General features: G+C 37.1%; 2 protein-coding genes across 3 annotated transcripts; one reads left to right on the top strand and one right to left on the bottom strand.

Annotated features, from left to right (window-relative positions):
- Positions 1-19,448: 19,448 nt before the first annotated feature.
- On the bottom strand, positions 19,449-48,452 carry LOC149831242 (nuclear transcription factor Y subunit A-7-like). 2 transcript variants are annotated; one of them, XM_090012020.1, is made up of 6 exons: positions 48,405-48,452; positions 40,410-40,523; positions 29,591-29,724; positions 28,091-28,162; positions 27,829-27,993; positions 19,449-20,171 (listed from the first exon to the last, which is right to left on the bottom strand). In XM_090012020.1, exons 2-6 carry the CDS (start codon positions 40,444-40,446, stop codon positions 20,013-20,015), a joined length of 567 nt encoding a protein of 188 aa, XP_089868146.1. In that variant the 5' UTR covers positions 40,447-40,523; positions 48,405-48,452; the 3' UTR covers positions 19,449-20,012. The 2 variants fall into 2 exon arrangements, with proteins under 2 accessions (XP_089868146.1, XP_089868145.1); XM_090012019.1 differs by having other exon boundaries at positions 29,591-29,733.
- A 7,620-nt stretch (positions 48,453-56,072) lies between these two features.
- LOC149831243 (TAF RNA polymerase I subunit A) lies at positions 56,073-119,516 on the top strand. The gene is made up of 11 exons (XM_090013765.1): positions 56,073-56,233; positions 64,680-64,753; positions 64,999-65,451; positions 65,896-66,012; positions 67,748-67,830; positions 84,215-84,651; positions 99,992-100,167; positions 113,243-113,328; positions 114,363-114,496; positions 116,940-117,251; positions 119,272-119,516. Exons 2-11 carry the CDS (start codon positions 64,745-64,747, stop codon positions 119,454-119,456), a joined length of 1,992 nt encoding a protein of 663 aa, XP_089869891.1. The 5' UTR covers positions 56,073-56,233; positions 64,680-64,744; the 3' UTR covers positions 119,457-119,516.
- The last annotated feature ends 15,024 nt before the right edge of the window (positions 119,517-134,540 follow it).

Below are 134,540 nucleotides of genomic sequence, written 5' to 3' on the forward strand. Positions count from 1 at the left end.
GCTGGGGGTTTGTAGATTCCAGTCGGTCCATATCCTGTTTTCACATATGTATTTTTTTTTACACTTTACTCGACTGGTTCGATATGCAGGATACCTACTGCACCTAATCAAGTACAACTCCCATTGTCCATCCTGATCAACACAACAGGCCAAACTGCTGAGTGCACAGGGGGAAAACTTTTGTTGTAGATTGGGGATTATGCAAGCCCCAAGCCTGTCGACATGCTGCAGTGCACAACAATTGCACACAGTTGGTTGCTGTGAACCCCAACAGCCGAACAGTCTATGCCCAACTGAACCAACCGTATGAATTATGTTGTGTTTTCTTTTCTTTTGTTTTTTTTTTATAACACTACGACTAACACTAGTGGTAATTCATGTACAGGACCCAAGCTTGCACAAGGTCTAAATAGATCTGTCGTAAATGTGTATGATCATGGGTTTGGCATTGAACACCCATACCCAGTTTTTTTTTTTAAACCTAGATACAACTGACAACCAAATTTATATAGGCAATTTTTTTTTAAAAGCCGTTTACAATGGAGAAGTCGATCCAGGGCAACTCAATATTAGACAACAAAACCTACATGCTGACTATTAACATCATATTGCAAATTTTTTTTTGTATATAAACAGAAAATAACATGCTTTCCAATAAGATGATGTTGTCTGTTTTATATATATATATATATATATATATATATATATATATATATATATATATATATATATATATATATATATATATATAACAGAAAATAATGTGCTAACATAAGATCATGTTGTGTTTATAGCCAGAACATAGTATTTTGTCTCAAAATCATGTTGTACTTGTTATACACATAAAATAACACGCTTTCTAACATTATCACATTGATTTTTTTCTCTTTTTTTTATAAACAACAAGAACTTGTTGTCTAATAAGGTCACGATTAATCCAATCTTACATGTTTACTTTCTATTTACACAGATCTAAAATAATCCACATGATAATATGATTGTACACATTAAATTATAATAAAAATCTGATCATACATTTTTGTTTTTGATTTACATAGATCTAAAAATTATTCACACTTTAATAATATGCTAATGCACATATTATCACCCGATGAGATATGACCATGCATTTCTATTTTCTGTTTGCCCATATCTAAATAACTTACATACTAGAAACATAATAGTGCACGTACTATAACACTATGAGCATCTAATCATGCAATTTTTTTTTTATAACTGGAAAATATCATGTTTTCTAACATGAACAAATCACTATGCGTGACCTCAAATTTCACCAATCTGTCAAAACCCATTAAATTTTTTTCATGTGAACAAATCAATAAGCATGACTACTAATTTCATCAATCTGTCAAAACTGATTCAATTTTTTCTTTATGAACAAATCAATATGCGCGAACACGTTTCTTTATACATAGGACTGTTCAAAAACTTGTTTGAATAAGGTCGATAGGAATAGTCAGGTAACAAAATCAAGCCTATGTTATTTTTTTTTTTTTTTATACTAGGGTTGGACAGACCCATCACCAGTCACGAATATTATAAGTGACCACGTATATGTATCAAATACATGTATTTCTGAATTGAAGGTGTTCGAGAACATCCAACATGTTATATAGGCATACAGATTGTGGGTACCTACATCGACTATGGCTAAAACCATAGCTATTTCACACGGCTAGATGTATGCATTTTCATACGTATTTTTGAAGGATATGCAACATACATGTCCCAAAGGGCACCAAACACATGCATAGAGATACAAGTCCCCTTACCTTGTTGAAGACCAAAGAAGTTTGTGAGAGTATTTTCCCTTTGCTCCGCACGCCTCTCGGCTTGCGTCCTTCCCAGAAGTAGCTGAGGGATCGGATGGTTCCAGCACCACAAAAAATTTTTTTTTTGGGTTTTGTATAAAATCTTTCTTTTCTTTCCCTCTTGTAACTATCGAATAAGATCAATAAAGTGTTTTGTTTAATCATGACGCTCATATGTTTTCTTTGGTTGTTTCTTGCTCAAGGTTTTCGTAACACCCTTTCCCATGATTTTTTAGTGTTTTTTTTTGCTATGCGATTTTCGTAAATCGCTACTCGATTTAGCGATTTTTCATTTTTTTTTTGCTATGCGATTTATGTAAATTGCTACTTGATTTAGCGATTTTTCATTTTTTTTTCGCTATGCGATTTGTCATTTATTTTCACTACGCGATTTTCGTAAATCGCTAATCAATATAACGATTTACAAAAATTGCATAGCGATTTGCCATTGATTTGGCGGGGAAGTGGGTCTTGTCGAAGAGCACGACATTGGAGGTCGAGATGAGGACCTCGCGGTGCCAGAACCCGACGAATGTTCGCCAAGACTTAAGGGTGTGAACGCCCGTGTTGAGCAACGTCAGGGTGGCCTGAAAGGTATAACCATGATCGAAAGTATTGCCAACGTAGGGGTAGACGGATTGTACTTTGAAAGACTCTGTTGTAGGTTTACTGGCGGAAGATTCTATTGTAGGTGTCCCTCGAAGGCGACGGAGAGGCTGCCATAGTCGGTTGCCCGCTGGACGACGGCAGCATTCTGGTCACTACTAGCAGAAAGAGGATGGCGATCACCATCGGATCGTCGGCTCTTTGCCTCCCTTAATACAGTGTTTCATGGAGAAGAAAGAAGAAGAAGATGAAGATGATGACGGAAACTTCAAACGGAAAAGAAAGAGAAAGTGTTTCAAGTTTGTTTCACAGTTTGGACTTTGAAGAGTTAACATCATCCTCGACTTTCTGGATGGAGGATATTTTTGTCCTTTTTTTGAACCGTCGTTTTCCTTTGTTTTGAATGGAGGACATTTTTGTTATTTTCTTGAACCGTCATTTCATAACGAGAATAGCAAGAAAGGGTACTTAAGTATTTACAACCGCACCGAACTCCAACGCTAACTAATGCTGACAAACATGGGGATACAAGCCCCATGTGCTTACATACGTGGCGCTCATTGAGACCCCTCGAACACGCAATGTAGCTAACGACCGTCTTCGGGGGAGAACACACACCACCCTCTCCACTAGCAGCTATACTGATGTATCTTGTGGGTTGAAACAACGTCACACATTAGGTGACGTTGCACTAACTGCTCCAATATGGCAAGTGCCTGCAACGTGCGGCATGCCCTGTCGTGCCAGTTGCGCCCCATTCAGGGCCAACAGACCTTGGGTCATACCGGATCACACCGACCGAAATAGTCATGTCTGATCGGCAATGCCAAAACACTCTTAAACGAGGGCTGGGTCAGACTGACTCCTGTCCGTTCCTTGTAACACCCATACATCCTCATCATTCCCTCTCTTTCTTTCTTTTTTTTGAAATCAAACCTTATAAAATTTATACGTGCGAGGTGTGTGCAATCAACTTGAAAGATCTACGCATATAGTAATCCTGGATGCATGATTGACCCTTTCAAATTTTACGTAAAGGAAATATGGCATTTAAATGCTAAAAGCTCCAATACGTGAACATGGTGCTAACTTATAACATGCATATGTAAATATATTTCTTTTTGAATAACGTTGAAATCATAACACAATCATGCAACATTTACACGTTATATATATATATATAGAGAGAGAGAGAGAGAAACCTTTTTATTTTTTTCTTTCTTTTGTCCAGTTCGAATCACACACATATATTGCGAGTTTCAATCGCACACAATATGTCATCGATATCACCAAGGAAGGCGGATCAACATGCATATTGAGGTGTGGTCCAGCATGATCCTACATACTGACAAGGACTAGAGAGCCTCGGACGCGTGCACTCTCCTTCGAACTTTGTCAATGGAGTTCCTCCTTCAGTCGTGTGGTGTGGGTGAGAGAGAGATAATGTCAAGAGAGGGATCATTATGCGTGTGAGGCTTCCTATTTAAAGGGACCTCATTTAATGTGAAAAGAGAGAGGGAGAGACACACCACGTTCCCATCATGGTGCCTCTTCCTCTCCATTAGGTAATTACTCCTCTTTGTTTCTTTTATTAATTCCTTAGAGAAAGGGGTGGGGGGTGATCCACCCTTCCTCTTCTCCTCATGATTTACAAAAGCTAAAAATTACTCATTATTTAAGGAGGGGGCACTAAGGAGGGGTGACCCTCACTTGCTTCCTTTTTTTCTAATTATTTAGTTTAGTTTTACTTTAATGCTTTGATTAAATTTTAGAAAATTATTAAGATGGTTTTTAGTTTTAAGTAATATTTTAAGTAGATAGATTATTTAATATTAAATTTTAAAATATTAATTAAAACCTTAATCCAAGTTTCTTATTTGAACCTGAATCCATATTGGACCTAATTCTATTTGGATCAAACCCAATCCATATCTAATTCTAAAGTTGATTTTGGATCTTCTCACGATCCAGAATCCAAATTTCAAATTTGACTACTTTCACTAATGATTTTTGGATCTATCTGAGATCCAGATCTAAATTCCAAATCCAAATAGTTTTTTATTGTGGAATTCAATTTCAAGTTTTAAATTTATTAAAACTTTTAATTTCACTATAAATGATAAATTTAAATTTCTATTTGTTTCTGATAAAATTAAATAGAAATTAAAATTCAAGAATTGAAATAAAATCCTCTTCTATTTATTTAAATATTTTACAAAAATTCATAGATTTTACAAACACTCCTTAAAATTTTGGACTCCTTGAGTTGTCCCATACATAGACCGTGGATCCTCTCCATTGGGTTCATGATTTAACATAGGATTCATTCTTAAGATCTAATGTATAATATTAACCTTTTTTAAATAAATAATAATTAATTATAATGAGCATACACCTATGAATCTTTCATAATAAAAGCATTCAGATTAAAATATTTATTAATTCAAAAGTTTACATTAATTAAATTTTTTGGATTTTAGAAAATACTTAGTATTACAACTCATGCATGTGAAAAGTATATTTAGTTACCCATGATTGCATTTATTTTAAAATACGAATTCTCCTTTGGTTTTCTAAGAACCAAGATTGCATATATAAAATAATTAGGTGGTGATGAGAAGGTTGATCTTTTTTTAATGAATATGATATATATGTCTCTTCACATAATATGACCCTTATGGAAGCCTTTGTTTCAAATGTGTAATACTATTCAAAAGTGCATTCATATTATGCTACTTGATATAGCTAAATAAAATGTTGATTTTTCAAATTTTTTCCTTTGAACAAGTAAACAAAGTTGCCCCTGTGTTGGGCTGCTTTTGTGCTTACAACATTTCTTTTGTAACTAGCTTTTATCATGATTAAAGACATTCTGGGTATTGGAAACCATTTTGTATAGCACATGTAGAAGCATAAAACATGATTAGTCTCAAGTCAAATGGCTCTTAAAGTTGCCTAATCTATGAAGCTGATATGGTTGGATAAGTAGTTGTCGATAATAATGGATACAAAATAAAACCCAAGATCCATGTTTATTTCAGCAATTTGATGGGACATATATATATAATGAAATGTAATATGTTTGGGACAAGGATGATCCCATGCTTGTTGGATGAATATAATTAGATCCATCTTGTGATTCAAATTTAAATATTTATATTGATCCAATGATATATTTTGATTAGATATAGACCACATTAACCAAATTCGGGCCTGATATGGTTTACACTTTATGGTGTTGGATATATTGAAAATATTTTTAACATATTGAATAGGTCTAGACCTTGGTATGACATAGTTTTTGCATGAATCTGATTTGCAGTATGGGCTACAAATTGGGTTAGATTTGACTCATTTGTATGTATTTTTTAAATATAATAGCTAGTTAAGATGCGTATGCTTAGATGGATGTGTGAAAATACAATAAAAGATAAGATTTGAAACGAGGAGATACCTAAGAAGGTAGGCGTTGTATCCATTGAAAATAAGATGAGAGAGAATCGTTTACGGTGGTTTGGACATATTCGGCGAAGGCCTAATGATGCTCCAGTTAGAAGGATGGAGAAATGGGAAAATATATTAGTTAAAAGAGGTCGGGGTAGGCCTACTAAGACTTGGATGGAGATGATAGGAAAGGATATGAATGCTTTGAACCTCACCGAGGACATGGCATTGGATAGAAACAATTGGAGGAGAAGGATTCATGTGGAAGACCCAGAATGATTTTCTTTTTTGGTTCATATCGCCGACCCCAATTGTTTTGGGATAAAGGCGTAGTTGTTGTTGTTGCGGTAATAGCTAGTTATTCTAGGTTCACAAAATCCAAATCATAAATAGGCCTAAAGCAAACTTTATCTAGGATCCAACATGATTATCTTGAATTGTCTTGTGTGAATCTTGTTAGTGTCATCTAATTTGGACCATGAAATGGCCGACAGAGTGTAAGCTCAAATTGGACTAAACATCAAGGCTTTAATCACATTAACATGTATTAAGCTCATAGTGTTAGTTTATTTGACACATTATGAATTCAAAAGGACTTAGTTTTAGACTCCAAGAGAGAAATAGTCTAATTTGTTGGGTAACAAAGAGACAAAAAAAAGAGGCTTTTTTTTATCCATGAAGGACGGGAAAACCACCATCAGAATTAGAGGCCTAGTTCTGTTGGCTTAGTCTGTCGGACTTACGATCACTTTCCCGACAGTGTAAATGCGTGGCACACCCCTTGCCTCCAAGGAGTCGCCTAGATTCAACTGATCAAGGGAGAAGCAAGGGCTTACCCCTCTACTTTTATCCCTTGTTCTTATTAATGCAAGGGGTTTGGTACTTATACCAATGGGGGCTCCTTCTAGTTGTTAAAGAGCTGCCATTGCACCTTTCTTTGTGATAGGATGTTGCAGGTTCAAACCCCAGTGATACATTGAATAATAACTGGCTAACCCCAGCTTGCCTTTCAATAAAAAGGGGTTTGGCACTTATGGGAATGAGACCCCACTTGTCTAGTGGCTAAGGCCCCTTCTATTGTAGCAAATTCGTTGGGGGTCGAGAGAAGAGGAGACCTTATTTTGTGGAGATAACTGCCAAATTTTACTGAAGGAAATAAAAAAGGGGTGAAAAAAAGGAGAGTTGCATGGAGAGAGAGAGAGAGATTTGTTAATTTCATTCGCGAAGAGTGAGCCTTAATTCTTAGGAGAAAAAAGATTGAAAAAGAGAAAAACGGCAAAAAAAAAAAATTAAAAAGCAAAATTGACCTTGGATAGCTAAAGACAGTCTTGATTTTTTATTGTCTAAGAGAAAAAGTTTGTTGGTTTATTAGGAAAACCGTGGGATCATGTGGCAACATAAGGCCAACTAACTACAACAAATGGTAAAGCTCATTAGTCGGTTGATCATATGGCTCGATTCAACACAAAACAAGCTTGTGCAATGTATGGCACTTAACCAACACACAAGGATTGCATGGCTCCTCATGGCAATGATGGCATCGAAGACCCGTCTAATCATCTTCTTCCCTCTATTTAGCTCATGGCTTAAAAACATCATTAATTACTGTTTCCCAAGACCTCACCTCTACACTTGGCTTTCCCTTCCCTTCCAGTTAGGAGGGCTTTTCTCAAGCCAGGTGCCATCACATGGCGCACACTTTGAGTGTGCCTATGTACCTGGCTGCCATCCATTTGCTTTTGGCCACTGGGAACCAGATCAGGTCATGCTGAACATGAGCGTTTTTGCTCATGCCGACATCGTGGCCGTCTGTTTGTATTTTGGATGAATGCCACGTGGTTTTGTTGACTTTTGATCTTTTTAAAATGCAAATCGGATGGCCACGATGTCGGCATGAGCAAAGACGCTCATGTTCAGCATGACCTGATCTGCTTCCGACAGACTGTGTGCCATGTGATGGCACATGATCCTGGCTCGCTTTTCTCCCTCCTGTATGATCTGAAGAGCAAGCAATGAAGAGAGAGAGAGAGAGAAGTGATTAACAAATAAGTTAGGGATGTCAAAGGGCTTGATCCATGTCAAGCTTATTTCGTGGTTGGCATTGTTGTATGTGTCCATGCTAGTGGAGGGAGACGATCCAGCACGAGCTTCTCATTTCCAGATCCATCCATTATCCTCAAATTAAATTTAAGCTTGCTTACTGTAGCCAGATTTTGGCCAAGTGGGTGATCCTTCTAGGATTATTTTTTTTTTAAAGGCAAGTTGGGGTTAGGCGAACCCCTACCAGTTATACAACTATACCATTTGGTTTTGAAACCTGCACTAGTTGCTCCGGCCAGACAAGCGGTTTTGGTCAACCTTCTAAGCATAGTTTGAAAACTCATCGGGTCAACCCGGTGACTCGATTGACTTGGCCCGGATCATCCAAGTACTGTATCGAATTTCAGTACAACTCACTTGTGTACAAAACACAGCCGAGTTTGCCCATGTCTCATCCCAGTTATATATATATATATATATATGGTTATACATGCATTATTAATATTATACAAAATATCATATTGTATATAATATATTGATAACATACTATAAAATATAAATAGTATATATATATATATATAAATAAACTTAACACGACCCCGGCTGAGTGACGAGTCACCTTGCTTCTAAGAATTTTTTTACTTTTTTTTGAAAGGCAAGCTGACCCATCAGTTACACAACATACAGGGTTTGAACTTGCAACGTCCCAACACACGGTGACGTACCCTAACGGCTCGTACCAACATCCTAAGACTAATTTTTTTTTAAGGCAAGCTGGGGTTATACGGACCCTACCAGTTATACAACTATACCATTGGGTTTTGAACCTGCAACGCCCAAACACAAGGTGACGTGCAGTAGCTGCTCCTACCAGACAAGTAATTTTGCTAGATATTTTGAGCCAAAAAAAAATTTAGTATGACAAAAACCTTGAGGGATTTGTACATCTTCAAAACTATACAGAAAAGCTGTCTTCACCTTGTTCTGGACAATGCTCCCACCGGTACGGCCTCCCCCAGCCCCCCTTAAACATATTACGATATGACATGATCTTCATGGATTGGGGTTTGATAGTATGAGGTATAGACCACTATTTGGTTTTTGGCCTTCCTCTCCATCTATCATTTGGAGATGGTCCATCTCAACACGTGTCCTGTCTTCTGACCTGGATTTCGTCCACAACCGACCCATTACCACCAGATAATATAAAACATTACGACCCGGTCCAGATCCGTTCCATTCTGAGTTCTCACCCGGCGGGAAGGGAAGATTATTCCCGCTTTTTTTTTTTTGGATTATAGGGGCAAAATGGTCCTTTCATTTAAGGGTGCAGAAGCGGGGGTATATAGGGCCCACCCTTCGGCCATGCGGGCGTTTCCCTCTCTCAGCTTTTGTTTTCTCTAGCGCGCGGGGAAATGCGAGAAGAAATGCAGACATGAGAAAAGAAGGGGAAAAAATGGAGATTCTGAGGGTTTTCGATCGTCGTGTTTGACAGGTTTCTCTCTGTCCCTGCATGCTCGTTTTCTTCTTCTTTCTAATTGATGGATCCTTTCGTTGTCTGCGAAATAATGACGATCTTTTTACCGTTTCTGGCGCCTGTGCCCCTCTGAATCTCTGATCCCGTTTTCTTCTCGTTATCCTTTTCCCTGGAAATAAATGCTAAGCCGAATAAATGTGCGAGATTCGGCGTGCTTTTCGGCGTTACGCGTGACGGAGATCGCGATCTTTATATCTGCGGGGGGGAGATCATTACATCCTGATCGTTTGCAGGCATCAGAACGTCGGTTTAATTAAGATCCGTGATCGAATCGTCGAGTTCTAGGCGGCTTTAGGGGTAAGTTTGAGATTTTCTTGATCTGCAAAGACTAGGATGGAAAACTATCGTTCAGGATCGTTCAATCTTCGGGCGTCAGGATCGTGATTCCTTGTGATTTGCAGCGGCATTGCATCATGCTGTGCTACTGCATATAATGTGAACCCATATTATGTTCAACTAATTTATTTTGTAGATACTTTTGTGAAAATATATACTTTGTATCAACTTTTTAAAAAGCCTTAGAGATTTTCTTAAAAACCATATCAATGTTTATTAGAAATTAGTATCAGACATGTTTTAGTTTGTTTTTGAAGCCTAAAAAAAAACTAATGAGATTTTTAAATATATGAAAGAAAAAACGTGTCTTTCGAACCTAACTTGGTCTATTTCACTATTCACATCAGAAGCATACGAAGCTAACAAACCCTAACGGTGTGTTTGATTGCTCATCCTTGGACAGAACAAACAAAACACATGTTCTGTATTTTTGTAACAATTGTTCTTGGTCCAGCATTTGAAAATATATAAATTATAAAAAAATAAAACATAAATAAACCCTAAACTACAATAAAATAAATTAAAAAACTCTAAGTTACAAGAAAAATAAATCACAAAATCAAAGAAACTGTAAATAAACCATAAATTTAAATATAAAAAACCTTAATTCAAATCCTAATCAAAGAAAAAAAAGGTCTAATCAAATTAAACTTAAAAATCCCTAATTAATTTTTTTTATTCAAAGCCCTAATTAAAAAATTCTTATTTTTTATATTTGTTTCAAACCATAATTCAAAAATCCCTAATTCAAAAAGCCTTAATTCAAAACCCTAAACTGAAAAGCCCTAATTCAAAACCTTAATAAAAAATCTTTAATTCAAACCCTAATGAGAGAGAGAGGAGTAGGGGTATGCCCCACCTGTTTTTTTCTTTTTTCTTTTAAAGCAGTGGGGTATCGTATGCCCCACTACATTATCTCGTTCTGGGGTTTTGGAACAGTATTTCACCGTTCTTGGAATGGTGTGCCCAACTTAGTCTTTGCAGATCTTGATGCCCCAATTTAGTTGTTGTCAATATAACCATATATTTTATAAGAAAACTGAATTTTATTATTTTTTGTTAATTATCACAATGATAGTAAAGAGTTTGTGTAAACTTATAATATTCTTTATGTGCCACCCATCTCGCTTGCGATGGGAGTGGTTTTCATAGCGAGAATTGTTGATATGGGTGGCTGCCAGTGGCATCAGCGGCCTGCATAAAAAAATGCCCTCATAAGAAAATCAATCATTATTGCATAATAATTTTGTATAAATTATAATACTGATTTTTTTTAATAAATTATAAGATGAAGTTGTTGTTTGTATATGCTTAGAAAGGAACTTGATATTCATTTATAATGTAGTAGAAATGCATTTTTATGTAAGTTGGTGTATTTTTTAAGTAATTGGAACGTGTCTCTTATGAATTTGGCACTTTTTTGTATGGTTTGAATTTGGTACTGGTATACCAACGCTACTATGGGATATAAGATCATTTGTCCATCTTATATTGATGGAAAGGCTGTATTTCAAACCTTCTTTTCTGGAAAAGTATGCTAAAAATTGCAGAAGGGGAAATGAATGCGTTTAACAAAGAGGCAAATTTAAGGATGTGGGTCATGGCGAAAAAGTGATAATTGAGAGCGGAAGGACAGACCTAGTCGGATGACTGGAGAATTTTGGGAGGGAGCGGACAGCGTCATGGTTTTTATATAATCTGATGTATAGCTTTGAAAGGGTACAAATTAGTTTAGCTCCCAAGTTTTTTTGTTTTTTTGGCGAGGCATCTAGCAAAATTGGTTAGATTGGGGATGACTAGATTTTGGAAAGGATCATCCCCTGATTGTCACTCGGTTATGGGTCAAGATTTTTTTAGTGATCGTTTACTCCCAAGCAGTGTTGTGAGAGGCGTACGCCTCAGTACCTGAAGCCTACGCCTCAGAGGCGAGGCGCACGCAAGGTACTGAGGCGTGCTGTGATGCTCAAATTGCCCCTCATCAACCTCCAGAATCCCCTCCATCCCCAAGTCTTCCTCCTCCGCCCGATTCGCCGGCTGTGCTAACCCCAAGTGCCGGTGGATCCACCGCCACGTGCCGGCCAACTGCTCCTCCGCCTCTCCCTGCCTCCCCTCCCACCGCTTCACTTCCATACCAGTTGTGAGAGGCGTACGCCTCAGAGGCGAAGCCCAGGCTCAACGCCTAGCTTCGCCTCATCGCATTTAACAACCTTGCTCCCAAGTCCCACCTTATAACAAGAGTAAAATGTATTGGAAGATGCTGTAAGGCCCTTTTTGGAAACTAGGAGCTGGGATTGGAGTTAATGCATTTGGCATCTCTGTGACAAATATTGCGAGATTTATAATATCGTGAGAAATTGCCTGAAAGTTTAAAACAGCAATTTCTCTCAAGATTTTCAAACCGTGAAGAATATCACGATATTTACCTTTTTAGTAGATATTTATCGTGAGATTTTCATTTTTAAATGTGTCTTATTTATATTTTTTTATAAAAAATATTTTTTATATTTATTATTACTTTTTTATTGCCAAGATTTTGCCAAAAAAAGTGAGATTTATGAAAAATTTCAAAGTCTCTTTTGGACTCCCAAGATTTTGCCGTTTTTAACTTTTGTCACTATGTTTGGCATAAACTTTGTCAAACTAACTTGTGGTTGTCGTTTGAAAACTGGTAGCTGCGTTGGGTGTTTATGCATTTGTAGGGGTGGCAAAATCTGACCCTACCCGCCAACCTGCTTCTCAGCTGGGTTAGGGTTTGGCTTAACCCGCCTAACCCGTTTATTAAACAGGTCGTGTTCATGTTAGGGGTATTCCAACCCGCCAACCCGTTTGACCCGTTTAATAAACGGGTTAGGCGGGTGGGTCAACCCATTTACACGAACCTGTTATGTTTACGTTGTCTTTATGTTTGTGACTTTATGCTGATGTTTTATGTTAATGTTGGTAGTACAATTCTATATTGAATTTGCAGAAAAAAAAGTATAATATGTATTTTTTGTGTGTGTGTTTCTAATTGTGTTATTCGGGTTAGACAGGTTATTCGGGTTACTCGGGTTGGTTATCGGGTCGACCCATTTAATAAACAGGTCGCCGTGTTGTGTCGACCTAACCCGTTTATTAAACGGGTTAACCATGTCGTGTCAGATTACCCATTTAATAAATGGGTCGTATTCTTGTTTGCCACATCCGACCCGTTTAATAAACGGGTTGTGTTCATGTTGAGGTATTCTGACCCACCAACCCGCCGACCTGACCCGATTGCCACCCCTATGCATTTGGGATGGAAAGTGTGATCCTCTCACTTTTGTATTTGCACTAAAGAATGAAATCCACAGCTACCACCTCCAGGAGGTGGTAGTTGCCAAATCCAAGATTTGGCTGTTCCCACTTCTTAGAATGACACTTTCTATACCAGCTACTAGTTTCCAAAACAGGGCCTAAACTTTTTTTGCTTGTCCTGCCAGCGCATTTTCTTAGCATAGGTGGGAAATTTGTCCAAACTCCTTTCCGTCTTTCCATTGTTATATGCTTATATAAATAGTCCTTAAACTTGAAATTTGTAATAAGCAATATATATATATTGTTGGAGAATGAATTTGGGCGCAACCGACTGATCTATATAAATTAGGCTGCAAATGGATCGGTTATAATTGGATATCCGACCTGAATCCAACACATTATCACTGGTTTTGAATCTATACAGTAAGATCGGAATGTAAATCTGGATCATATTCGAATTTACTAAATTTGAATTCTTTCAAATTCGGGCCAGTATTTAGGTTGGGTCAAGTTCGAATCTGGATCAAGATCTCATCCAATTACATTTTTAAGCTCTTTATTGTCCTTTATTAGATCCAGTATTATCAAATACCATATTAAATCTGATTTGGATCTGGATTCAGGTTCATATCTATATTGCATATTTCGTGATTCAGATTTGGATCTAACAAGACGTGGACCGTATTCGATCTACCTGCAGCTCTAATATAAATAGAGAACTGAGATTTCTTCTAGACTTAGATGGAGTTCCCGTATCATTGTGTAGTTGTCAAACAGTTCTTCAGAAACATAAAAAACAACTCGGTGAAGCTTGAGGGGTTGTTTGTTTCATTCTCATCATTAAGAAAAGACAATGTGAAAGGTATACCCAGTGACTTATATTATCCCACTTCTGTTTTTTCTTTTGCGCCCTTAGAAGCAAGCAATGCTAGGAAAAATGCAAGTCAGAGAAGAAAAGTGACAACTTTTTCATTCCTTCTAAACAATAGATGTAAAGTTCAAAAAATTTCAAGGTTTATCAGAATTAATATGGAATTATCTCTAATATTTTTATAAAAAATTCATCGTCCATGAATAAATCAATGAACTTTTGGATGTTAAAAAGGTATAAATCTTAAACAAACTCACTTTGGATTTAGATCCACAAGGATCGTCATCCATTAAACCCAGTCCCAATGGTACATCGACACTTGTGAGATTCACTCTCTTAAATTAGTGTATTTGGATCTGGTATGGATCCGAATTTGTAAATTTGTATATCAAGACTCAGATCCATTTAGTGAATCCCGTCTGAGTTCAAAGTAATTCAGAGCCTAAACTCTAAATGAAATCCAAAACAACTCTTATATATATATATATATTGAGTTGGGTACAAATGGACCCAACCCGTTACAACCCAAACCGACTTTGCCCCTTGTTTTCTTTCGAATGTTAGGTTTGGGATTGGATCCAATCGGATCTGATCCCAAAACCCAAGCCCTTGTTTTGCGGTTGGATCCAACCAACCCAAACTGACTCCTCCTCCTTACGAGGTTCTCTCTCTCACTCAGTCGGTTGGAACTAACATCTCTCTCTCTCTCTCTCTCTCTCTCTCTCTCTCTCTCTCTCTCTCTCTCTCTCTCTCTCTCTCTCTCCTTTCTCTGATTTCTCTCTCTCTCTGATTTTTCTCCCCCTCTCTCGGATCTCTCACCCTCCCTCGATGCTCACCTCCTCATCTGAGCACTTTCGGCAAGCCTTCATCGGAGCCACCTCCCAGCCACCATCGGCGTTGATGCACTTGCACCCCAATCGCATGTGATCTCTCTCTCTCTCTCTCTCTCTCTCTCTCTCTCTCTCTCTCTCGTCTTCCCTTCTTGCCTGCTAAACTGCCAGTGAACCGGAGCCACTAGTGGCGGTGGCTCTGGCTCACCAGGTGAGAGGGTGCCTTCTTTACTCTTGGTGGGACGGTTAAGGCTAGTAAGTTGACGCCACTCCCTCCCCTGCGTCACCCCTCGTCCCTGAAACCGAGCTTGATTTGGCTCAACTTTATCGAACTTGTCTCAATTTTTCTCTCAAATTAAACCAAGCTGAAATCTTTACTCCAAAGAGATCCCAGCTTGATCCGGTGGGCTCAAACTAGGTTTGGGTTCAACCCCTGCGACACAATCGTCACCTCTTTTGCAAAATAAGAATTTAACCTCATTCTTTATGTAGTGCGATAAAAACCTTTTGACCGTACTTCGAACACTAATATATATATATATATATATATATATATATATATATATATATATATATATATATATATATATATATATTCAAAATACGCAATTTTGTGTATTTTTAACGTATTTAAACTTCTACAAAAGTTCATATGCATTCTATGTTTATTTCTATCTTTGGAGAATTCTCTTTCAATCTATGAAATCGCCTCCTTTAGAGTAGACTCAGTTGATCGTTCGGGTTATAAATTTACATAAAATAATAAACCCTTGAACGATCTTAGTTATTTATACATTTTGTCATTTGAGTACCCACAAGTTGATAATTATCGGAACAAGATTATGATATTCACTCTGCTTCTTTGAACTTGAAACAATACACTGCTTATATCAATTTGCGGTTCTTTTCAATTGGTTATGACCGAATGTTGTGAAATATGATAATGCATATGTTAGTCGCGTTCTCTTGTTTGATGTTGTTGTTCTAACGCCCTCAAAAAATGTAACCTTAATTATAGTTCAAATATTGAAATTTTGAGACCAATTTTTTTTTTATAAGTATAAGTAAATCAGATTTTATAATGCGGAAACGATTTTTAAAAACGGTTAAGACTTTGGGAGCTGTTACACTAAAGATAACAATTGAATCAAAATGTACGGGATATACACATTTTAAACCACGTACAATACAAGAATGAAATATAAAAAAATTTAATTTCATTTCAAATCAGAGTATGAAAACAATACTTCAGTCGCTACATGATCAAGTACTTAAAACGAAAAGATCATGAATACCAAGATCGCAAAGTAAGAGTGAACCCTCGAGAATACAGCTCGACCAGTCATTCGCTCCAACTACTTATCATATTTTACCTGCATTACCTGTCACCCATAAAACGGGGTCAAACTCGTTAAATTCTGGTAAAACAACCCAAACTCAAACTTAAGAAAAATATATCAAGCATTTAAAGGTAAAGATATATTATTCATCTATCGTCAAGTGATAGACAAAAGAACAATGTCCTATGAGTCATTCATTTCAAGCATTCGAACATAAAGCATTTAAAAGCATTTCATCACTTAATATTCTATTCAACCTTAACTCACGTAATAAATCATAATCTATATGCATTCATAATTCTTATAAACAATAAGTCAAATCACATTTGATCATTCCAACGTAAAACACACGCACATACCTTATAAGTAATTTAGTTAGATATTCATGATACACATCAATCATGATACATAGGTGTGATATATTTACTCAGACAATCATAATGCAATCATTTGCAATAAAACTATGTAGGCGTGATGTATCATTCACTTAATAAGTCAAAACTAGTCATTTGTAGGTGTGATGCGTCATTCACCTATACGCTAACATAAGCGTCGCAATCATAACCTCATATCAAAATCTAAAATCAATAAGGATCTTATTATCATATCTGAGTTCAATATATAATCATGCTATAATAGAAAAGCTAAATATATAGATTCATGACTGACTATCTCAATCAACTCAGAAGATCATCATAATTCATCATAACATTTTATTTATTCATAATAAAGATTTACAAAATCCACGACGGATCACCTAATCTGGGAAATGTACAACCTGACAAAGAGTTACCACCCTAGACGGATGGTCTGTCTGGTCTTGGACAATGCACTTTCTCACAGAAATATACTGTCTTTACGGGCTACACGCTCTTGGACAATGCACTTTTTCACAGAGACTTACCGCTCTAGCCAAATTACTTGATCTGGTCATTCACACCCTCATAGAGAATCCTTTGGGAACAGTTCTTCAACGGGTATCATATCCAGTGAAAACTATTGTGATACATGCATCAATACAATTGACCACTCTCAGGGTCGATAGCCATCAACACGGGCATAAGCATGTATACAATCAATGCATCACATCATACATCACTTTATATGGCATTAAAATTATAAAATCACACATTTAACCAATAAGGCTTCATGAACCAAAGTTCACTATTGAACTTAAACATTTATCGCATGTATTCATAATTTTATTTTACGTGGCATTTAAAGCATATCATACATAAGCATATTATCTTACGCATCATATCATCGTCACAAAGAACATTGCACTTTGTAAATTGAACCTCGAAGCATGTGTAAACAAAATATAAATTCTATACATGCATACGTGAACATGCACATTTTATAATACGAAGCAACTAAACCTCAACATATATAACTCATACGTAGTTCAAGATTTGTACACACGATAAAAGTCATATGCATTTTTCACCACATAAATTGATATATCACCTTAGATATAATTGTATAAGGGTTGGTCAAAATCTCATTGACCATCATAATGTACATCATATGCATATATTCCTCAAGCAAACAAGACATACAAATTTAAAATAATGTATAACATTCACATGCATTCTTTTATACAAGAATAAATGAGTCCTAAGTCCATTATATGACAAGACAATATATATAATATTCACAGTATACATTGAACATGACTTATACATATTCATAGTAGTTATATGTGCACCATGTATCAAATTCATATAAACACACAAAGCAACATAGTATACGCAAACCAAAGTATAATGACACACATTGTGTACATATTATACATTCATAAGTGCACAGGCATTCAAACTCATACACAAGTGTACATGTAGCAAACACACTCCATATTCCGCTAACTACAATCATGACAAGCATGATCGTCGAACTACAATTACAAGAGTCCTAGATATCTACAACTAAGTGAAGTATGTGAACATAACTTGTATTTGTAATTCATTTACATATTCAGTGTAACATCATGCTTACACAATTAGTGCATAAACATGCTCTCTATAAGTTCAGTTACGGTATCTTACCTTAATAATGTGAAGAACAATGAATTAAAACTCAAAAGACCGAGGAGTTTCGAAGTCTATAAAGACCACTACCCAAACAATACAATGAACCTTTCGTGTGCAATCGCAAATGCCAAAAACTCAAAAAATGTCAATTATAACAAGATTAGCCAAAAATAGCAAATTATCTTATAAATTATTACCAAGAGTCAAATAACACACAAATACACTCCAATAATTTACAAACTCCATCAAAAATATATTTAAATATAATATATATATATATAAATAGTGATTTATAGCCTAAAATAGTTCTATAAATGCAAATTATATCCTAATTGGCTAGAATGAACAAATGAATATATAATAAATAAATAAAATAAAATTCAAAAGCTAGAGACACATTTCAAATTTGAAGATAAAAAAATGAGTTCTTTATTTATTAATAATTCTTAAAAATTACAGGTTTTACAGTTGAACCTACTAGGCTTTCACGAGTTTGACCTTTTTTATGAAATACATGTGACAGTTAGACGAATATTGTAAGCAATGACGCGAATACTCTCTTTGTTGTTCGCTCACAAGCAAGTTTTATAATTTTATATAAAGACTTTTGTATAATGTTATTTATATCTAAAACATTGTTTTAAATCTTTATAGTTTTGCATGGGTATATGAAAATGTGAAATCAAATCTACGACATTTGAAGACCCAATTTGTTGGTTGAAAATTTCACCTATAATCCACCCATGGTTTGCCAACTTGTTCTTTTCAAATATTGTTTTCACTAAACTATCATTTTTAACTTAGAAAAATGATTGATTATTAAAATTTAAATTTTTTCCTAAAATTTAAGAGTTCAAAATTTTGGAATGTTACAATAGAAAATTGTTTAAAATAAAAAATTTCTTCTCCGCCTTTATTTTGGCCGGACAAATTTTCCATCTTAAAGATGGAGAAAATTTTCCCATCAATTTTGAGGGCACTTGGCCCAATAAAAAACACTCAACATTTTTTCAACCTGGTTGTCTCATGCCACACAAACAAGAGAATAGTTCTCATAAAGTGTTCTCATATGAAAACTTCTCATAGGTAAAGTTTTCTCTTCGGATTCCAAGCATGCTAGATAGCAATCTTTCTCAGTCATGCCAATCATATAAAAGCTGCATCATGGCTTAATTATTTAATGACGTTTTTATCTTTTTGACTTTGCAAAAGACGTGCAGAATATTCTTATCTGAAAGGATACCTGCTCTGGAAACATAAAAGTGGCAAGAAGATCACCCTGATCACCTCTAACAAGTAAACGCTACCTAAGATGCATGCTTTTGTGATAACAAAATAAAAGTTAACGGTACAGTAGAGAATCTAGTTCATCCGTTGATAGATATTCACACACACACATACACACCATCTGTAACACTGCTTGGAGTTCATCTCAGCATCAATAAAGGTCATGGCAAATTCACAGTGCACATTTTCTTCCGAGACATTATAAACTAGACCTGAATTTCTAGCACAAAAAAGGATTTCCTCTGGTAATATTTCACATTTGTCCCCTTCCAGGGACGTAATTAAGGCACATTCCTTTTGACAATCTAGGAAAGCTCAGCCTCTTAATTAACTCGCACTCTCATCGACATTAAAGTTGCCTACACAAAAGAACTGAGAAAAATAGGCGAGATAGGGAACTTGCCTACGATCCAAGTAACTTCAGGTTCGCTTCGAACTCCAAGGAAGGTTATTGCTTAAACCATTAATCGACAGAGATATTGCATGGAATTTCATCTAACATTCTGCAAATATTATGGTTCTGCCAAGCGTATGACACGGAATCATGGATGACTATGCACATCAAGCTTTCTCTTGCCCCAACTTAAGAGCTATCTGAATTGGATGCGTTAACAGGTTGAGATTTGGTTCCCTCAGATGCTTCATTTTTATGAGCTTCATCTGTCTTTGCATTAAGAAATCGGCCCCCGCATCCCCGAGCTCTTCTTAGAGCATGCAAGTGTCTAGATTCATGGATATAAGGCTGCAATAAGGATTTGAAAATTGCAAATTAGCAGAAGCTTGCAGGGAAAGAAATGATAAAACAACTTATACTACTGCAATTTTCAACTGTAATGCTAACAAAATTTGGATCAAGATCACTGCTAATAACATCAAGAAACAAGTATGCAACGGTTTTCCACAGAAAAAAATGGAAAATTCTGCATAACACATCAAAAAATAATATGGTCAGGGTCATATATATATATATATATATATATATATGGGGTTATTGAAGGCACAAAACTATTGGGATGGAAATCATAGGTTTAAGCTTTAAAGACTCAATCTGACCACATAGATGTGTTTAGCATGGTTTGTTTGCTAAGGATCAAGAATTGGATCGTACCATTTCAATCCAAAAATATGATTTTTTAAGTCGTGAAATTTTAGTGCATTGTGGGCCGTTAGTTTTTGAAGCCCTTAAAAAAACAGCTTACATGCCATAATCACATGATTCAAAACTCATTTCCTACTAAAAAAACCTTGTAGATCACATCCATAAGGTCCGATTTACAAAACAAATCCCAAAAACATGAAAAGAAGGCAATTTATGCTAAATAGTTATGTGACTTCAATAGCACCAAATATTAATCCACACACACACACACACACACACACACACACATATATATATATATATATATAGAGAGAGAGAGAGAGAGAGAGAGAGAAGAATGTTTGCTATAAGGAACCCCCTAGTTGAAACTTATAAGAGGAGGTTGTTTTGACCAAATCTCACCTTATGGATTTGTTTAGCATGGTCAAAATAATAGGAATAAACCCTTCGATCGTGTTTTTTTGACGAAAAATATGATTTTTTGGTAGTTGAAAATTCAGTACTCTGTAAGCCATTGATTTTTCATACCACAGAAAATCTGACATACCTGTTAGAAAACATGATTCGAGGGCCAGTTTCTACTAATCCAAACATGCAAATCACACCTGGAGGGTTAGATGTTCAAAAAATAAAAAAATTGGAGCCTTTCACTATAGGGTTCCTTACCCACGAAGTTTGCAAACATTATCCCTATATATATATATATATATATATATATATATATCACCATCCTTGTAATAAAAATTCATCTCCCACCACGATTACCAAAGTTGAAGATTGACCTACCAGCCAGCTGTGCCTATATTTGACACAGCAAAACACACATCACCACCCACTCCTCTTAGGAGAATTTCTGGACACCATTCTCTTAATTCGACACAGAAAAATAGTAGTTATAGGTGTTGTTGGAGTATGGAGCCTTGTATAATTTCTTAATTTTCGCGAATCCAACTTTGTGGTAAGTTGGCGTGAGGTTGCATGGGAGTTGCGCCGCCTTGTCCGTAAGGAGGGGGTTCGGGGGTGTTAGTTCTTGAGGTAAAAATTTTGAAGGGTAGTTTTGTAATTTTACCTTAAAGATTATCCTAAAGAGTTTTACTCTAAATAGGTCTTTCTAGACTCGTGTTTGAAGGAGGCAATCCGCCTTTTGTAATGTGTAGTTTTTTCTCAATCTGAATAAAGAGTCTCAGTACAGCTATGGATGTAGGCAACTTTTGTTGAACCACGTAAAATCCATGTTTCATGTGCAATTGTTTTTTTTCTCTTCTCGTCTGTTTCTTCGATCTATCAATAGTGTGATCTATCATGGCATGTTGTATCATTCCCCAACATCTAGTATGAGAGGCTCAGTTCGGAGGGCAGAATGAGCGACGGAAGAAGGAAAAGTGAAGATTGACAAGTTCGATGGCAAGAATTTCAAATTCTGGAAGATGCAGATCGAAGACTATATGTATCAAAAGAAGATGTGTCAGCCGCTTGCTAGAAGCAAGCAAGAAAAGATGAGTCAGGAAGATTGGGATCTGCTAAAGAGATAGGTGATGAGAGTTATTCGATTGACGTTGGCCCGAAATATCACGTTCAACATCAAGAACGAGAAGACCACTACCGGTCTCATGAAGGCGCTCTCAAATATATATGAGAAACCATCAACATCGAATAAGGTATTTTTAACGCATCGTTTGTTTAATTTAAAGATGGTCGAAGGTGTCTCTGTTGCAGCTCATATCAACTAATTCAACGTTATTACGAGTCCGTTGAGTTCGGTGAACAATGTTAAATTATACGTAATATCCTAGGCTAACTAGGAATTGTTTAGTGTAGTTAGAATAGGATTTTTCTTTTTTATTCTTTGTACTGATTTAGCCTTTTGATTAGTCAATGTTTGACTTAGTCAAAAAGCAAGAGAGTTGTTGGACTCCCAACGACTCCCTCTTCTAGTTCCTTCCAATGTATTATAAATATGGGGCAAAGCCCCCTTACTATGTATGTTTTTCTCAAGGGTGTTTACCCATTCAATAAATATATATTTTTTCTCTTTACTGTATACCCTTTTTTGGGTATTTTGTATGAGCCCTTGTGGTTCTTGTGAATGATCTTTTTCGGTATTTTGGTTAGAGTTGTTTGAAGTTTTGTTTGCTGATGATCCAAGAACTCATCTTCTTACAAACAACTTTAAAGATAAGGTTCGCGCATTGGTTTTGTTGTCCTCTCTGCCGAATAATTTGGGTGTGATTGTGACTGCTGTTAGCAGTTCCTATGGTTTAAACAAGTTAAAGTTAAATGAAGTTCGAAACCTCATTCTAAGTGAAGATATTTGCAGAAGAAAATTAGGTGAATTCTCGGGTTCTGCTTTGAACACTGACAGCAGGGGAAGGACAAATCAACAAGGTCAATAACATGGTAGGTTTAAGTCTGCGCGAATTAGTTAGTCTAGACCCCGAAATAAGCAAGAGGGACTTGGAACTGTGGGAAGAAAGGGCACTTAAAGAGAGAATGTAGGGTGCCTAAGAAACAAAATCAGAAGCATAATGAAGAATTTGTCAATGCAACAACAAAGAAAGCTCGCGATGCCCTAATCCTAAGTGTTGACAACCCCATTAAATCCTGGATCTTAGATTTTAAAGCATCCTTTCACTCTACCCTATGTAGAGAAGGTATGAATAATTATGTTATTAAAATTTTTGAAAAGGTTTATCTTTCTAATGATGAACCTTTAGATATTATGGGAAAGGGAGATGTGTGAATTAGGACTTCTAATGGCACCCTATGGAAGTTGCATAACGCCAGGCATGTTCTAGGCTTAAAGAGAAATAAAATCTATGTGGGATAACTTAATAATGAAGGGTATGTTACGACCTTTGATTGCCAAAGGTGCTATATGTTAAAATGTAATATAGATATATATAATAATATATTATTATTATTATATATATCTATTATTTTTATTTTTTATTTTTTTTAATTTATTGTACAATAAATATTATCTAGTTCGTATCGAACTAGATAATATCTAGTTTGGTTAAGTTCCACTTGGAACTTAACCAAATACTAGCTGTTGGAACTAGTCCAACAACTAGATTTCTAGCCGTTGGACTAGTCCAACAGCTAGAAGGGAGAGCTCTTAGCTCTTGTATAAATAGGGGTGCAGCCCCCTTGTAAACTTCACTTCTTGTAATGCTTTTTAAGCATCTTTTTTACATAAATAAAATTATTTATTTATGTGTGTGTTGTTCCTATTTTACCCTTTTTAAGGGCTTTGCTTAAACTGTCTTTTAGACACTTTGTTCGATCATTCCAAGGGTGCTCGTGGAAGACCACCATTTCATTACACTATAATTGTGGAAAGATGCAACAAGATGGATACCCAATATATGACCACAAATAAGAGAAACATTGTGGCAATCACTGATTCAACACTTGATTCTAAAATCTGACACTGTAAACTCGGGCATATGAGTGAAAAGGATGAAGATACTTACGTCAAATGAGAAATTATTTGGCTTGAAGTCTACGAATGTTGGTCTTTGTGAAGACTGTATTTTCGAAAAACAAAAAAAAGTTAGTTTCTTGAAGACTGAAAGAACATCAAAGACAGGAAAATTGGAGCTTGTGTACACAGACGTATGGAGTCCTCATGTACCATCTCTTGGAGGCTCATGCTACTACGTTACCTTCATTAATGACTCTACTCGAAAGATATGAATTTATTTTTTCAAAAATAAATCTAATGTATTCTCCATTTTTAAGAAGTAGAAAAGTCAAGTTGAAAATGAGTCAGAGTAAAGATAAAGTATCTGAGGTATGATAATGGGAGGAAGTATAACAACAAAGAATTCAAGGAGTTTTGTATAGTAAGTGGGATTCGAATGAAAAATATAGTTCCAAGAACACCACATCATAATGGAATTGTTGAACGCATGAATAGAATCATGAATGAACAAGCCAGAAACATGAGAATACATGTTGGACTTCCCAAAATGTTTTGGGTTGAAGCAGTGAGCACAATAGCTTGATTAATCGAAGGGCTTTTTGTTCCATTGGACTTTAAACCACTGTAAGAGGCATGGACATGCAAAGCGGTAAATTTGCCACACTTGAAAGTTTTCATTTGTGTTTCATAAGTGCATGAAGATTCTGATGGCAGGGATAAACTAGATCCAAAATCCAAGAAGTGTTTTTTCATTGGATATGGTAATGACCAATTTGGATATCGGTTCACGGATGATCAGAACAAGATCATAAGAAGAGATGTTATATTAAATGAAAAAGTCTTGAATAAAGATAAATGTATTGTAGAATCTAGCAATGCAGAAAAGGGTGAGCAGGTTTAATTAGAGGAGATCTCTGAGCATGATATAGCAAGGAGAGTTTAGGAGAATCTTGAAGACATTATGCCACCACCATGACCTAGTACACTTGTGATGGAGCTAAGAAGATTGTCTAGATCATCTAGACTTACTCAACAATATTTTCATTCTTTGCATTACTTATTGTTGACTGATAATTGTGAGTCAAAATGTTTTAGTGAAACAATACATGTTAATGATTCGCTCCAGTGGGAGCAATTTATGGAAGAAGAGATGAACTCACTGCATGCAAATCAAACATGGGTTCTAACCCAACTACCAAGGGAAAAAAGTGCACTTTATAACAAATTGGTCTATCGAATCAAGGAATAACTTGATGGAAGCAATAGATACAAAGCGAGGTTGGTTATGAAAGGATTCCAACAGAATAAAGGAATTGACTACACTGAGATTTTTTCTCCTATCGTTATGACTATAATCAGGCTTGTATTAAGTATTGATGCAGTTGAAAATCTACACTTAGAGCAGTTAGATGTGAAAAATGCTTTTCTTCATGGTGATCTGGAAGAAGACATTTACATGATACAATCAGAAAGGTTGTGTGCAAGCTAAATAAAAGCTTGTATAGTTTGAAGCAAGCCCTCAAACAGCGATATAAGAAGTTTGATAGGTTCATGTGTAACCATGGATTCATGAGATGTCAAATGGACCATTGTTGTTACCTTAAGAGGTTTGATGATTGCCAAATTATTTTGCTCGTGTGTAGATGATATGCTCATTGCAAGATCTAACATTCAAGAGATCAACAAGTTGAAGCAACAATTATCAAAAGAGTTTGCAACGAAGGATCTAGGAGCGGCAAAGAAAATACTTGGGATAAGAATTTCTCAATATCGAGAAGCTCGCTCTTTGAAGTTGTCTCGGACATATATTGAAAATGTGTTAAGCAGGTTTCGTATGCAGGATGAGGACTGAGAGTATATGTCTAAAGTTCTATATGCTTCAGCAGTTGGCAGCTTGATGTATGCTATGGTTTGTACCAGGCCAGACATAGCACAAGTAGCGTGAATCATGAGCAGGCACATGACATATCTAGGGAAGCAACATTGGGGATATGAAATGGATCCTTCGATACTTGAGAGGTACAATGGACATGGCACTTTGTTTTGGCAAAGGTGACATGATTTTACAAGGTTTTGTTGATGTAGATTTCAGTGGTAATGTTGACAATCGTAAAATTACCACAGGTTATGTTTACACTTTGGGTGGTACTACTATAAGTTGGGTGTCTCAATTACACAAGATTGTGGCTCTCTCCACCACTAAAGCTAGATATGTTTCTATTACTGAAGCAAACAGTTGAAGAACTTTTTGAAAGAGTTTGGCAGAAAGCAGAGCAGTAATATCCTTTTTTGCGACAGTCAAAGTGCGATTTATTTGGAAAAGAATTCAGCATTTCATGCAAGAACAAAGCACATTCTGATGAAGCATCACTTTATTTGCGATTTGTTGGCTAATGGGACATTGTCACTTAAGAAGATATGTGGATTAGAAAACCCGACAAATATGTTGACCAAGACAGTTACTACAAAGAAACTGAGGTTATGCACAACCTCAATTGGCCTTCATGAATAGTAGTTAGAGGTGTGGTACTGAGATTCTAGATTGCATGAGGAGAAAAGTTACAAGATGAGGTTGCTAAAATGATAATCAGTCTCCAAGTGAGAGATTGTTAGAGTGTGGAACCTGATATAAATCCTTAATTTTCGCAGACCCAACTTCGTGGTAAGTTGGCGAGGGGTTGCAGGTGGGTCGCACCCCCTTCCTTGTAAGGTGGGGGTTCGGGGCAAAAATTTTGAAGGATAGTTCTATAATTTTACCCTAAAGATTATCCTAAAGAGTTTTACTCTAAATAGGTCTCTCTGGACTCCTATTTAAAAGAGGCAATCAGCCTTTTGTAATGTGTTTTTTTTTCTCAATTTGAATAAAGAATCTCAATACGACTGTGGATGTAAGCAACTCTTGTTGAACCTCGTAAAATCTTTGTTCTGTGTGTGATTGTTTTTTTTTCTCCTCTTCTCGTTTGTTTCTTTGATCTATCAATAGTGTGATATATCGATAGTGTGTTGTATCTTTCCCCAATAGGTGCTTCTTTGCAATATTAGCTTTACCCTGATTTATTTATGGCTTGCATTATAGCCTTTACAGTTGGTTTAGTTAATGTTGTTAAAATTATACCATTTTGATGTTTTTTTTAAAGTATATCTTATTTTTTTAAAGATGAATTGCCCAACAAAGAATTTCAAAATAAAATAAGTTTCTAATCGACTTTTAGTGAAAACATTATGTTACTCGTTTCATGCACTCCTTTTTATTATATTCATGTGTATGTGTGTAATAGTTACCAATATCAGGCATGGCAGTACCTCAATGAGGTTTTTCCAAGAAATTTTAAGTAGTTTTCAAAAATAGATATTTTTTAAAAATAAAATGCAAAATAAAATAAAAAACTGCATTTCTTGGAATAAGTTGCCGAGTACAATAATATTTTCAATTTTGAGTTATTTTAAACCACCATATTTTAAAATATCACAATATTTGTCATTTTTCAGCTTTTTTGAAAAATCTTTAAGATCAAGAAGTCACCATAAAGTGCCCAACTTTCTCAGTATAACTGATATTCAATAAGTGTGTGAATGCATCTTAGTATTTGTTTAAACTCGCTACAAAGTAGACAAATTTCTTTATCCTGCAAAAATGATAATGTTATTGTGGTTATGTCAGGTTACATACATGTCTTAGGTCTCTGATCACCCCAACAGTGAATGGTACACCATAAAGAATGAATGTCCAAACTTCTACTGGAAAAGAATATCAAAAATTTGGACTTTATCAGGAAAGGTTGTTGGTGAAGATGAAATTAGTTATAACTAGCTGAAGATTACCATGCAACAGGAAAAAATACAAAGCAATAGAAAACTAATTATCACTATTACCCTCCGGGACTTGATCAATTTATTCACTGATTCAGCTTTTGCGCGTGATTGACGACGCCTCAAGATTCCATGATACTGCTTGGCATTGACATAGACAGGCTCTTCAACAGCATCAGTTGATAAAGGTAATCCTGCCTGATGATTTCCTATCATATGCGGATGGATCTGAATAGAACCAGCAATAACAAAAGAAGCATCAGTCTAAAATAGCATCTAATTATTTCCAGATAAACTATGAGTATGTAGAGATTTTATAACATACCACAGCTTGAGCACCATATGCTGCAACATAACTTCCATATAATGGATCTGGACATGGGTATGCAGCTTGACCCTGGGCACATTTTTAAAAAAATTTATTAGGATAAAAAGGCTTACTGAATGGACCAACATTAACCAGATCACTTTTACGAAATACTTGGAATATTGCATGCTAAACTAAAGCCTTCTGTAACACACTAATGCATGTTTAACATTTAAGAACTAGATCAGCGTTCTGAAAAAACTTGACCGTGCATTAAATTTAAATCTAACGCATGTTAAATTTAAACATGCCAGAAAGAGTAGAATAAAGAAGTACAAAAATGTAATGTCCAACAAATAAATTTAATACAGGACAGCTTATTAGGATGAAAAAGGGAAATAATGCATTACAGTGTAATTACCAACCAGAGACAGCACCGAGAAAATACCTGTCATGACAGACAGCACCTATAACACACAGACATGGACACCATATGTCCATGTCCAGCCTTGTTGGCTGCCACACCCATGTTGCACCATACCAACACGGGTGCTTCAACCCTCTACAAGCATCATGTTACATAGTATAAAGATTTATAGGTTCTGCAAGAATTTTTTTTCCAGCTAAACTCTTCTAATTTGTGTCCATGGAAACATTTGCCAATTTGTGTCCAAATTTTCAAACTGAAAAAGAGTGAAGCAAACATACATCAACTATGTGATGTTTTAGTTTTGCTTATTTATCAAGCATAAGAGATCAAGTGACAATATTCAACTAAGGTGGGTGATTAGGCTTGTGAGGTTGGTGAAGGACCAAACACATCAAGCAGTAAAAATCAACTGACTCCTAATGAAAGCAACATAGTAATTGCTCATTGAGTTTTGGAGATCTAGTAACTCATCAAATACTATAGTTTCCATTTATCCATTTATGATCATCTCCTAGATGCATATACTCTTATGCTACTTTACAATAAAAGTTGCTTTATATTTTTCATTTGTATTATGGTGACATTCTCAATAATGAGTTAAAAGGAAATTAATAACTGCAGATAGGCCTTTAAAAAATATTGTGTGCACTTTCACATAGTAAAAAAGTTAAAGATGGTATTATAAATGTGCTAAAGCAGATTTCATTTCATTTATTTCTCCAAAACACTTATAACCATTGTTTTCTAGTTTTCTTATTTCCATTCTTTAACAAAAAACTCAAAAAAGTGGGGTAGAATGAGATAGATGGATGGTTAAGTTGTACCATATAACCAAGAGTCTCAGGTCCAAATCCCATGGGGACCCTAGCTTGTACCAAAAAAAAAAAACTTCAAACAGGCATCATTAATCCACTTAACAAGTTCAGGTCGGAAAATGGATTAAGTAAATGTAACTACTTTTAATGTTGGATTACGATATTCAAACATATGGAGAACAAGCTGCAAAATATATGATAAAGCAGAATGGGCAATTTCAGTATTCAGAAACAATTCTTTCAAATGACATTAAATTTAAGAAAAAAAAATACCATGGCATAACCAATATCTAGACGAGTGTGGAGCATCATGTACTCAACAGATGGCATAGCGATACCATGATGGTAAATCCCAGGAGATTGAGGTTGCATCTGCAGGCGAGCTTCCTTTTGTTGTTCATCTGTCTCTGCATTATCTGAGTTTTGACAGTTAGTAATCGCAACAGTACATAGCACATCAGTAATGCTCTATTAATCTATTAGCATTTATGAAAAATAAGTATTAACAAATCGAATATATTTTAAAATAGTAGTGTCATGGTTTTCAAAACCCCAAATACCCAAAAGAACTGGTAGACAATTTACTCTAACTTTGAATATACAAGAAACATATGTAACATGAATCAAACTTAACAGGATGAGGTGTTTCAATGCCTTATCCTCAAACAGCAAAATGTTCAGTGTGCTACATTGCTCAAGGAGTGCCCATTGACATATCTTACAACAACAATGTCATCAATAGGGTTGCAAAGAGAACACACACACACACACACATATTCAAATTGGATTCGGATCATTATTTTAGATCAAACATGATTCAAATTCGGATCAAACTCTAATTCAATTACATGTTTTTTACATGTAAAAAGCCTTTGTTATCTTTTTTTGCTGGCTCCTGTATTACCACATATATTCTGGAACCATATCCAACCCTACCACACATTGGATGCTACTCGGATTCAAATTTACTATTTGTATTTCAGATTTGGATTTGGATCTAGAGAAATCTAGCTTGTATCCGATCCACTTACACTCATAGTCGTTGACTTTAACTACATTGAGCAGTTTCATGCAGAAATTTGTTCTAATAATAGTAGGTCCAAGTGATCAGTAATCCCACAAATTTTGCTGGCTTGTGAGCTCTCTCACATACCTAAACATTGCTGTCTGAATGCCAATCATGTTAGCCTGCTCCAGCATATTTTCCATGACTATGCATATGAACATTATTCTTTACAACTCATCACTACATAAGACCAACCTATTCAATCTTAACTAATCCTCTTAACTTTTGGAGCTGTTGCATTTACTCATGACAGTTAGGGATGATAATACAATAGATTGCAGTCCGTCAATTTCTCTGTTTTGTCTTGGTCATTCACAAATGAGACATTTTTTCTCTCAAAAGAAAATTATTTATTAACTATAACAAAGATGAGAAGCTGTCACCCCTGTATAGATTAAATACAACAAATATCTAGAAGAATTATACCAATCCTTGAGAAGTCATATCAGGCCACTTTTTCCCCCAGCACAGAAAAGAAACAAATCCATATTGAGTAAAAAATAGCAGACAAATTGGATGAGTTGTCCTTAAAAATTTTACTATTTTTCTTAGTCCACAGCCAACTTGCTGTGAGCAACCACCATCTTCACATCAAGGTCCATCGCTTACTTCTCTTAATAGAGGTTGGTCCAAGTAGTGTATTACCATGATTCTGATCACATGTTAGCCTTTCGGCCAGCACATTCTAATCATTTTTTAAACTTACTGCAGGGCCAGAAAAAGATGTTCAACAGATTCTTCTGTCCTGTAACACATAATACACCTTATGGCTAACTAATCTCCTTTTTTTTTAAATTATCTAGCTGGTGTTTTGTCCAAAGACAAGAGCGACGGAAATTTAGGGACCTACAGTGAATGGCCTGGGCCACAAATAACCTTCGGGAGTGGGGCAGTGTTTGGCTCTAACAAAACCCTGTAAAAGGATGAAATGAAAACATACCAGACCTGCAACGTAGCCACCATATTTTGTCCACCTCCTCAGTCGGTTTATAGTCTGAAACTGATTTCATAAGGATCATCTCTCAAATTCGTGTCCTTGAATTCTCTCCTAAACAAGCAGTCCATCTGTCCATCCTTCCCTTTGATTCCAACAACAGTTGACATAGTAGGCTAGCAACCTTGCAATTCTAAATAATGCTGAAAACCTTTCAGTGAATATTTCCTTTCCACACCATCTATTTTTCAAAAAAGAAAAAACAGTTCATTTCTAGCCCCAAATTTCACCATAACATGTTTAAAATCATACGAGAACAATACCCAAACCTTCCAAACTCCCGAGCTTCTTTTCATTCATTGAATAGGTACACTTCCACAGCCAGCTATGTAACCCATATACTTTTAGTTAAACTAATCCCACCCTATCTTCAACACATAAGGGCCACTGCCACTTGGCTAATAACGCTTTAAATCATTGGGATTAGTCTTCTAATTCCCAACCTCCAGCTTGAATAGGCATCATGACCAGGTTCCAATTTACTAGAGCACATCTTCATGAATTATCAACTCCCTCAATAAAAGGTTCCTCATTAATTTTGTTACCCTCTAATCTTTTTTCAAATCTTGAAGATAGACGTTAAGTATGAGCCTATGAGGGCATGCTAGAACATATGTGCTTAACTGGGGACCAGCCAAAGTCAAGTACCTCACAGTCCAAAGATGAAGGCTCTTGAACATGAAATCCTCCACTATGGCCCATTGTGATGCCCTTGAACAACTGCTCATAAGAGAAATCTCCAAATAATTTAGAGGCAAGTCACCCTTATTACAACTAAAAATGTGCTCCTCAACATACGCCACTTCATAAACATTAAACACAGTAAGGCCAACTTCTCCATATTAATTGCAAGACACGACTCCAAGACTTTAAAATCAGCCATGTTCTACCCATATGAGCAATTGAGATCAACTCCAAGATGAGCAAACTGAAGTATTTTGAGGTGCTGGATGCCCAGCAAGTTGATCATAGAAAGGAAACCTGTCTCTGTTGCTTTTCAGAACGTAGTCACCAATTCCCTGCTAGCTATGTGGAAGAGGAGAGATGACAAGGGGCATCCAATCTAAGCCCTCTCACTAAAAGTGCTTTCCAACATATCTGTTCATATTGACTGCCAACCAAAGAAGCCATTATAACAAGTTCCCTAATCCACATATCCACTTTTCACTAAAGCCTATGTCACATGGGTGCGGGTGCGGGGGTGCGGCAAAAAAAACAAAATATATATAGAAGGGGGGGGGGGTAATTCCGCAGCCCATTTCATAGGGCAAAAAAAATTTTAATCCAAAAAATGGACCAAAATGACCCTGGGTGTGTTGACCGCACCGAGTGCCGTACCCGCGTCGCGTCCACGTGGGTGCGGCACCTATCTGGCCGAATCCCTGTGACATAGACTAAAGCCCATATGATCCACACAACAGAAAATCTCATCTTGTGGAATCAAAAACTTTAACTAGATCCACTTTAAGTAAGAAGGTTGGAAGCTTAGATGATCGAATAGAACGGATAGTCTCATTGGCAATGAGGCCACATTCTTGGATCCTTCTACAAGTGATAAAGGGGCATTGTAAATGTAAAATATATATATATAATAATATTCATATTATTATTATATATATTAATGTAATTTTATTTTTAATTTATTTTTATTTTTCTGTATTTTTTTGCTATTTTATTTTTAATTTTTGAAAGTCTAGTTCTAATAGAACTAGACTTACATTATTAGTTAAGTTCCACTTGGAACTTAACTAATAATGTAATTATATTTATAACCGTACTAGTCCAACGGCTACAAAGGAGAGCTCTCCTCTCCCACTTGTATATAAAGGGGTGCATCCCCTCTTGTATTTTCAATTCCAATGCTTCTTAAACATTTGGTGTTTTCATATCAATAAAGAATATTTTATTTCTTCTTTTGTTTCCCATTATACCCTTTTTAAGGGTTATGCTTTAGTGTCTTTTTAGACACCTTCTTGTGCGGATCTAAGTTCGTGTTTGGAAGATCCTCTTTTCATTTCAGTAAACAAGAAATAACATTTCTTAGGATTGGTTATAATCTGAGTGCTAAAACATTTGCAACAATTTTATAAGGATAACACAACAAGGAGATTGGTCTGAATCTATTGATATATCCTCAGTGTCATCCTCTCCAGGTACAAGGAGTTTAAGCATTTGGTAAAAACGTGGTCAAACTACCTTGGTGGTGGATGCTTGGAAACTGGTAGCTGGGATGGGAGTTTATGCTTATGCATTTGGAGAGGAAGTGAGTGTTAAAATGTAGTCCCATATTTGTATGAATATATATATATATAGAGAGAGAGATACATTTACATATATACCACGTATATATATGCAAATATATCTCTCTCTATATGTGTATAAATATATATATAGTAAATCTTGTAAAACCCGACAAGGGTATTTTTGTCTTTTTATTTTGTGCATATTCCAATAGGAATATGTTGTATTTATTTTTATTTATTTCTTTCTTTTTCTTTTTTATTATTTTCCTTTTTTATTGGTCACACCTTGGGGGGCCAAATATAGTCGTTGGGCCCCTCCAACGACTATGTTGGAGGCCCCTCCAAGGCCTCCTTTTGTCTCCTTATAAATAAGGGTATTCCCCTTTGTTGAATTCAAGCTTGAGAGCTCAAGCATTCCCTTTTTCTAATATATTGTGGCATTTCATGCCTTTGTGCATGTTCGTGTTGTTTTATGCCTTTGTGCATATTAGTTCAAGTGTTCTTTAAGTGCCTTTTGTGCACATCTCTTGTGAGGTTTTAGCGTTTGTATGCGTATTGTCTCATTGAAGACAATTTTACACGGTATCAGAGCTTGGTTAAAGGTTGGAGATTGTGTGATTCTTCGTTTTTCGAGTGCCTCGAAAAATGTGCCTTTGGCTTCTTGAAGATTAGAGTGGAGGTGTCTCTTCTTTCATTATTTTAGAAGGGCTTCATGACAAGTAAGATCTAAAAATCTTGTTGCGGTACGTATCTCTCCTCTCATCTTTCCTCTCTAATAGGTGAAAAAGAGTCTCACTTCTCTTTTGGTTTTAAACTCAATGGCTCCAACTATCATGTTTGGGCTGGAAACATGGAGGCTCACATAAAAGGGAAAGGTCTTTGGGATTACGTGAAAGGCACAATCTCGAAACCAGAACCAAAAATCACCTTGATGGAGAAAGGTGAAATTAAGATCCTTGAAGGGGAGGAAAAAACCAAAGCCCTTGAGGAATATTCGAAAAAGCATGATGAATGAGAAATGAAGAATTTCAAAATATTATCTTGGATTTTTTCTTCCGTTGAGACCAAAATCAACGCAAATATTATCAAATTCAAAAAAGTTTCTAAAGCATGGGAGTATCTTGAGAAAATGTATACTTCTAGGGACTTGTCCTATAAATATTATCTTCAAAAGAAGGCTTTAACTCTTCTTCAAGGCGAAATGACCATTAGGGAATATTTTGCCGAATTTTCTTCCATTTGAGATGAGCTTGCTATGTTCGAACTAAAATGGAGTGGAGAGGCGATTGAGCTTCGACACAAACAATTAAAAGAAAATCGATTCTTTAATTTTTTGAATGGGCTAAGGCCCAAATTTAAGCAAATAAGGTCTTCTCTTTTGTCATCTTTTACTCCTTCTCTTGAGGATGTTCTCACCAAATTAAGTGGAGAAAAAACCCGGATGGGCATAAGTAAGCAAGGGTCTAATGTGTTTGTGGTTCCATCCAATTCCGAAGACAATGATGGGGTCAATGCGGTGTCTAGGCCCAGAAACAATTTGAGGGTTTATCGTCCCCCTCATTTTAAGAATCAAAATCAAGGAGAAAATGATGAATAAAGTAGAAAAAATGATTATAGCAAAAATTATTTGTCATTTTTGTAAAGAACCGAGGCATATCAAACCCGTTTGCCCCAAGTGGAAGAAGTTGTTAGTCATGGCCGCCACCTCTCAACCGCAAAAGGAGGAGACCTCTTCAAGTGGAGCCTTTTCTCTAAACCAAATTGTAGAGGCTCTTCAACCTCTTCTCAAGGGAGCCATCTCGGGAGTCGTTGTGTCTTCCTTCTCTCCTCCAGGTAAAACTTCTTGGCTTTTGGATTCGGGTGCGTCTTTTCATATGTCTCCAAGCATGTATTCTCTTTCTGAATATTCAAAAAATAGTTCTTCATCTTTTGTTTCTATCGTCGATGGGACTTCTCTTGAAATTAAAGGAGTTGGGAATTTTGAAACTCAAAACTTTTTCATTCCTAAAATTAGATTTATACCAAAATTAAACTTGAACCTTCTCTTTGTTTCCCAACTCTTGGACCATGGATGTGATATCAAATTTTCTTCTGATAAATGTTTAATACAGGATCGCCGGTCCGAGAAATTGATTGGGGAAGGCTCTAGGAAGGGAGACTTATGTTATATGGATTGTCTCCAAGTTCCTAAAACTCTTTTTTGTAATGTTGCCCAACATAAAAATATAAATGTTTGGCACAAAAGACTTGGTCATCCCAATATCACCAAGTTATCTTGTTTGCATTTTGCTAAAAAAAATTGTAAAGATACATTCTCTTGTAATGATTGCATTCTTGAAAAAATGAGAAGTATCCCTTTTGAACACAGATCCATGTTTACTTCTAAACCTTTCAAAATTGTTCATTCGGATGTTTGGGGACCGGCACCTGTTGTTTCAAAATGAGGGTTTGCCTATTATGTAATTTTTGTAGATGACTTTTCTAGGTACTCTTGGATATATTTTCTTAGACATAAGCATGAAGTTTTTTCATGTTTTAAATCATATCATGTAATTATCAAAAATCAGTTTAATAGCGAATTAAAAATATTTAGAACTAATTCCGAAGGAGAGTACCTCTCAAATGAATTCAAGAAGTATCTTGAAGATAACGGTATTATCCATCAAAGGCTATGTCACATGGGTGCGGGTGTGGGTGCGACACGAGTGCGGCGCAATTTTAAAAATTTTGGATACGGGGACTTGGCTATATATATAATAATATATCTTGTGTGCATATATGTGGATATTGTCCTCTAAAGTTTGGCACCAGCATGAGTGTTTTTATAAACTTTGCAAATTGTACTTTTGCCCTTGCAAAAAGGGGGGTCCGAGGGCTCCCCCCGGTGCGGGCCGTAGGGGGGCAGCGCCCCCCGAATTTTTTTTCTTCTAGGGATTATGTTTGAGACTCATGCTATATATATAGTTTTTAAAAATATATATAAAAAGATCATTTTTGGACTCAGTCAACGTTGACCGAGTCCAAAATGTGGATGGACTCGGCCTCGACTCATTGACCGAGTCTGACTCGACGTTGACCGAGTCTGGGCCGTGTCCAAAGTTGCACCCGTGTCGGGGCATGTCGACTCGGGTGCGGCGCCTCCCTAGCCGAGTCCGTGTGACATAGATCAAAGGTCATGTCATAAAACCCCTCAACAAAATGGGTTGGCCAAAAGAAAACATAGGCATATCATTGAAACCACTCGAACTCTTCTTATAGCTCAAAATATTCTAAAAAACTTTTGGGTTGAAGCGGCTCTTGCATCTGTTTATCTTATCAATCACTTATCATCTAGAAATTTGGGTAAAATATCTCCTTTTGAAACACTATATAAAAGGGAACCAGATTATAAAAGATTGCGAATTTTTTGTTGCAAATGTTTTGTTCTTACAGATAAGAACGATAAACTTTCACCTAAAGTTATTCTCTGTGCCTTTCTTGGATATTCCAAGACTCAAAAAGGTCTTCGTTGTTATGATTTTAAAAATGATAAGTTACATGTTTCGAGAAATGTGACTTTTTTAGAAAATGAGAGTGGTTTTGAAAAGAATGATTCTCATCATGAAAATGTCGACTATTCTTTCTTATTTGACCTATTATCTAGTAATGATGATATGTCTAGTGATGATGAAATATCATCAAATCATGATAATGACAATGAAGCAGATATTAATAACTCCAACTCATCAAGTACTCAAGAAGACAGAACAATAAATGACCCCATACCCTATTCGCATAGAGATAAAAATACATTCAAAAGTGCAATTGAGCAATATAGTGATTCTATTCCCACATATGACACCAGACGATCTTAAAGAAATAGGAAGCCTCCAACAAGATTTGTCTCTTTTGACTCTTTTTCACCTAAATATAGAGCTTGTCTTAGTGTCATTCATTCTTATTTTGAACCAAAAAAATTTGAGGAAGCAAAAAACTGTGTCGAATGGCAAGAAGCTATGGAAAATGAACTCAAAGCCCTTAGGAAAACTAACACATGAAAATTTCAAACTCTATCTTCTGGAAAGAAAACTATAGGTTGTCGTTGGGTATTTAAAGTTAAGACTAAGAGTGATGAATCTCTAGAGAGGTACAAAGTTCGCTTAGTCACGAAAGGGTATGGTCAAGAATATGAAATTGATTATGAAGAGACATTTACACCTGTAGCACGGATGGTTACAGTCAGATGTCTTATCACTATAATGTCTATTAAAAAATGGAATATTTTTTCAAATGGATGTTAAAAATATTTTTTTAAATGGTGATCTTAATAAAGAAGTTTATATGGATGTTCCACCAAGTATGAAAATTCCTAAAGATAAAATTTTTCGTCTTCGAAAAGCTCTTTATGGGTTAAAACAGGCTCTCAAAGCCTGGTATGACAGATTGAACAATGTAATGTTAGAAAATGGCTTTTCTTCATGTTATACAGATACTGCCTTATTTACCAGAAAATCCGATGCAGGTATTGTCATATTATTATTATATGTTGATGATATGTTAATAACAGATGATGATGTCAAAGGAGTCAAGAATATTAAATCCGTCTTGACTTCGAAATTTGAGATGTCAGATTTGGGGTTTCTGCATATTTCTTGGGAATTGAGGTTGCTTACTCCCAACGTGGATATTTTCTATCTCAAACTAAACTTGATTGTGAGATTATTGACAGGTCAGGAATCTCAGATGACAAAATTTGTGAAACTCCTGAAATTGTGGGATCAAAAATGAAGATCGATGACAGGATTCCTCTGATCGATCCTACTCCTTACAGACAATTGGTGGGCTCGTTGATGTATCTTAGTATCACACAACCTTATTTGTCACATGCGATTCATATTGTCAGTCAGTTCCAACATGCTCCCACAACGGTTCACATGAGTGTTGTTTTTCGCATCATCAGATATTTAAAGGAAACTGCAAATAAGAGAGTATTTTTGTCTTCATCTTCTAAATTAAAGTTAATTGCCTATACTGATTCTGATTGGGAAGGTGACCCCAATAACTGTCACTCCACCAGTGGTTTCTGTGTTTTCTTAGGGGAATCATTGGTCTCTTGAAGGTGCAAGAAGCAACAAAAAGTCTCTTTGTCCTCAAAAGCTGAGTATAGAGCTATGGCATCAACAACCATGGAAATAGTATGGATTCGACGTCTGCTAAAAGATATGGGAGTTCATATTCAAGAACCAACAAAGTTATGTTGTGACAATAAGAGTGCGATTTGCATTGCCAAGAATCATATTTTTCATGAGCTCACAAAGCACTTATAGATGGACTGTCATTATGTTTGAGAAGAATATTTGAAGAAGGTTATCGATCTTTCTTATGTGACATCTGAATATCAACTAGCAGACTTCTTCACCAAGGCGCTTTGCTCTCCCAGATTTAATTTTCTTTTGGGCAAACTTGCAGTCATCACACCGTAAGTTTGAGGGGGGGTGTTAAAATGTAGTCCCATATTTGTATGAATATATATATATAGTAAATCTTGTAAAACCTGACAAGGGTATTTTTGTCTTTTTATTTTGTGCATATTCCAATAGGAATATGTTGTATTTATTTTTATTTCTTTCTTTCTTTTTCTTTTTCTTTTTATTATTTTCCTTTTTTATTGGTCACACCTTGGGGAGGGGGCAATATAGTCGTTGGGCCCCTCCAACGGTCACATTTGTGACCGTTGGAGGGGCTCCAACGACTATGTTGGAGGCCCCTCCAAGGCCTCCTTTTGTCTCCTTATAAATAGGAGTATTCCCCTTTGTTGTATTCAAGCTTGAGAGCTCAAGTGTTCATGTTCGTGTTGTTTTATGCCTTTGTGCATATTAGTTCAAGTGTTCTTTGAGTGCCTTTTGTGCACATCGCTTGTGAGGTTTTAGCGCTTGTATGTGTATTGTCTCATTGAAGACAATTTTACAGTGAGACTGTCCCCCCTTTGTATTTATACTAAAGAGTAAATTTGGTAATTACTACTTTTCCAAATGCATAAAAACCCCTTCCAACTACCAATTTGCAAACAGACACTAAGGAGCTTCCAATTGAAATGAAACTCCTACATGGGTTCTAAGAGATCTCCTTTGCAGTCCTTCCAAAACCATTTAAAAACGTGTGGTGGGAAGCCATCCAGTCGAGGTGTCTAAAAGAACAAAATGTGAGACTTTTGACAACTGAAGCCCGATGCATCACCAGGATGTTCATTCTTTTGTGAGATCATATGGTTTCCATCTCTTCTTGCTAACATGGAAGTTTGCCAGTCCATTTATTCTATAGTTACATATAACCAAAAGATGTCATCCGTATTACCATAAAGAAAGTTCTATGATCATTAACCATGTTACAATGGATAAGAGGGAAGTCAAAGTTGCTGACAAAGTTTACTCCACATCATTTAGCTGTTGATCTTTTGGTTTCAGTTTGCACCAGGAGCAGGAAAATATGCTTCCCGCAGTTCAGTAGCATTACCTGCTCTGTTTTAAAATCTATCAGGACTTACTGATTGATTGGTCATGGACAAGTTGAATCAAATCCAGTTTGATACAGTAAAATCTAATTGCTAAGATGCTCTACATCTGATGACCAAGCGCACTCCACATCCATTAAGCAAAAAACTTCTAGTTTTGGGAAAGTAAAAGACTAACTTCTTACATCCAATTCCTCTATTTAAGCTTCCACATCCAATTCCTCTATTTAAGCATCCAATAATGGAAAGGATAGGATAATCTTTACAAGAGGGAAATGAAAGTCATTTGTGAAACATACCATATTGAGAAGATGGATCATGCACCGAGGAGGTCATGATAATTGTTCAATCTTTCCTTGCAAGCCAAAATACAGCTGGATGGAATAGAAATCCAAGATACTGAAACGCAAAATCTGAAATGAAAGTTAAAACAATTTTACCAATGAGATCAAGATGAGAAGAATCATCAATGTTGTAAACTAACTTAAGAAACAAATTTCTTTTCATTATCAATAATTTCAACTTGCATATGACCACATAGGCACATAAAATCAACACCATCACAACAACTAGAGGAGAGAAATAACACAAACCATTTTCATTTTTTGCTCCAACTCATATTCTTTTAGTGACAATAAACTCGTAAAATCCAATGTGTGCATCAAATATAAAACAAACTTAGAGAAGAAACATCCTAAATGAAATTTCCACCTTCACATTCTAATACTCACCTACATCACAAATATCAGCACACAAAACATTGAAATCACAATAAATACAACTCACATTTTTCAATCTATAATGATTTTAACATGATTTATGTGGTTTTTTATTGTTTAGGTTTCCTTTATCTTTGACATTTCAAATTTTTTCTTAAACTGTGATTTTCCTGATTGAGAACAACTTTTTTAAGTATTGAAAGATTTTCCTGATCGAGAAAATTCAGAGAGAAATTTGTGAGACTGATGTAAACATGAGCTCTGCACAGGCTAACAGCATGCACGGGCATGTGAAGCAAGGATATGATTGTGATCCATTATTTCATCTTTGTCACCCTAACATACTATTGAATTTATAGGTCCAACCTAAAATAGAAAGATTCAGCTCATTATGTTCTCCCACAGCCTTCAAAGCTCACTCCAAGTAAGCATTAACAGAGAAGAAAACCAAATGTTTCCAAAGCCTAGCCATCTGCTATACTTAAAAAAAATGAGCAATCTGCTAAGTTCCCTGGTCAAAGGAACAATGCACTTCATGCATGAAGTGATCAAACTTCCATTAACTAAAACTGCAATCCGAAGATTACAGGATTGCCATACATGTGGAGAAATTACCTATGTTTAATGGTAAAATGAATAAATTCAACCGTATTTCTATAAGTTCTTCAAAAGATCAAAAAATGCCATTTTACATTACTGAAGGTCCTTTCAGCTGCCTAATTCCAAAAAACAAGTTAGGTAAACATGGTAAACATTTTCCACTCGCTGTAAGAAGGATATGCATTAGATTGCGAATAATATGCATTTGATTTATGGATTTTATACCAAATTTCATTTGCTTTTTGTCTTATAAATTACTATGATATTATATGCCAATACTTTCTGCAGAGTTAATGGTGTGTATTACTTTTCACAATTCCATAATTTCTACATTTATAAATAGTTTGTTTCCATAATTGTATAGTAAATAAATATGAGATGTCCTCATCCAATATAAAACGAGACACCTATTTTCTCCATTCCAATCCCATTGACTATTGAATGCTACATTATCATATAGTTTCTCAACTTCCCACTTGTTAGTGTAAGGAAATGAGAGCCGTCAAATACGAACACGAAATGTCCACCAATGTATGCAAAATGGACAATAACAAAAGTGGGCTACTAAGAGCACACTCACAAAACCCACAAAGGGCACACACAAATAAAGCTCAAGTAAAAAAAATATTATCTTTATTCAAATGCTCATAAGTATGAAATAAGCATACTTCAAATGGGGGAAACACACCTATTTATATACATAAGAGGGAGGAGAGATGAGAGAGTAAAGAGAGGGAACAAGAGGATCCACTAGCCATTAGACCTAGTGTAACAGCTAATTTGACTAACGGCTAGAACATCTATCCGTTAGACCAGCTCTAACGGCTAGTCCAATCAACCTTAGTTAACTTATTATAATATTGCAAAAAATATAAAAGAATATATATTTAATATATATACATATATATATATATATGCATATGCATACATATGTATATATGTATATACAAAGTGTATTTATATATTTTAACACTCTCCCTCAAACTAACGGTACAATGACTAAAACTTTGCCTAAAAGGAAGTGAAACCTACGAGTGGAGAGAGGTTCGGTGAAGAAGTTTGGCAATTGGTACTCTAATGTAATATAGGGCAGATCAATGTTGCTTTGTAGATACTTCTTTCGTACATAGTGACAATATATCTCGATGTGTTTGATGTGCTTGTGAAACGTACGGTTACAGGTAATATAAATCACACTCTTATTGTCACAACACACCATGTCAACCAGCAATCTCCTTAGCCATGCCACTTTCATCATGATAGTAGCCATGGCCAGGTATTCAGCTTTTGTTGACAAAAGGAAAACCTTTTTTTGCTTCTTATATCTCCACAAAATAAGAGATTCACCTAAAAATACACAAAAATTTGTGATTGAGTGTCTGTTATTAGGGTCACCTCCTTAGTCAGTATCAGTATAAGCAATTAAATCTAATGTAGATGAAGAAGATGAGAAGAGGCCTCTAGAAATAGAATTCGTAAAATGGCTTTCATGTGAACAAAAGTGGAAGCGTGTTGAAATTGACTAGTTATGTATATAACATGTGTTATATCTGGTCTAGTAATTGAAAGATAAGAGAGTGCTCAAATAAGTAGTCTATAAGGAGTTGGATCTTTAAGAGGCTCTCTATAATCGATTTTCATCTTCACATTGGCAACTTCGGGAGTATCTACTGTCTTATAATTTGTAATTTCATACCTGAAATAATATCATAAGCAAATTTAGACTGAGACAATAAATAGCCTCTAAGGTAATAAGCAAATTTAATCCCTAGAAAGTATTTTAAGAAACCCAAATCAGTCATTTCAAAATTATTCTTGAGAAGTTGTTTAATATTTTCAACTTTGTTTGTCTCCTCTGGTGATGAGCATGTTTTTCACATACAGAAGGAGAAGGATGATACATATATTAGTTCTTTTAACAAACAAAGTAGTGTCAGTCAAACAAGATCTAAAGTCAATATCAAGCATAACCTTACTAAACCCGGCATACCATGCTTTTGGCATTTGTTTTGAACTATAAAGTGTCTTATTTAAACGAAGAGCTTTTGCTTTAGGAATGTTCACACCAAGGGGTGCCTCCATGTATACTTTTTCAACTAAATCCCCATTAAAAAAGGCATTTTTGACATCCATTTGGTATATAGGCCCATTTCTAATAAAGGTTACGGCTACTAAAGTCCTAACTAATTTAGTTTTATACCTTTCTAAGGTCTCATCACTCTTTGTTTTTACCTTGTATACCCTTCATCTTATAAGCTTCTTGCCCTATGGAATGTCTTGAAGTGTCAAAGTCTTGGCTTTCTCTAAGGCTTTTAACTCTACTCTCATTGCTTCTACCCTCTCAGAATGTTCCTTGGCTTGGGCATAGGTTGAAGGTTCTCCATAGGAATGAATTTAACGCAATACATGCCTTGTACTTGGATGAAAAAGATTCATATGACAAACTTTTCTAGTGGCTTGGATGTTCTAAATGATCTTCTTAATTGAACTTCACGCTGATTTTCAATATTAGAATATTTGTCAAGTGCATATGAAGGTTTAGGAACACTACATATACAGTATTGCAAGTAACTTTTGTCATCCTGGGATTGCTCTTCACTAATCACATCATTGCTTGATTCATTGTCAAGATCAAATTCACACATAAACATTAGTATCATGCTTTGAAACAAATTCTAACATAAAGGAATACTCAGTCATTTCCTTAGACTTTTTAAAATCAAAGAAAAATTTCTTTTCTAAGGATACATTTCTTGAAACATATAATTTTTCATTTTTAAAATCAAAACACCTATAACCTTTTATATTATTTGCATAACCAGAAAAGGCACAAGGAATGGCACAGGGAGAAAGTTTGTTGTTTTTGTTAGTAAAAACAAAACATTTGCAACCAAAGACTCTTAATTTGGAATAATCAGGGATAAGCCTAAAAAAAAATTCAACAGGTGATACATTTTATAAAGACAAAGATGGCATTTTTTTTATGAGATACACAACGGTTAAAGCGGCTTCAACCCAAAAAAAAATTTGGTACCTGACTTGCGATGAGTAAGGTTCTTGTAGTTTCCATTATGTGCTTGTGTTTTCTTTCACCCAAATTATTTTGTTGTGGTGGGTGTGGACAAGATCTTTGGTGTGTAATGCCATGCAAGTTAAGGTAATCTTTAAATTCTTTTGATAAAAACTTTTCCCTTGAATCAGTACGAAAGATAAAAATGTCATTTTTAAACTTATTTTTGACCAAGTTGTGAAAGGTCTAAAAATGTAAAAAAAACTCCATACTTATGTCTAAGGAAATAGATTTAAGTATACCTAGAATAACCACAAATATTACATAGTATGCATATCCACCTTTTGATATAAGTGGTGTTGGACCCCAAACATCTAAATGTATTAAATCAAGCAATCTAATAGAAATAAAAGATCTCTTTTGAAATGGTAATTTCTTCATTTCACCAAGAATACAATTCCTACAGGTGAAATTTTAAGCATTACAAAGTTTTTTCCAAATTTGAAAAATATTGAATTTTGGATACATTTGGATGACCTAGTCTTCTATGTCACAAATCCAAAACTAATTTTTGAACATTACAGCAAAATGTTTTTTGGGGTATCTCCAAAAAATCCATATAGTAGAGGCCTCATTCTCTATAGCTTTGACCAAACAGCTTCTCTAACTAATGATCCTGTACCCAACAACCATTCAATAAGAATGATACATTACACCCATGGTCTGAAATTTGATAGACAAACAAAAGATTCAAATTAAGTTTGGGAATATAACTAATTTTTTGAATAAAAAAATCTGGATTTAAAAAGTTTTCTCAAAATTTTCTATTTTTTTATTTCATGAGAAATACCATCGACAGTAAAAACATTAGGCACACTTGAGGTAGTGAGGTATTCAGATAGAGTATCAAAATTGGGGGTTATATGAAATGATGCGCCGAAATCAAGAAGCCAAAGAGATTTACCGGGATTGGAGTAAGATGAAATTGCACTCTGGTTAAAGGAGGATCCTCTAAGAAGAAGTTGAAGCGCTTCTACCAATTACAACAAGGACATAGTTCTAACAGAAAAATCATGCGGGTTGCTCACGGCCTTAGCCTCTTGAGGTGGACCGACCGAAGCCACCTTTTTCTTCCTTTTCCTTAACTTAGGACACAAGGGTTTAATGTGTCCTGGTTCATGACAATAGTGGCAAATAAATTTTTATTTATTGTCATAATCATTGCCTTGACTCCCAAAGTGAGGAGGTTTGTAAGAGCGAGTATAGGTTCCCGGCTTAGATACAGCCAAAACAAATTCATCATCATTTTTTAGTGAGTGCTTCAACCTATTCTCCTCCATACTTAGTTCTTCTATTGTATCAACAATAGAGGAAACTTTTCCTCTACGTAAAAGAACCGACTTAATGACTTCAAAATCGGGTCTTAATCCATTTACGAATTGGTAAAAATTCTCCATGTCAATTTGCTTTTGTCGGATCTCAACGTCCAAAGGGCAATGCCACTTTGGTTTAAGAAGAATCAACTTCTCCCAAAGTTCGAAAAGAGCATTATAGTATGCCCTAATTCTCATTTCCCCTTGGGTCATGGTACGGATCTTGTCTTGAAGATTGAACACATGTGCAATATTTTTAAGGGAATACATATTCTTGAGGTAGTCTCATACATTATTAGCGTGTTCCAATTTCGCAAAGCTAGAACATTTCTTGATGTCTGCGTTATTGATAAGTCAAGACATAACTTTTGCATGTCTCATTCTCCATTCTTTCCCTTTTTTCTCATAGACGGATATAGCCTTGGTTCTTTTATCTTTCAAAAAAGTCACTTCCTTTCCGTTCTCAACATTGGTAAGGATTAGTTTAGGTTCCGGATCGTATCCAGCCACTAATCCCCACAATCCCTTGCCTCAAATGTGGTGCTTCATGATTGAAGATCACATTACATAATTAGTATCGTTGAGTTTGATCGCCATGATGGTGACACTTTCTTTATCTTCCATAATTACAAATAATAATATAGGAGAGTGAGAGATAGATAGAAAGAGCAAATGTGAGGAAGAGAGATAGATGTAGAGAATGAGCGTGTCCACTTAAGCCACCACAAACACTTTGAGAAGCGATCCATGAGCACTCAAACAATGAGTCTAGCTAAACTTCAAAGAGAGATACACGAACACGAGCATGTGGTTGTCAATCACCAATGATCAAAATCACTATGGCTCTGATACCAATGTAAAGAAATGAGAGCCTTCAAATACGAACATGAAATGTCCACCAATGTATACAAAATGGGCAAGCACAAAAGAGGGCTACTAAGAGCACACTCACAAAACCCACAAAGGGTACACACAAAGAAGGCTCAAGTTAAAAAAAATATTATCTTTATTTGAATGCTCATAAGTATGCAGGAAGCGTACTTCAAATGGGGGAAACACCCCTATTTATATACATAAGAAAGAGGAGAGATGAGAGAGTAAAGAGAGGGAACAAGAGGATCCAGTAGCCGTTAGACCTAGTCTAATGGCTAGTCCCTCCATACATTCACTAGTCTCAACTTCCTAGTCCTCAACCCTTCAAGCTATTATCCACAACATCGACATCTGAAACCCCCAGCATGACATGCAACAGAAAGAGCACATGGAATGTTTTTAAAACATCTTCAAGCTATTATCCACAACATTGACACCTAAAACCTCCAGCATGACATGCAACAGAAAGAGCACATGGAATGTTTTTAAAACATCTTCAGCAGTACCTTCATGCTCAATCATCAACTAGCTAAATAAATTTCATTGGATCTTTAGAGCTTTACTTGTAGAATAGCTTGATGTTCAAGAAGGGATACCATCTGCAATAGCATTTGCAACAGCATTCACACCAACACCCAGAAGGCAAAGGGTGTAAAACCCACGAGTTTCTTCATAATACATTTAGACATTTAGTCAACAAATCAGTTATACAGCTTAGAGGTTGAACAATCTAACAATTAACCAACTTAACTCAAATGTAAATCACCAAATTGTATCAAACCACAGGTAGAGCTTAACCAACTGGAAGATTATCCAGATGGACTCCAGGGACCTACTTTCTGCCCAACTAGGATCTTTTTCCTTTTCCAAACTGCATAATTTTAAGCAACCAATGCAGTATAATAAAAGCACATATATCAAATAAGAAGAAGGCTCTCCCTAGCAAGAATGTTACCAACTGGAGATTCTGCAGTGAAGCTACTAACAATGTGCCCCCTTAAAAAAAACAGCTGTCTCCACTCGAAATCTACCCGTGTGCATTCCAAAATCCCATTGCTATTGATGTTAAACTATCTCTTCCTACGGCATGCAAGGCCAGCTTAATCAAATCTACTGATTCCTCTCTAGTAACACAATCAATCTAAGAATTCTCCTTCCACTTACCATGCAAAGAAGATTGCTCGCAGAGCAAACTACAACTACCCACGCATCGAAAAACTCTGCATTTCTGAATTCAAATAGAGAAAATGAAACACATGCAATAAGCCAATGAACTCCAAAACCCAGAGACCCTCAATTTTCACCTACAAACCAACCCAACAAAACCCTAAATTAGCAATTCCCATCTTACCTAATTTAGCAAACCATTCTCCGAGTCGTCTTCCACCGTTACAACCAACAACAAGAGATAACTTGAAATTTAAACACACACACAGACACACGCTATGCTCAATTTCAATTATCAACAAATCCCAGGTCGATTCTGCAAACTCTATATCCTCAAAAAATTGAAAATTTGAAACGAAAAGGGGATGAGAAAAGATAATTAACTCAAATGAGAAATAAGAGCAACACAATAATTCCACGGAAAAAAGAAAAGAAAACTAAAGATTCATGCACGTTAAAATGGAGAAAATCACTTGCATGAAGGATTCAAAGATTAAATTCAGATATTTAAAACACATATAATCGTTAGAGTGAGCGTTTTTTTTTTCTCACCTCGTGTTTGAAGAGAGAGACTGAGGCGGCTCTGCGATTCAGATAACTTCAAAAAACGGATTCGCTTCCTTTTATATCTTCCTTCATTTTATTTTTTTACCATTTTTTGTTAAATGTTATACTATAAAAAGTAAAGACCATGTTTTTTCTGACATTGTCAATCATGAATATTCCTTATGTGTCATTTACTGTACCATAGTCGATTGGGCGGAATTTTTATCTGTCTTTTTGAAATAGATAAGGGTAGTGAAGGTATTTCCTAAATTGGTTGCAATATATGTATATATAAAAAAAGACAAATTCGAGCATAAGATACTCAGAAAAAAAAATGACCACGCAATCATCTGATCCTGTTTTCCACGTGGCACGTAAATTAATAATGGCCGTCGGATCGCACGATTGGGGAGCCAAGCCGACCGACATTTGGTTCGGGCAGCTAGGGCAGCCTCTATTTTCCACGGTGGGGATGTGGGCCCCGCTAGTGTGCACCCTTCTTGTGGGTGAAGGGGGGTTGTATGGATTGGATGTATCCATACTGAAAAAAAAAATCGTTGATTTTCTAAAAATATAGTAAAAATGTGATATTTTATAGCCGTTTTAAACATTCTCCAAACGTCGTGATATTTTAAGGTATGAATGATATTTTGAAACTATCGGATACCAATGGCTAAATAAAAGTAGCCTACAACGGTCCCGCTCGTTTGATAGACCTCGCCAAGCTCACGGGATGTTACAAGTTCGAAACCCACAGAAACCATCCCGTACTATAAAGTCGAAGTTGAGCCGACATCGAGGGTTTTATCAACTAGAGGCCTACCAATAACATAGTTGGTGATTGGTGTTTTTTTTAGAACCTAGCTAAAAAAACGAGGCTAAATAAGAGAACTACATAATTGCTACAGTAGAAGGCTAAAACAATGAAGCTAGATAACCAAGGGGGGCTCCTTTTGTTTGGTAGGAGAAGCTAGTGCATGTCACCTTGTGTTGTGTTGGGACTTTGCAGGTTCAAAACCATAGTTGTATAACTGGTAGGGGTCTGCCTAACCCCAGTTTGCCTTTAAAAAAAATTTGTTATAGTAGAATATTAAAAAAGTTGTTTAGCGCTAATTTTATATATTTGATAAAATTTTGTTTCTTAAGTTTTATATTTTATTGTTTTATTTTGCTTAGATTTTTAAATGAGTACAAAAAATGAAAACAATATAAAATCTCACAGGAAATTAAGAAAAAAAGATTGGTGTCTTAATTATTTGTTACTGTAGATGCATTCATTTATCTAAGTAGAGCATCATAAGCTGGGATGATGTTCTATTGTTTTATATTATTCAATATCACAAGGATAGTGCCGGTTGGCAGTGGAGCTTATCGAATTATCACTAGGGTCAGCATTTCCTTTTTTCTGTTTTCTTCTTTTTTTAAGTTAGCCTCATGACATCTGAATCCAAAATCCCTTGATTATGATAGGGTTGAAAACGGATTGGATATGGTTAGATATCTCATCCGAGTCCGACATATTGTTTTCACATGTGGTCTTTTAAGTAAAATTTGAATGTGCATTCGGATCAGATTCAAATATGTTTAATCATATTACTTTCAAATTCGGATCAGTATTTTATGCCGGATCTGAAGTTATCTGAATCAAAATCTAACCCGGTTACATTTTTTTACATGTAAATATCTTGTTTTTGTTCTATTTTTTCGGATGCAATATTACCACATGTATTTTGGATTCTAATTCAACCATACCTCTTCGTATCTGTTGGGGATTCGGATCTACTGTTTACATTTCAGATTCAGATGTGCAAGACCAGACGAAATCTAACCGGTTTGACCTAATTAACCATACAGCTATGTTATTGGATACTCGGTTGACGAAAAGCTGCTATGACTTATCCAAATAATCAATGCTAAAATGAAGAATGGCAGCTCGTATCTAAGAACTTACTAGAAGAAAACCCACTTAATAATTAATATAGCCAGGAGGTGCTTTGGGTGGGCCTAGGAGGATCCGAAATACCATATCTGTGTGTATCATTTCATCTCCCCTTGGAGCACTTCTAAGCCACGCCAATCTGTTGGCAACTGCTCTGGTTGTCTGGCAATAGCAGTTAGTGCACGTCACCTTGTGTTGGGACGTTGCAAGTTCGAACCCCAAAATGGTATGGTTGTATAACTGGTAGAGATCTACCTAACCCCAGCTTTCTCTGTTGAAAAAAAGAAAAAAAATCTGTTAACATAAATTAGTTGGTATGCTCAATTCACTAAAATATATCAAAATAAATCATGTTTTTTTAAGGAAGAAGAACCTTCATGAGAACCAGGTCACTTAATGGGACTGCCCACCTGCCAAGTAAACCCCCATTGGGGTCACCCACCCCCAAGCTCTTACATGTCAAAATAAACAGTGTGGCATGAGCGCAGCATATAATTTTCTCTTTTTTTTTTTCTTGAAGTAAATGGCAATGATTGACAAGTATAAATATCAACGGATTTGATGTTTTCTGATATCAGATATGATCCCGAACCTAATTATTTATTGGATTCGGTTTGCTATAATCAGCTTCAGATTCTATTGGAGGCTTGTCATCCGAATCCTATTGCATGTAAAAAGTTGGATTCAGTTCTTGACCAATTTCATCCAAATCTGAATCAAGGCCTGCTGGCCTCTTTGATATTTGAGGCCACCGCCTACAGCCTCAAATGAAAAATACATATATATATATATATATATATATATATATATATATATATATATATATATATATATATATATATATATATATATATATATATATATAACGCTTATATTTGACATGATGAGGGCCTCCGATGAAAAAAAAAATGGAGAAATATTGGTTTCCAATGAAATATGCTCAGGGCTTCAACTTCTCTTAGAGCCACAAATATTAAATGAAAATTAAACTATCTCATAAACTTAAAACATCCCTTAGTTAGCTAAAAAAATGTCTTAATAAGCAATTATAACTGAACTATACTAGAAGACCAGAGACCCATCTTGAATTGGACTCTTCATAAGCATAAATCCTAAAAAAAAAAAAAACTAACATGAGTAGACTCTATGTAGCCTATCCTTACCGGAAGGAGGGAGAAGGCTCTAGAGAGGTGGGGACGTTTCACCCTCTTTCAATGAGTTATCGCATTTCTTGTGAGCCCTACTTGTTGACTCGTCCTGGCTTTGACTCAGACATGTGTGGTTTCTCCTTCTTTAATAGATATGTGTTCATTGACCTTTTCACTTGTGAAGAAGATACATCAATTATTAGATCACTCTTATGGGCCCCACCTAAACCTTGAAAGCATTTTTTCACTATTGAGATGGTGTCAAGATCCTAGAGCTTGGATTTTGGTGAGTTCGCTAGATCAAAGATCGTAACAATACATGATGCACCAGTTATTATATAATATGCTTATTTACCCCATATGAACGAGTGAGAGATGTTGAATCTAGGTATTGGATCTTGTTTTGTCATGGGGTCTCATAAATCTATTGAAGCTTGTGGGTCCCTAAATTGAGTTTTGGTTAGAGACTCAAATCAAATGGGCCATGTGCGCTATAAGGAAGGTTGAACCTCCAATTTGTGAAACACACTCTATCTATTGAGCAATTCCAACCCTCTCTACATCGTGAAACTCAATGTCAATCCTTAAATTAACATATTGCTCATATCTCATTTATGTCCCTTCTTTTTACGGAGGATTCCACCGTTAACATGGAGATAATGTTCACCCTATGCATAACCCATGCAAAGTGGGTTACATGTAACTAATAAATAATATTAAAATTTATAATTAAATAACATGAATTAATCTTAATGATCACATCATTTTTATGGCTTTTGTGTACCATTTATGAGACATTATATCCACACTCGATCTAACATCTCTCACTTAGCAAAAGTAATGAATAAGCATATTATATCATAACATGTGCATTATGTATCATATATAGCACTTCATGACGAAACATATATGTACCTACCTTATATTGTTTATATTTATTGTTTGAGGTGCATAGTTATGTGAATTTGTTGAATAAGGTTTTGAGTTTTTCTTTTTCTTAAAAGGTTGTTATATAATTTGCTTTTTTGCAAAAAAAACATCTAACATGTTTTGTTTTTAGAATAAGCTTTAAATATTTTGATTTATTGTTAGATGATGAAAATGATTATAATTTGTGATGTGTTTATTTCTTATTTGGATATTTGACCTTAGATTCTCATATCACAAAAAAATTGATAATATCCATAATTATGCCGAACAAATCTTGTGCCACTGAGTTAGCTAAAGTTGACTTAATGAAACAAAAATTCATACATGGAATACGAGGTTCTCACTTGTATTAAACTTTTAAGGACTTGAATATATCTTAAAAAATGAAATGAAAATTCTAGGTGATGAGGCATACGACGATGATAAAAATAAATTTTAAAAATTCAAAAAGGATGACAAGCTTGCTAAAATTACCATGCTTACTTATACGGAGGACAATTTTCTTATGTATTTTTTTAAGATTAAGCCACTTCACTAAAAAGTTTGAAACAATCTCATGCATAGCATCCATATATAGACAGAAGTAGATTTGGATCTCAATCCAAATATCCAGACCCATTCCGAACATCGCTACCTAAGGCGATTCACACGCTTGCAGGACATCCCTGGTCCTAGTGCATCTCCCAGTTAGTCGATGCTCGTCGTACTCCTTTTATTGTTTTGATTCCATTATTGAATCATATTTTTTGATATTGTTTCAATAATAGTTATTTCATATAATATATATATTTTTTTTAGGAGCCGGATTTTACGGATCCGGATATTTCTAGTACCCTGTAGGATTTTTTTGTGATACTAAAGGGTGTATGAGGTCCAAGGGTAGTTTTTATTTTTTTCGCAAATTTGCTTATCTTTTGTATTTGTGCATGATCCAGTTCGCAGCCTATTCGGATTTGGATCCTGATCCATCTGCATGAGGGGGGGTCCTAGGTGGCGCTACCTTGGTGTGTTCCATCTTGGACCTCATTCAAATTATGTTTAACCAGTCCAAAGTCAAATTGGGTTGTTGGAGTGAGTTAATAGCTCTTAGCAAAAATGAGGCCTTGCACGATCATTTTTTGCGCAAGGCTTGGGAAGGCCCAAGGTCTCTTTATTGTGGCTCTTCCCAAGCAAATAAGGCTTTTAATTATGGAGGTCGACCAGGGAGAGGAGGCTACTTCTCCTTCTTTGAAGAAAATTTATGAGATTTGCTTTTGGATGGTTGGTTTTATTGTGTAGAAGAAATTCTTGTGTGAGAGTGGTGTTTTTGTGAGAAAGAAAGAGACATGCGTTTCTTTGTGATTGTGGAAGTGGAACTCGTGTGTGGTTCCATTTGTGGTGGTTGTCCTAAGCTCATGTGTGGTGGCTGAGAGTTCACCTTCCATTCGTGTTTTTTTATTGTGGCGTCGGTTGCTCCCCAACGACGGCCATTCCCAACTCCAAGCTGGATAATCAATGGTTATTCATTTGCTTGTATACTTTGATTATATGAAACTTGTGTTGATCGTTTCATTTACTTATAAGTATGACCAGTTCATTATTCCTTTGTGAATGCATGATTATATTGTTTTTATGTTAAAAAATTTAGATTGTTTAACCTAGAATATTCCTGAAATATTTTGTGTGGTTTGGAAGTCGTTGTTATAACTAAAACCTTAAAATGTTGTCTTGATTTGTTAGAGATACCTTAAAAGAAATGATCGTATCAGCCTCGATACTAATTCGATTTGGTCGTTCTTTAATTTTCCGAAAAGCTAAGACGATTGTTTCCAACTTTGTAGTTGAGACTTTTTTGACATTCGTCCAAATAGACCACTGAAATTGACTGTCAAGATGTCAGACTGATAGAAGTCTATTACCTCATTCCTGTTACATAACTTATGAAATAGTGTTCAGTATTTTGCCATTATCTGAAGATTCCTTGCATGAAATTTAGATTTTTTTGATTTTGTGAGAATCTAAGATCTAAATCTACAACTTTTATGTTTGAAGATTTTGTTGAATCAATGTTTTTGTTTTTTAGAAATATCATTTTCTGTTACTGTAGTTTCACTTGGAGTTTTTGGTTTTGTGCTTATTAACTCTTACAATTTTATAATTTCGAAAAATCATAGCGGGTTGTAGGAATATTAGAAAATTACGGTCTTTAGTATTTTGGAAAGGTTTAGATCTGACCTTCGTTCCACCAGTTGTGAGTTTTCGTAAACCCCAATGTTTGTGGGTCCAAAATTTTCTTCAAACAGTCTGACCCTGGAATCCAATAATCCGTATTGGACTTGTTTAGCAGTCCCGGTTCTGAGTCCGTAGAACGGATGTTCCTACTCCGAATATTGTGTTTCCGAATTCGTTGGAAAGTTGTGCAAATCGCATACAACTTTCATTTGGATCGCCTCTGTCGAAACATAGCACACAGGTCCCGAAAATTTGTTTTCCAAAGTTCTGTTCAGACTTTACATCGTATAAGCTTCTACGTGCGTTTGGATCCTGGTTCGGTGTGTACCGAGTCCATCGTAACATTGCATCACAATCTCTCTGAAATATAACATAACCTCTGAGATGCATATTCAATTACTAATTGAAAATATATAATTATTGCAAACTGAATGAAGATAATAATGTGGTAAATCATGTGTACAACATGTTAATTATGGCTAAAGACTTTTGCAACTGTGAAAAATGTGACCCCAAATCGTATTTTAATCTCTACAATCCTTAACAACTTACCCCCTTACTGAAAATGGTCACCATAGCCATGAGATTGAGTTCATCTCATATTGAAATGTCTTAATTGCCCATACAACTAGCCATATAGTAGCGATAAAACCTAAACTTTTTTAAGAGTAAATAAATAAAGAAATTGTTTTTACTCCAAGTTAAAAATATGTCTTTATCTTTTATTATCATTTTTGTGTGTTTGATACTCCTAATTATACGTTTGTGACAAAGAAGGGTAAAATAGCTATTTCAATAAAATTTGTAGATAAAATATTGTTAAAATAATCAACTATCATAAAAAGTAATCATTTTAAAGAGTCACAAACTCATTTAAGTGTTTTCGAGGTGTTTCAAACTTAACAAAACACATTTTAATGGTTTTCACAATAATTTATTAAAAAAGGCATTTTAGTCATTAAGTAATTCATCACAAACACTATAATCAATAAATTGTTATTTTCAAAAATACCATAACCCTTGAACTATTTGAAATTAGATGAGTAATTAATGTGAATAAAACTTAAGAAACTCTTGAAAAAATAAAATCCGAGGATTTAGAATGGATCCGAACTCTATACGTGTTGGATCTAATCGGATCAAACCAAATATAAAGTTTTACGGGTTTTACGCGATAAAACGAAGATTTTAGGCTAACTTAATTGTGAATTTGTATATATTGGTTAAAAGTAAACTGTATTAGCTAATTAGGCTAGGTTAAAACTATTTTATTTCTATTATGATTATTTGTATTTTTTCCTTTATTTTATTGACTTTTGATTTGGGACCGAACCGGACCCGATCCGAGTCCGATCCGGACCCAAAACCCTTCACACAATACACGTAACACAAACCCTAAACCCCTTTCTGGTTCTTCTTTCTTTCTCATTCAGCCGAAATCCTCAGCCCCTTTTATTTTCTTCCCTTCTCCTTCTCTCCTTCCTGCTCGGGCGCCGATCGAAGACCTGCCTCTCCATGCAACAAACCGACACCGTTGACGACCTTCGCCGTCGGTCCTTGTCGCCGGACGCTACTGCCACAACGTCGGGAGCCCCGACTATTGCCAGGTAACCTTCTTTCTCTCTCCCTCCTTCTCTCTGTAACCCCCATTTTTGGGTCGTCGGTGGTGGTAAGAGCCACCATTACCCCCCTCCTTACAGCGCCAGCCATCGGAGGCACCCCCCTACTTCTGATTTCTACCGGAAGCCACGCGGGTGTCCAGGTTATGCCGGGAACAGAGCCACCGCCCAGGGGCGACTCTCTCTCTCTCTCTCACTGGGCATTTCCTCTTCCCTCTGCTGTTCCAGCCGGGCGATTTCCCCTTCGTGCTCAATTTGGAAGTCTGCCGCATGACAACCGAAGGCCCCTTCCGTCGAGCTTCCCCCTGTTCGTGGTGTCCTCTCTATTTTTCTGTTTTCCCTGATTCATCTGACCTCTGATGTTATCACCTGTTTCCTCCGGTGTTCTGCCAAAGACCGAGACGAGCTTGAGCTCGACTTTCCCATCGTCGCTCGAACCTAGCAGCTAGGAGTAGTGTAGGCGCCCCCCCCCGACGCTCTCTGGTTCTGATGACAGAATCGATGCCTGTCTATGCTGCTCACCGGTGGTGTCCGCCTTAGGGTTGCTTCCTACGGTTCCCCACCCGAACCACCCATACGACCATGTCTGGTGTCTCATGCTGCCTGAGATTTCTAGGCCAGCTGAACTCATATTTGAGGAAACTCGCCGTGAATCTGATTCCATTCTCGCGTCTGCCTTTCTTCATGGTGGGTTTTGCCCCTCCTGCATCCAAGGGATCCCAGCTATACCCGGCTCTCACCGTGCCCGAACTAACACAGCAGATGTGGGATGCTAAGAACTTGATGTGCGCGGCCTATCCGAGGCAGAGAGGTCACTTTTGAATTAACAGCAGGGGTGCCCCTCACTCTTCACTCTGATAGCTCTTCCCTGAAATGTTTCCTTGTTTTGGATTTGGTTCCCATAGGTATATAATATTTTTTTGTTGAAATCGAGTGCTTTGGTTTTAGTGCCATCGCGGGGCGATGATTTGGACAGCTTGCAGACTTGTGGAGATACTCCACACAGCTGTCCAATCTTGTTTGGTCTTGTCAGGGTATTGCTTTGAAATTTTCGCCAACAGGATTACCGATTTACGTTTTGATTTTTATCGCTCATGTACGAACATATTTAGATGAAAGTTATTATTGTTCGTGCAACACTATAACCCCCTCATTGTGAGGGGACGAATAACTGTTTCGTGTCGCTGTTCTTCACGAAACTTGTTAGATTTCGAGTTTCGTTACTTCTTACTTCGTATCATAAAGGTAGGATTCATAAACTAAATTTTTACAATGTAAATTCCTGTTGTTTGATAGCATCAATGTTGTGAATAGCGTTGAGGCGTAGCGAGGCGCTCCACCAAAATTTGAGGTGAGGCGTAAGCCTCGAGGCGCAAAGCGTAAGCCTCAATTTTTTTTTAAACTTTAAAAAACTATAAAAATTATCTAAAATTATAAATAAATAAGAAATGCTTTATTGATGAAGCACCAACCAACACCAAATAAAAAATCTCAAATAAATACGGAAAAAATATGAGATTAACATGTAAAAGTAATATTAATGCAACAACTTGATCTATTTGAGTATCTAAGAAATAAAATATGAGCATTCATTCAATAAAAAACCAACATTAACAACAAAATGCATATTAGCACTAACAACCTCGGTTTGGAAGAAAGCCTGATTCTTGTAAAAATTAAAATTCATTATGTAAAAAACCATATTAGTTGTAGCATTGACATGGTAAAGGAATTGGATTCTGGACTGAAAAATGGAGTGATGCCCTGAGAAACTTGTTGCGTAGATTGGGTAAGACTAAACACAACCCTAGTTGGAGTGATGTTCAGTAAAGGTTTGAAATACTTAGATATCACTATTTTCTTAATCAAGTGCTACTTGAAGAACAATGTGCACAGTTGTGCTTAGTGAAGGTGTGTGTGTACTGTTTGCAATATAGGTAACAAACACAGGTACGTATGAAGGTCCTATGAAATGCTAAGAAATGCATACGGCGAATGCATTGTGTAAATAACTATATTAATCGGAGCATTGATAACAGTACTTTGGACTGAACAATGGAGTGGATGCACTTTGTTACTTGTTGCATGAATTCGGTAAGACTAAACCTAGACATAGTTGGACCGATCGTTCGATGAAGGTTTGAATATTTAAGAATCACCATTTCCTTCATTCATTGCTACTTGGAGCTATTTGCAGAGCTTAGCGAAGGTGTGAAAGCATTATTCTCAATATCAATAACAAAAATTCAAGGGTATATGAAACTCATATGTGATATTGTAATGTTGTTTGTGCAAGTGGAAATTCAGAGATGCTTCATTTAGTTAAGAATCATTTGCCACATGCCCCATGAACCATATTTCTTGCTGTTTCTAGCAAGGTTCCTACACAACAGAAGGCCAAACACAATATTTCTTGAACAAAAGGAGGACGCAGAAGGAACTTGATTTAGCTTCCTAAAACACTATCCAATTTCAATAGAACAAAAATTAAAGAGCTGTATCAATCAACAATTGTGGTCGTGAATTTATCAAACTACATCAATTCTCAAAAATTCAAGCGTGTAGAAGCTTGCCAGTTGCCAGCGATCAATAAGCCGGTACAAATCATAAAATCATCGTTATGTCGATCAACCACTAAATTTTTGAAACAAACCAGTCAATTAGATCAATTCAACCACACAAGAACTCATATTTTGATGCGCAATCACGCCAAAATTCAAGATTTATCAAAAAGAAATAATTTGTGAATCTGAAACCACCAAAACCCTTGCAGAAAATGAACCAGAACGCGCTACACACCTTGCCGAGGATGATATCGAAGGTTTTGGGGGAGCGAATGTGACCGTGAGCGGCGTGAAGAATGGCGTTGCCCTTGAGGACGGCCTTGGAGAGATAGTGGATGCGCTTCGCTGACTGAGGTTGAGTTCATATTCTTCCTCAGACACCGCCATATCTCTTCGCTCAATGGAATTCATAAACGCCCCAAAAGAAATGAAGGATATTGATTCTGTTTGTGAGAGCTATGAATCTGACGGGAAGATTGGAGAATAAGACAGTGGATCAGGCTTTCTTCTAAACCAAGGCTGGTTAACCGATTTTTTTTAATGCACGCCTCACGGTGAGGCGCGCCTCGCCTCAAGGCTTACGCCTCAAGGCGCATGAAGCGTATGCCTATATGCTTTTAAGGCGCGCTTTTTGTGCCTTGATGCACGTTTTTAACAACACTGAATAGCATTCTAATGCATTCAAATACCTTATCGAGTATGAATTATTGCGTAGCTAAGTTCATGTTAGAAATTAAATTGTACTTAGATTAAATTAGTAGTTTAGTCGTATTCGAACAAAATGTTTAGAATTATATGTATATTGCAATGCGATTGTTGAATTGCAAGTGCACAACTAAGAAATTAAATGATACTTAATGCTAAGTATCACTTGCGGCTATAAATGTCATGCACAAAAAAATAAATGCAATACAAAAGAACCTAAACTGGGTAAATACCCATAGTAAGTAGGTGGTGCAAATGCATCGACTATATTTATTTTATTGTATGCAACACCTTTCTGCTCATGCACTCACTTAGTTGTGGATATCTAATACTGTTGAAATTGTAGTTCAGAGATCATGCTGAGCATGATTTGAATGTATGCGAATAGAAGTGATCTTATTTTATCATTGGAGATCATGCTTGTCATGATTTTAGTTAGCAAGATATAGAATATGTTTGCTGTGGTTTAAGATGATAATTTTCAATACATGTGTGAATTAGTAACTAAATTAAAAGCATACCACATATATGAAGCATGTAACATGAGTGCATATCATAGAACGAATGTATCATGCGCGTGAATGCGAATGCGTGTTAGTGTATGTTATAGTTGTGTGTGAATTATATTGTTATACGTATTATGCATGAAAAATGAATTCTTTTATGACATATACATGCATAGTAACTCATGTGAGAGAATCATGCATAAAGCATATTGAATTCAAATCATACAGGAAAGCATGCTAAAAATGAATCATGCATGAGAACATGTATAGTTTAAATCATGACATGATAGGATCATGTGTGGAAGTGAATATGATTATGTTATCTACGTGCATGAGCACATGTAAGATTAAATTATGCATATGACATTACTTGTTTTAATCATGCAAGAGAGCATGAAATATTGATATTATGCATGAGATCATGAGGGGGTTATCATGTGAGATGGTAATACTTGGCTTTGACCTACGACCTAATAATAAAGATAACCCTGGACCATAGGTCTATTTGAGGTGCCGGTAAAACCAGACTCTCTGATATGGCTGAGTTCGTCTCGATCTCTTGTCATTTCGGAAGAGAGAAGAGCGATACAAGTCTCGTGGGACATGTGTTTTCAAGGGATGAAGTCACATTTTGTACCCGTCCTACGGAGGTTAGGGGACAAGTCTACCAGTGAGTCCTAGGTAGTAATACCACAACTTTATAAAGTTAGGGATGCATGCTCGATTTTTTTCGCTAGTGATTTTGGTTTGGCGTACGCCAAGACCTGGGACCATGGATTCGTTCTCCCAACCGCTGCATTGTAGGGTTGAATCGATCAGGAAAGAACCAGTTAAGCCATATGAGGGCAAATAAAATACATAGAATAATAAGTAATCCTATGGTTGTTTATGGATGTCTATACCCTTTTTTGTACCAGATGAGTTTGAATAAACAAGATAAACAATTAATTTGATTTTTTTAGGGTGCCAGAGGCAGGGGCCTCAGCCCTGCTTGACAACAACATCAAAGGCGGGGAGCAGGAGCTCCCTGTCTGCCAGAACAGAGAAAGGCAGGGGCGGGAGCAGAGGCTCCTTGCCACACCTGCCACAACAAGACAGGGGGGAACACCCCCTGTCAGAACATGTTCTAGGACAGGGGCGTCGCCCCCCTGCTGGGGAGGAGACAAGCAGGGGCAAAGAGCCCCTGTCGACAGAAAGGTCAAGGCAAGTGGGCGAAGCCCCTTGCCGGAGAACAAATGAGATGCAGGGGGCTTCGCCCCCTGCTCGAAAGCAGGGGGGCTCCCCCCCCTTGCCGGGAAGCGCAAAAGCAGGGGAGCCTTGCCCCCCTGCCAGAAGACACAAGAGGGGCAGGAGGAGTGAAACCCTCTGTCGACAAGGCAAACAGCAGGTCCTCCTGTCGACAAGACAAGAAGGACAGGGGGAACAAAGCCCCCTGTCAACAAAACAAATGGCAAGGCGGGGGGGGGGGGGGGCTAAGCCCTCTGCCGGCAAAACAAAAGGGATAGGGGGAGCGGACCCCCCCTATCGACACCACCAACGGCAGGGGGCTCTGCCCTCCTCCCCGCAAGGAAAAACAGACAGGGGCAACAAAACCCCCTGTTAACACAAAGAACGGCAGGGGACTCTACCCCCTGCTGGCAAGGAAAAGAGGGACAGGGGGAGCGAAGCCTCCTGTCGACGCAACAAGCATATGAGGGGAAGGGATTTACCTCAGAAGATTTGGCAACGGGGGAGGGTGCCTGACGGCGGCGAGTCAGGAAAGGCGTCGAGGGATTTGGCACAGCCGACGGTCGGACGGGAAGAGCTCTCGGGTTAGCCGACGTCAGGAGGCCGGAGAAGAGAGAAGATGGCGACGATCGTCGACAGTCGGAGGTCGCCGAAACTCGAGGGCCACTGGTTGCTTCGATCGCCGACGGGAGCATAAAAAGGAGATTGGGGGCTCACCAGAGCTTGGAGGCTGCCGTCAGCGTCGGTCGTCGGCAGTCGAAGGTCGCCGACGGCTGCCGTCGATGTCTTCATCAACCGGGACAAGGGCGGTAGCTGGCGGCGAGTCGCCGACGTCGTGCTGCAGAGGGGACGAAGAGGGGGTTCTCGGGTCGTCAGAGCTCGAAGGGGGAGATGGCCGACAACCGCGATCGCTGGCGTCTGCCAACAGGCTGTCGGAGACGGTAGGCAAAGAGGCTCGGAGGTCGGCAACGACGAGGGACACAGGCGGTGAAGGTTGAAAACTCTGACGTCGGGGGCTCTAGCGCAGCCGACAGGTCGGTGGCGCCGTCTCGGAGGGTGAGAGGCGGAGAGTGGCGACGATCGCCGAGAGGCGGAGAGTGGCGACGATAGCCGACAAATGGATGTCGCCGAAACTCGGGGGCAGCTAGTGGCTGAGGTTGTCGGCTTCCTACAACACACGGGATGAAGGCGGTGGCCGACGGCGAGTCGCCGGCGCCGATGGCCGCAGGGAGGGACGAGAGGAGAACGAGAGAGGAGAGAGAAGGGGCGAGGGTTTCTACCCCTCGCCCGAGGCGCCTGCGTCTTTTAAAAGACACAGGTTCTCGAGGCTTTGAGAACCCGGGTTTGGGTTAGGCTCGGGTCCGACACAACGGACCAAACCTCGACACGTGTCTGACACGTGCAGGGCACGTGTCTGACATGATTTTTTTTAGGGCTTTACAGTATGCCAAGAATTGTGGGTGATCAGGTGCAGCAGAACACTTAAAAGTGTGCAATCACATTGCACCTGATCCTTTCTCATCTTCTGTGGAGCTGGACAACAGGCTGGCCTGGTCCGACAATTTTCATAAGAGGCTGGATATGCAACCTTCTTGAGCGATCTACATGTTTGGTTTAATAGAAACTGACTTTTTTTTATAAGCAAGCTGAGATTAGGCAGACCCTATCAGTTTTACAACCATGCCATCTGGGTTTTGAACCTGCGTCACTAGCTGCTCCTACCAGTCAAGCGGAGAACTATCGGTAGAAACTGACTTTTGAATCATGTTTTTACATGTGTATATCATATTTTTTGAAGTTAAAAATCCGTCTGCATACAATGTAATAAATTTTCACCTCTCATAGAATCATATCGATTCCTGCTATTTTGACCATATCAACTACATCCATGAAGTCAAATTTGGTCGACAGAACCTATCCTATAAGTTTTAATTGAGGAGCTCTCATAACTAGCCGATGCTTTCTCTTATATATATATATATATATATATATATAAAACGCTTGGACTGCGTTGCATGAGCCAACCCATCAAAAGTAGTCTGGGCCTAGGTCCAATTCAAGCTGGTCCATGCTTAAAAAATGAACTCAAGCCTTGCCCAGTGCCCACCCCTAAAAAATGAACTCAAGCCTTCCCTTCAGCCCATGTCATACCCCAACCTTGGCCTGAAGGGAATGACCTTCAGGTTCAGGGTGAGCGAGGATTAATTTTCATTGGGTTCGGATCGGGTTGGATCATCCTGAAACATTTTCACCTAGACCTGAACCTGGCCTGGCTGATTGTTCATGTCACACCATGACACTTTTTCAAAAGCCTATCAGGTACGCAACTAGATGCCCAGCCCTATTCCTAAGGCTGGATCATAGTTGGTATTTTGAATCCAAATTCTAAGCAATGGTTCTCATGGATGTAGTAGAGTTGAATCCACACCAGAGTCTTTCATACAGCAATACTGGATCCAGTACGAAAGGGCTGAAAACAAGTATTTTGCATTCACAACTCAAAAGCCCTGCCTTGAGGTCCTCTCCCTCTCTCTCTGGTTCTCCAGGTTGTCGCTTCTTGAAATGCATTTTATAAGCTCTATCACCTTCTTCCCTCACGTGCTTGGACGTCTTATGGCTCTTTTTTAGCATTTCTTTATCACCAAGGTGTTCCATCCCCATGGGTACCATCCTGTCTGCCTGAGATCGTCCTTTTGGCCCATAGATCTTGGCACAAGGTGAGAATTCTAGCTAACTCACTGTTAACTCTGGCTTCCCCGGAAGGTGTCCTTCCTTGCCTACCACTGACACTGCACAAGAAAGGCCCAAAGACAATCTTGCAAGGGTTCCTTCTCTGATTTGTTCTGGTTTGGATGGCGGATTTATTTATTTATTTTTGTTTTCTTTCAACTATGTTCTTCTTGTGTTTGTTTTCTTCACGCATAATTCAGTTGGGTAATGCTCTTGCAGTAGATTTGCTGGTTTGCTCAATCATTTAACTTTTCTTTTTTGTTGGTTTGTCGTGTCATGCTGGGGTTTCTAAAATTCTAGATAACTTATTCTCTACTTTGTTCCATAGTCGGTGTTTGTCTAATGGCTATTCACAATTTTGTTTTGGGGTTTTTTATTTTCCTCTCTTTTTCCCCTTGTAGTCTGTCAATTTGAATAACATTTATGATGTTTATGAATTTGTGTGCTCACATTTTTTTGGGTTTTTCTTATTTATTTTGTTTTCTAAGTGGCAGTCGAATTGGATATCATTTCTGATTTATTGATTAATTTGATATCTAGCATATTTACAGTTTTGGTAATTATTGATTTCCTATTGTTTTTTCCTGGTTTCTTGGAAATATGTTGGGTAAGGTCAATGTACAGCATGTATCACAGATGTATGAATGAGTACAAAATATTTAATGATGGTTTATTTACTGATGCATTTGGTATGGTCTGCAGTTTAAATAAGCACTTTGAGACTTCAGTGGTTGCACAAAAATTGGTTGGTCATTGAAGTTTCAAAAATGAGTCAGGTACTGCACATTCAATTGATAAATTAAAAATAAAGGTTTTTTCCCTCCTTCCCTCTCTTTGCTTTCATATTTATTTTAAGGAACCATCTACTTTTTGAAGAGGGCCAATTTCAATAGAAAGCAACATGTTGAGTTGCGATGTTGATCTTTTTATTGGCATTGAGAAACTTGAAGTGCTTCACAAAATCGTGTTGTCCTCCTTGCAATTCTTGCTCATGCTCTGATGATTACTATTTATTATGAAGGTAAAGATGGAACCGTACATGAATGTTGTTTGTGACGGTATCAAAATGGAATTGGGTGATCCTGTGAGTCACTTTCAGAAAATTAGGGTTGAATGTGATGAAATTGAAACTGTAAATAGAATGGAGGATGTTGAACTGAATATTGGTAAGGGAGACACAAATCAGGCAGGGTGGGTGGGTGGGAAGTTATGCCCTAAAAAAGAGGTTAAAGTGAAGGTGGGAAAGAAAGATGGTAATGATACAATGCATCTGAAGAGGGCTCTGTTCACAAAGACATTGCATACCACCGGAATTTCAGGATCAGTATCATTTGAGCACAAGTGCCGGTTACGGCGTTTGCTGAAAAAATTGTTGAGGGAGTGGAGATGGAAGGACATGGCAGGGGTTTTGAGTACACTATTAAAGGGAACATACCATGACAGGTTGTCCCTAAAGAATCGGAGGAAATATTGGGTAAGTTCTTTTTATTTGCTTATCTCTTTTTGTTCAAAGAGCCGATCATGTGGTGTATTTCAAACATCAATTTGATGATGTTATGCTGTTCGTTAATTAATCTTAGGGACTGCAAGTTCGATTTTGCTGCCATGTTTACTCTTTGTTTCGAAAATGCAAATTTATGGTGCTTACATTCTGGAGCACCTTATGTTTGAACTTATGTTTTGGAATAATGCAAAAACATAACCATGTTTTGGTAGTAGTTTTGACTAATATGGTGCTTGGTATATTTGAAGCTTCTGCAAAGAAATTGGGAATTGGTGGATCACGTTTTGGATGATTAGGAAATCTTCCTTTTCCATCCCTTTAAAAGTATTAGTGATCCCGTCAATCCTCCAACATTTAGCATTTAATTGGATCACAATCTCTTAATTTTCGTTTCTATTTATTTATTTTTCTTAGGCTTCAATGGAACTTCTTAGACGGATAGGGGCCTCCTCAGGCAATTCCTGGAAGCTACAACGCATGTATGAAATTTGGATGAGTAAGCAACCATCAGGAAAGAGTATATTGGGCAAGGTAATCTACTCCACTGGTTAGGCATATGGTTGGATGTTTTTATCTACGGTCATCCTTGAGTTGTATGGCCTTTTTTTTTTCTTTAAGTGAGTCATTAAGATATTTTGAAACCTTCCTGATATTGTTGAGTCTTTAAGTCTTAGTTTATCATTCAATTGGATGTAGTAGTTGTGGTAAATAATATATGATAGAAGATGAAGCTTGGTTTAGTTTGTCTGCTTTACAAAATTTTCTCAACAAATCTGTTTATTTAGTATTTTGATATTCTAACCACCTCTGCATCTTGCTGTATCTTGAAGGCCCTAAAAATAGGATGTTTCCAGATAACAATCATTAATATGCAAGCTATTTAATTAATCATATGCAACAACCGTTTATATATATATATAGATGATAAAAGGATCTCCTTGAAATATTAATAATCCAAGAATTTTTAGGCTTTTCAGAAAAGGTAAGGTTACATTTTATACCTTGTTATCCATAGAAAGAAGGGTATTTTCCATGCTTATACTATGTAATGGATCTGTCACTAGTTTGTTTTTTGTATATCTAGGAGCTTGGAGATTGCATAGCATCTCCTTTTCAAGAAATAGATGACTTCCATTGCTACAGAATTTTCTACTTTCCTAATAAGTTCTGCGTAGTTTGAAGTTTGAACAACTTCATAAAGTGTCAAACTTTTGTACTTAGGATACTTCAAGGTACCAAAGGGATTTAGCAATGTGATCCCCTCTGCCCTGTTCCTTTCAACCTTGTTGGTAACTGTTAGCTTCATACTTAATGGTGTTGAAAAGGGTTTCATCAAAAGGTATTGTTTAAACTCTGTATTTTTTCTCTTGCACACCTAAAATATGTAGATGATTTTCTTATTCACTGGAAGCTTCCTTTAATGTCTTAGCAGACTTTTCTTGCTTTGAGATTGTTTTAAGCTACAACCAGCTTAGTAACAAACTACACTTCTGTTGAAGGCTTGAAACCTATGGGCATTGAGGAGGATGCCATCTTGTGAATTTGCAACCAAGATGGCAAATTCTCAATGAAATCTTAATGTGAATCAGCCTTGGAGCCTGTGGCTTCTCTTTTTACCAAGTATATTTGGAAGTATTTGCGGGAGCTTGATGAGAGAGTTAAGCACAAGAGAAAAAGGGCATTTCATACTTTTAGTGGTTGACTATATATTTCGATTTTTTACAGTATGATGCATAAAAAAATATAAACATGTGAAAATGACTTGTATGCACCTATTCTAACCCTAGCATGGAAATAAAAGAACCAAGTATAAAAATGACATCTATGTCCCCAGTGGTAAAATTTCTACTATGCCTCTTGAGCAATATATATATATATATATATATATATATTCACATCTTTTGTACTATGGGAGAAGCGATGCAAGACCATGAATACATTTGTTATTCTCAGCAGCTTTTGAATATTTCATTAGATCTCTATAATTTTACTTGGATCACAATATTTTGTAACTGAACAGAAATTGACAATCTTGAATTGATGTTACATTATTTATTAGTATCTGAAGATAAAGCTTGACTGGTGTATTTTTATCTGGCTATGATCTTCTATCCAAAGCACAAAGATGTCAGTTCATTTGCTTGTGCATGTGAATGCTTGCATTTCAATTTGTATTTCTATTTTTTGCAATTTTCTTCCTGATCTTATAGGTTTCAACAAATAGCAGTCTGTATTCTGTAACTACAACTTTTGAGCTGTTTGGCAGAAAAAATACTTGATCCAATTGGAGGCTGCCCTTCTTTTAATTATGGAAGCCAAGGGTGAAGATGCGTGCCACATAACCAAATTGTATGTTTTCGCATTAATTGAAAACTTGTTTCTACTGGTATGCAGTTAATGGAAAACTACTTTTCTTTTGTTCTAGCTTGCCAATGTTTGCCTATGGATGTTAAACCCCACCTAAATCAGACAAGGCTTGATGATGATGTCTATTCATTATCTTGATTGATGATAAGATGTTATAGCTTGGCTGAGTTATGATGTTGCACACTATTCTCCACCTCCGAAATTACAGAGACTATAATCTGTCTGTGTCTTTCTTCTCATCATTCCTTCTTTTTGGAACTATATGTGCATTCAGGGGAATTAAAAGTGGCAACAGAAACTCGCTCCCGAGCAAAAAAAGGGGTAGAAGAAAATAAATCTTATTCTATCTGTAACTTTTGTCACTTTTTAGGATATCAGATGTGGACTTTCTTCTTATCTTGCCCTGTCGATATTGATTGTTGGTTAACCTTAAAAGTGGAAATTGATAGTGGGTTACAATGTGAATTTGCAGCATGATTAATAATGGAATATTCAAAATATTTCAAAAGTCTGTATCATATCCTGATTCAGTTAAATTCAGAAGATACACTTGTTAATGAAAGGAAACAAATGTCCTCCGAAGATGTTCACCAAATCAACAAAGTGGACACTCAAAGAGTTCCACCAAAGCACCAAAAAAGCATACTTAAGCCACAAAATGGGCTCACCCACAAACACCCACTAAAGGATCAAGCACAAGGAATAACAAATATTATTTTATTCTTCATCCTACATTCAAGAAGCATACATTACAAGTTCTGTCATCCTCTATTTATACTACACAAGAGGGAGTCTCTAAAGAGATGTTGGAGCGGGTCCAACGGATCCAAAATGGAGCCTGTCCCAATATCTATTTTGACTAGTCAACATTGTATTAACTAGTCCAAAAGAAACTAGAAAAAAGAAAAAGAAAAATCCTAGTTACATTGTAATATATATATATACATGTGTATATAAAGGATACATACATATATGTATATATACTTTTGTGAAAGCTGCAACGTCCCTTGGCCGGCGTGCCCTCTTACACAAAGAAAAGAGAGAGAAAGGAAAATATAGGAGAAGAATAGGAGGTGCCCTAGCTGGAATGTCCCTCTTGTTTTTATATTACGTTAAGATTACATGGATAAAATACAAAAATACCCTTTGGGTATTAAACACATTACAATAGAATTACATAAATGAGAAATATCTAAACTACCTTTCTAACAACCCCCTCAAGCTGTGCATGGGTCTTGAATAACCATGAACAATTTGCTCTTAAGAAACCAATGACGGCAAGAGGATAACGACTTGGTAAAAAGATTTGCTACTTGGTCTTCACCTCGGAGAGACATAGGAGAAATATACGATGGATCTCTTTACTTTCAACTTTTTCATGAATGAAGTGTTGATCAATCTCCAAATGTATCATTTTGCCATGATGCACGCCATTGGTGGCAATGGCTATGACACTTCTATTATCACAGAAAAGAAGTGTCTGGGATAGAGGTTGATGTAGATTGACTAGCAAATGTCTAGTCTATAAAACCTTTGCCATGACGACGGCCATGGCACGATACTCTGCTTCGGTACTAGACCATGCAACTGTCTTCTATCTTCGATTGGACCTAGAAACAAGATGATGTCTCAAGAAGACAACATAACCTATTATATATTGTTTGGAGGAGGGATCGCTAGCCCAATCGACATCTGAGTAGGCTAGAATAACAAGTTTCAAACCATCATGAGGCCAGAAAGAGAGTCTTTTATAAACAAGTCCATCATTGATTGTGCATTTCACATAATGCACAATTCTTTTGGCCGCTTCCATGTGGCTGAGATGTGGTGACTGCATAAATCTGGAGACTTGATTGGTAGCATATAACAAATTTGGTCTCGTGAAGGTAAGTTACTGAAGGGCGCCAACAAAGCTTCTGAATTGCTTTGGATGAGACAATGGAGGATCGTGTGGGTCATCATCAACCAATTTCACACTCAATGCAATGGGAGTGGAATTTGTTTGCAGTTGATCATTCCAAAACAAGAGAGAATGTCCAGAGCATATTTTCGCTGAGATAAAATGAGAGAGTTGCTGGTTGGATCAACCTCAATGCCAAGAAAATACCTCAAAGGACCCAAATTCTTCTTATGAAACTGCTTCCTGAGCATGGACCTCTGGTGGGTGATTCTACCTGGATCATTGCTTATAATAACAAGATCATCGACATATACAAGTAGGGATGGCAGTGCACCGGGGGGAAACAGGGCCCCGCCCCGTTTGGATTGGGGATAGAAGACATGAAACAGGGGATTGAGGTTAAAATCAAAACCTGTGCGAGGATGGACTTACACTTTCTCCTGTCCCGCCCCGTCCTTGTCCCGATGCCTCCTTGCCCTGTCCCCAATCCTTCTTTAGGGATGGCAATGGACCGAGGCGAAACAGGGCCCTGCCCAGCCTCGCCTCGTTTGGACCAAGGATGGAGGGCATGAAACGGGGATGGAGGTTAAAATCAAAACCTGTGCAAGGATGGAGGCGGGGATGGAGGGCAGGATTTTGAGACGGGGTGAGGGCGGAGATCTTGTCCCCGCCCTCACCTCGGTCCACTGCCATCCCTATATACAAGAATGATAGTAATAGAAAACTGATTGGAATGAACAAATAATGTGTAATCACCATGGTTGCCAGTCGAGGAAGCGGGAGCGGGAAGCGAGGCACTTTCAAAATTTAGGAAGCGGGAAGCGTGTGACGACTTAGAAGCGAATCACGAACCATCTCGGAAGCGACCTAGGAAGCAAACCGGGAACGACCTAGGAAGCAAGGGGGAAGCGAAAAAAATAAATAAAAAAAAAATGAAAAAAAGGGAAGCATGGGGGAAGGGAGGGGGAAGCATGGGGGAAGCACATAAAAGGAAAACACACTTTCCATTTATAGGAAGCGCGCTTCTCAAAAAAGGGGACGCTTCCCCACACATTTTGGAAGGGTGATATTTCGGGCTTTCGAAACGCGTATCGGGGAAGTGCGCTTCCTCTACTGGATAGGCGCTTCCGGTAACTCTGGAAATCACATTGACTTTGAACGAAGCCTAAAGATCGAACAACACTAAAAGTCTCAAACCAGGCACAAGATGCTTGCTTCAAACCGTATATAGTCTTTCTTAAGTGAAGCACAATAGTCTTGGTATCGACTTTCGAATATCTAGGAAGGTGTTCCATGTACATTTCTTCATGTAATGTGCCATGAAGAAATTTATTTTTTACATTCATCTGACTGAGATTCCATCTACAAAAATAGTACCCATGAGAACAACATGACTAAAGTTATCATCAAAATCTAGGCCATGTTCTTGTGTATTTCCTTTCGCCACCAAGCTTGCTTTATATCGCTTAATGATGCCATCAACCCTATATTTAATTTTGTAGACCCACCGACACCCGACGACATTCTTATTATTGGGCCAGAGTACGACTTCCCACGTATTACATTCATGGAGAGCTGAAATCTCCTCTTTCATAGCCTCAATCCACTTAGGATGATGTCAGGCTTTATGATAAAATTTGGGTTCATGGCCAAAATCAATGGATGCTGCAAACATACGGAACTTCATAGCTTTCTCAGTGCTGCAGTGGGTGCCCAATCTGGGCCGGCCTTCTAGGTTGATTGGAGGGAAAAGGATCAACAGGTTCAGTTGTAGGAGAGGGAGCAAATTCTGACAAGATAGGTGATGGATCAACATGAGGAAGCTGATCATCACCATCCCGTGGAGCACTATGGTGACGTCGATGGGAAGTTTTTGGATAGAAAGAGGAGACACGTGGCTGTGACGGATCTGCACCTTTGATGAGAGCTGTTTCAGCATTATTTGGAACACATATAGGTGCTGACATAACAACACTTGCTGTCCATTGGCTAATGATTTTTATGGACTCGGTGAAGCACTTGATTTCCAGAAAATTGAGAAACACTCATTTGAGTGGAGTGAGCTGGGAGGGCTGTTGCCATTGCTAATAACATCAAATTCATTTTCATGAAAATTAACATGCCTCAAAACATTAAATTTTCCCGTGGTAGGATTGTAGCACCTATACCCTTTATAGTCATCATCATATCCAACAAATTTGCATACCTGCGCCTTGGGTGAAAACTTATCACGTAAGGAATTATGCACATGCACAAAACATCTACTTCCAAAGGTGCATAAATGGGAGTAATCAGGCTGCCAAGTGAGAGAACCCTCCAAAGGGAGTAATAGGCATGCAGTTAATAAAAAAACAGCTGTGTGAAAAGCTTCAGTCCACAGAGTTATCTGAATCTTGGATTCCGCTATATGGGTGAGAACTGTTTTCAAAATGTGTTGGTGTTGTCTTTCAAAAGTGTTTTAAACTTTTGAAAGACAGATAATACTTGGTCTTTGGTTTTCAAAAAATAGATCCAGGTATAACGAGAAACGTCATCCACGAAAATCACATAAAAACAAGATCTAGACAAAGACATCATGGGTGCAGGACCCCAAACATCAAAATGTATTAACTATTAACTCATTAGGAAATGAAGCTCTTTTATTATAAATATCAAATGGGAGCTCATGGCTCTTACAGACGTGACATTGAACTCATGACATGGAACAGACAATGGACTTATTCTTTAAAGGAATAAGCCATTTATTACACAAAATTTCAAGAAATGTAGAGTTACAATGACCCAATCTCGTGTCACATAAGACATCATTATTGAGGATAACTGTTTCCGACACGCGAATTTGAGGACGACTAACAGGAGCTTCATTGAGAACAAACAACCCTCCGTATATCTTTCCTTCAACAAGATTCCGCTTTGTGTGAATGTCCTTCATAGAGACGGAAGAAGAAAAAAGTACAAGAGTTAGATTGATCAGTAAGTTGAGACACAAAAACCGGATTACACTTAATATTAGGAACAAAAAAATTATTTGGAAGATGAAAAGGACCATGGGGATTGGATAGTGGTGGTTCCAATGTCGGTAATGAAATGTTATTTTCCATCACCAGTGACTATTATTCCATTACCGTGATAAAGAATACGATTTGTGAGTTTACCTGCATTATTGGTGACATGACGAGCAACACCTGAATTTATAAACAAAGCACTAGTTGTGGGACCTGAGAAGAAGAAGAGGCTGTCCAGGTGGGCTGATATGAAATGATAGGCCATGATGAGTTAATAGGATTTGTGGTCTGCTGATAAGCTTCTGCTGACTAGGGAGAGCCGTAGTGATTTCCAGTGCCATGTATGCCAATCTGTGAAAAGGATACACTCAAAGAATCCATATCTTGATTATGTCCTGGAGGGAAAGAAGATCTAGACTCCTTGGCTGCTGCATTAATGGATGCTGGTCGTGGGCCTCTTCTCCCTCTCATACCGTAAGCCTGTGGTACAAACTGACAAAAATGAGGTGGATAAGTAAATGTAGGAGGGTGATATGTTGGGACATATCTTCAGTAGCAATTTGAGCACGAATGTCCCCACTTTCGACACATCTGACATGTTATTTCGACACATCTCTGAATTTTTGTTATCATTGATTTTGTCCTGTGTATAACTGTTTAGTTATACACTGCCGGTCCCAAGCCCGAATAAGGGAGGAGGGTTGCGGTAGGCCAGTGACAGCCAACATAAAAACATAGTCATCCCCTATGAATATGAACCAATATGAGAATTTCGTTGGGGTGTTCCCTACTGAGCGACGCGCTTTACTCTATAGGCCCGGAGGCAGTGATAAATGGGCAAGGGTTGCTAGGTCATCACCCAGAAGCGACGCGTCACACCGGCGCCCGGGTGTGGTGTTAAATAGGCAAGGGTTCCCTCACTTTGTTGGACGAGTGGGGGTAAAGACGATAGTTCAAGACCATAAAATTAGGTTAACCACTTGGAACATAGGGTCTTTAACTGGTAAGTTGTTAGTGTTAGTGGATGTTATGTGTAGGAAAAAGATGAATATTTTATGTCTAAAAGAGACCAAATGGGTAGGTGAGAAAGCAAAAGTGATAGAACCTTAGGGATATAAGATTTGGTATACAAGAATAAATAGGAATAAGAATGGAGTAGGGATTGTTATTAGTCGTGAGTTTATAGATAATGTAGTTGAGGTTCGTATGAAGGGTGATAGGATTTTACTTATTAAATTAGTAGTATGTACAAATATTATTAATATTATTAGTGTTTATGCACCTCAAGTAGGTTTAGATGATTCCATTAAGCGTCAATTTTGGGAAGATTTAGATGGAGCAGTACAAGGGATATCTTATGGAGAAAAGCTTTTCATCGGCGGTGGCCTTAATGGACATGTAGGCATTAGTAGGGATGGATTTGAGAGTATCCATGGAGGCTATGGTATAGGAGAAAGAAACAAAAGTGGAGAAAAGATTTTAGATTTTGGTTTGTCCTATGATATGATCTTAGCAAACACTTGGTTTAGGAAGAGGGAGCCTCACCTAGTAACATTTAAAAGTGGGGTTAATACGAATCAAATATATTTTTTCCTACTTAGAAAGAGAGATAGGGGTTGTTGCATCGATTGTAAGGTTATACTGGGAGAAAGTGTAGCTACACAACATAGAGTCTTTATTTTAGATTTTAGAATTAGAAAATACCGCAAAATGGATAGACATAGGATAGATCCTAGAATTTAGTGGTGGGCACTGAAAGGAGCTAAACAAGAAATGTTAGAGCAGGTAGTTAAGGAAGCTGATTGGTGTCTCGAGGAGGATTCAGAATCAATGTGGAATAAGATAGCGGGTGACATGAGAAAGGTGGCTAAGGAGGTATTGGGTGAGTCTAAAGGCAGTGCACCGCTAGGTGAGGATACATCATGGTGGAACGAGGATGTCAAATTAGCTATTAAGGTTAAAAGAGGGTGTTATAGAAATCTAAGTAAGAGTCGTGATAATGAGAATTTGGAAAAGTATATGATAACAAAGAAGGAAGCTAAAAAAGTAGTTCGAAACGTGAGGGATAAGGTATATAAGGAGGTTTATGACAAGTTGGATACCAAAGAGGGCGAAAAGAATATTTATAGGCTTGCAAAGATGAGAGATAGGAAATCGAGGGATCTGGGTATGGTTAGATGTATAAAAGATGAAACACAAAGGGTTTTAGTCAAAGATGAGGAGATTAAGGAGAGATGAAAAGATTATTTTGATAAGCTATTTAATGGAAGTCATGCTCAGGATCTTGGAGACTTTTCCATTCATTTTCATGAGATGAATCGTGACTTCATGCGCAAGATTCAAAAGAAAGAAATTTGCATAGGCTTTGAAGAGAATGAAATCTAGAAGGGCAGTTGGCCCAGATGGTATACCTATCGAGGCTTGGAAATGCTTGGGTGAGAAAGGTTTAGAGTGGTTGACAAATCTTTTTAACAAGATTTGACTAACAAATAAGATGCCTAATGAGTGAAGGAAGAGTACTTTGGTGCCTCTATATAAGAATAAGGGTGATATACAAGATTGCACAAACTATCGTGGTATAAAACTCATGAGTCATAATATGAAACTTTGGGAGAGGGTGATTGAGTATAGGTGGAGGATGGTTGTTATGATATTAGAGAATCAATTTGATTTTATCCCTGGAAGATCAACTATGGAAGCTATACATCTTCTTAGACAACTTATTGAGAGATATAGAGAGAAGAATGAAAATTTGCATATGGTTTTTATTGATTTGCTGAAGGCATACGATAGAGTACCTAGGGATGTTCTCTGGTGGACAATGATGAAGAAATGTGTTTCTCTCAAGTACATTAGTATAATTAAAGATATGTATGTAGGAGTAGTAACCAATGTCCGCACTTGTGGAGGGGTGACAACCAATTTTCCTATAACGGTTGGGTTATATCAAGGATCTGCATTAAGCCCTTTCTTATTTGCTATAGTGATGGATGAGCTTACGAGATTAATTCAAGAAAATGTTCCGTGGTGTATGTTGTTTGCTGATGATATTGTTTTGATTGATGAGTCTAGAGCTGGGGTTAATTCTAAGTTAGAATTATGGAGACAGACATTGGAAGCAAAAGGTTTTAAGTTGAGTAAGAGTAAGACAAAATATATGGAATGTCGGTTTAGTAAGCAACAAAGTAGTGATGGGAGTGTAGTGAAGCTTGGTTAGCAAGAGATACCGGTGGATGACTGTTTCAAATATTTGGGATCTATCATTCAAAAGTATGGAGAAATTGATGGAGATGTAAATCATAGGATAAAGGTTGGGTGGATGAAATAAAAAAGTGCATCTGGAGTGTTGTGCGATCGTAGAATGCCATTGCAGTTGAAGGAAAAGTTTTATAGGACGACAATTAGGCCCGCTTTACTATATGGTACGGAATGTTGGGTTGCCAAGAGACATCATATTCAAAAAATGAGTGTAGCTGAGATGCGTATGCTTAGATGGATGTGTGAAAATACAATAAAAGATAAGATTCGAAACGAGGAGATACGTAAGATGGTAGGCGTTGCATCCATTGAAAATAAGATGAGAGAATCGTTTATGGTGGTTTGGACATATTTGGCGAATGCCGAATGATGCTCCAGTTAGAAGGATGGAGAAATGGGAAAATATATTAGTTAAAAGAGGTCGGGGTAGGCCTAGGAAGACTTGGATGGAGATGATAGGAAATGATATGAATGCTTTGAACCTCACCGAGGACGTGGCATTGGATAGAAATGATTGGAGGAGAAGGATTCATGTGGAAGACCCAGAATGATTTTCTTTTTTTGGTTCATATCGCCGACCCCAATTGTTTTGGGATGAAGGCGTAGTTGTTGTTGTTTGTTGTTGATTTTGTCCTCTTTCTCGTCCATGATTTGAGGTGGTAGCCGTCATCACCTCATGGTTGGGATGAGAGTCTTTTTTCTTTGATGAGATGCCAAAGTTTGATTCAAACTCAAATAACATAGGTCTAAGCTTGTCAAAGTTACCTCTTTTCTCAAGACCTATATACATCGCCTTGATCAGGTTATACTCATTACCCAATCCACAAAGTGTTTGGTTGCATAAATCTTCATCTGTCATTTGACTCCTTATATCTGCCAACTGATCTGTGATATACTTCACTCGACCGAGAAAATCTACCGCATTGTTGCTTCGTCTCTTCAATGATCCAAATTTAGACTTGAGATGGTTGACCTTAGGAGTGGAAATTTGCTCATACCATTTGTGAAGAACTTCCCAAAGTTCCCTTGCTGTTACTCCTGTTGGAGTATGCAAAAGAACCTTTCTGAAAGTGTTGCCGTGATAAACACTACAACCATTTGATCATTTTTTAACCAAGCAATATAGTTAGGATTCTTGATGTGGGCAATATGATCGGAGTCACCATCTTTTGCTATCTCTTTTTCTTTTTCCTTTGATTTTTTCTTGGTTACGAGCATAAATTTCAAGGGACAATCGTGGATCCATCGAAATGTCCCATCAGGTCATGGCTGCAGATGAAAGAAATAATTTGCTTTTTCCAGGTTATGAAATTTGTTTCATCCAACTTTTCAGCGATAAGTTGCTTAAGAAAAGAGGAAGTGAGAGAATGAGAAGTAGACATTGGAGATGAGATCAGATAATGACCTAAACTGAAAAGACAATTGAACTTAAAATCCGAAATTGTTCACACAGTTTTTTTTTAATATGTGGATTTATAAAAGTGCATGTAGTCTAATGACTACTTGATCTTGCCCAAAATCGAGACCAGGGCTTGTTGGGTCAAAATCTCTTGCTGGGTTTTCACGTTGGGTCCGATCTGAAGCAGTCAATATATATATATATATATATATATATATACACACACACACACAGTACCCTTATTTAAGAAACACGAGAGATTAAACAAAAAGTAACAAGATTAAATTAAAAGAAATAAGAAGGAAATAAGATATGGTCTGATGTGATCAGACTTGATGTGATGAGGTTGAAGCAACCCATATCTAGTCCGACGTGACCTGATTGATTTAAGAAAAATAAAATTAAACAAATGAGAAGAAACTGACAGCAAGAAGGGACAAATCTGATCGTATATGATCAGATTTGATTTGACGGAAAGCAGAGAGAATCCAGAAAAAAGAAGTCTGGTCTGACGTGACCAGATTTGGGAATTGAGAAAAGAAAAGGGGTTTGATGAGATCTGGTTCAGTGTTACCAGATTCAAATCAGGATGGGAATGAAGGAGAAATAGGGGTGAATCATGACCTGATGCTGACTGCCTCGACATGCTTTGATACCATGTGAAAGCTGCCGCGCCCCTTGGCCTGCGTGCCCTGTTACACAAAGAAACTAGAGAGAAAGGAAAAATAGAAGAAGAATACGATGTCATGCCCTAGCTGGGACATCTCTCTTGTTTTTATATTACCTTAAGATTACATGGATAAAATGCAAAAATACCCTTTGGGTATTAAACACATTAGAATAGGATTACATAAATGAGAAATATCTAAAGTACCCTTTTGACATGATTTCTATTTCTAACAACTTTTTTATATATATATATACATTTTTAATACTCTCCCTCAAACTTACGATTGGATAACCAAAAGTTTGTCCAATAGGTAGTGAAATCTAGGAGCAACGAGAGGTTTGCTGAAAAAATCCGCCAATTGAAATTCTGAGGTGACATAGGGAAGATTGATAGTGCCTCATCTCGTACATAGTGACAATCCATCTCAATATGCTTGGTGCATTCATGAATGTCAGGTTGCTGGCAATGTAGATTGAACTTTTATTGTAACAACACATCCTTGATGCTCCTTTAATCTGGACTTCCATGTTAGTCAACAATCTTCGTAGCCAGACCACTTACATGGTAGTTGTAGACATGACTTGGTATTCTACTTCAGTTGAAGAAAGATATATTTTCTAGTGCTTCTTACATCTCCATGAAATCAATAAGTCACCTAAAAACAAATGAAAACTAACGGTTGAATGTCGGTTATTGGGAGTACCTCCCCAAGCAGCATCAGTATAAGCAATTAAATATGATGATGAAGAAACAGACAAGAAAAGTCTTGCTGTGTGAATTGCATGCGCAATGTTACGTCTCGTAATTGAAAGATATGTCAGTGCCCCCAACAAGTTGTTTGTATGGTATTGGATTTTCAAGTATTTTCTCATCGTCAATCTTCATTTTGACATTTATAACTTCAGAAGTGTCAACCTTCTTATCATTTGAGATACCAAACCTGACAACAATATCTTACGTAAATTTAGATTGAGTCAACAAGTAACCTCTAGAAGAATAAGCATCTTCTATACCAAGAAAATATTTTAAAAATCCCAAATCACTCTCTGTTTGTCACTTCCCATGATGATCATGTCATTTACTTAAAGGAGAAGAATAATAATACCTATATTCAAAATCTTAACAAATAGAACTGTCAATTAATCAAGATTGAAATCCAACATTAAGTATAACTTGACTAAACCCGTCATACCAAGCCTTTGAAGCTTGTTTAAGGTCATACTGAGCCTTCTCTAAACAAAGAGTCTTTCTTTCAGGAATAGTTATCCTAGGCGGTGCCTTCATATAGACTTCTTCAACCAATTTTTCATTGAAAAACATGTTCTTTACATCCATTTGATATATAAAGCATTTCTTCACATAGGCAAGGGCTACTACGGTTCTAACTGTGGTCATCCAATAAGCGCAAATGTTTCTTCATAATCTGTTTCATACTCATGGGAGTATTCCTTGTCCACTAACTTAGATTTTGTACCTTTCAAGAGTTTCATTACTCTTGGTGTTTATCTTATATACCCATCGACAACCTATGTGTTCCTTTCCTAGAGGAATATCTTGGATAGTCCAAGTATTTGCTTTTTTTAAAGCATTTAATTCTACCATCATGGCTTCTACCCATTCAGAATGTCTCTCTGCTTCTGCATAGTTTGAGGGTTCTATATAGGAATGTATCAATGCAATGTTAGCTTGATACTTGGGTGAAAAGGACTCATAGGACACAAATTTCCTAGGGAGTATTGATACTCTAGATGACTTTCTAGTTTGTATTTCATTATATTTTTTAAAGGCACATGGATGTTGAGAACTACTATGCCTGGAATATTGAATCCAGTTTTGATTTCGTGGTTGTTCTTTCCTTATCTCATTATCATAAGATTCATCTTTATTCACCATATCATTTCTGATATCCTGATCCTCGTCAAGATCATCATCACAATCACCAAACTTTGGAATGAGATCCAACACGAAAGAATACTCAATTATTTTTTAGGATTTTCAAATTCAAAAAATTTCTCTTTTTCTAAGAAAGACACATTTTCATAAAACATATAATTTCTTACATTTAAAATCAAAGCATCTATAGCCTTTTTGGTTATTTGTATATTAAAAAAAACACAAGGAATAGCACGAGGGGAAAGTTTATTATTTTTATCAGTGAAAACAAAACATTTGCACAAAAAAACTCTTAATCGAAAATAATCAGGAGTAAATTTAAAAAGTTTTTCAACAGGTGATATATTTTTTAAAATGACAGATGGCATTATGTCAATAAGGTAAATTGCATTTAATGTGGCTTCAGCCCAAAATCCTTTAGGTACTTGATTTGAAATAGGCAAAGTTCTTGTGGTTTCTATGATGTGCCTATGTTTTCTTTCTACTAAGCTGTTTTGTTATGGTGTGTAAGGACAAGATTTTTTATGTGTAATACCATTTGCTTCTAGGTAATCTTTAAAATCTTTTGATAAAAATTCTTTCCTTGAATCATTGCGAAAGATAGAGACATTCTTTTGAATATTTTTTTAATCAAATTGTGAAATATTTGAAAACAGGAAAAAACTTCAGATTTGTGTTTAAGAAAATAAATCCAAGTGTCTAGTAAATTCATCAACAACGATTACATAATATGCAAACCAACCCTTAGATATAACAGGTGTTGGACCCCAAACGTCCGTATGTACTAACTCAAGCGATCGTGTAGGTACAAAAGTTTTTTCTTTGAAAGACAACCTATTAATTTTTCCAAGAACACAATCTGCACATGTAAAATTGTCAAGATTACAAAATATTTTCATATTTGGAAAGTGTTGAATTTTGAATATATTAGGATGATCAAGTCTTTTATGTCATAAATTTAAATCTAGTTTTTGAACATTACAACAAAAAGTATTGGCTATTTCTAAAAAAATTCATGTAGTATAAACCTCATTTTCTATGGCCTTATCCAATCCTCTTCCTTGACTGGCGATCCAGCACTCGACAACCAATAAAAAAGAAGGAAACATTGTACCCATGGTCAGATAATTGTGAGACAAATAAAAGATTTAGGATTAATTTGAGAATATATCAAATTTTTGGAATATAATTTTCTTTGGAACATTTTTGAATTTTTTTATTCTTTTTATTTCAGGAGATATGCCATCAACATTAAAAACATTTGACATGTATAAGTTATGACATTCTGACAAAATATCACTATTTGGCTTCATATGAAATGAGGCACATGAATCAAGAAGCCAAAGAGATTTTCTGGGGTCAGAGATGCCAATAGAAGGGATCGCGGTTCCGATTGAAGAAGCACCTTTTGATAGAGGTTGATGAGCTTCTATAAGTTGAGTCAAGGACATGCTCCCAATGTTTGATTCTTGGGTAACCGAGGTTACTTTCTTCTCATAGGATCTCTTTAATTTAGGATAGTACGTCTTGACATGTCTGGGTTCTCGGCAATAATAACAAATAAATTTTTTCTTCTGAAACTCATTGCTTTGTTTTCCATAGTGATCGTGTTTGCTCTTTTATAATGTGGTGGTTTGTAAGAACGAACATGGTTTTTCGGCCTAGACACGGCTAGGACGAAGTCATCATTATCTTTAGATGTCTTATTTTTGAATCTATTTTCTTTTATACTTAGCTCTTCAATGAAATCTTTAATAGTGTGGACTTTTCGTCTACGAAGAAAAGTCGATTTAGTAGACTCAAACTCCGGTCTTAGACCATTAATAAATCGATAGAAATGCTCTGGATCAATTTTTCTTTGGCGGAGTTCTATGTTTTTGGGACAATGCCATCTAGGCTCAAGAAAAGCCAACTTGTTACAAAGATTGGATAACTCACTAAAGTATTCTCTAATACTTTTCTCCTTGAGTCGTTGTACGTTATTTGTCTTGTAGTTTGCATATGTGTGCAATGTCTTTAAGAGAATGTATCTCTTAAGGTAGTACCATGCTTTGTTTACATGTTCAAATTTTGCTGGACTCGAGCATTTTTTGATATCAACACTACTAATGTGCCAAAACAATCTTGGTGTGCCCCATTCTCTTTTCATTTTTTCTCATAACTGGTCATAACGTTGTTCTTCTCTACCTCCGTAGGAGGTACTTCATTTTCTCTTTCTACCTTAGTAAGAATTAGCTTAGGTTTCAAATCGAACCCATCTACTAATCTCGACAATCCTTTCCCCCATATTAGGTGCTTCATGATCAAAACCCACGTTACATAGTTTGTGTCATTGAGCTTAATGGGTTTTATGGTGATATGATCATTGTCATCCATGTTTACAAGGGCTACAGGGAGTAAAAAGAAGATAAAGAGGAAGGAGAAAAAGAGAAGAAAACAAGAAAGATTACAAGCACTCTACCACCAAGAGAGCACCTCCAATGAAGATCACGAACACTCCTCCACAAAGTGAGTACCACAGTTTCACAAGTACTTAAATGGATCTTGCAAAAGAAACTTTATCTCTTCCAAATCTTGAGTGTCACACTTCCCAATGCACTAAAAATAAGCTTGATCTTCCAAGCTCTGATACCATGAAAGGAAACAAAGGTCCTTCGAAGATGATCACCAAATCAACAAAGTTGGACACTCAAAGAGTTCCACCAAAGCACCAAAAGAGCATACACAAGCCACAAAATGGGCTCACACACAAACACCCACTAAAAGGGCAAGCACAAGGAATACAATTATTATTTTATTCATCAACATACATTACAAGGGGAGTCATCTCCTATTTATAATACACAAGAGAGAGTCTCTTAAGAGACGTTGGAGCAGGTCCAACGACTCCATTTGGTGTCGTTGGGCCTGTCCTAACATCTATTTGGACTAGTCAACATTGTGTTGATTAATCCAAAAGAAACTAGAAAAAAAAGAAAAATCCTAGTTCTAACCTAGTTACATTGTAATATATATATATATGTATATATATAAAGAATACATACATATATGTATATATACTTGTATATATACATTTTTAACAGTTAAGTCCGACACAACATGGAAAACAAAATTTGAAAGGCGTAACGGTTTTAAGGGTAGTGTTTGGGAAGGAGAAGAAAATGTAAGGAAAAGAATATATATATATATAGCATTTTTGTCTATATATTATTAGGCTTGGAGTTAGGGTGAAAACAAAGGAGAAACTGCCACTTCATATGTTTTAGGTTTGAATCCAAACCAGAGTTATCGGAAGCGCATAGGTAAGTGGGGAAGCGCGCTTCGGAAGCGCAAAACGTCGCGCTTCCGAAACGCGCGGGGACACACCATTTTTTAATGGGAAGCACACTTCCCTTTAATGGGAAACACACTTCCCTTTTATGGAAAGCACGCTCGCATCCCCTGCTCTTCCCCCTCACTTCATTTTTTCAATTTTTTTTTGTATTTTTATTTTTTTCGCTTCTCCCTCTCTTCCTAGGTCGCTTCTGGTTCGCTTCCTAGGCCGCTCCCGAGATGATTCTTGATTCGCTCCTAAGTGGTCCCACGCTTCCCGCTTCTTAAAATTTTGAAAGTGCCTCGCTTCCCGCTCCCGCTTTCCGTATCGCTTCCTGCTCCCGCTTCCTCAACTGGCAACCATGATCCAAACCACTTCTTTTCTTACTTTCTATATAATAGAGGTTGTGATCTACAGTTGACAAGCTATTTAAATCCACATTGCATCAATAAGTTTTTAGGCATGTATTCACTATCCATAGAAAAGGACAAATCAGATCTGATGATATGATAGTGAAATGGTTGAGGTTTGGTGATCGGACAATAGTTTGCAGTTGCAACATGCACAGGAGATTTTCTCCAATTCATATAGATATGCTAAGATTGGTCTCAATAAAGCAATTATTTTTAATTATTTTAGATGCTGTATAGAAATGAATACCTCGTGTATATATTTATGGGTGTTGTTCTTTCCATATTTCACAGTTTATCTTGGTAGTTGTAAAGTATAAACATAGTGAATGATGCTTAAACCATCATCCTTTTGTTAGTAGAACTAAATCTTCTTAAAACTTTCAAATTTCCACATGATGGATTCGATTTTTTGTTTCCATCACTCTCTTGTTTATGTGTTATTGATTCTTCTTTGTGCAAGTTCACAGAAGGATTTATTTTCCTTGTCATTAATTAAGCTTTTCTTTTGTAATCAGCCTTGTGCAGGAACCTGAATCTAGGAATGATCCAGTTGTACACATGGTTCATGGTTTGATATTGTATCAATTATGGTATGATAGCATTCCTGAGGAATTGCAGCTGAAAAACCATTGTAGACATCAAGCTGAAGTGCCTTCTACTTCTGATCCATTTGATGCCCCTTACAACAACTCAGAGCCTGTTGAAGCACCGGATTCTAATAACGCAATTGATAACTTAAAAGAACGATCTTTTTCTGGTTATAATTCAGAAAGTTCAATTGGTAATTTGAAAGCACACAATGATGTAAATGATAAGCCCTCAAATAGAAAGCGACTTGGAGGTCCTCATCCACTTAAATTTTACATGGATGGAGTTTCTGACATGAATAAAGCTGAAGATTCTGCTTATACTGATGATTGCTATGCAACAGACTTTTCTTTTTATTATGCATGTTGGTAACATCAACCTTTACCGTTCTGTCATAATTAACTTTGGATTCTTATGCTCATCATGTGCATGGTATCTGTTTATTTGTTTTGTTTCTCTGCCTTTGGCAAATTTATGCATTTTTTGTGTGCTTGTTGAAATCCTAAATTATTAATCTCGATACTGGAAGTAGTTCTATCTTGATGTTCAATTTGCTATGTTTAGGATCATTGTTGATTGGCTGACTTTATTCATATTTCACATCAACCATATTGTTCTCTAAAAAGTGATATTTTGCTTGTTATATATGAGTAACCATTCATTTTTTGCTGCTATTTCTATGCTGTGATCAATGAATTTCTTGCTTCATGGTTCTTAAATTTGCATATACCATTCTCTTATCCATCAAATGTAAGAAAAATCAGTGATTGAACCATATTGCTGGCTATGTAGTCAAAATCCCTCCTAGGCTACCTAGGTGCAAGCTTACAACTTAGAAGCACCTAGGCGGGTACCTAGGCAGGGAAAGAGAGGGGGTGGGGTGTGCACCAATGTTGGTATTTTACATTTGTTATGTTTAATGCATTATAATTATGTTTTGATTGTGTAATTTGAAATATTTAAATTTTCAGTTTTTTTCTTATTTTTATGATTTTTTACATTTTCATTTCAAATAATTTTATTCTTTTTTGTGGGTTTCTAACTTTCTATGCAGCATAGCTAAACAAATATTTGTTTAGATAGATTTGAATATTAGAAATGTAATTATGTTTTAATTGTTTATCTTCATTCATGAATTATTCAACTAAACAATTTTTTACATTTTAATTGTTTATAATTATGTTGTAATTAGTTGGTCCTGACTAGGCCAACTAGTCTTGCCTAGATGCTGACTAGGCCTTTTAGGGGATTGACACCTAGGCACCGACCAGCGCCTTTGACTACTTAGATTGCTGGTGCATTTAATATGATGAAACCACAGTTATTAGCATAAGCCTCACACTAGATGAGTTCTCATTTGTAAGCATGTCATATTTAAGAGATGGCATCTGGTGCTGCAGCTGATAATAAAAATCTCACTAAGCTAAATGCCTCTTCTTCAAGCAACAATGCTAAATTTCAGAACAATAACTGATCATGCCCATGAGTATGATGAAACTAGAAAATTGGGGTAGCTATTCTTTCAGCATGATATCATAGCCTTGAAAATGATGAACTATTTAATAGAGGCCTATTACCTCAACGAGTGAAAGAGAAGTGCAAGGTGCATTTTTCAGGAGTTTAGCATCTGCATAGAAGTGGTTAAGTGATAAAATTCAATGCCTTGGTGTCCCAACTAGAGTTGCCAGTCGGGGAAGCGGGAGCAGGAAGTGATTCAGGAAGCAGAAGCGGGAAGTGAGGCACTAGAAGCGAACTAGAAGTGAGGGGGATGCGAGAGAGAAGCGAAAAAGAAAAAGAAGGAAAAAACAGAAAAAAGGGAAGTGTGCTCCCCTAAAAATTTGGCACTTTCGAGCACGTTTCGAAAGTACCATGTTTTGCACTTTGGGGAAGTGCGCTTCCCCAAGTCTTAAAACGCTTCCGGTAACCTTGGTCCCAATTGAAATTCATAGTCTAATATTATGAAAGAAAGTTGCATGTGAATTAAAGCTATTGATTAAGATAGTTTTTTGTCAAGTCAGGAAGTTGGTGGGTCACTCTTTGAGATTGTGTAATATCTGAGTAGGATGTAGCTATGTTCTTAGTTATCAAAAGCACTAGTCGGCCTAGGTGGGACAAAAAAAACTAAACATAATTTTTTTTTTACAATAAGTAGTTTTAAAAGTGGGGTTAATATGAGTCAGATAGATTTTTTCCTACTTAGAAAGAGAGATAGGGGTTGTTGCATCTATTGCAAGGTTATACCGGGAGAAAATGTAGCTACACAACATAGAGTCTTAATTTTAGATCTTAGAATTAGACAATGCCGTAAAAGGGATAGACATAGGATAGATTCTAGAATTAAGTGGTGGGCACTGAAAGGTGCTAAACAAGGAATGTTTGTAGAGCAGATAGTTAAGGAAGCTGATTGGTGTCTCGAGGAGGATTGAGAATCAATGTAGAATAAAATAGCGGGTGGCATGAGAAAGGTGGCTAATGAGGTATTGGGTGAGTTTAAAGGCGGTGCACCGCTAGGTAAGGATACATCATGGTGGAACGATAATGCCAAATTAACTATTAAGGTTAAAAGAGAGTGTTATAGAAATCTAAGAGTCGTGATAATGAGAATTTGAAGAAGTATATAATAGCAAAGAAGGAAGCTAAAAAAATAGTTTGAAATGTGAGGATTAAGGTATATAAGGATGTTTATGACAAGTTGGATACCAAAGAGGGCGAGAAGAATATTTATAGGCTTGCAAAGATGAGAGATAGGAAATTGAGGGATCTGAGTATGGTTAGATGCATCAAAGATGAAACGCAAAGGGTTTTAGTCAAAGATGAGGAGATTAAGGAGAGATGAAAAGATTATTTTGATAAGCTATTTAATGATAGTCATGCTCAAGATCTTGGAGACTTGTCCATTCCTTTTCATGACATAAATCGTGACTTCATGCGCAAGATTCAAAAGAAAGAAATTGCGGAGGCTTTGAAGAAAATGAAATCAAGAAGGGCAGTTGGCCCAGATGGTATACCTATCGAGGCTTGAAAATGCTTGGGAGAGAAAGGTTTAGAGTGGTTGACAAATCTTTTTAACTTGATTTGACGAACAAATAAGATGCCTAATGAGTGGAGGAAGAGTACTTTGGTGCCTTTATATAAGAATAAGAGTGATATACAAGATTGCACAAACTATCGTGGTATAAAACTCATGAGTCATACTATGAAACTTTGGGAGAGGGTGATTGAGTCTAGGTTGAGGAAGGTTGTCATAATATCGGAGAATCAATTTGGTTTTATGCCTGGAAGATCAACTATGGAAGCTATACATCTTCTTAGACAACTTATTGAGAGATATAAAGAGAGGAACAAAGATTTGCATATGGTTTTTATTGATTTAGAGAAGGCATACGATAGAGTACCTAGGGACGTTCTCTGGTGGACAATGATGAAGAAAGGTGTTTCTCTCAAGTACATTAGTATAATTAAAGATATGTATGAAGGAGTAGTAACCAGTGTCCGCACTTGTGGAGGGGTGACAACCAATTTTCCTATAACGGTTGGGTTACATCAAGGATCTGCTTTAAGCCCTTTCCTATTTGCTATAGTGATGGATGAACTTACGAGATGAATTCAAGAAAATGTGCCATGGTGTATGTTGTTTGCTGATGATATTGTTTTGATTGATGAGTCTAGTGCTGGGGTTAATGCTAAGTTAGAATTATGGAGACAGACATTAGAAGCAAGAGGTTTTAAGTTGAGTAAGAGTAAGACAAAATATATGGAATGTCAGTTTAGTAAGCAACGAAGTAGTGATGAGAGTGTAGTGAAGCTTGGTGAGCAAGAAATACCGGTGGATGGTTTTTTCAAATATTTGGGATCTATCATTCAAAAGTGTGGAGATGTAAATCATAGGATAAAGGTTGGGTGGATGAAATGGAAAAGTGCAACTGGAGTGTTGTGCGATCGTAGAATGCCATTGCGGTTGAAGGAAAAGTTTTATAGGACGACTTTTAGGCCCGCTTTACTATATCGTACGGAATGTTGGGCTGCCAAGAGACATCATATTCAAAAAATGAGTGTAGCTGAGATGTGTATGCTTAGATGGATGTGTGGAAATACTATAAAAGATAAGATTCGGAACGAGGAGATACGTAAGAAGGTAGGCGTTGCACCCATTGAAAATAAGATGAGAGAGAATCATTTATGGTGGTTTGGACATATTCGGCGAATGCCTAATGATGCTCCAGTTAGAAGGATGGAGAAATGGGAAAATATATTAGTTAAAAGAGGTCGGGGTAGGCTTAGGAAGACTTGGATGAAGATGATAGGATAGGATATGAATGCTTTGAACCTCACCGTGGACATGGCATTGGATAGAAATGATTGGAGGAGAAGGATTCATGGGGAAGACCCATAATGGTTTTCTTTTTTTGGTTCATATCGCCGACCCCAATTGTTTTGGGATGAAGGCGTAGTTGTTGTTGTTGTAGTAGTTAAATTTAGTAACAAACATATGATTGTAAGTATGGATGAAGTGTGTAATTCAGTGTAACATGTCACAAAATTCATGAAATTGCATAATATTGAACATGCACAAAAACTTGAGGCACACCATCCCAAGGTTGCCAAACTAGGAAGCAGAAGGGGGAAACGATACGGAAAGCGGAAGCGAGAAACGAGGCATTTTAAAATTTATAGGAAGCGGGCAGTGAAGTGTCAATTTGAAAGCAAAATATAAATAAAAAATGAAGCAATATGTTAACTGAATAGGAATCAAACAAGAGACAAATAAAAAACTAAAATAAAGTTGATCATTCTTATATTTCTTGATTTTCAGTAAAAGAGTTAAACTTTTGTTAAAATCTTTCAATGATGGTTACCAATTTAGAGAAAGTACATGGAAAGTGAGTGGAAGTGTGAGGGAAAATACATGTAAGGCATAGACCTTGCATGTGGGAGTCATATAAAAAGCATTGGGGAATCGAGATTCTCATGAAGTTTTAGAAGCGAGGAGTATCACTCTTCCGAAGCGAGTTTTCGGGAAGTGTGCTTTCCACATACCTAAGAAGCTTCTGTTAACTTTGCACTATCCTATTATTCTCTCTCTCTCTCTTATATATATATATATATATATATATATATATATATATATAGAGAGAGAGAGAGAGAGAGAGAGAGAGAGAGAGAGAGAGAGAGAGAGAGAGAGAGAGAGAGAGAGATCCTGCCCCTGTTTCGTTAGGTCGCTGTTAGGACCCTCCAAAAGTCATAGTTTTTAGATGTTTTATGCTTGATCTGAACCATTAGATGTATTTATGAATATAGAACATGTAATTAATTAAGCATCTTTATGCTCAGATGTGTATTTTAAAGAGGTGAAAAAAAATCATCGTTTGATATCATACTAAAATTTTATGATAAACTGTTCACAATTTTATATCAAATCAATTTGAAACAAAGTTTGTTCCTTAATAAATAAGTATTGATAAAATCATCTAATGGTTCAAATTGAGCATAAAACACCTAAAACTTTGATATTTGAAGGGTCTTAATTGTGATGTAAAGAAAAAGGGGACATGATATATATATATATATATATATATATATATATATATATATAAACTGAAAAAACATAATTTATATGTGTGTCAAAAACACTGGCGTACACGTAAACAAAAAAATATAAAAAAGGAGAAAAAGGAAGAAAAAAAGAAGAGGAAGAAAAAAAAAGAAGAGACCCGTAAGCCTTGGTGCCACTTTCGACCAATGTTTTAAAACTCGCCGAGTCAACTCGGTGACTCGGCTCGGCCCGGCCCTCCAGCGAGTCAACCCGACAAGCATAACTCGGGCTGTGAAGACTTGGCTGCTGACTCGGTCGAGTTCTGGGATTTTTGAAATTTGATTTTTTGGGTATTTCAGAATAAAAAAATTTGTAATATTATTGAGAGAATTACTGGCTTTCTAATACTCGCCCGAGAACCTATAATTCCTAGAATAGATCGACCTTTTAAGGTAAATATGTCTCATTTTATTATCCATCAATCAATATTTCTTTGATTCTCCTAATCATGTATTTTGACCTTGCTATGATGACAACACAAATATGTTAACAGTTAATTCTTAACAACTCAAATGTAACGTGTTTAGACTTGCAAAGATTTCTAGAAATAAAAAAGAGTCAATAGAGAACATTTAAAGAAGCACAAAAGAAAGCATGTAGTTTTCTCCTCATTATGACAATGGCAAAAATATGTTCAAGAGTTATTTAACAAATCAAACAAGTAGCCTGCTTACTCTTTAAAAGATTTCATTAAAAATCTATTGACACTACAGAATGACTAGTAATGAACTTTTTCAACTGCAATAGCTTACTTCAAGATTTCAAATGGCTAGCAAACCAAAATATCTCAAGGCCCCTCTTTTAACTGGCCCAATACAAACATCAGGGGTTGCCACAAAATAAAAAAAAGGTGTTGTACTTAGTTGGAGGCCCTAGTGTACGAAGACAAATACTTCATGTCTTCAAAAATATGAATGTCTTCCACTTCGGCATTATTATAGACTAAAATAAATTGTACCAAGTTAACAACGATCGCCATATATTTTGATTCTCAGCTGACAGATCACAAATTTCCTTAATGGTAAATAAAACAACCAACTGCATGCACGTACACACACAAAACTGCTTACTATTACCAATAAAACTTCATGCACACACATGCACACGCACACATGATGGCTCATTATTACCAGTAAAACTTCAAATGAATCCCGTATCAAAGTATTTTCATAAGTTGCAATTTTATCTTCTTTGAACATCTCATTGAAGCCATGATAAGCAACTTCGAATATTTGTAGCGATCCTTCTACAAAGACATCATAACTAATAAATATTTGTTAGAAAAATTATATATATATATATATATATATATATATATATATATATGGTTTGAGACAAATTATATAGTGTTTTTCTTTTAAAATCAAAAGTTAACAAAACCCGGTCCGAGTCACCGAGTTGACCTGCCGAGTCACGAGTCAATAAAGAACGAGTCGAGTCACTGGGTTTTAAAACCTTGCTTTCGACAACTAAGGCCATGTTATACATAAGGCAGATAGTAGTGTGAATTATACAAGTCCATCTAATGGAAATATGATGTGAGCTATCCAAGACCATTTTGTGAGCCTGCAGTCCACTGGTGAGGGTATGCAATGTTAAGATTGTGTCATCTGTTGCAGTCAATCATAATGGATATTACATACTTTGATGTGTCATGTGAAGGAGAGGTAGTCATGACTAGGTTTGAACAAAGTTTGCATGGAAGAGCCATCTGATATGGTGGAGTTCATATAAGTCTATTAGGCAGACATTTGTGTCTGAACAGTCCTTGAGATTGTGATTTGAAAAGTATGGATAATCTCAAATCCTATAACTTTTTTCAAACAGTGAAGCTGTTTAGATTGGCCAATCACATATGATTCTTCCCTTGTATGTTTATATGATCATCTCTACCGTTCTGAAAATAGGACTAATTTAATAAAATTGTTTGATCAGAATGTTTTCCATTCGACAAGGCTTTTCCAGAGGGAAGATAAAGAGGAGGGAAGGAGGGAGGAGGAAGTGGGATCAGCATAAATGGATGGTAAGGAAGGATCGGACCTATCACTATTCCACCCTTCTTGGGTAGGATGGGAAAGAGAGGTAGGTGGGGCTGGTTGAAGAACGGAATATCCGGACTCAACTGCTTAGGTCGTCGCGCTGGCAAAGGGGGGTGTTCGCGGGAAGGAAAAGAAAAAATGGACAATCGGGACAACTGTCAGAAATATCAACCTGCAAGAGTTAAAGATGAGGTAAAGAGCAAGAGTTAAAGATGAGGTAAAGAGAGAGGAGAAAGAGGAGAGGAGTCGGCAGCAATTTGTTATTTATAAGTGTGGTACAGGGTATAACATTACACAAGTAATAAAATTGAATTACAAACATGCCACCGCCCACACATCCCTAGGTGGATCCTTGGAATGTGGTGCGGGTCAAATCCATGATCCAAACTAACAACCTCTCTCAAGTTGAGTATGGTCTTTGATCATGCTCAACTATCTTTGAGTGCCCAAAATTGATGAGTGGATAATCCCTTGGTAAAGATGTTAGCAACTTGCATATCTGACCGAACATATGCAGGTTCAATTTCTTTTTCTTCCACCTTTTGTCTAACAAAGTGTTGATCGATCTCGATATGCTTCGTGCGACAATGAAGGATGGGATTGAAGGCAATATTAATAGCACTCTGATTATCACAAAGAAGCATAGAGGACGAGATCGGTTCTTGTAATTCTTGCAGTAGGTGTCTCACCCACGTAACATCGGTTGTTCCTGCTGCCATTGCACGATACTCGGCTTCAGTACTAGATTACGCCAATGCTTTTTGCTTCTTGCTACTCCATGTTACAATATTATTGCCGATAAGAATGCAATACCCTGAAACTGATCTGCGCTCGTCTGGATCACCAGCCAAGTCCGCGTCTGTGTAGGTGAATAGTCGATGCCCTGACGTATAGGCTGTGTCCTTGGTATACATCAGGCCATCTCCAATCGTACCCTTTAAATACCGAAGGATCCTTTTTACTCCTTCCATATGTACATCTGTAGGAGCATGCATAAACTGTGAAGCCTGATTGACAGAGTATGCTATGTCAGGCCTAGTGAATGTTAAGTATTGTAACATCCCTACAACTCGTCGATACAAAGTAGGATCATGATAAGTAGTGCCTTCTTTAGCACTTAGCTTATGATTTAGAAGGCAAGGTGTGCTAATTGGTTTACAATTCTCCATCCCTGTAGCAAGTAAAATATCAATAGTATACTTATGTTGGCTCAATGTAATAGTCTCATGTCGACTATCAAGTTCCACACCCAAAAAATATCGCAAGGGACCCAAGTCTTTCATCTTGAATTTAGCCATCAACATATACTTAACCCAAGATATGTGATCCTCATCACTCCCGGTAATAATGATATCATCAACATATATAAGTACCCAAACAATAGCTGAATCACTTTTGAATATGAACAATGAATGGTCTAGAACACTTTTAGTGAACCCATGATGCTGGATCTCTGTGGAAAAACTTTCAAACCAAGATCGAGAAGCTTGTTTCAAATCATAAAGAGAGCGTCGAAGTTTACATACCCAATTTGATGAATCATGCATGCTATATCTAGGTGGCTGCTCCATGTAAACTTCTTCCTTTACTTTACCATGCAGAAAAACATTTTTAACATCAAGTTGACTGAGTGACCATCCATGTTCTAACGCCAATGCAATGATAATCCTGACTATGCCCAGTTTTACTACTGGGCTGAACGTTTCATCGTAGTCCTGCCCATATTACTGTGTGAAGTCTTGTGCAACCAGACGAGCCTTATAGCGCTCAACACTGCCATCCGGTTTGTGCTTGATCTTGTACACCCATTTGGATCCTACAACATTCTTGTTATCTGGTCTTGGTACAATTTCCCATGTATTGCATTCATGCAATGCTTCCATTTCCTCATTCATCGCCTCTACCCAGGCACAGGAATGTACAACCTCATGAAAAAAGGAGGGTTCTGTTTCTTTGGACACTCTAGTTAGAAATGTTTGAAAATCCAAAGAGAAATTGTTATAACTTACCCATCGATCTGTAGGATGTTTAATCCGAGTGGAACGTCGTAGATGAGTTTCATCATTGACTGGATGAACTCTACGAGAATAAACAAGACCAGAAAAACGTGAGGATGTTGTTGTAGGAGGAATGTCTTCCATATGTGGTTCCACATCGAAAGTATAAGGTTCATTGTCTGTCGATAAAGATGAATCCTCATAAGGCAACGAGTCATATAAAAGTGAGTCACTGAGCCAAGGATCATAACTATCTTGTGTATCAGTGGAAGATGAACCAGAGTGTCAAAATTTTCATCATAAAAAAAAACATTTCTAGATACCCGAATTTTGCCTGTATGAGGATCGTAACACCTGTATCCCTTATAGTCATCTACATACCCAAGAAACTTGCACTGTATAGCTCTGTCTTGAAACTTATTTCTTAATGAATGATCAATATGAACATAACATACACAACCAAAAGGATGTAGTTCTTCATATGATGGATGGCAATTATAAAGAACAAAATCCGGAGAATTATCTTCGAGGATGGTCATGGGCAACCTGTTAATAACGTAAACAGCTGTATGGAAAACCTCTGTCCAAAGAGAGAAAGGAATACCCACAGTATGCATCATGCTCAAGGCTGTCTCAACAATATGCCTGTGTTTTCTCTCAGCTACTCCATTTTGTTGAGGGGTATGAGGCCAAGAAATGTTACGTGTAATGCCATGCTCCTTCAAATATTCACTAAAATCATGGGATATGTATTCTCCCCCCCCCCCATCACATTGGAAATATACAACATTGGTATTGAATTGGTTTTGGACTAGTGCATGAAACTGTTTGAACAACTTGAAAACCTCATGTTTGTTTTTCATGAAGTAAATCCAACTAAAACGAGTGTAAGAGTCAAGAAAGATTACATAGTATCATGATCCAGAAAGAGAGGCAGTGGGCACAAGACCCCAAACATCTGAGCATATAATCTCAAAAGGCTTTGTTGCTCTTTTATTGATACTATGAAAAGGAAGTACATGACTTTTGCATAAGTGACAACTTGGACATTTTGACTCTAAAGTGACTGCGGGTATTAAACCTTTAGCAGGCAACTTGTCAAGAAAAACTTGACTATAATGACCCAAACGAAGATGCCATAAGTCTGGCTTGTTAAGTTTCAAGACTCTAGATGAAGAACTATGATCTGTAGATCGACTCAAAAATGTTGGAAAGGAAGAAGCTGAAGAAGCCACGGCTACAGAAGACGACGTCTTCAAAGGCACATGAGATTCTTCAAAGATGTACATGTTCCCGCACCGTTCACCTTTAGCGAGCGTCTGCTTGGTGTGAAGATCCTTAAGATAAACAAAAGGAGTAAATTCAACGGAAGAATTTGTTTCATCAACTAATTTTGACACAGATAGAATATTCTTTTGAATAGCAGGTGTGAGTAAGACATTTGACAAGGGTAATTGAGATTCAGGCAAAGAAAGTGAGACATTTCCAGTGTGAGAGATGGGGTGGTGAGATCCATTTCCTATGACTATAGTGTCATTTCCAGTGTAAGGAGTCAAGTGAGAAAATTTACCTGCATCAGAAGTAACATGTGGTGCTGCCCCTGAATCAATATACCATATACCTTCATCATTTTGGCGCAAGTTCATTTGATTGAAAGTAGTCATAAGGATATTTTGTACGTCCTGTGGAAGAACCTGTCCCTGAGGAGTACGTGCAAACTGATGAGTTGCCTTCTGCCCTGGCCTACTATCTGGCCTCCCTGTTTTGTTCCGGTTCTGAGGATTGTACCAGCAATTTGCTTTAACATGTCCCCGCTTGTTGCATAGAAAACAAGTAGGAACACATCCCCCTCGTGGTACACTGCTTCAACCAATACCTCCTCCACCTGGTGTAAGCAGTAATCCTCCTTTGTTCATAGGTGTTCCATTGGGACGAGGAGGAGTAAATAAGACTCCTGTTTGAATAGGCGTATGTGTCATCATCACAGGATGAGCATCATCTGACGCGTGTTCCTGATTTAAGCTGACCTCATATTGCAAAAGCTTAGATTGAAGATCATCAAAACATGGAAGAACTGAGACAACCTGGAGTGCTGTGCAAAACATGCGATATTCAGGTCCAAGACTACCTAATACCCTTTGTACCATATCCTTATCTGACACAGGACTTCCAATGGCAGCTAACTGATCTGTAATCACCCTGACATCCCCCATGAACTCTGTAATAGATTTGTTTCCTTTTCGCATGGATTGGAATTGCCACTTGAGTTGCAAAGCCCGAGATTCGGAAACCTGAGAAAAGGAATGAGCTAGTCCATTCCACAACTCGGAAGCAGATTGATCATCAGAAATAGTTTGTAAAACACGATCAGAAAGTGTGAAAGTTATGTAAGCAACTAATGTCTGATCCCGTTGTACCCATATGTCATAAGCATGATTGGTGGTTCGAAGTTGACTCACCTTCCCATCTTCACCTGTTATTTCTTGCATGATATGTGTAGGTGGGGCGGGTGATCGCCCATTTAGATGCCCATAAAGACCATGACTGCGAATAAAAGGCACAATCTGACGTTTCCAAAGTAAATAGTTATCATGGGATAACTTGTGGGTCATGAGGTGATTAAGAAAACTAGGGTTCAACTTGGAATCCATGGATTATATGAAGAATGAGAAGCCAAACTGTACTAACAGTGTATTAAGGAAAAAAAACAGCAATGCTGTGTGATGAAAAAAATATCAGCACACACGTTACACAGAAGAATAGTGACGTGCGAACCAGAAAAATATTGAATGCCGACTGTACTAACAGTATATTGAGGAAAAACAACAATGTTGTGTGCTGAAAATAATATCAGCACACACGTTACACAGAGAAAAAGAAACAACAATGCTTTGTGCTGAAAATAATATCAGCACACACGTTACACAGAGAAAAAGAAACAACAATGCTTTGTGCTGAAAATAATATCAGCACACACGTTACACAGAGGGATAGTGACGTGCGAACCAGAAAAATATTAGAAATATTTTGGGGAGAAAAAACAAAGATTCGGCCGACTGAAAGAATCGAAAGAGAATATTAAGACGTGCGTACCAGAAAAATATTGAAAATGAAAAGAATCGAAAGAGAAACTAGAATGACGTGAAATCTGATTAAGAAAAAGAGAAAAAAAGAAATCTGATTAAGGAAAAGAGACATAAATAAAGCCTACGTCCTTTAGAAGCACGTGCTGGTCCTTATAGGCCTTCTAGATGATTGATTTCCGCGCCTGTGCTCTGATACCATGTCAGAAATATCAACCTGCAAGAGTTAAAGATGAGGTAAAGAGAGAGGAGAGGAGTCGGCGGCAATTTGTTATTTATAAGTGTGGTACAGGGTATAACATTACACAAGTAATAAAATTAAATTACAAACATGCCACCGCCCACGCATCCCTAGATGGATCCTTGGAATGTGGTGCTGGTTGGATCCATGATCCAAACTAACAACAACTACATGTTTTTTTCGTAATCGAGGTAGTTTAAAGGGAATATCTTATTGTCAACATAGTTTTGCTGTATTAACTCCTCAAAAATGTTGAATATGATGTATTGCAGGTGCATTATCAATATGATGTGTTTGCATGTGTGATGACTTTCCTAGAGTAGGAGCCTGTAAAACCTTATTTATGGGTCTAGAAACTCCTATTATGGAGTACAGCCTTGCCATTGCTGAGGTTGAAGTTCAAGTATTTCCTGCTCCCCAACAACCAAAGGCCATGAGATGTAACTTAATGCTGTGCTAAGGGTTTTAAAGTTCATAAATGTTTCTCTAGCTGAATCATTCGAAAGCGACTAAAAGGATTCTTTGGTGTGTCAAAGTCTGCTCAAGTGATACTACTGACTAGAAAGAATGCAACTATGCAAGATTGTCAATTATTCATTACTAGTTGCTTAAGAGATCTAATCTGTACAATTTTTTATTGTCTAAAGGAAGGCAAGTATGCAGCAACGACAAGATGTCACTGGGGAGTGCAGCACGAAGAGGCAAAATGAAAAACAAGGATGAGATTATTATAGGAAAGACAGCAAAAAAGAACACTTGCAAGATGCAGTTCCGTTCTCCGTTCTAGGTCTAAGTGTTATGGTTTCTCCTTGGTGCTTTGTAAACAACCCTATTTGTATCATTAGATATAGAATGGTTGCTTTAGCCTCCAAATCTTCATTAGTGTGGTGATTTCTTTTCAGCCATATGAAGCGCCAGAGGAGACCACCTCCATTTTTACATTCATTTAGTTCTATTATTCAACCAAAGAGTGATATCACTCTAATATTGCTAATGCCTGAAAGATCAAGTTGCCAATCTTCCCATGTTGTATCAAACAGTGTCCTAAAAGAGCGCATGCCATGAATAAATGATGGGTTGGTTCCTTACCTTATTCGCACGACAGCACCTGGTAGCTTATGATTAGGCTTTATGGTTTAGATTTGGCTAGGTCATGGCAGCATCCAGTGAAATCAGCCATTAGAAAACATATTGATTTGGGCCACCAAGTGAACCCCTTTGTTCTAAGAGAATGCAGTAGCAGGACTGGATCTTAAATACCATGGTCCTCACCTTTTAAGAAAATGTTATCCTCCAAATTCTATTTGTTAGCAGTTTTGTGTAGGCACCAGCTGCTAATGAACAAGTAGCCTTCTTCTATTGATGCATCTGGGTCATGGTGCATCTAATTAAATCAGCCATGAGAAAACAGTGCCACTTTGATTAGGGGTGCTACCCAGGGAACCCTTGGTTTTGGGATGGAATAGTGGGATTTGATCCTGAATGCCTAGAGGCCTCACCTTCTCGAAAAATGTTATCCTCTAAATAAACTTAGTTCGTGGGAATTTGCATCAATTATTTCCATTCTTTAAATTCCTCCATGTCCTGTTCTCTTCTCAAAACAATATCCCATTAACTCATCTTTCAATTGATAATATTCAAGCTCGCAGATCTCTATATGGCCGAATTATATAGGGGAACCTCTGTAATGAAGGTGTTCCATCCAATAAGGTACACTAAAGTCCTTGAGCACCTTCAACCATCCTTTCCTTTCCTGATTCGTTTTTCTATGTACTGTTCACTTTCCAATTCCTATACTCTATATTTTGCATTTTAGCAGCTTTACCAACCACCCTTCCTCCTTAAATTGCAAACACCACCGTTTTGTTAAGATGGCCCTATTCATGTCTGAGTTTCTTTTGACACCCAAACCTACAATCCCCCGCTCTTAAAAACTTTATAAACAAGGGAACCATGATGGGAAATGAAGGTTTTGGATAATGAAAGGGTTAAAAGCGATCTAGAAAGAGCCAAGAAGTCTGACCGAAAGAGGCTAGAATATTTTAAAAAAGAGTTGCAACATAATGCAATTCTGTCATGGTGTTGGAACATAAGATATACCCCATGTCAAGCTGTATCATGTTGGCGCCTACATATCATATGATACAGGTATTATATTCAATATATTGCTTTTTCTTTTTCTCTAGGACGTATGAAAACATATTGTGATACATTTTGACTTCTATGTGTTTCTGCATGTTTTAATCTCTTCTATCTTGAACAAAGAAGCTTGAAGAATTGCAAGCTCTCATCTATGCCATCTGCACTTGGCAAGAGTTAAGGCAAATAAAGAATAATCAATCAAAGAAGCTGAGAAATTTTACACTCTGGCACGTATCTGGCAATTGCATATGCTATCAATCAAGTATGTCAATTTATGTATTACAGCTTCATGTATGAAAGCAACATATGATTGTCTATTTTAATAATGCAACTAAAGATGTATTTTGGCTTCAAGAAATAAATGATGGGTCTGATCTATTGGTACATCTCCATATGATGATTTTCAGCTTTTGCAGGGATCTCATTACTTGGAATTCTCCTGGATCTAATTTGTTAGTCTGTTGTTTGTCATGTTAGTTTCCTTTTCCCTCTAAACTTACCAGAATTTGATCACCATGATAGTTTTAAGTTGGCCCTGATTGATTTATTTCTTTAAGCTTGTGTATGGATCTATAATCTTCACTCACATTGTTCCCTTTTCTCTTGAAGATTTGGGTACAAATTTGTTACCAATACAGATCCAAAGCTTGCTGCATGATGAAGTTGACCCAGTCTATTCATGTAGGACAATGGTAAACGAAATACATAAGGATGCAGTGAAGCATTTACGATTTGCTCTTTCCTCCAATCCACCAATATTTGCAGCCTTGCTCCCACTTGTACAGGTGATGTAGTTTAATTTTTATTGAAATTTAATTTGTAATTTTTACATCTTATTAGCAACTGTCTATGGTTTTCTGTACAAAATAATGCATCGATTTGTACAAGTGATGAAGTATAAATTTGGTTGAAATTTAATTTATATTTTTATATATTATTAGTAATTGTCTGTATTTCTGTAGAAACTAATGCCTCTACTTCTTGATGATGTGTGCATTGTTACTTGTGTTTGTGTGCTTTGTACGTTTGGTTTGTGCATGAATGTTTTTATAAGCTATCGAAATGATTTACCAGGTGGATCTCTTTCCTATAATTGAGTGTTTCGTGTAGGTTGTTGAAGCACTTACATTTTTTTATTGCACCTATTATTTTGATAGTTATTTGGAAGATGGAATGAAAAGATTGAACTTTTCTAGGGGATTATGAAGCATTGATAAATTGGGCACAAATATTTATGAATATCTTGATGAATATAAAGAAAGCAATTGAAGCATATTGGAAGATGAGATTCTACATTTGGTGTTATGTAGTATGTGTATATATATATATATGTGTGTGTGTGTGTATGTATGTAGAGAGAGAGGGGATTGTGCTGCCCCTTTTTTGTTAGGTCGCTGTTAGGACCCTCCAAAAATCATAGTTTTAGGTGTTTTATGCTAGATCTGAACCGTTAGATATGTTTATCATTGTTTATTCAATAGAAACCATGTTTTTGATTAATCATCTTTATGCTCAGATGTGTATTTTAAAGAGGTAAAAAAATCAATGGTTGATATTGTACTAAAAATTGATGACAAAATATTCACATTTTTACATCAAATCAATTTGAAACAACGCTTGTTTCTTAATAAATAGGCAATGATAGACACATCTAACAATCCAGATCTAGCATAAAACACCTAAAACTATAATTTTTGGAGGGTCCTAACTGTACAGGCCTTTTGAATGCTCTCTTACCTTATTTGTTGTTTATACGTAATACATACGAATTTACTATTGATAGGAATTATCTTGTTGAGACCCTATGAATCAATTGAAACCTCAGATTCCTACTAGAACCACGATGATTCAACGAAGAACAAAACAGAACCAAAAAGTTCTCTGAGTAGGAACCCCTTCGTTTGATCATCACTTCACTTATTCAATGAACAGATATAATAACTAAGAATCCATAGAAATATTTGTCCTGTCCCTCGCTCAGCTCAAACTAAGCATGATTCTGAAGGACCTAACAAAAAGCGGGGCAGCACAATCCCCATTCTCGTATATATATATATATATATATATTTGTAGAATGTATTTAGGTTTTATTGTAAATGTATTTTTTGTTTTTTATACATAGTGTTTATAGGACAGTTTGGTCTTTTTTTATCAAATAAGCTCTTGGGGACTCCCAACAACTATATTTGTAGTCGTTGGGTGCTCCCCAACAGCTTAGTAGGGGTCTCTCTCTCTCTTCCCTACTCTTTGTATATATGGGACTTGAGTCCCTTTTTGAGTATGCATTCTTTGTGCATTTTGTGAAGACTAATAAAATAAATATTTTTATTTATTGTGTGCTCTCTTGCCCTTAGTTGATTGTGTTCTCTTGCGTTATCGGCTTGTGGTTATGCCCTTAGTAGCTTTGTGTGTGCATACTTCCTACTTCATTATATGGTATCAGTGCCTTGGGCTCTTGATTCTTGGGATATTAGTGATTAAAGTGTTCATGTGATTGTGTGCCTTGCTCTTCGGTCTACCTTCTTCCTTCCACATCTTTTCTCTTCTCTTCACTTCGTTGCTTTCATAATGGATGACAAAGAATCTATTGAGACTCCAACTATGCGATGTGGGTGTCCATTGTAAAGCATCACATGTGGGGAAAAGGCTTGTGCAGTTTGGTGTATGGGTCCAATAAGGAACCTAAACTAATCCTCACAAAGACCGACAATGGAAAGAAAGTGGCATTATAAGGAGATAGAGAAAAACAAAGCCATTAGCGAGTATGAGAAAAAATGGAAGGAGTGGAAGATGGGTCACTCAAAAATTATGTCTTGGCTCATAAGTAGTGGAGACATAAAGAAGTGTGCAATCTTGGCGAAATTCAAAAATGCTAATGAGGCATGAAAGTATATTCAAGATATGTATTCTCCAAAAAACATTGCACATGTGTGCAATTTACAATTCCAAGACAAAGTGAGGACTATGACCTAAGAAGATGTGAGCATCCGTGAATATTATAATGTCTATATCTCATTTGAGATGAGTTAACATTGCTTAAGCCCAAATGGCATTGTTCACTGGACATTGAGCATTGTGAAAAGAAAAATCAATGTAGAGCATTTCTACTAATTTATCAATAGGCTTAAGTCCGAATTTGAGGCAACCAAGTCCGCTCTTCTTCATAGAGGGAGCATTTCTTCTATTGTTGAAACATTGAAAGAATTGACTATGGAGCATAATAGGCTAAAGAATAGTATCTCCAAGAATGAGGACTATGTCTAGGCTGTGTTCTAACACTCGTCTATACAAACCATCACATTTTGGGAGACCATCTAATGACTATGAGAACATGAAGAAGATCATTTGTCATTTTTTTTAACGAATTGGGACACGTCAAACCTTTTTGCTCGAAGAGAAGAAGAGGCAGACAAAAAGAATAAAGGAAAGTGGTTTCTGTAGGACCCATTCGTGAGAAAAGTGTCGATGAAGGCTCCAAATGTATTGGGTCGATGCCACTTTCTCAATTAGTGCAATGGCCAAACCTCTTCTCTCTCTGGTGTCGTAGTGTCCTCTTACTCTCATCCATGCAAGTCTTCTTGGATTATTGATTCGGTAGCATCCTTCCATACTATTTCAAATGAAACTATCATATCCGAATGCCACTGAAATTTAAATGATTCTTATGTCTCTACCACTGATGGCACATCTCTTAAAATTAAAAGTTTGAAAATTTTAAATGATTTTTCTAAAAATACTCAATATGTACTATATGTTAGAGTAGTACTCTAACTAAATTTGAATTTGTTTTCGGTTTCACAAATATCAGACCATGGATGCAAGATCACCTTCTCACCTAGTGATTGTTGGTTGCAAGATCTCCAATCAGAGAAGCTGATTGAGCGAACTCATAGGAGAAATCTTTATTTCATGGACTCCTTGTGTTTGTCAAATAAATCATTTTTTAACTATGTTGACAAGAAAGATGTAGAAACTTGGCATAGGAGATTAAGATATCCAACTATTTCAAAATTGTATTATTTTCCCTTTCTTGAAAAGCATTGAATCAAAAAGACTTTTTTGCGTAAAGATTCTATCCATGGAAAAATGAAAATTTTACATTTTGGATCAAGTAATTTTATATCCAAAGAACCATTTGAATTGATACATTTGATTGTATAGGGTCCCACTCCCGTCACATCTAAAGGTAGTGTTTCTTATTATGTGATATTTGTTGATGATTATAAAAAGAAATAGGCGGAAGTGTAACCTAAGAATGCACAAGCATTCACAAAGTCCAATAATGGACAAGCACTATGGCATTCAAACAAGAAGTGTACAAAGGGACAATATGAAAGCCTAAAAAGGCTATACAAGCATAAAAATAATGAAATAATTATTGGACGAGGCCTTGAAGGGCATAATAAATACATGGGGGAATCACCCCTATTTATACAACAAAAGGGCTACAAGGTGAGCCATTGGGGGCTCCCCATAGAGACGTTGGGCGACCCCACTATGTGGGACCCCCAATGCTTGTTCAAAAGGGGATTTAAAAAAAAAAGAAAAGAAAAAAAAAGAAAATAAACTAACCTAATTGATAAATAGTCGTTTCTATAAACAACTATGTCAAAAGACAAAAATACCCCTATCGGGTATTACAAAAGAATTTCATATATATATATATACATATGTACATATATTTTTAACATATAGTAGACATTTGGATATATTTTCTTAGATATAAATCCAATGTACTTTTTTGCTTTCAAAACTTCTATAATCTTGTAAAAATTTATTTTAAAACCAATATTAAAACATTTTGGTCCAATTATGGAGAAAAAAATTATCCATTTATTTTAAGAATTATCTAGACCAACATGTAATCCTTCATCAAAGATCTTGTCCCAAGACTCCAAAAAAATGGATTAGCCCAAATGAAACACCACCATATCATTGACACCACAAAAGCTCTTTTCCAATTTTTTTTTGGCTGAGGCTGCTCTTACGATGATCTATTTAATTAATCGAATGCTTTCTTTCTCATTGAAGAGTGTTACACAACTTACACCTATTAAAAATTGTTCAAAATATCTCTTGATTACAAAAGGCTAAAAGTTTTTGGTTGTAAATGTTTTGTTTTATCAACAAAAGTGATAAGCCTTCTTTAAATGCTTTGCAATGTGTCTTCTGGGATTACATCGAAAATAAAAAAGGATATAGATGTTATGATATTAAAAATGATGAATTATGTCTCTAGAAATGTTACCTTTCTTGAAAACGAAAATGAATTTGATAGACTCAAGTCTAAGAAAAATTATGAGTATTCCTTTCTTTTTGACTTAGTTCATGAACATAACACTTGTGATAAAAATGAACATAATGATGATGCTCACACTCATGATGATGAGCATGATAAAAATGTGCATGAGTATACATGAAAACTATGTCACAGGGACTCGGCAAACTGGGTGCCGCACCCGTGTCGATGCGATGTGGGTGCGGCACCTGGTGCGGTCAACCTGAATCTTGGTTCGTTGACCGCACCCAGTGTCAAGACTATATTTATATATTTTTGCCGCACCCCCGCACCTGCACCCACACCTGCGCACCCTTCACCCATGTGACATAGCGTGAAAATGTTGATGAATCTTATCGTGATATTAAAGTTTATACCCACTCTAGTGTTGACCATCTTCCATGTGCCCTAGAAAAATACTCCCAAAACCAATATTTAGAAGAACCTAGAAATAAAAAATCCACTAGGATATCCAAGTCACCTAGTAGGTTTGTTTCTTATGAATCCTTCAATTCAAACTGTAGATCTTCTCATGGACATTCTCTCTTACATTCTCAAACTGTAGAGTCGTTGGGGAGCCCCCAACGGTCACAATTGTGACCGTTGGGAGCTCCCCAACGACTCCTTTGGGGAGCCCCCAAGCACCTCCCATTTCTTGTATAAATAGGGGTGTTCCCCCTTGTAAATTCCCAAGCTTGAGAGTCTCAAGCATTTGCTTTTATTTATGAAATACATGCATTATTGCATGTTTATTATTTATATGCTTTTTGCATATTTTGTTCAAGTGTTGTGAGAGTGCTTTCGTGCACTTCTTTTTTGAGTATTTTGTGCTTATATGAGTATTGTCTCTTCATAGACAATTTCACACATAACACCCCGCTCAAATTTACAGTGCTAACACTGAAAGTTTGCCTAAAAGAAAATGAAATCTTGGTGACGGTTAAGCCATTGAAATGAGAAAAACACCCTCAATTAGTAGCATTTTAAAAATAAGCTCTGCCTTTAGGGGTAGATTAAGTCATTTTGTTTTGGAACAAAGAAGTTAATCATGATTTCCAAAAGTTAATGATGGTTATTTTAGAATTTTAGGAATTTAATTTGAAAGTTAAAAGTGACTTTGTTGACCCCCAAAGAAAAATGGTCCAGCATGATGAGGGAGTTAATTTCCATGGCCTTAATCTCTGTGATTATCAACTGGTTGGATAGAGTGCTTATTGTTGGGAAGGGGACTAATACATAGCTGGCCCTCTTTTTGTTGGGAGAGTGGTTATTAAAGTCTATTTTTCCTTTTCAATATTGCATATAAAGGTTGCTCTATGAAAAAGGTGTTATCTTCTAGGTTTCTCCCTGGACCATTCTGCAATTTGTAGATAGTATCTTATTTTCAGATGTGCCACTGCTGCACAAATGATCTGCACATGGGTAATGTTAAATATTTTTGCTATGATATCTGATGTTTCCACTAATAAAGAAAAATGTGGTCTGCTTTTTATTGCTAATGAAATGTGGAGGAATTTTCTGAATGTATATTTGAGCATAAATAAGGGAAGGGGAGCTGCTCTAGAGTATGTGTTTTCCTTAAGGAAAAAGTATTGCAAAGAGAAATGATAGAATACAATCAGGAAGAGATAATGGATGACAAGATGTCAACCCAGTTCGGATAACGTGACAGTGAACTTGGAACCACATTTCGATTTAACCCACGTTAAATCAGACTTCTCTCGTTTCACAAAAGCACATAACATACATATGTTGTAATAAGCTTGTAAACGTAGTCAGTGTCCAAGTTGCATTCCCTGAACATCCATTTGTTCCTCCCCTTCGAATAGTACACCATGTTATAAGCAACCATCACTACATAAAGCTCCAATCTCTACTGCATCTCAGTGTGCTAGATCTATTATATGTTTCTCAAATGAGCTATCTCACAAACAAGAAACTGCAAACTGGGTCAATGACCGGATCTGAGATGTGCTGGAAAACTCGATAAGACCAAAACAAGTCTCATGGTTTCTTCCTGTTTGACACAAGGTGTGCACTTTCTGGATTGACAAAGACCAATCCTCCTAAGGCTTGTTGTTAGGAACCTTTTCAAGGTAAACAAGCCATGTGAAGGCTTTGGACCTTTGTGCAGGTCCAGACCCCCATATAGTGTTTCTGGACGATTTGCTCATTCAAAACCCGATCAGTGGCGGATATGTGTCCAATAACAGTGGACGATTTGCTCGTCCACTGTTATGGGCTACTCTCTCTCTCTCTCTCTATATATATATATATAAGGTAAGTGAGTTCTGTTGTGATTAAGAGGTTTTTAAGTTTAAGATTTCTTAAAAGTAGGTTATTTGATATTTCTTGCTTAATGAGGGACTTGTATGTAATTTTTTATATTAGCCTCTCTCTATTTAACATAGAGAGAAGCCCTAATCAAGGTTAACGAGTTTTCTCATTTCACTGTCGTCTCTCTCTCTGCCTCGGTTTCTGTGCATCTCATCGGAACTTCTACATGGTATCAGAGCGGTAGATCTCGGGAGCGTGATCGATCTACACCAACAAAAGGCGAAAACAAACAAACAAAAAGGGTTGGAAACAGGTGTGCACATTTAATTTTTCTTTGCATAGATCTGATAACAGATCTGGTGTCTGACTAAGGTTATGACACCGATCTGTCATCAGATCTAAGGGACACGATGACTGCGTGTCATCAGGATCGGGATATGGCAGTTTTGAATGGTGCGCAGAAGAAACAAAAGTTTTTTTTGTTGGCAGTTTTGGATCTGGATGTGAAAGTTGTTCTCTTGTCGTAAATGCTGTGTTTTTTTTGGCTGTCGTGATTTTTGTGTTTGGGAGCAGCTGTTGTGATTTCTATTTTTTTTGTGTGCTCATATTATCTTTGGTCGTGAATCTGGGTGCCGAGTTCGACGTGGTTCTGTTCTTTTCAGAGCTCATTTCCTGTGCTGTTTTTTTTATTACCTGTGGTCGTGAACCTGGATGCCGAGTTCGACGTGGTTTAGTTTTTTTTTTTTGGATCTCATTGCCAGATCTGATCTGATCTCTGTTTTGGGTTAAATAACCCTGTGTAGTTGTGAAAGAGGTTATCATATGAGGGTGAAATACATTGGTTTTCTTTGCTGACATGATTTTATCCCTGATGTGGGTTGAACAACTTTGAGAGGTCGTGGAAATTGACTGACACAAGACTATCTGTATTAGCATCAAATATCTCTCATTCATTATGGGTGACGTTTCGAAATTTGATCCCAAAAATGAGAATATTGGGGAATATAAGGCATTTGCAAATCCCTTTGCGTATGGTTCTTCTGTGAGATTGAATGAAACAAACTATGCCAGGTGGTCCAAAACGTTTATGATGTCGGTATTTGGACATCGTAGAAAACATATTTTGTTGGAAACTGAACCACATGAAAAGGTGGGAAAATATATTACTTGGGACGAAGATGACATTGTTATGTCATGGATCATGAATAGTGTCGAACCTCATATTGCAGATGGTCTAATTTACTATAATACAGCCAAACAGATGTGGGACAATCTTCGAGATACGTACTCACAAGAGACTAATGTGAGTCGTATCTTGCAAGTCGAACAGGAAATATATAATTTACAGCAGGGAGATCAGACCTTGGCCCAATACTATGCCTCCGTCAAAGCTGCGTTTGAAAGACTCAATGCTCACAAACCTCTTTGTTGTTCGAAACACAAGGATCATCAAGAACAGACTATGGTTGCTCGGTTTCTCACTGGTTTATCTTCAGATTTTTCTGTTGCAAAAGTCCAAATGCTGACTGGATCTGATTTACCTACTCTTGCTGGTGCATACAATCGTCTGAGTAGACTTGCGATCTCTCTTCTCCAATCTCATTATGTGTTCCAGTCATCTGCTCTCGTTATCTCATCTGGTTATGGGCGTGGAAATATTCAGAATATCAGAGGATGAGGTCGTGGCAGAGGTATAGGAGGCAGAGGAAAACTTCAATGTACATTCTGTGGAAAATCTGGACATTTAAAAGATCGCTGGTGGGATAAGCATGGCCGACCTACTTTTTCTTCATCAAAGTCAAATGCTCCAAAAGCAAATGTTACTACACTAGAGGTAACAAATGCACATGATAATATCTCTGCAAGCGACAATATCACCCTCAGTCGAGCAAAATATGATGAGCTGATAGTTCTTCGCCCTTCGAGCTCCTCCTTTCCTGTAGCTGGTGTTGCCTACTCTACAGGGAATGATAGTAAGTGGATTATCGACTCTGGTGCATCCAGACATTTGTGTGGAAATTTGTTTTTCTTTTCAGATCTAAAAGATATTAATGTTCATCGAGGAGTCTCATTAGCCGATGGGAGTTCCTCACCAGTTGTTGGTCAGGGAAATGTTTCTATATTTTCCTCCTTACAGTTGAAAAATGTTCTGCATGCTCCAAAATTTCTACAAAGTTTACTCTTTGTTAGTTGTCTTACCAAGGAACTAAACTGTAGAGTGATATTTGATCCGATGGGTTGCCATTTTCAAGATTTATTGACGGGGAAGAAGATTGATGGAGGCTATGAATAATGTGTATGCTGCAGTGGACCACTATTTCAGTCATGTTCAGTGGCATCGTCGTCTTGGTCATCCTTCATTGTCAAAGCTTCGTTATGTCTTTTCTCAAATTCCTTTTACTACATCATTGCAGTGTGAAGCATGTCAGTTGGGCAAGCATCATCGAAGTTCGTTTCCTTCGAGTCAGAGTCAGTCCAGTCATAAAGTTTTTGAACTTCTTCATGCAGATGTATGGTGTCCTAGTAAGATTCCTACTAGGACTCAGCGTCGATATTATCTTGTTATTGTTGATGACTTTTCTAAGTTGTCGTGGGTGTTCTTAATAAAAGAAAGATCAGAAGTTTCAAGTATTATCAAATCCATAATTCTTGAAATAAAAACTTAGTTTGAATCTGTTGTCAAGATTGTTCGCACTGATAATGCTCTTGAGTTTAAATCAAAAGCCCTGTTACAATTTTACTAAGATCATGACATTCAATCCCAAACTATGTGTGCCTATTCATCTCAACAAAATGGTGTGGCTGAGCGAAAACATAGGGACCTGCTTGATGTCGCACGAACCCTTATGATGCAATCCAATGTTCCTGCGGTATATTGGGGTGATGCGATTATCACTGCTTGTTATCTGATCAACCACATGCCTTCATCGTCTGTGGGAGATCAAATTCCAGTACATATCCTAAAACCTAATGCCCCACTCTTCTCTTTCTCACCTTTAATATTTGGATGTTTTTGCGTTGTACACAAACTTGGCCCTGACTGTGATAAACTAGATGCTCAAGCTATAAAATGCATATTTATAGGTTATCCAGAAAACCAAAAGGGATATCGATGTTATGATCCATCTTCTCGCCGAGAGTATGTCAGTGCGGATGTATCTTTCTTGGAATCCATTCCATATTACTGTAGCACTGGTTCTCAGATACAAGTTGATCCAGCTGAGTCTTTTCCATTACCTATACCTCCTTTTCCTTTGGAGTTTGTGCCCTCATTACCAAACCAAACTTCATCCTCTTCACGATTTAATAATCCTCCATTGGTATAGTATGTCAGTGCGGATGTATCTTTCTTGGAATCCATTCCATATTACTGTAGCACTGGTTCTCAGATACAAGTTGATCCAGCTGAGTCTTTTCCATTACCTATACCTCCTTTTCCTTTGGAGTTTGTGCCCTCATTACCAAACCAAACTTCATCCTCTTCACGATTTAATAATCCTCCATTGGTATATGTGCGTAGAGCTCCATCTCCTCCGGTGCCTTCATCTTCTTCTTCTCCTGAGGTAAGTACTACTGACAACAGTGATCTTCATGATGATGATAACAGGCCAATCGCTCTACTAAAGGGGACTCGACAATGTACCTTATATCCTATATCTCATTTTGTGTCCGATGTCAGAATTGGAAATCAGATGAAAACATTTATTTCAGCCTTATCTGCTGAAACTATTCCTCTGAACTATCAACAAGCAGAACTAGATAACAGGTGGAAGCTGGCTATGCAAGAAGAAATTGATGCTTTATTGTCTCAGCATACATGGGATCTAGTTGATTCCTCAGTGGATGCTGACATTGTTGGATGCAAATGGGTCTATACAATAAAGTACAAATCAGATGGTTCTATTGAAAGGTACAAGGTTAGATTAGTAGCAAAAGGGTATACTCAGACTTATGGTATTGATTTCTTTGAAACCTTTTCTCCTGTTGCACGGATGAGCACCATTCGCCTTGTTCTCTTAGTAGCTTTTCATCATGGTTGGAGTTTGTGTCAATTAGATGTGAAAAATGCATTTCTATATGGGGATCTATCTGAGACAAGTTTACATGCAACAACCTTTGGATTCGAGGTTGAGGGGGAGTGTCAGAAGGTGTGTAGATTGAGAAAGGCGATATATGGCTTGAAACAAAGTCCACCCGCGTGGTTTCAAAAGTTGTTTGAAGTGATGTCAAGTTTTGGTTTTAATAGGTCAGCGGCAGACCATATATTATTTATCAAGAAAACCAACTCAGGTATAGTTGTTATGGTGGTACATGTGGATGACATCATTATTACAGTAGATGATGTGAAAGATATTGAAGCCACAAAGGCTCATCTTCAAAAATAATTTGTTACAAAAGACCTTGGCTCACTTAGATATTTTTTGTATATAGAAGTTGCCAGGAGTCGTGAAGGGATGCTTTTGTCCCAAAGGAAGTATGTTCTTGACTTATTAAAGGAAACTGGAATGCTAGGAGCTAAACCAGCTAATATACCCATGGACCATAAAGTTCAGTTGTTTGAAGAAGGGTCGAAACCCGTTGACAGCAAAAGCTATCGCTCACTAGTAGGGAAGCTACTTTATATAACTGTGACCAAGCCTCATATTGCATTAGCAGTAAGCAAAGTTAGCAAATTTATGGACAAACCAACTGAGGTACACTGGAATGTAGCTATAATGATTCTCAGGTATTTAAAATCCTCTCTTGGAAAATGGTTATTATTCAAGAAAGGTGGAACTCTGGAGATAGTGGCTTACTCTGATGCTGACTATGCAGGATTTGTAGTGGATAGAAAATCTATCACAGGATTCTGTGTGTTTTTGGGAGATAACCTAATTTCATGGAGAAGTAAGAAGCAAAATGTGGTTGCTAGGTCGAGTGCAGAATCAGAATATAGGGCTATGGCCCAAACAACTGTTGAATTAATGTGGGTTCGTACGGTTCTGAATGATCTTCAGGTGAAGGTTTCCTCTCCTATGACCATGATGTGTGATAACAAGGCTGCCACATATATAGCGAACAATCCTGCCTTTCATGAGAGGACAAAGCATATTGAGGTTGATTGCCACTATGTAAGAGATATGGTTCAAGCTGGTCATATCACTACCAAATATCTAAAGTCTGAAGCTGAGCATGATCGATATCTATGCTCCAGCTTGAGGGGGAGTGTTGAGATTAAGAGGTTTTTAAGTTTAAGATTTCTTAAAAGTAGGTTATTTGATATTTCTTGCTTAATGAGGGACTTGTATGTAATTTTTTATATTAGCCTCTCTCTATTTAACATAGAGAGAATCCCTAATCAAGGTTAACGAGTTTTCTCATTTCACTGTCGTTTCTCTCTCTCTCTCTGCCTCGGTTTCTGTGCATCTCATCGAAACTTCTACAAGTTCCATGTTTTGTTGTGCCCAGCACGCAATTAAATGATAGGATGGTCAAGAAACAACTTTTGGTTATGATCTACATGGTTTGTTTAATAGGAAACACAAATCATTGCAATAGCCATAAAAAATTAATGGCCCACAATGTGCTAAAATCTATTGACTCAAACATTCATGATTTTATTTCGAAAAAGTACGATCTAAAGTATGATTCGGAGCATACAAACTATTCTTAACACATCCATAAGGTTAGATTGAGAGAGAGTTTTATGTGGTACAGTGTTGCTCATTCAAAGGGTCAAGTGATGGAAAGAGTTTATGTTCATGTGGGACAACTTGCCCATTCAAAAGGTCAATTCACTAGATAATTTGCTTTCATGTCCAGTTGCAGTCTTTTAATAGCCTTCCCCTCTTATTCAAGGACTGCTAGCCCAAAAGGTTAAACCACTGAAGAACCTGCTTTTTGTAATAGGTGTGGTCCTTGCAAGTGCCATGAACTCCCTTTTTTGTTGGATTATAGTAAATCTTTATGTCCTACTCTTGTTCATGTTGATGCGTATGTATCCTAATTGCAGTCCTTGCTAGAGTCACGAGCTCCTCTTTTTCTGTTGGGTTGTATTGAAGCTTTATACCCTACTCTTGTTCATGGTGATATCTGAGGCCTCCCTATAAACAGTTTCAGTATTGTCTAAATTTTATGTTGTATTTTAAGTGTATTTTTTCTTTAAAGCACAAAGCAAGTTGATTTGCAAAAATTTAGTGTCTTAATCTCAAGCCATCTCTTCTTCTCTACCCCGTGGATGTTTCCTAGGTATATTGTGTGCTTTGTTTTGTTATTCTTTATAGAAAATAGTTTGTGCTTGATGTATGTTTGCCCTTTTTTGCCAGTTACTGCTGCTCGGTGGTCAAGTTGAAGATGCATTAGAGGAGTTGAAGAAATTATCTCTTAATTCAGAGCATTCAATTCCCTCGAGGTCATGTTAGGAACATTTTGCTTTTTGCCTTTTTTATCAAATTAGAAGATGAATGTTGCTGCATTTACTTATATCTTCTAGAGGTTGTTGCATGAGGGTGGGATTTTTTCTTTTCAGATTTTGATACAGTCAATGATAATCAATCCTTTCTCTAAGGGAAGGCATCATAATCACGGCGGTGGTTTGTACTATTATCATATATTGCCAAGGAATATCAGAACATTGTTTTGCATATGTGAAATCTATGTCACATGGGTGCGGGTGCGGGGGTGCGGCAGGGGCAAAAATGTAAAAAAAAAAACAAAAAAAAAAGGACCATCCGCAGCCCATTTCATAGGGCAAAATTAAAAAAAACAAAAAGATGGACCAAAATGACCCTGGGTGCGGTCAACGCACCCAGGGTCGGGTTGACCACACCCGGTGCCGGACCCGCGTCGAGTCGCGTCGACGCGGGTGCGGCACCCTGCTAGCCGAGTCCCTGTGACATAGTGTGAAATATACTTTGTATCAATCCATTTTTATAAAGAAAACACTTGTTCATCAGTATATTTCTTTTCTGTTAATGTTTGGTTATACTTGGTATCAAACCATTTTTATAAAGAAAACACTTGTTCATCAGTATATATTTTTTTCCATTAGCGGCTGCTTAGAGGCCACTTTCTAAGCTTTGTAGCTCACATATTTTTTGCAATATTTTCTTTGCACTGTTCAATTTTAAAGGTCATTTTTGCTTCTGCAACTAATATTTCAGAAGACATTGTAATTCACGTCTTCATGTAATGCTAAAAGTTTGTGGTGCCTGTATGGTCATTTTATTAGCAAGCATTCACTTTGCTTTGAGTAGTCTTATACACAGATGGTGTGAGATTGCTATTATTTTAACAATTGAGTTTTTTATTGTTTTAATGAGGTTCAGTGCATTCTGGTCATATCTTTTTATACATTTTCATGCGCTTTGTCTATCTAGTATATGGATCAGTAAAACCTTTCTTGATATTACCTCTATTCTAACACTTATCTTGGCAACTTCGCAGGTTAAGGGCCCATCTGCTAGGGCGTCTTCATAGCAAAAATTTCATGCTACTTTCTGCTTGTCATGAGGATGCTCTCAGGAAGGATCCAACATCGAGAAATTCATTAATCCACCTGATCAAAATGCACAAATCTGGTTTGGGTCTATTCGTAATATCGTTTTGAGAAAGCGCTTCAAGATTATCTGGTTTAAGTTTTATTTAGCTGTTTCTATAACATTCTTTGTTCGTTGTGTTTCTTTCCTTTATTTTTCTATTTCTTTTGTTGTTACTCTGGATGTATGAATCATTGGGTTAGCACCTCTAGATTTCTTATCCAACAGGTGGTTGCTTTGTTTCGAGGATGGTATGTATGAATGCAAAGTAAAATGCATCTTTCAGCTGCCAAACCTGTCATAGCATGGTCTATGTTTTCCCATGACAGGCCTATTTACTTGTTATTTTGACTAGTCGGCATCGCCCTGGAATCATTTTCCTGCTGTTCAGTTCCCTCAAACTAATAGTGGTTTCTTTATATATACTGTGTGTGTGTGTGCACACACACATTAGACTCTACTTGAGGATCTCGACTCTAGTCCCTATCATGTAACTCCATCTTCTGTGAGGTTTCAGTATTGAGGAATCTCTCTGTGCATAACCTTTGAGAAGTTTTAACTCTAAATATTGCTAGGCAACCTGTTAAAATAGGGCTATATCTATGGGGTCTAACCTATAGAACACTTAGTAAGCAGGAGCTGTATAGTGCAAATTTGGTTTGCTTTTTCAGAATGTTAATAGTGAGTTGCAAACATTTTTTGTTAGTTTTCTTTTTTGGGTATCAAAGGTATTGAGTGTTTTTAAGGAATGCAACACACATGAGAGACATAGAGAGAGATCATCCATTTACATTTATGAGTTGGATTCTTTGTTTATATTTTTTCCTCTTTTTTCCTCTATAGATGAGGAGGTCAAAAGGATTAGTTTTTACCTAAATACATTAGGAGCTGAAATAATAAATTCTTGTTTTGAGTGGTGTATCTAGGTTTGTTTCAATGCTTGCTATCCTTGTGGGTAAGGATCTCCCTATTGGAAAATTATAACTTTTTTTGTTCACATTGACTCTCCAGATGTGATCTACATGTTTGGTTTAGTAGAAACCAGCCCTAGGAATTCCTAGGTGTATGTCAGATTTTCCTGGGGTTAAAAACATAATGACCTATAATGTACCAAATTTTTGGCCTCAAGGATTGTTGTTTTACATTGAAAAATATGATCGAAGGGTTGATTCCTACTATTTTGACCATGCTGACACATCCATGGAGTCATATTTTGTCAAAACAATCTCTCCCTATCAGTTTGGGTTCCTTACCCGCGAGGGTAGCAAATACTTTCCCTCTAGGTTATCAAACTTCCTATGATGAAAATGTGATTCATGCTTAGTTTTAGTGGAAGTGGGGAACAATAAACACATCCTTTGTTGTGTTCTTTACAGCATATTTTATTTTGCTGAAAGATTGCTGGTTTGTCTTTTAGATTCCCCTATTTCTTTGATGGTTTATTACCATTTTTGAAAATCAATATATATATATATATATGACTTTCTTCTTGGATAGTTTCTGGTCCCTGGTAGGTACTATCATTTACAGAGCCCTGTTTCTGGGTGTCCTTGTAAAACCTCAAGGGACACCTTGCTCACAGAGTGGAGCCTCTCAGCTTCACCCTTGCAGCAAGGGACACACCCTGTGGGTATTGAACTTGTGATGTCTCTTCAACTTGAGATGTACAAGCCGGTCCCCCTAGCCATGAGTGTGGAGCCATTGTGGTTGATATGACTATTCTATTATGTTAATTAGATTGAGCAACTCTATGCAAGTTTACAAACTGTAGACATGGTTGTGATGGATCACAAGCTGCATGAACCATGCATGTATATATATTGCTTGCCTCTAATCATTCCTAGAAAGGGTCTTTCTGTACCCTCATGGCTAATCAAAATAGCAGCACTGTTTTCATAAGTATTCTCGATTGTGACAGTTGATACTTGATAGCTATGTAATCTTGTTATTTTGATCAGAAACACAGTGATGCTTGTCCCATGTCGTAATTCTCTTAGATCATCATGAATAGAAGTTATGTGTATGCTAGCTGTTTGTCAGTCTGAACTGAGTTTTAAATTAATGCAACGTCGTTACATTTATCAGTGAAAATACATGCAAGGTATTTATCATTGTGAAGTTTTTTTTTTCAACAAGGTGTTTATAGTTATTGATTATAATCTGCTGTCTGTTTAGGTGTGTATTATCACTTCTAAATCTGCCTATGCTAATTCAGTCCCATCTGATTGCATGTGATTGTAGCAACATGCATGATGCATCATACACAATAAAACTTTATTTTTCCAAGTTCTTTTTTCATGTTTCATATAGTATTTTCACACACAACTTCATGTCGCCTGCCTTTGTTACATGGATTCTCTGTTCAAGGGTGCGAATGTCATGATGATGAAATTAGTAAAATATTTGTTGTCAGATCAACTAAGAAAATATATCTGCATTTTGAAAAAAGGACACTAAGCAAGTGTTTCTCTTGACCTTTTTCTAGGGAATTATGCTATGGAGAAGCTAATTGAAATGATAGCTTTACATTTGGATGCTACATGTGGCACATCCTACGTGTGGCAAGAGCTTGCTATGCTTCTTTTAAAAGTTCAAACCGAACATTTTCGATCTGAAGAGGATCAGCTCTCCACAAGACAGAGTGAAAGTAGCGCAAGGTTATCTTCGTTTGTGTTGACAAATGCTTTGCCAAAAATATTTTCAGCGAAGGAGCAGAAAACAGTTTGGAAACTTAGATGGCGATGGTGGTCTACTCGTCACTTCTGCTGCAAAACATATCTTGCCGAGAAACAAGCAGGTTCATCCAATGTTGCTTTTGTTTTTTATGTTATGCCAGCTTGTTTTGGCAGTTTCTTTATCGTTTGTTTTTATTTTCTTTTCAGTTGCTGGCCATGTCTTAATTAAATTCCAGTATAGTTTGTGTTGGCCCAGCTCAGGGCCTCCCTTAGACACACTTGTCCCTTCATGATAGGTCAACTCCCCCTATTTCATGTATGATGTTGGCATGCACAAAATTTTGGGTTTATCCTGGTGGATCCATACTAGATCCAGGTGGAATCCAGAGCTTGAAAGCTCGTGCTTGTAGGGTTTAAATGGGTTCTTTCATTGTTTCTTTTTATATACATGAGGTAGAAGCTTTTTTTGATTTGGAAGTTCCCTTAGTTTCAACGAAAAAACCAGAAATCCTTGTTTATATAATTTAGTTGTTTCATCTTGACCTTTGAGGTCATATATGCACCTCTCTCTCTCTCTCTACACTACCTTTTTATCCTCTTCTTCCTTCTTCTCCCCTTCTTTTTCTTTCACCGCTGAGGGTTCTTGTGAAGATTATAAATAAAAGAAATTTTTTGCTTGTTTCTGGGTCTGATCTGACTATCCAGAACATACATACTGGGTGTGTCTCCCATACCTATACCGGTGTCGACACAGGTAATTGTCCTGTCACATAAGCACGTGACATAGCTTAGAATCTATGTAACATAGACACGTCAATGCACCTGCCGACACAGGTACGGGTACCTGTTGGGTCAGGTCTAACCCTGACCTGACCCAATGCAATTCAAATCACGCATTTTTTGTGTATTTTGACCTGGGTCAAAGGGCGGGGCCATTTTGGTCCCCACCTTGACCCCGATAAACCCTACCCCCCCTTCATTCTTACTTGTCATTGAATTTTGAGTATAAACTAATCTTGTTTATTGTTACATGTTAAATTAATTTATTGTCGTTAAAATTTGATTCTCTGAAATTTGTATTATGTGAAATATCTTGTAATATATATATATATATATATATATATATATATATATATATATATATATATATATATATATATATATATATATATATAATCACTATAATATGAGAACCAAAATATAAGAACTGAAAATGTGGGCATTTCCTGCACTTTTCTTGTAAATCCAACCATGTGGATGTGCTTGGTATGATGAATTTGCTAGGAATCAACCATTGGATTATGTATTTTTTATGAAAAAATATGATTTTTGAATGCTTGAATATTTATGAAGAATATGAGTCATTGATTTAAAAGCCTTAAAAAAATTCATTTATGCATCAAAATCGGATGATTCACAAGTGTGTTCGTATGAAACCAAGTATGTAGATCACATCCGGATGGTTAGATTCAAGATAAAAGAATAAAAAATTCATAAAAATTGTGGTTCACATTAGTTTTCATATTCTAGTGACTATATATATAGCTGTGTCTCCATACCCACATTTTTTGAAATTGCCGTGTTGTACCCTCTGTACCTGCACCCGTACTTGTGGCAGCTTAGAATATATATATATATATATATATATATATATATATATATATATATATATATAAATTTGCGTTCATGATGTAAGGTGACAGACTCGAATTAGGAGTCAAAGGAGCACCAGCTGAGTTGATTTTTGTGTTTCTTGGGGCGACTGAGCACCAACCTGAGCTACTGGTTGTGTTCATCCCCAGTTGGTGGACATCATGTTCAGCTGCTACACGCATGGGAATTTGCTGTTGTATTTATTCTTTATTCATGGATTTGTGATGTTCGCTCTGATCAGAGAGTTTGGATATTAGATGCATTATGCATGCCACCTTTCTTGAGGATGGATGATGATAATTTTTGGTTCACCTGGTTTTCTGATCTGTTGCTGTTGACTGTTTCATATCATAGGGCCACCACATACATATGCAAACCAACCATAGATTGCCCAAACTGTTTACACTTGTATGAATATATGCTTGTTGATTATATTTCTTGAAACTCCTATAAATGATTTGAGAGACTGAGTTTTAGAATCCCCTACAGGTGATCTTCAGCTTCTAACTTTCAAGGCAGCATGTGCGGTTCACTTTTATGGAAGGTCATTTCAGTATGTTGCTGATGTGTACAGTGATCTACAGAAGCATGACGACAAGGGTCATATTCTGATTTTGGAGAAGCATATGGAGAGTTGTATTGATCTGCACAATAAATTTAACAGGACAACATGAGAATGTAATTTTCCATCAGAAAATAAAATGAAGGCAATCTAATTTATTTCTTCGACTAAAGTCTACTTTTCCTTCTGGATCAGGATGTCCTCTTGAAAGTTGTTTTTTTATTGTCCGTGTTCTCTGGCCACTCACAGAGTATGTAGGCATCCAGTGATTGGAGGCCATGGGGGTTATATACTTGCAAGCAGCAGCAGTCTAGGATTTTAGCTGCCACCTGAGCGTGGGCAACCCTCTGGTTCATGGACTAAATCCCATGGTTTTGTAATCATAGTTTAAACTCAGATCGCTAGACCACTGGGCCTTTGGTGGTGTATGTTGACACATGCTTTCAATTTTTTTTTCTGTTTCTAGTGCTCCTTGTGTGCCATATCAGGTGCAGATTTCTTACTCTTGCCATCTTAACTGGCTTCTGCCCTTTCTTTTTTCATTCCTGTGCCGAGGAAGTAGGAACTCACCCCATCTTATAATGGTATGCTCTGGGAGTGGACCAACCCCATAGTGGTTCTCCGTACCTGTCATGGGTTTGATCTTAAGAGGTACTGAATTCGTGATGTCCAGGGCCTTCGGATATCCCCATGCTCACCCTGACCAACTGGACGACCCCGTAGAGGTTAGTTAAACATGCTTCTATCTCTAAAATGGATAGACTGATGTAACTTTGAAGCTTATAGATTAGATATTTTCTTCATGCAACCCTAAGGAGGACATGATGTTAGGCCTTATCAATATTTGCAAGCAAATCTCTGCCCAAATGGATCTGCATTGTCCTCATCAATTGGCTGTGCTCTGTAAGTTTGTGAAATAGATTAGTGGCTTAAAGAATGACTGCAAAACCCATCTGGATCTAACTCCATTCCACCTGCACAAGGTAATTGTCAGCTTCAGCTATTGCAGGGACCACATTAAAGGATGAATTAAACTTGTGAATGGCACCATCTAATGCTCGCTGTTCATGTGCGATACCCATCTCTAGAAAATTTAAGTGGTGTTATTGTGGAAGACACTATTGCATGCATGTTCTGGTTCTTCTGCCCCCAAGTCATCTGTAATTTTTTTCTTGATTGTGAGGGTAGTTGGTCCCATATACCACCATTTTTTTATGGCGAAGTTCCCCGCTGAATTTGGTGACACCGAAGCCCTTAAGGAACCCACCAGTAAAAGGCATCCTCATACCCGTTGAGAGTTAAACCTGGGATGAAAGGGTCAGCACCTTCTCAGGCTCGCTGCCACATACCACCATATTAAGACACTAGAATTTATGGTCTCTGGTGCATGTGCAAATATAATAGGTTCACCCTTGAGGGATAAACATGTCATGGTCCTTGTCACAGTGTGGCCCATGGAAAACTAGTTTGTTTGGTTGTTTGTAGGCCTACATACGAGTTGCGCAGAACCTGAGCTCAAATGCTTGGTACTCTTATTACCGGGCTTGAGCTTGGGCTGAGTTCAAATGCATGTTCAAGCTAGATAAAGATCAAGCTTGGGTTGGTTAAGCTTAGACTGAGCTACACATACCAAAAGATATATATTTTTCAAGTAACCACTGTAACAGCTAAAAGCCATGGCCCTCGTGCCCTGGTGTACCCTAACACTGGAAAGGCCTTTCAAGTGCACAACGAAAATTGAGCTAAACATCATTCGTCAAGCGTGCTAGCGCAATGATACAATCACGTGCACACAAAATCACATAAAAAGAGTTGGGAGACAAAAGAGCATAGAAGGCAAAAAAACAAAGATTTCTATTAGCAAGTTAATGAGTTCAGAGGGACCCCAAAATTACCTTGTACCCGGGGGTTCTTAGTAATTACATCAAGCAACAAAAGTAAAAAGCTTAGCAGTCTGAAACACTCTCCCCCGCCTAAGTTGGCATCGTCTTTGATGACAATCGTGAGTGGTACTCCTTCACAAGTTGATGGTGCTTTCATATGCTGACTGCTTCTCCCAAGTATCTTCACTCTCTAATAAACATTTTTACTGCACCAGGTACTTCTTCACCTTACCTAGATAATTGTTGGAGGGGTTGAGTATGACTTCTGGTTCTCTAATTGGGATGTTAGATGTTGAAGGTGTGCATTGCGAGATCAGAGCATATTGAGATGTGCTTCGTTGTGGATCTCCTTCATCTTCATAGAACAATTTCAGGTTAGACACATGAAAGATTGGATGCATCTGAAAGTCTGTTGACAAATCCAACTTACAAGATAAGTTCTCAATGCGCTTCGTGATGGTGAAGTGACAGTCATATTTGCGAATGAGGCCTTAGTGGTTACCCCAAAAGATAATAGTAAACTCGGGATAGAGTTTCATCAACACCTTATCTTCAATGTTGAACTCTACAGGTTGATGCTTGTCATTCACCCATTTCTTCATGCACTTCGCTGCCATGTTCAGATATACCTTCGCCAAGTATAAACTGGTATGCAAATGGTGCTTTCCCATATCCACATGCAGCAAGAGTGTGAGGAGTCTGCAGCTACTACCCCATTGCAATTTTAAATAGACTATGGTCGGATGACTCACTCTTCTAGAGATTATAGCAAAATTGGGAGACATCAAGAAAGTCCACCCAATCTCTTTGGTTAGCACTTACAAAGTGCCGAAAATACTCCTACAGTATGCCATTACTCCATCAGTCTGGGGATGAAACATGGTGCTGAAATACAAATCTGTCACCAACAATCAGAATACCTCATGCCAAAACTTTTCAATGAAGCGAGCATTTTGATCACTGACAATGCTCTATGAGATTTCACAATACTTTACCACATTCTACGTAAATTACTTTGCAATGTTAGCAGTTGAGCAGGTGGCAGGGGCAGACACGAAGATAGCATACTTCAAAAACCTATTCATAACTAGAAGAATTGAACTGCAACCTTGTGCCTTTAGCAAACTAATAATGAAGTCAATAATGATGCACTCCCACGGAGGACTTGACACAGGCAATGGATCTAACAATCTTTCTTGTCTTTGGTTTACAACTTTGCTAATGTTGGCAAATCAAGCAGGTCAAAACATATGCATCTACGTCATCCCACATCTATGACCAATAATACACACACTCCAATAATGCCAATGTCCTCTGCTGCCCTGGGTGGGCAGCCCAATGTTTGTCATGACACTCCTGCATCAAGCACCATCATAGAGTACCCCACTACGAGATATACAAACGATCTCTAGTGGTGCAAAGCAGATCATCCTTGAACCAAAATCTTTGGGTCATTCCTTCCTTTGCCAACATGGTACTATATTATGTCATCGAGTAATTCTTCAATCCTTCTCGAACCTGCTTGAGAAGATCACTCGCCGGTTGGCTGGTGCTGCATTTTCCTTCGCACAATACTGTGAGTTTCACTTTTCAACTTAGGGCATTTGCAACGACATTGGTCCTGCAGGCTTATACTCAAAGACCATGTCAAATTCCGCAAGGAATTCTTCCCAATGAGCTTGCTTCAGACTCAGCTTCTTTTGAATCTAGAAATAACTTATCGTCACGTTGTCAATATGCACAACGGACTGCGATATTAGAAGATAGTGACTTCACACACTAAGTCAATGCACAAAGCTATCATTTCTCGCTCATGCACATTGTAGCGTCTCCTGACATCCTTCAACTTGTGGCTCTCAAAGGCAATAGAATGTCCTTTTTGCAGTATCACCCCTCCAAATATGAAGTTAGACGTGTCACTTTGCACTTCGAGCGACTTATGTCAGTCAGGCAACTTTAATACAGGATCCTCGATCAATACCTGCTTTAGCTTGTCGAAAGCTTCTTGGCAAGAATGAGACCACACCCATGACCTATCCTTCATCAATAGATCAGTGAGTGGGGTGGTGATCAAAGAATATCCCTAAATGAATCATCAATAATAATTGGCAAGCCCTAAGAAGGAACACTACTCTGAAACTTTGGCAGGTGGCTCCCACTCTTGAATTACCCTGACCTTCTAATGATTCATCCTCAACATGTCTCATCCCACAAAGTAGCAAAGAAAATGCACTTCCTTCTGGCCGAATAAGCACTTCTTCCGCTTCACATACAACTCATTTTTCTTAAGACTATGGAATACAATATGAAGGTGTTGAACATGCTCCTTTATAGAATTGTTGTACACTACTATGTCATCTAGGTAAACCATGATGAACTTGTCAATGTGCAAATAAAATATCTTATTTATCAGTGTAGAGAAGATTACAGGCACGTTCATCAAGCCAAATGACATAACAAGAAACTTGAATGCCCTATACCGTGTCACACAGGTGGTTTTGGTTTCATCTCCTTTGGCAATTCTAACTTGCCAATAGCCTGATCGTAGATCTAACTTTGAGAAGGCACAAGTTTTACACAATTGATCAAACAAATTTGTGATCAATGGAAGCAGATACTTGTTCTTCACTGTCAATTTGTTCAGTGCTCGGTAATCCATACACAAGTGCTTCCACTCATCATTCTTCGCTTGTAATAGCACATGCGCTCCAAAGGTTGCTTTGGATAGTCGAACGATCTCTGCTTGCAATATGTCATTTAATTTCTTTCACAACTCTGCTAACTCGATAGTCGCCATGTGGTACAATGCCATAGTAGGTGGTCGCGCACTTGACACCAGCTCAATCTCATGTTCTACCTCTCTTCACAAAGATAACTTCCTCGATAGTTTGACAAACATAATATCGTCAAACTCCATTAATACTGGCACTAAGGCCACTGGGACATCAACGATGCTCCCCTATTCATCAATCTCGTGGATCATCGTGAGAAAGGTCGCATCCCCTCAAGAGAGCCTTCTTCAACTTGAGTGTGGACACTAAGTGCTCACAGAGCTTCACCACAGGCATGTAAGGTTGCTTCTTGTCTTCAAAACAGACAACATTTAGATAAGGCATCAACACAACCTTGTTGCTTCAAAGGAACTGTAGCCTTAGTATGGCCCTGAAATCATCTATTGGCGATAAAGAAAATGTGTCCCTTCCAGGCCAACTCAGGATTCTCAGCGGTGCATTGCAGACAACCCCATAAATAGGATTGGCTTCGGAGTTGACCACTTTTATCCGACTGACTTTTTCCCCATTGTAGCCCCAATCACGCTGCCTTTTCAAGAGAAACAAAGTTATACTTGGCGCTCATGTCAACCAATGACTTGGTGAGTCGACAATTCAAAAGGACTTCCAAGTACATAAGCTCATTGCTCACGGGTGGTCCGACAACAAGTGTCACCTTCACTATATATGTTCATCTGCATAGCTCCAACAGTCGATTGTTCTGCGACAACAAGCCTAAATGTTCACAGCTCTAGGCTCGCGGTTATCTCTGTTCCCTGCATCACGATTTCTGTTCGGACAACGATTTGCCTAGTGATCACTGTGGCAAATGTAACAATCTCGATGTGGATAATTTCACCCTCGATAGTTGTTATTTCTCTGTTGGTTATTGTATTGTCCCTTCTACTAGCCACGATTTTGTTGGTTACCACCCTGATGGTTTTCATTACCGACATTGTTCCCTCGATCATTCATTCGATTATCCCTCTAATTGTTGGTACAATGATTCTCAAACTATCTTCTCTGAGATGTCGTATTGCACCTATCAATTTCAACGAGCTTCTCAACAATAACTAGTGTCACAACAAAAGTTTGAGGGTTTTGTCGATTGAGCTTTGTAGCTGCCCACTCTAGCAGTTCATGCATGAAGTGGAACAACTGGTCCACATCACCCATGCTTTTAATGTCTAGCATCAATGAGGTGAATGCTTTGACATACTCATGAATTGACTCAATCAACTTTAAGGCCAACGTCTTGTTGCAGACAATTCTACTCTCATTCTTGGGCAAAAAGAAGTCACATGGTTTCTTCTTGAGATCCGCCCACAAATTGATAGCAGGACATCCATGCTTAACATTGCCTTTGCATCGTCTCCACCAAAGCATAGTGTCGTCTGTAAGGTACATTGTTGCAGTGCACAACGAATCTGCACCTTCCATCATACCTTGAGTCTTGAGGTACTGATCCTTCAAATAAATAAAGTTCTCAATATCTCTAGAGTTTCAAGTGCCTTTGTACTTTGCAGGCTCAAGTAACTTAATATGCAGCCTATCCACATGTATCGTTGCTCTACTAGCTGGGGCATAACTCAATTGTCGCTCTAACTGGTCATTCTTTTGTCGGACAACATCCAATTTAGTAGTAAAGATGTTGAACCTTTCCAGCAGACCATCAAACTTGGTGTTAAGACTCCCAATAGAGTCTTCATATTTAGTGGCAAGATCTTCCACAAAATCTTTCACTCCCTCTACTACGGTCTTGATCTCTTGACCAAGCATCTCAAAAACCATATTAGTATCATTAACCAACCTTTTAACATTGGTTATAATCTTTGTCAACTCAACAACATCGCATACGAGAGTTGTCACATGATCATCAACAATGAAATTATCTTCGAGAGAAACATGACTACTCGAAGGAATTCTTTTATGCTTCTTTGGAGGCATATTCGACAAAGAATGTTGAATCCTCGTTTCAAGCTTTAACAAGGCTCTGGTACCAACTTGTCATGGCTAAAAGCGAAGGCTCCTGTGATGTGCCTTGGTGTACCCCAACTCCATAATGACCTTTCAAGTGCACAACAAAAATTGAGCTAAATGTCTTTCGTCAAGCACACGAGCTTAATGGTACAAACATGCGCACACACAATCACATAACGAGAGCAGGAAGACAAGAGAGCATAAAAGAAGGCAAGAAAGCAGTGACTCTTATTAGCAAGTTAACGAGTACATAGGATTCTCGAAATTACCTTGTACCCAATGGTTTTTATGCCAAAGGCCATTACATGCACTAAAAAGCAAAAAATTACCTACATCAACCAACAAAAGTAAAAAGCTCTGGAATAGTAACATTGGCTTTTTATAAGTTGCAAGGTTCACTTAATGTAGATGTCTAAATTAAGAAGCCCATCCAATTAATTGAGCTTAGGCAAGCTCTTATTGAGCTCAAATATAGCTTGAACATAATAAAGTAAACGATCTTGCGACTAAGCTCAACCTTGGCTTGCTTACTCATTAAATAAACAAGCCTAACCTGTGCTTTAACTAAGCCAAGCTGCTCGAGTAGGGATGTAAACGCTTCAGATTGGATGTGGTCAATGCCATATTCAGCTAATTGGATGTTCGCTAAATGGGTTCAAATTCAGATGTGGATTCGAATGGTGAAAAGCTCATACTATATCCACTTTGTTTTACATGTAAATGGATTTGGATATTTGTCAAATTCTGATATTTGTCCGAGTTAGTAGCAAAAAATCAAAACCGCATCCCGATATGGTTTTGGCTTACTAAATGCAACTAAACATAATCGAATTCGGTCGGATATCGGATAAAATCCAATTCATTGCACATACAAAGATGTCTCGCATCCTGTGCCGAGGGGTAATCTTCTTGTTAGGTGATACGCTGGAACTTGCTTTCTCTAAATAGCTTCAATTAGAGTTAGGGTCCTTGTGGAAATTAGTTGGACTTGTACATCAAAGGAGGGACTCAGAACTTGGAGTCTTCCCATGGATGTGTTCACTCTGCCAAGCCACTGATGGCTGTGTAACTGGATCGGGTTTTATCAGATGTTTTTCACATGGCTCGAAGAATTGGACAGGATCCGCCCCAATTCGATTCATGTTTGGGTTCGGATTCATGTGTCGGTATGAGTGAAATTGTAGACCCCTATGGGTTAATGGGTTTGATCACAAATCAGATTACATATAAGCAGATCGGGCTTCAATAAGACAAGTTCTTTTATTGAGTTCAAAAGTTTGATCAGAACACGAGCCAAAATGAAACAGATTTGGGTTTGGTGTTGGGCAGGGACTGGGTCAAAGAATTTTGCATTCAGGTTTGGTTTTGGGCATGAACTAGGTCAGGTCTTTATAGGTTTGGATATAAAAAACCATTGGGTATGAAATGGTTGGACCCATAATGGGTCGTGTTTAGTTTAGTTCTGATTCAAACAAGACTAGGTTCTGATCGAATTAGTTCAGGTGTGAAACGAATTTAATTAAAGTTCAATACAAAAGTTTTATGAGCGAACGAGATTTAGGAAATCTTGAAGTAAAAGATTATCCTTAACATGTTTATATATGTATTAACAAACTCTACCATGAAGGCTTGTTAAGTGGAAAGGTTTATAAGAATCATCATTTTGAAGCATACCAAAGATCTACAGATGAAAACATTATTTGAAAACTAATCAATTTAAATTGAAAACTACATTAATATGGTATGATAAAGTGAATTAAAATCAATAAAATTTTGAATAATTATTCCTTGAAAAAGTTATTCAGTATCAGGTCAGCTATGAAACGAGTTTAGGTGCAAACTGGATTGGGGATTGGGTTGGTCTGGGTACATATACTACATAACCAGATGGTTCGGGTTCAGGTTTAGGTCTTGAGTACAAATGAGTTCAGGCCTATAATTTCCTTATCCAAGAGCCAACCCATTTTTTAAACAGGTCCCCATGGCCATGGGTCTATAAAGATCAAGTCTGGTAGGGTCAGGTATGCCCGACCCAGTTACACCCCTGACTGAAATTCTCTCTCTCTCTCTCTCTCTAACATGGACTTGCTTTTTCTTACTAGGAACACCCTGATCATGCAAGTGTAAATATGACCCATGGATGTCCATCAGATAGGTGAGAGGATGGATCTCAGTATTCAGATCCAAAGTCTATAAGCTGCAAGCTTATGTAATATATGGGATATATACGAGTCACATCCTGCTAGTTCTAGACCTGATACAAACCACATAATCTCAGCAGGGAACATATATAACTGGACCTGAAACACATACATGGTCCGGATTGAACCCTTGTTAATTGGTTCTAGTCATCCATTCCCACCCTAACAAATGGATCCTGGTCATGAACAGATCATTGAGTCTGGCGTTGTTGAAGCTGCTATTCCTTGAATTATTTCAAAGCAAGTGGCCTCATTTGAATTGAAGTCCTTGGATGCAGGTCTTGCTATAGCCCCACCAAATATTGGCATATTTTGACCTTTGGACAATCCAAAACCAAATATTAGCATATTTGATCAAATTTATTGGCATATTTTGATCCAAAGTCCAAATATCATGAGATCTGCTTTCTTAGCTCACGGGAATTGTGAAGACGTGCACACTTTGCCTTCTTAAGACAACTTTTTTCCACGTTTCTTGCTTTCCTCCTCTCCAAGATACTGTCATCAGAATATTGGTCATATTTTGGAAATATCATGAATGAATTTTGGTTTATTCAAAAAAATGACAAATCGCCATAAATTTGTGGCATCTTCAAAAATATTACTCAGTTTTAGACATCATGATTGTTAGGTTGATATTTTTTTTATTTAATTTTTAGATGTGGGATAGCAAGTAATAAAACAAGACGACTGATTGGTCTAGGGATGTCAATGGATCAGATAAATCTGATATTCTGCTCGATTTCAAATCCCATTAGTCAGATTTGGTTAAGAAAACTGAAACCGATTCAGATTCGGTTTAGAATCTCATGACCGAATCGGATTGGGTATCATTGTCTTATTATATGTATTTTTTCGGATTCAGAATTAGTTCTTTCCCTATCCAGATTTGAATCTGAGTCCAATTAGTGAATATTGGATTAGTCAGATTTGGTATTAATTATATATCCAACCCGAATCCGAACCATTTACATCATTAGATTGGTCCTAGTTCTTCCTAATTGCATTTATTTAATGGATGAGAATAAATTGAAGGGTAGGCATCACCTTTTCCTGAGGAAATGCAACTAACAGGGGAACCGTTTCATTGGTTAGAGCTAACATCAGAGCCGGACATGTCAAGAGGCCAATGAGACTTGGGCCACAGGGCCCCTGGGCAAAAAAAAAATTTAGGGGCCCATTTTTAATAGGGATTCCATTTTCAATAGGGGCCCAAAAAAAATTGGAGGCGCTGCCCTCGAACTCCTATTATTAATAAGGGGCTAAAAAAATTCTGAGGCGCTGCCCTCGAACTCCTATTATTAATAGGGGGCTCAAAAAATTCCGAGGCGATGCCTCCGAACTCCTACTATTAATTAGGGGCCTATTTTTAGGGAACCCATTTTTAATAGAGACTCAAAAACTTTCGAGACCCTGCCCCTGAACTCCTACTATTAATAGGGGGCCCATTTTTTCCTTCTGCCTCAGGCCCCATAAAACATAAGTACGGCCCTGGCTAACATGAATTCAACCCATACCAATTCCATATTTGACAAGTTTTTCTAGATAACCAAGGAAAAACCACCGCCCTAGATTGTTTGACGCAATGAAGAGGGCCTTGGCCACTAGACGGGTGGTCAGGGTTCCATTCCCATGAGTGTCAAATTCCTTGCATTAATGAGGGAAAGAGATAAGCTCTTGGTCAGCCAAAGCACCTGAGGTCAAGGGGTGCACAACTGGCTTACATCATCAGGAAGGCGATCGTAAGTAGGGCAAGTTGAGCCAGCGCAACTAGGTCTATGATCCCGACAATGCTCAGCTTCAGCCTCGTGGCAAATGTAGTGCACCCTTGGGTTTTGAATTCGTGACATCCGTTCAACTTGGTAACCGTAATAGCCTCTACCAGATAGGTGAAGCCGTCGTGGGGCCAAGACCAATAATTCTTTCATGTAGTGATTGTTAGAAATGGGAGTTGATTGTTTTTGGACTCTGTTGATTTGGATCTGGATCTGGATATGAATCTATACATCTATAGTCTTGCATGAGCGTGACATGATGTATTCTTCTTTGTAGTTTTATGAATAAATAAAACGTAGAAAGATGGTGAGTGGAATGAGTGGATCTCTCAATTTTTTTCCCTTATAAGCTCAGCCTTGTCTGACATTGGACGAAAAAGACGGCCAAGCAAGTCTTTTACACCTTTTTTTTGGTTTTAAGAAAATGAAAGACTTAGGTGTGAATAGGACGGACTTGGTTCGGATCTAGGCATTACCAAATCTAACCTAATCGGTTCTACCTTAAGCAGATCCCTGTTCGGATTCAAAGTCAGATGGGAATCAGCTAAAACCCAATCTGAATCTTTCATTAGAATTCAACATTTACATGTATAAGAATTTATATTTTACTCCTGCTTGGATTCAGATGCAAACAAATTGATACCAAGTCTGGATCTTCTTTGGCTACTAACTCCGACTAAACAGATTCGAATTCGGTCAGATATAGAGAGAGGAACAAAGATTTACATATGGTTTTTATTGATTTAGAGAAGGCATACGATAGAGTACCTAGGGACGTTCTCTGGTGGACAATGATGAAGAAAGGTGTTTCTCTCAAGTACATTAGTATAATTAAAGATATGTATGAAGGAGTAGTAACCAATGTCCGCACTTGTGGAGGGGTGACAACCAATTTTCCGATAACGGTTGGGTTACATCAAGGATCTGCTTTAAGCCCTTTCTTATTTGCGATAGTGATGGATGAGCTTACGAGATCAATTCAAGAAAATGTACCGTAGTGTATGTTGTTTGCTGATGATATTGTTTTGATTGATGAGTCTAGAGCTGGGGTTAATGCTAAGTTAGAATTATGGAGACAGACATTGGAAGCTAGAGGTTTTAAGTTGAGTGAGAGTAAGACTGAATATATGGAATGTCGGTTTAGTAAGCAACGAAGTAGTGATGGGAGTGTAGTGAAGCTTGGTGAGCAAGATATACCGGTGAATGATTATTTCAAATATTTGGGATCCATCATTCAAAAGTATGGAGAAATGGATGGAAATGTAAATCATAGGATAAAGGTTGGGTGGATGAAATGGAAAAGTGCTACTGGAGTGCTGTGCGATCGTAGAATGCCATTGCGGTTGAAGGGAAAGTTTTATAGGACGACTATTAGACCCGCTTTACTATATGGTACGGAATGTTGGGCTGCCAAGAGACATCATATTCAAAAAATGAGTGTAGCTGAGATGCGGATGCTTAGATGGATGTGTGGAAATACAATAAAAGATAAGATTCGGAATGAAGAGATACGTAAGAAGGTAGGTGTTGCACCCATTGAAAATAAGATGCGAGAGAATCGTTTACGGTGGTTTGGACATATTCGGCGAAGGCCTAATGATGCTCCAGTTAGAAGGTTGGAGAAATGGGAAAATATATTAGTTAAAAGAGGTCGGGGTAGGCCTAGGAAGACTTGGATGGAGATGATAGGAAAGGATATGAATGCTTTGAACCTCACCGAGGACATGGCGTTGGATAGAAATGATTGGAGGAAAAGGATTCATGTGAAAGACCCAAAATGAATTTCTTTTTTGGTTCATATCGCTGACCCCAATTGTTTTGGGATGAAGGCGTAGTTGTTGTTGTTGTTGTTTATCTGATCCAAATCTGAACAGTTTATATCCCGTTGTTCAGGGTTCTTGAACTTTTTTCCTTTTTTTGTTTTTGGCTTTGTTTGGAAAGGTTGGATTGGGGATAGTGAAGGTAGGGTCCTTCAAATGACATATCTACCTCGAAAAGCCACAGAGTCGAAGTGCTCACAAAGCCAATCCATTTCGAGAATGATATCAAAGTCGATCATCTCGAGAAAGATAAGGTTCTCAGAAAACACATAACCATCAATCAACACTGCAACTCTAGAGAAAGCAATCCCCAACATGCCTTTGCTCCTAAGAGTATCACTAGGTCATATGAAATAGTTACACTATCTTAACCAAGAAAATTCATGTTCCAATTATTGGAGGCCACCACTAACTTAGACTATTGAAAAAGGCAAAAAATGGAATTTGAATAATTGTAATCAATGTTGTTGCGTATCGGCTGCCGATACATATTGTATCGAAATAAAATTGATACGATACAAACCTGAAATGGCTATTTTTTAATAAATGTAAAAATACTTAAATTTTAATTTTTAATATTAATTTAATGGTTTTAACACGTGCCATGTTTTGATATGACACAAAATATTTTAAATTTTTTTTAGCCAATTCAGAATGATTCACTTGAGAATTGGTATCGGCAGATTCACCTTAATTCGTTGGCCAAACGATTCAGGGCCGATACTGATACTGACAACATGGGTTGTAATCAAATAGTGGCACCTTCCTAAAAGTACAAAAACTTCCCCCATATTCAGGAAAAACGATATTATAACTAAAAATGTACTCATGATATTTTTGAATCGTATGGGCAGAAAATTGTCCAACCTGAATCGGTTATTTTTTAATAAATGTAAAAAATACTTAAATTTAAATATTTAAATAATATTTATTGTTATTTTAATGGTTTTAACATGTGTCACGTTTTGATTGACACAAAATATTTGTTATTATTTTTTAGCCGATTCAGAATGATTCACTTGAGAATCAGTCACCTGAATCGTTGGCTAAACGATTCAGGGCCGATACCGATAACATTGATTGTAATCAAATAGTGGCACATTCCTAAAATGTACAAAACTTCGCCCATATTCAAGACAATGATATTATAACTAAAAATGTATTCATGATATTTTTGAAACGCATGCAAAGCAAAGTCAGTACTACTTCAACTTTATTGGTAAGTATGCTTATTCTAAGTAAAAAACAAAAATACATCATAATCAGAATAAGTGCTAGGAATTTGGATATAGATTGTTAGTGAATTTAATATTCTTAATTCTCATTATTGCTTGTTGAAGCCTCTAATTTAAATATAGACTTTTTTTAGCACATTTTAGCTTTAAAGAACTTGAAAAATAACAATGTACCACCACTCTTTAATTTTTAATGCTCCCTCGCTTTGCTCTCTCAATTGTTACTTTCTTTATCGGCCGTTTTGCTCCTTCTTTTAAGTAAGAAAAAAATTAAATTTAAAAAAATAAAAGAAAAAAACAACAATTACCTTGCCTGCTTTCTTTTATCCATCTGTCTAGATATCATCATCTATATCCAGAAAGCCGTATGCTTTGGAAGAAGCTTGTATGGCTGATTCAATTGGCAGGGGGCACCTTATTTGTTTCCTTTCACCCAATGAATTTCAATAATGTCCTAATGCAAATTGTGAGTGATTTGTACCTTGATACATCAATAATTTTTATCTTTTTAGGAGATATTGGCCATCTTGCTTGCATCATGCCACAAAAAAATCTGTCTTTGTCACTGACATTTCCTTATAATAAAAAAAAAAGAAAATGAGTTCTTCTCTCAGGGATGAGGGGTTGCGAACGAGTAAGAAATAGGCCAGATGCATGATTGTAGCCTATGAAAGAAAAAAAAGGTTCTCCTTCTGTGTGTGAGATTTCACTGCAAAATTTGGGATGGGTGGAAAAGCAATTGGCAGGTCTCTTTCCAATTCCACTGATTCAACCTCCTCTTCTTTTTTTTTTCCTTTCTTCTAGTGACAAAAACAAAACCCTCGTACGTCAAAGAGGAGCTCATGGTTGTCAAGAAAGTAGGAGTTGGATGTCTCATTTCCGCCAATTCCCTGATAATTTGAGAATGTTTCCAAACACTTACATCTTAATGTAAGAAACCAAGTTAGTTTTAATAAATAGCTGACCTTTGAAAGAAGATGGTTGCATTGGCTTACCAATGCATTTCTAATAACAAGAAACCAAAAATAGTGTTCAAATTTAATTTTTCTCTCTACTTTCACAACAGTTTATCAAGATATGTCACAAAGATACGTTTTGGACCTGACACGTGAGTTTGAAAAATAAAATATGGCAAAATAGATTTTTAAATTTTTTATTAATATTTTAATAGCTTAAATATATTTTTATTGAAAGAATATTATTAATATTAAAATAATACCCATACATGTAAGAGAAGAGTGGTGTCAGCATGTCTTAGCACATCTAACTCATGTCACCCATGCCGCAGAGGCATAAATATGAACTTGATATAGTGTTGCTTGACCTCTCACTGCCTTCAACCCAATGTTGTCGGTATCGACCCTGAATCGTTTGGCCATCGATTCAGGTGAATCGCTCGGTAACGATTGCAAGTGAATGGTTCTGAATCGGCTAAAAAATAATTAAAAAATATTGTGTCAATCAGCACGTGTTAAAACTATTAAAATAATATTAAAAATTAATTTTAAGATTTTTTTACATTATTAAAAAT

Source organism: Nuphar pumila, chromosome 7 (genome assembly GCF_984573655.1).
Source record: "Nuphar pumila chromosome 7, dmNupPumi1.hap1.1, whole genome shotgun sequence".
NCBI classification, from domain to species: domain Eukaryota; kingdom Viridiplantae; phylum Streptophyta; class Magnoliopsida; order Nymphaeales; family Nymphaeaceae; genus Nuphar; species Nuphar pumila.

Coding starts and splice junctions, on each gene's coding strand:
- LOC149831242 (XM_090012019.1), bottom strand. CDS start 40,446: ATGACCTCCTCGGTGCATGATCCATCTTCTCAATATG. Junction 29,734..40,409: donor TGATCCATCTTCTCAATATG/GTATGTTTCACA, acceptor GTCAAAACTCAG/ATAATGCAGAGACAGATGAA. Junction 28,163..29,590: donor TAGATATTGGTTATGCCATG/GTATTTTTTTTT, acceptor AAATGTGCCCAG/GGTCAAGCTGCATACCCATG.
- LOC149831243 (XM_090013765.1), top strand. Junction 84,652..99,991: donor CTTTTCTTTTTATTATGCAT/GTTGGTAACATC, acceptor TTTCTCTTGAAG/ATTTGGGTACAAATTTGTTA. Junction 113,329..114,362: donor GAGCATTCAATTCCCTCGAG/GTCATGTTAGGA, acceptor GCAACTTCGCAG/GTTAAGGGCCCATCTGCTAG.